The sequence below is a fragment of the Porites lutea genome, chromosome 5 (genome assembly GCF_958299795.1).
Source record: "Porites lutea chromosome 5, jaPorLute2.1, whole genome shotgun sequence".
Classification (NCBI taxonomy): domain Eukaryota; kingdom Metazoa; phylum Cnidaria; class Anthozoa; order Scleractinia; family Poritidae; genus Porites; species Porites lutea.
The window spans coordinates 7556418-7699197 of NC_133205.1; the positions used below are offsets into that span (position 1 = coordinate 7556418).

At 38.8% G+C, this 142780-nt stretch overlaps 8 protein-coding genes and 2 long non-coding RNA genes across 11 annotated transcripts in view; all 10 read right to left on the reverse strand.

The window, feature by feature from the left end:
• Positions 1–1515: 1515 nt before the first annotated feature.
• LOC140937833 (uncharacterized) lies at positions 1516–33494 on the reverse strand. Its single transcript, XM_073387408.1, has 16 exons — positions 33410–33494; positions 32732–32785; positions 16489–16749; positions 15890–16001; positions 14390–14574; positions 13750–13867; positions 9749–9888; positions 9295–9413; positions 8751–8895; positions 7680–7997; positions 6367–6548; positions 5360–5567; positions 4476–4736; positions 3205–3543; positions 2457–2795; positions 1516–1694 (listed from the first exon to the last, which is right to left on the reverse strand). Exons 1-16 carry the CDS (start codon positions 33492–33494, stop codon positions 1516–1518), a joined length of 3045 nt encoding a protein of 1014 aa, XP_073243509.1.
• Positions 33495–34234: 740 nt separating this feature from the next.
• LOC140937359 (uncharacterized) lies at positions 34235–36537 on the reverse strand. The gene is made up of 3 exons (XR_012165459.1): positions 36213–36537; positions 35499–35678; positions 34235–34976 (listed from the first exon to the last, which is right to left on the reverse strand). It is a non-coding gene; the product is annotated as an uncharacterized lncRNA (long non-coding RNA).
• Positions 36538–37073: 536 nt separating this feature from the next.
• On the reverse strand, positions 37074–40865 carry LOC140937834 (uncharacterized). The gene is made up of 5 exons (XM_073387409.1): positions 40661–40865; positions 39608–40225; positions 38824–38841; positions 38069–38398; positions 37074–37264 (listed from the first exon to the last, which is right to left on the reverse strand). The coding sequence occupies exons 1-5, from the start codon at positions 40863–40865 to the stop codon at positions 37074–37076; spliced, it is 1362 nt and encodes a 453-aa protein (XP_073243510.1).
• Positions 40866–40879: 14 nt separating this feature from the next.
• On the reverse strand, positions 40880–53967 carry LOC140937835 (uncharacterized). The gene is made up of 12 exons (XM_073387411.1): positions 53874–53967; positions 49023–49088; positions 47676–47894; positions 47162–47273; positions 46638–46819; positions 45981–46228; positions 45064–45451; positions 44296–44414; positions 43399–43543; positions 42713–43078; positions 41198–41400; positions 40880–40906 (listed from the first exon to the last, which is right to left on the reverse strand). The coding sequence occupies exons 1-12, from the start codon at positions 53965–53967 to the stop codon at positions 40880–40882; spliced, it is 2169 nt and encodes a 722-aa protein (XP_073243512.1).
• Positions 53968–55474: 1507 nt separating this feature from the next.
• Positions 55475–64927, reverse strand: LOC140937836 (uncharacterized). Its single transcript, XM_073387412.1, has 12 exons — positions 64841–64927; positions 64087–64096; positions 63438–63503; positions 62824–63033; positions 62458–62569; positions 61384–61565; positions 60102–60878; positions 59097–59369; positions 58531–58962; positions 57835–58104; positions 56057–56290; positions 55475–55578 (listed from the first exon to the last, which is right to left on the reverse strand). The coding sequence occupies exons 1-12, from the start codon at positions 64925–64927 to the stop codon at positions 55475–55477; spliced, it is 2757 nt and encodes a 918-aa protein (XP_073243513.1).
• Positions 64928–65629: 702 nt separating this feature from the next.
• LOC140937207 (uncharacterized) lies at positions 65630–72079 on the reverse strand. 2 transcript variants are annotated; one of them, XM_073386742.1, is made up of 5 exons: positions 71835–72079; positions 69812–70303; positions 68328–68906; positions 67744–67806; positions 65630–66965 (listed from the first exon to the last, which is right to left on the reverse strand). In XM_073386742.1, exons 1-5 carry the CDS (start codon positions 72073–72075, stop codon positions 66838–66840), a joined length of 1503 nt encoding a protein of 500 aa, XP_073242843.1. In that variant the 5' UTR covers positions 72076–72079; the 3' UTR covers positions 65630–66837. The 2 variants fall into 2 exon arrangements, with proteins under 2 accessions (XP_073242843.1, XP_073242844.1); XM_073386743.1 differs by having other exon boundaries at positions 71831–71867.
• A 1048-nt stretch (positions 72080–73127) lies between these two features.
• On the reverse strand, positions 73128–78467 carry LOC140937837 (uncharacterized). The gene is made up of 4 exons (XM_073387413.1): positions 78380–78467; positions 77805–77916; positions 76073–76254; positions 73128–73999 (listed from the first exon to the last, which is right to left on the reverse strand). The coding sequence occupies exons 1-4, from the start codon at positions 78465–78467 to the stop codon at positions 73128–73130; spliced, it is 1254 nt and encodes a 417-aa protein (XP_073243514.1).
• Positions 78468–78813: 346 nt separating this feature from the next.
• LOC140939082 (uncharacterized) lies at positions 78814–82552 on the reverse strand. The gene is made up of 3 exons (XR_012165605.1): positions 82204–82552; positions 81028–81090; positions 78814–79017 (listed from the first exon to the last, which is right to left on the reverse strand). It is a non-coding gene; the product is annotated as an uncharacterized lncRNA (long non-coding RNA).
• Positions 82553–93470: 10918 nt separating this feature from the next.
• LOC140936493 (N-acetyl-beta-glucosaminyl-glycoprotein 4-beta-N-acetylgalactosaminyltransferase 1-like) lies at positions 93471–108493 on the reverse strand. The gene is made up of 5 exons (XM_073385971.1): positions 108332–108493; positions 107422–107484; positions 99160–99369; positions 97401–97512; positions 93471–93787 (listed from the first exon to the last, which is right to left on the reverse strand). Exons 1-5 carry the CDS (start codon positions 108429–108431, stop codon positions 93577–93579), a joined length of 696 nt encoding a protein of 231 aa, XP_073242072.1. The 5' UTR covers positions 108432–108493; the 3' UTR covers positions 93471–93576.
• Positions 108494–116851: 8358 nt separating this feature from the next.
• LOC140937838 (uncharacterized) overlaps positions 116852–142780 on the reverse strand; it is a 39855-nt gene continuing 13926 nt past the window's right edge. The window contains exons 4-11 of the mRNA XM_073387414.1: positions 140328–140390; positions 138828–139037; positions 135955–136066; positions 126913–127094; positions 121692–122492; positions 120337–120609; positions 118343–118834; positions 116852–117438 (exon numbers count right to left, since the gene is read on the reverse strand). Of these exons, the coding sequence (XP_073243515.1) occupies positions 116852–117438; positions 118343–118834; positions 120337–120609; positions 121692–122492; positions 126913–127094; positions 135955–136066; positions 138828–139037; positions 140328–140390 (2720 nt within the window). The remainder of the gene's footprint in view (positions 117439–118342; positions 118835–120336; positions 120610–121691; positions 122493–126912; positions 127095–135954; positions 136067–138827; positions 139038–140327; positions 140391–142780) is intronic.

Here is a 142780-nt window from a genome sequence, read left to right on the forward strand (position 1 = left end):
CTCTCCTTAGGTTTAACACGAAAAGCGAGGTTCCACCTAAGCTTTTCCAGGCAAATTTTAAAAACATGTTCTGCTTCGCCAATTCGTGAATGGGAAAACAAAGCAGTGGTGAAGCACGAAACAACCTCCTTCTGAATTACCCTATGCCATGTTGTTAGGGATTGATCGACAGTTTGGCATACAAGAACAGTCTACTATACGTCGCATTTCAGGCATATTCATCGGACGAAAAATTAACAATTGGACAAAATGTTTTATTCTTCTGTGTCTGTACTCTACTTATGGTGGCTGTACTCTGCTAGGTTATGGTGGCTGCATAGAAAATTCACTTTACGTCGCATTTCAGGCGAATTCATCGGACGATAGATTAAAAACAGAAACAGTTCGTCAAATGCTTTATTCTTTTGTGCTTGTACGGCACGCATGGTGGTTGTATAGAGAATTCCCAGTGGAAACCAAGGGGAACGTATTCTGTGTTTCACTCACGTGGCCAGCATCTATGCAAATTTATTAGAACAAAAGAAAGCGTTTACAGAAGAAAAAAGTTCAACTCCCACAGGACTGGTTTGGGACACAAACATGGCCGCCGTTTCATTGTTTTGGGACACAGATATGGCCACCATGATGTCATGTGAAAACACACTATTAAGCGGTGACAGGCATCAAAAAGTTTCGCGCTTTTCTTCCCTATCCTTCACCTATTTGGACCTGTATTAAGCCGACACTGTTTTCCACTGATGGACTGTTCACTCTAGGTAAATAAAATGAGAAAAAGAGTTGTCTTAGGTTTGCAAGACAAGATGAGGTATGAAAACAAGTAGATTGCCGGTACTGTGAGTTTTGTTTCTCGTCATTTCGCTTTGCGATCGGCTTAAACCTATTGTTACTTTCTCCACCAATCAAAATCAAAAATTAACACTGACTCGTTTTGACATGTTCACAAGCTAAGTACTGGAGTGGTACCTTGTCTTACTCCGTGTTCGCTTGCTGTGATTGCTTGTACTCAGTCACATGACGAAGCAAATGCCAGGGACTAAACTGTGACTTGCTTAAACATTTTACTATATCAACCCTTTCAGTCCCAGGGGTGACCAACAACGACGTTCTCCTAACAATATCTATACATCATCAAGATGTCTTTTTGGGGAAGCTGAATAATGCATCCTTATTGGATGAGATTTTTAAAGTTGCAAAAGATTTGCGCGTATCATACTAGACTGCTTCTATTTCTGGAACTTCTGGGTGGCGACCCATCAATCAAATCTGTATTGAACGAAAACTACTTTACTAGTTAAAAAAAAATCCTGGATGGACTTGCACCGGAATACCTCTCTGAGAAACTGTTATCTTTGAAATGCCCTAAGTCACATGATACAAGGTCTGTATGGAGATCAGTCTGGAGAATATTGTGGATGTGGAAATTGAAGCTTCAAGGGTTAATAGTCCAGTTTCGAGTTCACCATCAATTCGTGATAAAACTAAGAAAAACGCAATATTATAGGCTAGTCCGCTTACTTATGGAGCGCAGTATCCCCACTTTCCGTCGATTTCAAAGACTTCAGTCACAGAGCACCATTCCTTTGAAGCATTTTTATTTGTGCATGTCCAGTAGGCCACACCCTTGTAAATGTAGGGGAATGTACAGCAAGCTCCATCGGCATTTCCACCAGTTGTAGGAACACTATCTTTACAACCTAAAACTTGACAGAAGGCGAAAAACTCATTGTCACTGACACACTGCCAGGAGCCCATGCCGCTGAGACTGCATAAATTTCTTTATAGGACAAAAATATTAGAGTAGCTTGTCTGTTATGGCAGGCTTTTTTAAACAAAATGACAAGTTCTTATCCCTAAGTGGACTGAAAATTAACTTTCGTGTTCTGTTTGGAGTAAAAAAAACATTAAAATAATACGAGGAAGATCATTCCGTTCTTAGAAAGACAGTAAAATTGATATAATATTTATTGTAGCACATGGAAAAAATAAGCTTCGGTTGAAACGAGGGCTTTGATCACAATATAGACTAGAGGGGTAAAACCATCTTACTGTCGAGTGTTTTGGGAACACATGACAAGAGAAGATTTTGTGAAAATTATAAATTTGCACATAATTGTACTGTTATGATACAGACACTGCCTTTAACGCAGGAAAAAATAAAGTATTTTAAAATTAAATCTATTAATCAGACTTTTTTTTCCTCAACACTGAATTACCATAAAAAAAATTTTTCCCATGCTGAACCTTCTTTGTTTGTTTCTGGTTCGTTTTGTGACAACAATGTTCAGGACACCCCTCCAAGCAGGATTTAGAACACAAAGCAGGACAAGACAGTCCTGAACGATGGCTGGCGGTCTGTGATGAAGATGGTTCAAAAATTTCAAGTTGCCCTGCCTCAGAGGCTTTATCTGCTTGGCAGCAATGTGACGGACAACTGGAAGAGCATCCTCTAGAATTACAACTATGAGCCGGGCACGGCTTAGTGTTTGTATAACGTGAAGTCGTCTCAGTCCAGTCTTTGGGGTCCTTATCACAACATTCATCTGGACAAGAGATGGAACAAATACGTGAGCAGGTGTCTGGACAGTACAGTGGCGCTTGATGTGGATTAAAACCTCTGGTAGGAGGGTCTGTAACGGGACGGTCCTCTTTGACTTGCTGTGTCAGTCTATTTTCCTTGCTCTCTAGTCCCTTAACGCAACAGTAGTCTGGGCAGTGGTCAACACATTTACTATCGCAGTCAGAAGTGCATGGTGGAAAGACAATTTTTGGCTGAGGAATGGAGCCAGGGGCGTCACCTATGTTGTGAATGAAAATATAGCTTTTTCTCAATCTTGAGAAGTGATTGTATTTAACATATTTGACTTACTTGGTTGACTCACTTTTTAATAATTAAGGAAAACTAGAATTTAAACGCAAATTTTCGTACCTCGCTCGTACAAATTTAATTTTTTCGTCTAAAAATAAGACAAAATATTTGACAATTGAGGTAAATGTTCCCCAACAGGGTCCAAATCAGACATAAACTGCTTGCTGCAAAGGTTTCCACTTCACCTCAAAAAATCTGTGTCATGTCTCATCATAATCTATGCCTGGGACAAAACATTTTATAGCATTTGTGGAGGGACTGTCCAAATAGTTCGTGCTAGCGATAATCAAAAACCAAAAAATAATTGTTATAGAATATTTTGGAATACTCATACTCACCTCCGCAGTAACCCCATTGTTTATCGCCATCATAGTTGTAGGTAGTGGCGCACCAAGGCCTGGTGTCATCCTGAGTTGTACAAGTCATGTAAATTTTCTGGCCGTATATAAAAGGAAAATGACAACAATTACCATTGGAGTTACCACCGTAACTCAAAAAACAAGTTGGGCAGAATCCCCACTCATTATCTGCGTCATAGTTAGCAGTGGTCGAGCACCAGCGGTAGGAGCGCTTAGCTCTTGTGCAGCGGTGTTGTGGAATTCCCTCATAAATGAACGGAAACATACAACAGGCGCCTTGTGATGTTCCTCCATGTGTCAGCATACAACCAGCAAAACCTAGAACCAGAATAGAGAATAAGCAATAACGTGCAAGTAAAACGTAATGTACCGGTACGGATTAACAGTAGAAAGTCGCGAGTTACTGTACTTAGAGCCCAGAGAGGCCCCGCTAACGAGGAAAACCCCTTACCCTTTAGTGTACCTTCTTTTGCCAAAGGGTACCCCTTTCACATACGTAGTCTAGAACACGGCATCCTTTTTTGACTGACGTCAAATGTACCCTCTTTTTATTATGAATAAATCACTCAACCACGACGTTTCCTTGACTTTTTCACAGCTATAATATGAATCCATTATAATTAGTTGTTTTACAAAACCGAACTTTTGGGCAGAGCCTTCCCGCATGGTCCATTATAGGGGATACGCCCAGGGACCTAGAGCTCTATGGCTGTTTTAAAACTCCATATTATTAGCCTGTTTAAACACGGAGACACTGATAAGAAGGGAAACCTCTCTGATAGATTAGGTACGGCAGAAAAGTGGCGCGGGATATGATTGATTTTTTTATTCCTCCTTTCCTTTCATTCCTTTTTCCTTTCCTTTTGGAACTGCTTTTTTCTGCTGCGTCCACCAGGTAATGGAACTCGCTTGCTTTACATCTATGTAACTGTAAATCTGTTAGCACATTTAAGTGACAACCGAAAACCTATCTTTTCAGTTTCTAATTTCACTTATTTGATATATTAATGCGATGTACCTCACCGCATAAGCTGCTCGCTGCTCGCTACGTATACGTATACGTAGTATGAGGACGAGGACATCGATTACGTAGAAATGGTCCAAGCAATTACATCCTCATTTATACGAGATTGTGGGTTTTATAGATCATGATCTGTTTTTGAAAGTGCCAAAAAGCAAAATCCGTTTTTGAATACAGAAAGACGGATTTAGATTTTCCCAAAAAATCACTGCGTAGACTGAGTATTCACCTGTTAGCAAAGGGAAGTTCGGCAACGGAGACATGGTCGGTAAGGTAACAGACGGTATTGGTGTCTTGATCGGAGGTAGGGGAGGCATCTGGCACGCAGTGGGGACTCCGGGCTCATGAGGTGTACCTGGTGGCAAGCACGAGGGTGGGAGACTTTGAGCGGGTCTTGGTGTCGTAGTAAAAGAGGGAGGAATAGGTATAGGAAAAGGAGGAGGAGGAGGGATAAAAGGAAACGGAAGTAGAGGAGGATGGGGAGGAGAAACTGTAGTAGGAGGAGGACGGGGAAAATGTGGTGGAGTAGGGGCAGGAGGAGGGGCAGGAGAAGGAGGAGGGGGAGGGGGAGGGGGAGGGGGAGGGGGAGGGGGAGGGGGAGGAAGTGGAGGAGGGGGAGGGGGAGGAGGAAGGGGAGGGGGAGGAGGAGGGGGAGGGGAAGGACGAGGGGGAGAAGGAGGAGGTGGAGGAGGGGGAGGGGGAGGACGAGGGGGAGGGGAAGGGCGAGGGGGAGAAGGAGGAGGGGGAGGGGGAGGAAGAGGAGGAGGTGGAGGAGGTGGAGGAAGAAGTGGTGAAGGCGGAAGAGGAGGAGGAGTAGGTGGGTATGTTGGAGTTGGCTTAACTGTTGATGCTAATTTCTGCGTCGTGGGCTTTGCAGTTGAAGTACCTAGAACATGAAAACAGACGAAATATTAAAGGAACAGCTCTTGGAGAGAAGGGTCGTCGTCTGAAAGGTTGATATGTCATAATTTGCAGGATGCCTGCCACATCAGACTTCACTGAACATTGATTCCGTTTGGAACTAAACTCGAGCAGGATATTTTTCGATTTTACTATTCAATGTTTTAGTGAAGGTAACGTGTGATTTTAGGGAGGCTAAGAGGCTACACATACTTATTTTAGGGTGGGAAGTTACGGTAACTTGGATGAAGTTATCACAATGAAGACCAGGAATAGCATATAACATCTTTTTTCCATCCAAGAGAATGTTGTACTTTCCTGCTGGATCTGTAGCCCAGAAAACGACTGTCTGTTTTCCAAATGGTTTAGAAACAGCTTCGTGAAAGTCAAGCTGTTGTACCCCTGGCAATTCATCCGCATACTAAAAAAAATTGTGAATAGGAAAAAATCAGTAACTGCGAAGTGGAAACCATAAGAGGAGTTTACAGTTCATACCTGGAGCCTTCATCGGGATAGGAGACCGCAAGCGATGGGTCTACGTGATTCCATCGAAATAATGAAATGTGCTATTTTTGGAACAAATTCCGTCAGCCTCAACTTCATCAATCTCCTTGGGCACCGAGATGGGCCATTATATTCTGACTATACTTGAGTGCTCTCTAAACTTCTCAAGTGTTTCGTATCTCAAAATACTATCTACCTTATGAACATTGGAAAAATCAGCATCTAGTTACTAAAACGTCCAAATTCTAAAAGAAAGTTAAAAGATATTTAAAGATAAAGATATTTTATTCCAATAGCGCTTTCACTGTGTATGTATGTTGCAGTTAATTTTTTACCTCTGGTAATTTTTGTTTTTCTTTTGTTTTTGGGTATTGTAATGTATGCCAAAGAAGTTGATCGTCATGACACAAATAAAAAAAAACAAAACTGACCTGAGATAAAAAATTAACTACAACATTATATTCTAACTTGCCTATATAAGCTGACAACACTAACGCACACAACGAGTATACTCAGAGAAAATGAAAATAAACGCCGCAATCACTGTACAAGAATTGGTTCTTAGCACGTGTGCCAGACAAAATAGTAAATTCTTTGGAGCCTGCTTTAGAGCGTGCCTGAACATTCCGGATACTACTGATAGCTGAAGTTCTATCTGGATCGATTAGCCAAGTTTAAGAGATCGTCTTAGTGGGTAGAATGATGCGTGGTCTTACCGGAAGCTGCATTTGTCGCTCAGAATGGTCATTAGCGACCTGCGTTTGCACTTGATTATTTTTTATTACGTAACGAAGCTCTAACATCTGTCCTGTGACCAAATATCCCTCCGGCTTAAGACTGGAATGTAACACGAAGGGCACACCAGCAGTGTTGTGAAAACGTATATGCACACAAGGGCCTAGGTATCAAAGGATCGAACTTGAAATCAGAGAAACACACTTGTACCCCACTATAAACTTATGGACTTTGCAGGACCAAAACTAATGGATAATTGTTGAGGGCTGAAAATGTTTTTATAATCTGTCAACTTTGGCTTCTTGTGCGTGTCTGACAACGGATATAGAATTCCTTTATAAATTTTAAGCTGGGAAAACGTTAATGGATATGCCTTTAACTGTATTACAGTTTAATTACAGGACGAAGTAATCTTATCATTCAAAAAAAAAAAAAAATTATACGAAGTCCTAAGCAAATACGTTGACCAGTAGTCAATGCCTTTTTTTCAGAGCGTTTTTGCCGACAAGTTTATTTTTAGAACGACAAGATTATCTTTCATTTAAACAGCGTAGCTGATGTGTCGTGGCCGTGTATAATATAACTCAAACTGAATAGTAGTAACGAAAAGAGACTAAAAATATTTACTCGGCCGACTTTGCATGAAATCATTTACATTTTACTATTTACAGGTTTCTAACTACAGTTCTGACTATTTACAATGTTTCAGTTTACAATAATTGCAGTGGCGGATCCAGGGGAAGTGCCTGGCTCGGGCCTCCCCCCTTTAATTTTAGACCAAACTGAGGCCCGAAGGGCCAAAAAATTTTTTTTTTGGAGACCGGGCCTTTCGCTTTTGTCAGGGTCTGGATGACCGGGCACCCCCTTATCTGAAGGTCTGAATCTCCCACTGAATGGCATTTGGTTTATCACTTTTTTAAGCCCCTCCTTGAAGGCGGCTAAGTTGTTATTTGCCCTGATCTTATTGGGCAAGTAGGCCATTCCACGATTTCCGCGCCAACTTAGAATTAGCGAGTAAGTAGAATCCGTAGACCTCTAATGGTATTTTTCACTTTTTAATGACGCTGAGTTTTCCTTTCCTCTGTACGTCTTCTTATAGAAGCACTGGAGCTTCCATTTTCCCGAAAAATGGTGCTCTGAAATGCATCTAAAAATTAAGGGGGGTCCGTGAAAACGCCGTGACAGACCTACGCCTAGTATGGGAGTTGTTCGCTGCTAGTTATGGGCTCTTGATTGACATAAAAACTACGAGTGATATGAAACATATGAATGATATGAAAATATTCAATTGTACCTTCAGGATGATGGGGAGTTGTGCTAGTTGTTGCCCGGGTGGTTGGTTTAGCAGGCTTTGTAAGGGTCACCGGGGGCTTTGTAGTCAGCAAATTGAAACAGTTCATTAGAGGGTTCTCCTTTTCAGTGATGGGTCTTAGGACAAATGAGCAACGTCTCAGCCAAATGAGGGGAGACATGTGGAAGTCTGCCACAATTTGAATTCGGTGGTAATCTTTGTCCCTGCTTCTGCAAATGTACCAGCCTTTTCTCAAGAGGCTAAATTGAAATGCTTCAGGCAACGAAAATACGTGATCAAAAACTGCACTGGCATCCTTCTCTAAAAATCAATAAGGTACAGTGTATTAATTTATGTAGAGTAGTAAATGGTTTGAACCCAGGAGTCATGTAATAAGTAGATGGAAATGATTATCCGGGTGAGGGTAGTCCTGAATAGGACTGTTGATGACAATAATGTATGTAAAGCTGCATTCAAATAATTTTCTGCGATTAGCTTCTATCACGGTCCTCACGTAAGCGCTGATGCTGCACAAGAAAATAGAGAAAGCTGTCCCAGTCTTATCAAATTACTGGGGTTGCAAAGAGACTCGGGCGTTTTTCGGCAGAATTTCCAGAAAGGAATAAAAATTGGAAGGGTCAATATATATAGTCAAATGATGAGGAAAGAAGGAGGAAAGGAGGTAAACAATAAACATAAGTACAATAAACATAAGGAAGAGCTGAAGGTGGAGGAGGAGGAGGAGCTGGAGGTGGAGGTGGCATGGGGGAGGAGGAGGAGAAGGAAGGAGGAGCTGGAGATGGAGGTGGCATGGGGGAGGAGGAGGAGAAGGAAGGAGGAGCTGGAGATGGAGTAGGAGGAAGGGAAAGGAAGAGGGAGAGGGGGAGGAGGAGGGGAAGGAGAAGGAGGGGAGGAGAAGAAGCGAAAGCGAGAACAATTTAAAAAAAGGGAAAAACAAAAAATGATGATAAAATGTTTCTTTTCTGAATTTTCTTTCAAAGCTACAGGTTTACCTGTTTAAATTCCAAAACAGGAACTTAAAAGCCCTTGGAGATGTTTTTATTTCAAACTTACGGAAAAATTCGTTTCCCGTTCTACCCAAGACAAATCTGTAGTTCTTTTGTCGAATATAGTTACCAGGGGAACACATTGACTCGAACGATATGGTTTGATATTCTTCGGTAAGCTTCACGAATCCGGGAATATGGGCTGCAAAAACCTAGAAACAATTGAAAGAAAGGAATAAGTATTTTTATAATGGAATATTCCAATTAAATGGCTTTGTTAATAAAGTAAAACAAAGGTACCATGTGAATTGATAAAATTAACAGAATTGACAAAGGTTGTTCCAATGTATCATCAGGTAGTTGCTATTCAATTCAGTTCTTTTTGTGAAACAAAATTTGCCCGTTACGTTCGTAGTAAAGCAATAGGCCACTTCTGAGATGCCTCAGACTTGTTTCAAAGCGAGGCCAAGTGCGAAATGATTTTCTATTCTCACGCAAATAGAACTCATTTTCACTGACAAACAGGTCCTGTGCACGTAGCCTCGCGCTATTTAAAGTGAAAGTTTTTGCAACTGGGATATGGCCTTTTTTGAACTCGGCTTAATAGTTACCTGACAGCGACGTGCTAACTCCAGTTTTCCATCAGTGATTCGCCAGCAAAGATTTTCACCTGGGTTCTGAAAGGCAGGAGCGTCTAAAGAATAGATCACGTACAAACCACCGTGTACAACTATGGTAAAAAAGGAAAAAATATACCTTCTAAAAATACCCGTTAACCTTCAAATAATGTATTCATTGAAAAGGACAAACTCGGGTAAAGGAATATAAACTGTACACAGTGCGGGACCCAGACCTTGAGAAAAGGGGGGGGGAGCCTCAGTTTGGTCTAAACATAAAGGGGTGGGGAGGAGCGGGCCCCCCGAGCCCCTCCCTTGGATCCGCCACTGGTGCAGGAATTCGTAACTTGACTTTGTGGAGGGTTCAGGGGATGAAAAAGAAGATACGCAGTAGTTGGCACAAAATACTTCGACTTGACTATAAGATGAGTTGCTTTTGAATACTTACGCACTCGAGCGAATCCGTGACGCTGAATAAACTTTTTATGTGTCGCTATGATATATACGCCAGAAGAAGTGTTCGGGAATATGTAGTAGGGTTTCGCTGCATTGTATACAAAGGCCCCTTGTAATACGCCGGCGGTGGCACTAAGTGACAATCAAAAAGGCAACTTCAATATGACTGATCGATTGAAATACCAGCGTCAGATCTTATAACTAGTAATAACCAAAGGTTAGGGAGTGCGGGCAACAACGATCGCAGGTCCAACGCTCACTTGCTCGTCTTGCTCCAACGCTGTGCTTTGGCTACGTTTCACTTGACAGAGGAATAGAAAGTCGAATTATGGGCGAGATCAAATTGCGTTTGCATTCCATCCATTTTTAGTGGAAGTTCCAAACGAATGCTGGAAACATACATGCCACCTATGCGTAATAACAACCTGGAGATTAGGATTGCGGGCTTCTCTTGTCGCCCGTAGTAAGTCAGTAATGACAGTTACAATGGTATTGCTGATGTTGACCTCGGGTCAATTTAATAAAACTTTTAGGAGAGTAGCTATTGTTTTCAGACTCTTGAACCATGGCCACACTTGTAAATTACAAGTGTAAACGTTTTATTAAATTGACCCCGGTGGCTACTTTTTGCGGCTGGCATCGTTCCTTTGACAACGCAGAGGAATTGATGTGACGGAAATTGCTTTACAGCTTGAAGGTTTTTAAGTACTGTAAATATTTGGCTCCTCCAGGAGCCCATAACCTGGAGCGAGCAACTTCCATGCACTCGTGTCACAGCATTTTCACGGACCAGTTTATTTTTAGAACGGTTTTGGCGCCAATTTAGAATATCTTTTAAGTCCCACAAACCAGTCAGCAAAACCTACAGACCTAAAAATGATAATTTTTGCCTTTTAATGACGTTAGGTTTTCATTTTTGATGTCTTATATTTCCTAATGCGTTTATAGACGTGGCGGAGATTCCATCTTCACCGGAAAAATTGCCCTAAAATGTGTCTAAAAATAAAGCGGTCTGTAAAAACGCCGTGACATGGGCTTAGTATGGGAGTTGCTTGCTCTGGGTTATGGGCTCCTGGCTTCTCATATTGGTTTGTATTTTACATTAATTTGCAATGAAGTTTTTGTTATTTGATGCAATTGTTTGTTCAAGTAAAAAATGCTTAGGTATGGTAGTGATTTGATCGTTTTCTCTAACCGCAGCCACCAACTAAATAACAATGACCATGTTGAAGATTAAAAGAAAGGAATTTGTACCCTGCATTCAGCGTAAGAGAGGTAGTTGCAGAAACACTTGCTTGGCCTTCTGCTGTGGCAGTACCGAAGGCTTGTGATGTTGCTTGACCAAAACCAGTGCCAGTTATTGCTCCAGCGGCACCTCCTGCCCCCAGCGGATGTGAAATCACACTGCCGTTGAAAACCTCCTGTACTTGGGAAGGTGCTCCGGGTCGATATGAGATCACCGTGCCATTTGTCGCGTATATGTTAAAAACCTGCATGAATCATTGTAATAGAGATAGTCATGAATCCTCTCAGGACCCGTCTACACGTATCGGTTTTTTTTTAAAGGGAGATTTTTTTCAGGTTTAGCCTACCCTCCACACGTATCTGGTGAAAACGGTCACTGAAAACGCACCTTTCCAAAAATGCTCTCCTTAGAGGAGATTCTTGAAAACGCCGGCTTATCATTTTCGTATGAGTCGTATGGATCGACAAAAACGAAGGTTTTCGAATACGATGATGTCATACATCATATTTTACTGGCATTATGCACTATCCGTAAAGGATATGCTATCGTATTTCCATCCGGCGTTTTCGTGTGGACAGGCGAAAACGATTCGAATAGGTTATTACTTATGGACGTGTATTTTTTTTTTTGTAAAACGGAGAAGAAAATCTCCGTTTAAATATATCAATTTAGCCAGGACTAAAAGCGAAGCCTCCGTTTATATACTTATAATAAAGCAATTAACTTATAACTCTAAGCCACTAAAAAGAATCCTCCTTTTGAGGGAAGGGTTGGGTGATTAAGATGAAATATCCCGCAAACACATCTGAGACGAAAACTCTGCCAGTAAGCTAAGAGTTTTATGTTGAACAACAACAAAAAAATGTTTTAATGCAGGATACTCTTTGGTAGCAGCCAATTTACAGGATACGATCTCTAGAGTCTATATGGAGCTTTAATTAGCATCGACAATGACGACGGCAGCGAAAAGGTAGCTTTCAAAATGAATTCACATTTACTCCAATTCGCTGAAAATGTCAAATGTTGGCGAATTTTCCAGCAGATGATTGGTTTGGGACCGCTCTCAAGTTATGAGAGAGAAAGAAAATTCGCTGCCGCTTGTTTACGTCCTCCATAAAACGTAAAATTAGGCATTTCACGTGAGTCGTGCAGTGACGAGAAAAAATGTACAAAAAAGCTTGATGCACGTGCAGAGTTGTTGTTTTTCTTAATAACCTTATTGCTCTTTTGACGTTCTCGTTGCCGTGGCCGTCGTCGTTGCGTAAGCTCCCTAATAAATAGGAAAGGCCTGAAAGAGAAATCGTGCCGACTTTTGAGTTTTTTTCTATCGAGCCCGGAATGTAACTGTCATCAGTGTTTAAAAGCACAACCTTAAAACCATATTGTCAAAGTTTAAACTTTTGTTTGTCCTCAAACAAAGGTAATTCAATATCTTTACTGGAAACGACAGGCATTGGCTGCCTCTAGGTGGACTGGTTTTCGTTTCTCCAAGACAAACGCAAGCTGCATTTCTTGGATTTCCTGTCCCCTCCCTTGCAGAATCTACTTAGTCCTTCCCTGCTGGTCCGTACAAGCGGACCGGCAGGCGCACGATGACGTCATAACCGATTTTTTCGCATCGATAGTTTTCCATCTTCTCTTATATAGCAATTGAGGTTTCGCTATTATATTATAGCAGGCGCGCGGCGAGCCTCCATTGGTATGGAAATTGGAAACTATTGATGCAGGAAAATTTAGTTATAACGTCCCTACGTCCGTAGGTTCTTTCAGGGAGGGACTAAGTTGATACGAATTCTTCTCCTCCTTCAAGAGAGTTTTTTGTCCCCTTTTCAAGAGAGTTTTTTGTCGCCTATTGTTTAAAAAGTGAAGAACATCCTTTTTCAATAAATTGGCTTGGACGCCTTAACCATGCTGTGGTTTTCAGGACCAAAGTGTTGCATTTCAAGGTTGAAAATTCACCGATGAAAGACACAAATGGAAAGGAAAAGTTCAAAAGAATGCTCGGCTTATTTTTTGTGGACAAACGAAAGGTTTCGCAAGATTAACGGCGAAGCGCTTGGCTTGTATTGAGACAACCAAGGTAGTGAAGTTCTTGGAGAAATTTCAGGGACATTCTGTACTCTATGGTCAAGGAAAGTACGTTTTTAATTGAAAGATTCTGTATTTTTGGCGTTTGATAAAACATGAACGTTTTGTACATTTTGACATCGGCGTCAAAGAAAAAGTACAAAATGTGCCAGCTCCGAAGTGAAAATAATTTTATGTTGAATTTTGCCATGTGCTCAGCCGATTTTCCTTTCGTGGACGTTAGTGTTACGCGAATTAATTGCTTTTAAGGATTAACTTATGGGTTTCGAATAAACATTTTCAAAAAGTAATTTATCTGTGTATTGTTCATTCATAAAATTAGCTGAAGACACGATCGGGAGACTACAGATCTTGAGATTCAGACGAGCTTCTTGCATTTCTTGAATAAAACTGAAGTGTTGTTGTAAGTTTTACATGTTCAATTGAATTCTTATTCATTTTCTTAATCATTAATTGCCACTGAATAATTTTTCAGTGTCCTCCCTTTTTTCTTCTCCTTCTAAAAGCTTAAGATTCACCAAGAATCGTTAAAACTTACTGGTTTCGGTAGTCCAAGTTTCGCCAGGGCGATTTTTAGTGTTTGGGTGGCTACTTTAGTAGCTGCATCAGTTGCTGCTTTAACCCCAGCCTCTGCTCCCGCCTTCGCACCTGCTGAATACCCAGCCCTGGCTCCTGCATTTGCCCCACTTTTATGAGCTTCGGCTATGCCAAGGGAGGCCCCCGCCTTCGCGCCTGCCTTTGCTGCAATCTTCATAAGAAGAAGCACGTTTCCTTTAGCTGTAAAACAAAATAGATGTTTGACGATATCTCCTGGGTAAGTCCAACAAATGGCAATTGCAATGAATCAGTTTAAAATTGAACCGACAATTTTCTGAAGATTCTAAAAACATTCATTCTTGACTATTCATAGTTTGCACAAACTTTTCCAATACGATTACCGAAAATGTCAAAAGAATGCCGACGATTTTAAGGTATAATGTAAAATACCTTGCACGTCACAACTTCATGTTTGCCCCGCATACCAATAGAACAACGGCTCATGCAATGTTTATGCAAGGATGTCACAATTACACAAATGAATTGTTATTGTGGCTTTGTAGATTGTAAATTGTATGAAAGTTCGTTTTAGAGGGAAGTTTCAGACTACCACAAGTAACGATAGGTTTTGCTAGATTGAGAGTTATGTAGTATTATGGAAATTGTGGTTAGGGCAGGCATTTGTATAATCATCCTCTCTTTTCTAGTATAGCTTAGAGCTCCTAACAATTCGACTAATTAGAAAAAAAATGGCATCCGTACCTTGTTTCTTAGAGGGCGCAAGTGTCCACAGAAACTGGGAGGGGATGGGTGCATAGGTTTTGTTATCGGGCGTCTGAACAGCTACCTCAATGTGGTCGCTGCCATACTGCTCCTTGTGAAGCGCCTCGATGTAGTAATACGAACCTTTTCTTAGTGGTATAGGGTCAGATTGCTGTTCTTGGTAACTAGAATGATCAAATAAAATTACTTTGTCACCTTGATCAACTTCTCATGGCTGAATAAAAAATATTATCATTATTAAATACTATAGTGCAGGTTACAGTGTATTTAAAGCGTAATGACCGACAGTTCTGTAATCGCATGATTCTCGATGGCGAGGAGTTTAGACGTAATTCCAATAAGGAATGATTTTGGCAAAAAATTGAAACGTTCAATTTTTTTCATTCTTTATTTTTTTTGGCAAAATAGGCCTTGGAGAAATGTTTGGTGATGTTCTAGATGAAATGAAAACAAAGATCTTATATATTCGAGAAACTGTATTTTTCGAAAGCGGTTACCATTGGCCAAAAAATTAACATTTCGTCATTCTCTATTCTAAGTAAATTAGCTCTTGTAAAACATTTTTAATATAACGGTATTCTAGATAGAAAACAAGGTTTTTTGCAATATGAAAATATGGATCTGATATATTTGCAAAGTTTGAATTTTCCAAAAGGGTTAACCCTTGATTCTGGGCAAAATTGTTTTTGCAAAACTCTACATTCTCTATTTTAGAGTAAGTTAGGTATTGATAAATGTTTTTGGTGGTCTTCTAGATAGAAAACAAAGCTTTTTAGACTATAAAAACATAGATTTGAGATATTCGCGAAATTAGATTTTACCCATGAAAGGGTTAACTCTTGATTTTGGCAAAAAATAAAAATATCTACACACTCTATTTTTGAGTAAATTAGGTACTGAAAAACTGTTTGGTGATTTTCCAGAAATCATAGAAACAAAATATTTTAGACTTTAAAGTACATAGATGTTATGTATTCGCGAAAACGAATTTTTTCAAGGGATAAACCCAAGATTTAAACAAAAAGTTTAATTTTTTTTCCTTCATTTTCGTGTCAATTGGGCCTTTAAAATGTTTGGTGACGTTGTAAATAGTAAATAAACCTTTTTAGACCATATAGATATGGATATTATTTATTCGAGACATTGGATTATTCCCAAGGAGTTAACCCCATGCTTCTAACCCCTTTTACCCCTTTAACCCCTTTTTGGTGATGGTCTAGATGGAATTAGACTTTAAAAATATAGAACCCTTACATTCGCGACATTGGAGTTTTTTCAAAGGGGTTAACCCATGATATTCGCCAAAAATTTAAAATTTGTTCTTCATTCTCTATTCTTAAGGCTTTGAAAACAAGTTCGGTGATGTTCTATATATTTCAATTATAGATCTTATATATTCGCGAAATTTGATTTTTCCAAAGGGTTTTACCCATGGTTGTTTTACTTTGATACGAGAGTATATGGCATCAGACTTCTTACGATGTGAATTGCATGTATTCAGACTCGTGGCCTTTTTGAACCCGACATATTAATATCTTTCGGTCTGGATTATCTGTGATGCTGAGGAAGAGCTGACATTCATTGTCGCATGCTGAAAAAATAAGGAGCAAAACATTGTTTCAGCATAATTTAAAGTACTGTAGGTGGTTTGTAACTTAACAGGAAGGAGTAAAAAAATAAACGTCTTCGAAGTAATTTATAGCCGCTTAACACCAAATCAACATCCTTTGAGGAAAAGTACTTTTATCTCTCCCCTTTCTCCCGTTAAAAATTTTCATCAGTGTTATTGAAAATCTTAAATGCGGGAGACAAGCATTAATCATGCAAAGAAGTAAAACACCATTTTTGCAAACCACGTGCGAAGAATCTATTAGCTACTTTTTTGGTCTCTAAAACAATTTAAATGCGACACTTATCGCCCACTTTTGAAGTAAAAAAGTATCGTCTAACCGTAAGGAAACTCAGATTAGCACGTCAAAACTCCGTCCGTAGCAAAATTATTTCCTTGAGTTAACGAAAATAAGGTCCATGCAGAAAAGATAAGAATCAAATACAGTGTACGTGTCTAGTCTTCTTACCTATAAAAAAGATGTGTAATCCCGTCTTCTGTGGCACAAAGTAGCCTCTGATTCGGGTTCCAAAGGTATTTCCCCAGTTACGTGGTTGCTGAAACACTGGCGAGTGAAAAACCTTTGTCGGCATGTCAGGAAAACGAGGATCTTGCAACAGTTTTTCTATTAAGTAGCCATCGATTCCTTGCCATAGTTCAATAATCACTCCAGGTTGCCTCTTATTTGCTAAAGACGAGCAAGCAGTAGGGTTTTCAATGTGACTAGCCACTACCAATTGCAAAATGATTAAGACACCTTTCGAATAAAAATAAATTTCCCTACCAGTCAATGCGTCTCCGAATTCGAGGAAGAATACTTTTGAATACAAGGGATTTTCTCTTTATCATGAGAAAACTGTTAACATCACTTTGGGCAAAGTATGTCACAGTCTTCTCAAGCCTTTATTTAATTATTTATTTATTTACTTTTTAATCTTGCTGCACTAGTGTGTACTAGGCTAAAATGTTTGTCCATAAGCATAATAATATGTTTTACGAATAGACTGCGTTCTGCAGTAAACGAATATGTTTTCAAGCGTGATTCAAAAACTGCAATATTAGCGGTGCATATTTATAACAATGAGAAACACAATTATTTTTTAAAAACTCGAGATTGTACGACATGTAAACAGAATTTTGAAAACGTGTCGAATTATTGTGCTGACTTTCCAGTAGTAGCGGAGCGTTCGCGCGCGAGCAGGGGAGAATCCATTGCTATAGAAAATGGAAACCTATTTATGAAAGCAAATTTGGTTAAAACGTTTGCGTACACTGTCCGTCCGTACAGACTTTCGGGGTAGGGGAAGAAAGACGTAATGTAAGGGATTCCCAGATTAACTGCGTTTGTTCTGGCACAAATAAAATTAACCAGTTTAGACCCATAGTCTACCCATAATTTAGATTTAAGTTTCTTGCCATGTGTTTGACTGACGACAAAAACCGTTCGAAAATTAGTTTTCAAGAACTTGCTTTTTTTGAATAGGCTTCTGATCACGCCCCAGGACCAATCTAGTCTCAAACTGGTCAATATTTTGGCAGGTGAATTCAGAAAAAAAGCTTTTTTAGAATATCAAAACATCGATTAAAAAAGGGACAAAATTTGCAACTTTCAAAAGAGGTTAGTCCATGGATTTTTTTAAAAAAAATTGAGACTTTTTCTATATTTTGTTTTAATGCAAAATAGATCAAGACAAAGGCCTGGCGAAGTTCTAGAAAGAAAAGAAGCCTTTTTAGACCATAAACACATTGGTTTAAAATGCCCAAAGTCTGCTTTTTCCCAAAGGGGTTAGTCCATTGTTTTGGTCAAGTAATTGACACTTTTCCATGTTTTGTTTTAATGCAGAATGGATCAAGAAAGAGTGTTTGGTGAAGATCTACATTGACAAAAAAGTCTTTTTAGCCTAAAAAATATGGAATAAAAACTCCCCAAATTTGCAGTTTTTAAAGGGGTTAGTCCATGGTTTTCGTCAGAAATTGAGACTTTTTTCCAGCTTTTGTTTTATTGCAAAATGGATCAAGAAAAAAGTGTTTGGTGACGGTCTTAAAGCAAAAGAAGACTTCTTTGCATGAATATAAAAAACATCGATTTAAAAAAGGCACATTTGCATTTTTTTAAAAAAAAAGGGTTAGTCCATGATTTGGGTAAAAAAAATTCAAAGTTTTTCTTCTTTTGTCTGAAAGTGGATCGAGAAAAAGTGTTTGGTAAAGTTCTAAAAAGAAAAGAAGCCTTTTTAGATTATAAAAAATAAGAATTAAAAAGCCTCAAAATTTGCATTTTTCCAAAGGGGTCAGAGCATAGTTTTTGTCAAAAATTGTTACTTTTTCCGTCTTTTGTTTTAAAGGGACAGGTTCACGATTCAGCGCGTGCTCATTTATCAAAATGCTGTTTTTCTGCCGGGACAGGCTGTATGGTCTATGCAAGCAATATGATCATGTCCTAATGTTGTCAAAGAACCAATCTGCACACCCCTGGAAGTCACTTGAACTTGATCAATTTAAATATTTGCAAATAGCTGTAAATTAATCAACCATGGAATAAAACCTTCGGGTCAACAATAAATTTAACTTTGGTAGTGTTGGCATAATCCACTGATTTCTTCTGCGATATTAGTACTCCTCCATCCTACTTCAGGTTACTCTGAGATCGCTAAGATACATGTGAGTGGGATAATTAACCGATACAATAAGTAATAAATTGGAAAAAAGTAATCTAATTAATAAGCATGCGCTTGACCGTGAACCTGTCTCTTTAATGCAAAATGGATCTATAAAAAGGGGTTGGTAAAGTTCTAGAAAAAAAGGAAGCTTTTTCAGACCATAAAAACATCAATTAAAAAACCGGAAACTTGTCATTTTTCGAAATGGGTAAGTCCCTGGTCTATGTCAAAAAAAGTAATTTTTTTCACTTTTTGTTTTAATGCAAAATGGATCAAGAAACGGTGTTTGGTGAATTTATAGATAGAAAGAAACCTTTCTAGATTTTTAAAACATCGATTTAAAAGGGCCCAATATTTGTATTTTTCAAAGGGGTTATTCCACCAGACTTTTGTAAAAAAAAATAGACTTTTTCCATCTTTTTTTTTTAATGCAACGTGGATTAAGAAAAAGTCGGTGAAGTTCTAGAAACAAGGATAGCCTTTGTAGACAATAAAAAATATTAACAATGAAAACCTAAAATTGGCATTTCTCCAAAAGTATTTTGTCAAAAATTCAGATTTTTCCATCTTTTGTTTAATAGCAAAATGGATCAATAAAAGTGTTTGGTGAAGTTCTAGAAGGAACAGAAGCCTTAGTTCACTATAAAAAACATAGATTTAAAAAAGGAAGTCATTCGAGACTATATATAAAAACGTCAATTTAAAAAAGGTCAAAAATTTGCTTTTCTTCCAAAGGGGTAAGTCCGTAGATTTTGTCCAAAAATTCAGATTTGTCCATCTTTTGTTTAATGCAAAATGGATAAAAAAGTGTTTGGTTAAGTTGTAGAAAATAAGAAGCGAATTTAGCCTATAAAAACCTCGATTTATAAAAGCCCAAAAATTCACAATTTTCCAAACTGGTCAGAACATGGTTATTGTCAAAAATTAAGACTTTTTCCATATTTTTTTCACACAAAGTGGATAAAGAAAAAAAGGATTCGTAAAGTTCTAGAACGAAAACAAACCTTATTTGACTATAAAAAACATCGATTAGGGAAAGACCCAAAATTTGCATTTTTTTAAAGGGGTTTATCCATGGTTTTTGTCAAATAATTCAGATTGTTCCATTTTTGTTTTAATGCAAAATGCATCACTAAAAAGTGTGAAGTTCAGGAAAGAAAAGAAGCCTTTTTAGACTACAAAAAGCACCGATTTCATGAAGGCCCCAAATTTGCATAATTCCAAAGGGGTTAGTCCATGGTTTCTGTCTAAACAATTTAGACTTTCTCCACCTTTTGTTTTAGTGCAAAATAGAGCAAGAAAAAGGTTTTGGTGAAGTTCTAGAACGAAAAGAAACCCTATTTGACTTTAAAAAACGTCGATTTAAATAGGCTTAAATTGCATTTTTTCAATAAGGTAAGTCCATGGTTTGGGTCAAAAAATTAAGATTTTTTCTTCTTTTGCCTTAATGCAAAATTTATGAGGAAAATGTGTTTGTTTTAATGTAAAATAGAGCAATAAAAAAACTTGTTTATTGTTTTAAAACAAAAAAGAAGCTGAATTTGAGTATTAAAAAAATTCGATTCGGGGTTAAACCATGGTTTTTGTCAAAATATTAAATCTTTTTCCCTGTATTGTTTTAATGCAAAATGGATCAATGAAAAGAGTTTTGAAAAGTTTAAAAATAAAAAGAGGCTTAATTTAACTAAAAAAAACATCGGTTTAAAACAGGTCAAAATTTGCATTTTTTTTTAAACGGGTTAGACGGGTTAGACGAATTAAAAAATGCCTAAAATTTACATTTTTTCAAAGGGGTTCGTCTATGGTTTTTGTCAAAAAATTAAACCTTTTTCCATCTTTTGTTTTAATGCAAAATGAATCAATAAAAAGAGTTCTTAAAAGTTCTAAAACAAAAAAACCTTAATTTCACTATAAAAAACATCCCTTTAAAACATGCCCAAAATTTGTCAAAAAATATAGCCTTTTTCCATGTTTTGCTTTTATGCAAAAAAGAGCAATAAAAAGTGTTGTTTAATTTAATAAACCAAAACGTTGCTGAATTTAAGTAGTAAAAAATCGATTTAAAAAAGGCCTTCAATTTGCATTTTTTCAAAGGGGTTAGACCATGTTTTTTGTCAAAAAATTGAGACTTTTTCCATCTTTTGTTTTAATGCAAAATAGAGCAATAAAAAGTGTTGTGTAATGTTTTAAAGGAAAAACAAGCTTAATTTAAGTAGTAAAAATCGATTAAAAAAAGGCCTAAAATTTGCATTTTTCCAAGCGGGTTAGTCCATGGTTTTTGTAAAAAAATTAAGTTTTATTCTATCCTTTGTTTTAATGCAATTGAAACAAGAAAAACCTATTGCTGAAGTTCAAGAACGAAAAGAAGCATTTTTTTGGGTATAAAAAAACATCGATTTTAAAAAGGCCCCAAATTCTTATTTTTCCAAAGGGGTTAGACCATGGTTATTGTCCAAAAATTAAGACTTTTTGCAACTTTTCTTTTAATGCAAAATGAATCAATAAAAAGTGTTTTGTTAAGTTCCAGAAAAATGGAAGTCTTTTTAGACAATAAAATCATCGATTAAAAAAGCTTAAAATTTGCTTTTTTCCAAAGGGTTTAGACCATGATTTTTGTCAGAAATTAAACCTTTTTCCATCTATTGTTTTAATGCAAAATAGATCAATAAAAAGAGTTCTGAAAAGTTTAAAAACAATAAGAGGCTTAATTTAACAGTAAAAATCATCGCTTTAAAATAGGCCAAAATTTGCATTTTTTTAAAGGGGTTAGACCATGGTTTTTGTCAAAAAAATAAGACCTTTTCCATAAATTGTTTTAATACAAAAAAAAAGTAGAAGTAAAAAAATCGATTTATAAAAGGCCTAAAGTTGCATTTTTCCAAAGAGGTTAGACCATGGTTTTTGTCCAAAAATAAGCCTTTTTCCACGTTTTGTTTTAATGCAAATAGGGCAATAAAAAGTATTGTTTAATGTAATAAAAAAAAGATGCTGAATTTCAGGAGAAAAAAAATCCGATTTAAAAATGGTCTAAAGTTTGCATTTTTCCAAAGAGGTTAGACTATGGTTTTTGTCAAAAATTTTGGACTTTTTCCAACTATTCTTTCAATCCAAATTGGATCAATAAAAAGTGTTGTGTAATGTTTTAAAAGAAAAAACAAGCTTAATTTAACTAGTAAAAAATTCAATTAAAGTAGGCGTAAAATTTGCATTTTTCCAAAGGGGTTAGACCACGGTTTCCATAAAAAAATTAAGAGTTTTTCCATCTTTTGTTTTAAAGCAAAATGGAGGAATATAAAGTGTTTTGTAACGTTTTAATTAAAAAGAAGCTGAATTTGAGTAGTAAAAAATCGATTTATTAAAGGCCTAAAATTTGCATTCTTCCAAAGAGGTTAGACAATGGTTTTTGTCAAAAAATTAGCTTTTTTCCATATTTTGTTTTAATGCAAAATAGAGCAATAAAAAATGTTGTGTAATGTTTTAAAAGAAAAACAAGCTTAATCTTAGTAGTAAAACATCGATTTTAAAAAGGCCCAAAATTTGCATTTTTCCAAAGGGGTAAGACTATGGTTTTTGTGAAAAAATTGAGACCCTTACCATCTGCTGTTGTAATGCAAAATAGAGCACTAAAAGTGTCGTTTACTGTCTTAAAACAAAAAGTAGATGAATTTGAGTAGTAAAAAAATCGATTTAAAAAAGGCCTAAAATTTGCATTTTTCCAAAGGGGTTAGACCATGGTTTTTGTCAAAAAATCAAACCTTTTTCCATTTATTGTTTAAATGCAAAAAAAAGCAATAAAAAAAGTTGTTTAATGTTTTCAAACAAAAAGAAGCTGAATTTAAGAAGTGGAAAAATTGATTTAAAAAAGCCTAAAATTTGTATTTTTCCAAAAGATGCTTAATTTGAGTAGTAAAAAAATCGATTAAAAAAGGGCTAAAATTTACATTTTTTCTAAGCGGTTAGACCATGGTTTTTGTCAAAAAATTAACATTTTTTCCATCTTTTCTTTTAATGCTAAATAGAGCAATAAAAATTGTTGTGTACATTTAAAACAAAAAGAAGCTTAATTTGAGTATTAAAAAATTGACTTAAAAAAGGCTTGAAATTTGCATTTTTCCAAACGGGTTAGATCATGGTTTTTGACAAAAAAGTAAGACTATTTCCAACTTTTCTTAAAATGCAAAATGGATGAATAAAAAGTGTTGTGTAACGTTTTAAAACAAAAAGAAGCTTAATTTGAGCAACAAAAAAGTTAATTAAAAAAAGGGCTAACATTTGCATTTTTTTAAAGGGGTTATTCCATGGTTTTTGTCAAAAAATTTAAACTTTTTCCCTGTTTCGTTTCAATGCAAAAAAGTTGTTTAATGTTTTAAAACAAAAAGTAGCTGAATTTGAGTAGTAAAAAAAATCGATTTATAAAAAGCTTAAAATTTCCATATTTCCACAGGGGTTAAACCATGGTTTTCGTCAAAAAATTAAGTCTGTTTCCATCTTTTGTTTTAATGCAATTAGAACAAGAAAAACCGATTGCTGAAGTTTCAGAACGAAAAGAAGCCTTTTTTGACTACGAAAAACATCGATTTTAAAAAGGCCCAAAATTTGCATTTTTCCACAGGGGTTAGACCATTGCTATTGTCCAAAAATGAGAACTTCTTGCAACTTTTCTTTTAATGCAAAATGGATCACTAAAAAGTGTTTGGTGAAGTTCCAGAAAGAATGGATTTTTTTAGACTATAAGAACATCGATTAAAAAAGCTCAGAATTTGCAATTTTCCAAAGGAGTTAGGCCATGGTTTTTCTCCAAACATTAAACCTGTTTCCATGTATTGTTTTAATGCAAAATAGAGCAATAAAAAAAGGTGTGTAATATTTTAAAACAAAAAGAAGCTTAATTTGAGTAGAAAAAACATCATTTTAAAAAAGGCCTAAAAAATTTGCATTTTTCTAAAGGGGATAGTCTATGGTTTTCGTCAAAATTTAAAACTTTTTCGATGTTTTGTTTTAATGCAAAACACAGCAAAAAAAAACCTTTTTTATTGTTTAAAAACAAAAAGAAGGTGAATTTGAGTAGTAAAAAAATCGATCAAAAAAAGGCGTAAAATTTGCAATTTTCCAAAGCAGTTAGACCATGGTTTTCGGCGAAAAATTAGACCTTTTTCGATGTATTGTTTTAATGCAAAATGGATCAGTAAAAAGACTTCTGAAAAGTTCTAAAAGAAAAAGGGGCTTAATTTGACTATAAAAAAATTGATTTAAAGCAGGCAGAACATTTGCATTTTCCCACAGAGGCTAGTCCATGGTTTTTCTTCAATTAATTAACACCTTTTACATCTATTGTTTTAATGCAAAACAGAGCAATAAAAAGTGTTGTGTACTGTTTTAAAAGAAAAAGAAGCTGAATTTAAGTAGTAAAAAAATTAATTTTAAAAAAAAATTCATTTTTCTAACGGGGTTAGTCCATGGTTTTTGTCAAAAAATTAAACCTTTTTCCATCTATTGTTCTAATGCAAAATGGATCAATAAAAGAGGTTTAAAGCGTTCTAAAACAATAAAAACCTTAATTTGACTATAAGAAGCATCGCTTTAATGCTCACAATTTGCGTTTTCCAAACGGGCTAGACCACGGCTTTTGTAAAAAAAAATTAAGAGTTTTTCCATCTTTCGTTTTAATTCAAAAAAGAAGAATATTAGTAGTAAAAAAAACAATTAAAAAAGGCTTAAAATTTGCATTTTTCCAAAGAGGTTAGACCATGGTTTTTGTCAAAAAATAAAGCCTTTTTCCGTGTTTTGTTTTAATGCAAAATAGAGCAAGAAACAGTGTTGTTTAATGTAATAAAACAAAAAGATGCTGAATCTGACTGGTGAAAACATCGATTTAAAAAAGGCCTAAAATTTGGATTTTTCCAACTTTTCTTTTAATGCAAAAAGGATCCAAAAAAGTTTATCTGTAATGTTTTAAAAGAAAAACAAGCTTAATTTAAGTAGTAAAAAATCGATTTTAAAAAGCCTAAAATTTGCATTTTTCTAAAGGGGTTAGTCCATGTTTTTTGTACAAAAAGAAGCTGAATTTGAGTAGTAAAAAAATAGATGTAAAAAAGGCCCATGATTTGCCTTTTTCCAAAAGGGTTAGACCATGGTTTTTGTCCAAAAATGATGACTTTTTCAAACGTTTCTTTTAATTCAAAACAGATCAATAAAAAGTGTTTGGTGAAGTTCCAGAAAGCATGGAAGTCTCTTTACACTATAGAAACATCGATTTAACAAAATCCCAAAATTTGCATTTTTCCAAAGGGGTTAGACCATGGTATTTGTCAAAAAACTAAACCTTTTTCCATCTATTCTTTTAATACAAAATGGATCAATAAAAAGAGTTCTGAAAAGTTCTAAACAAAAATAGCCTTAATTTGACAATAAAGAACATGGATTTAAAACAGGCCCAAAATTTGCATTTTTCAAAAGACGTTAGACCATGGTTTTTGTCAAAAAATTAACCCCTTTTTAACGCTTTGTTTTAATGCAACATAGAGCAATGAAAAGTGTTTTTTAATGTTTAAAAACAAAAAGAAGTTGAATTTGAGTATTAAAAAAATTGAATTTAAAGAAGGCCTAAAATTTGCATTTTTCCAAAGGGATAATCGATGGTTTTTGTCAAAAAATACTTTTTTCGTGTTTTATTTTAATGCACAATAAAGCAATAAAATAGTTGTTTAATATTTTAAAACAAAAAGAAGCTGAATTTAAGTAGTAAAAAAATCCATTTATAAAAGGCCCATGATTTGCCTTTTTCCAAACGGGTTAGACCATGGTTTTTGTCCAAAAATTAAGACTTTTTCTAACTTTTCTTTTAATTCAAAATGGATCAATAAAAATTGTTTGGTGAAGTTCCAGAATGAATGGAAATCTTTTGAGACTTTCGAAACATCGATTAAAAAACGCCCAAAATTTGCATTTTTCCAAAGGGGATAGACCATGGTATTTGTCAAAAAACTAAACCTTTTTCCATCTATTCTGTTGATGCAAAATGGATATATAAAAAGAATTCTGAAAAGTTCTAAAACAGAAATAGGCTTAATTTGACTATAAAGAACATCGATTTAAAACAGGCCCAAAATTTGCATTTTTCCAAAGACATTACACCATGGTTTTTGTCAAAAAATTGAGCCTCTTTTCATGTTTTGTTTAAATGCAAAATAGAGCAATAAAAAGTGTTTTTTAATGTTTAAAAATAAAAAGAAGCTGAATTTGAGTAGTAAAAAAATGGATTTAAAAAAGGCCTAAAATTTGCATTTTCCAAAGGGATTAATCCATGGTTTTTGTCCAAAAATTAAGACTTTTTCTACCTTTCTTTTAATTCAAAATGGATCAATAAAAAGTGTTTGGTGAAGTTCCAGAAAGAATGCAAGTCTTTTGAGACTATAGAAACATCGATTAGAAAAAGCCCCAAATTTGCATTTTTCCAAAGGGTTTAGACCATGGTTTTTGTCAAAAAGTTATTACTTTTTCCATGTTTTCTTTTAATGCAAAATGGATCAATAAAAATAGTTCTGAAAAGTTCTAAAAGCATGAGAGGCTTAATTTGACTATAAAAAACATCGATTTAAAGCAAACCTAAAATATGCATTTTTTCACAGGTGTTAGACCATGGTTTTTGTCAATAAAATTAAGACTTTTTTCCTTCTTTGTTTTAATGCAGAATAGAGCAATAAAAAGTGTTGTGTAATATTTTAAAACAAAAAGAAGCGTAATTTGAGTAGTAAAAAAATCGATTGAAAAAATGCCTAAAATTTGCATTTTTCCAAAGGGGTTAGACCATGGTATTTGTCAAAAAACTAAACCTTTTTCCATCTATTCTTTTAATGCAAAATGGATTAATAAAAAGAGTTCTGAAAAGTTCTAAAACAGAAATAGGCTTAATTTGACTATAAAGAACATCGATTTAAAAGAGGCCAAAAATTTGCATTTTCCAAAGACGTTAGACTATGGTTTTTGTCAAAAAGTTAAGCCTCCTTTGATGTTTTGTTTTAATGCAAAATAGAGCAATAAAAAGTGTTTTTTAATGTTTAAAAATAAAAAGAAGCTGAATTTGGGTAGTAAAAATTAAGACTTTTTCTAACTTTACTTTTAATTCAAAATGGATCAATAAAAAGTGTTTGGTGAAGTTCCAGAAAGAATGCAAGTCTTTTGAGACTTTAGAAACATCGATTAGAAAAATCCCAAAATTTGCATTCTTCCAAAGGGGTTAATCCATGGTTTTTGTCAAAAAGTTATTACTTTTTCCACCTTGTCTTTTAATGCAAAATGGATCAATAAAAAGTATTGTGTAATATTTTAAAACAAACAGAAGCTTTATTTGAGTAGTAAAAAAGTCGATTTAAAAAGGCCTAAAATTTGCATTTTTCTTAAGGGGTTAGACCATGGTTTTTGTCAAAAAATTAAGACTTTTTCCAACTTTTCTTATAATGCTAAATTTATTTATAAAAAGTTTGGTGGAATGTTGTAAAGGAAAAACAAGCTTAATTTAAGTAGTAAAAAATCGATTTAAAAAGGGCGTTAAATTTGCATTTTTTGAAAGGGGTAAGACCATGGTTTTTGTCAAAAAATTGAGTCTTTTCCCATCTTTTGTTTTAATGCAAAACGGATCAATAAAAAGAGTCCGGAAAAGTTCTAAAACTAAAAGAGGCTTAATTTGACTATAAAAAATCGATTTAAAAGCGGCCCAAAGCTTGCATTTTTGTGAAGGGGTTAGACCCTGGTTTTTGTCATAAAATTAAGACTTTTTTCATCTTTTGTTTTAATGGAAAATAGAGCAGTAAAAGTGTTGTGTGATGTTTTAAAACAAAAAGAAGCTTAATTTAACTAGTAAAAAATCGATTTGAAAAAGGCGTAAAATTTGCAGTTTTCCAAACGGAGTTAGACCATGGTTTTTGTCATAAAATTAAGACTTTTTCAATCTTGTGTTTTTATGCAGAATAGGCAATAAAAAGTGTTGTGTAATGTTTTAAAATAAAAAGAAGCTTTATTAAAGTAGTAAAAAAATCGATTTAAAAAAGGCCAAAATTTTGCATTTTTGCAAAGGGGTTATAGTCGATTCTTTTTTTCAAAAAATTTAGATTTTTCCATTTTTTGTTTTAATGCAAATTGAATCACTAAAAGGTTTTGGTTAAGGTGGCTGAACACAGTTTTGGCAGTTTGTGAGTATATGTCATTTGCCAAATCATGGCGAGAGAAAGGTTGCCGGTCACAAGCTGAAACTTGGCAAGTAAAAAATTTATTGATGAAAGATTTTGACTGACAGGTGAAATGTGACGTTTTTGTAGTTTCCATTGCAACATGAACGATTGAATACAACCTTAAAGTTTCCCTTTTGCTCAGTTTACATAAAATTCGTTCATTAGATTTTGCTATAAACTTGCATACAGCTTACTATGTTTAATCATCACCATTTGAAATTCATTTGACCAAATTTTAACAGACGGATTTTTAGATAGTCAATAATATGATTTTACTGTAATTATTAACCATGTCACAAAATTCTTCTGTTCAGTACGATAAAAGTAAAAATTCTACCAAATATTACAAAATTTTAATGATTAGTTTTTGAGAAATTGTATTGTGTACCATTGCTTTTTTCGCCTTCATGTTTGTTTGTCTAATTTAAAACAAGCGCCGTCAAGCGAGTTACCGCTGACTGCCCTCAAAACTGTGCTCAGCCACCTTAAGGTCTAGAGCCTTTTAAGACTAAAAAATCATCGATTTATAAAAGGCCCAAAATTTGAATCTTTCTAAAGGGGTTAGTTCATGTTTTTTGTCAAAAAAATCAGATTTTTTTCAGCTTTTGATTTAATGCGAAATGGATCTAGAGAAACCGTTTGGTGAATTTCTAGAGCGAAAAGAAGCCTTATTTAACTATAAAATACATGGCTGTAAGAAAACCCAAAATTTTGCATTTTTCGAAAGAAATTAGTACATGGTTGATGTCAAAAATTAGGACTTTTTCCATCTTCTGTTTTAATGTAAAATTGATCAATAAGAAGTGTTTGTTGAAGTTCTAGAAAGAAAAGAAGCTTTTATAGACAACAAAAACATAGATTTACAAAAGGCCGAAAATTTGCATTTTTGTAAAGGGGTTAGTCCTTGGTTTTTGTCAAAAAATTTACATTTTTCGATGTTTTGTTTTAATGCAAAATGGAACAATAACAAGGGTTTGGTGAAGTTCTATATAAAACATGGCGTTAAAAAATGCCAAAAATTTGCATTTTTCCAAAGAAAATTAGTCCATAGTTTTTCTCAAAACATTCAGATTTTTCAATATCTTGTTTCAATGCAAAATGGATGAATTAAAAGTGTTTGTTAAAGTTCTAGAAAGAAAAGAAGCTTTTTTAAACTACAATAATATCCATTTAAAAAAGCCCAAAGTTTACATTTCTTGGACGGAATTAGGCCACAATTTTTGTCAAAAAATTCACATTTTTCCATCTTATAATCTAATACAAAATAATTTAATGCAAAATGGATTGTAAAGTTCTAAAAAGAAAAGAAGACTTCTTAGACTACAAAAACATCGATTGTAAAAAAGGCCTAAAATATGCATTTTTCCAAATTGGTTAGACCATGGTTTTTGTCAAAAATTAAGACTTTTTCAATCTTTTGTTTTAATGAAAAATGGGTGAAGAAAAAGTGATTGGTAAATTTCTGGAACGAAAAGAAACCTTATTTGATTATAAAAAACATAGATATAACAAAGGCCAAAAGCTTGAATTTTTTTAAAAGGGTTTGTCTATTGTTTTTGTGAAAAAATTTAGATTTTTCCATCATTTGTTTTAATGCAAAATGGATCAATGAAAAGTGTTTGGTGATGTTCTAGAAAGAAAAGATGCCTTTTTGGACTATATAAACTTCGATTTAAAAAGGCTCAAAATTTGCATTTTTCCAGAAGGGTCCATGGTTTTTGTCAAAAAATCAAGATGTTTTCATCTTTCGTTTTATTGCAAAATGGATCTAGAAAAAGTGTTTGGTAAACTTCTAGAACTAGAAGAAGCCTCTTTTGACCATGAAAAGCATGGATTAAAAACAAATTCTTAAAATTTGTATTTTTCCAAAGGAGTTAGTCCATGGTTTTTTAAAAAAAGTGAGCCTTATTTCATATTTTGTTTTAATGGAAAATGGATCAGGAAAAAGTGATTGGGAAAGTTCTAAAAAAAAAAAAGAAGACTTTTTGGCTTATAAAAACATCGATTAAAGAAAGCTATAAATTTACAATTTTCTAAAGGGGCCAGACCGTGGTTTTTGTTAAAAACTTTCAGATTTTTCCAAAGCAAACTGGATTTTTTCATCTTCGTTTTATTACGAAATGGTTTTAGAAAAAGTGTTTAATAAAGTTCTAGAAAGAAAAGAAGCCTTATTTTACCATGAAAAGCATGGTTTTAAAAACATTCTTAAAATTTGTATTTTTTCTAAGGAGTTGGTCCATGGTTTTTGTCAAAAAATTTAGCCTTCTTTTATACACATATTTTTTAATTCAAAGTGTATTAAGAAAGGGTGATTGGTGAAGTTCTAGAAAGAATTCAAGCTTTTTTAGAATATAAAAACCTTTATTTCTAAAAGCCTTAAAACTTGCTTTTTCCCAAAGGGGGTATTCCATGGTTTTTTCATAAAATTTAGACTTTTTCCACCTTTTGATCTATAAAAAGTGTTTGGTAAAGTTGTAGAACGAAAACAAGCCTTGTTTGACTATAAAAAACATAGATTTTAAAAAGGCCCAAAATTTGCATTTTTCCACAGGGGTTTTGTCAAAAAATTCAGCTTTCCTTATCCTTTGTCTTAATACAAAATGGATCAAGAAAAAGTGTTTGGTATAGTTGTACAAAGAAAATAAGCCTTTTTATACCATAAAAACCCGGATTAAAAAACCCCAAATTTGCACTTTTCCAAAGCGGGTAGTCCATGGTTTTTGTCAAAAAGTTTAGACTTTTTCCACCTTTTGTTTTAATGCAAAATGGATCAAGACAAAGTGTTCTGTGAAGTTCTAGAAAGAAAAGGGGTCTTTTTAGGCTATGAAAACTTCGAATAAAGAAACTTAAAATTTACAATTTTTTCATCGTTTCATTATTTGTTCTAATGCAAAATGGATGAAAAAAAAGTGTTTGGTGAAATTCTAAAACGGAAAAAAAGCCTTATTTGATTATAAGAATCCTCGGTTTAAAACAGGGTTAAAATGTGCATTTTTCCGAAGGGGTTAGTCTGTGGTTTTTGTCAAAAAAATGAGATTTTTCCATCCTATGTTTTAATGCGAAATGGATCAATAAAAAGTGTTTGGTGAAGTTCTAGAAGGAAGAGAAGCCTTAGTTCACTATAAAAAACATAGATTTAAAAAAGGCCCAGAATTTGCATTTTTCATGGTTTTTGTCAAAAAAATTAAGATTTTTCCATCTTTTTGTTTTAACGTAAAATGGATCAACAAAAGTGTTTGGTGTAGTTCTAGAAAAAAAAAAGACGCCTTTTAAGACTAAAAAACATCGATTTAAAAAAGGCCCAAAATTCGCCTTTTTTCCGAAGAGGTTAGTCCATGGTTTTTGTCAAAACATTTTTTACATTTTTCCATCTTTTGTTTTAATGCGAAATGTTTGGTGATATTCTAGAACGAACAGAAGCCTTTTTTAACTATGAATAGCATCGATTTTAAAAAAGGCCAAAATTTGCATTTTTCCATAGGGGTTAATCCATGGTTTTTGTCAAAACTGTTTGGTTTCGATTTTTCCATCTTTCATTTTAATGCAAAATGGATCGATAAAAAGTGTTTGGTGAAGTTCAAGAAATTAAAGGAGCCTCTTAAGCCTAAAAAAACATCGATTTAAAGAAGCCCAAAGTTTGCAATTTTCCAAAGGAGTTAGTCCATAATTTTTTCCAGAAATTCAGATTTTTCCATCTTTTGTTTTCATGCAAAATGGATCAAGAAAAAATGTTTGGTTCAGTTTTAAAAAGAAAAGTTCTGTTTTTAGGCTATTAAAACATCAATTTTAAAAAAGGCCAAAAATTCGCATTTTTCCAAAGGGGTTAGTTTGGTTTTTGTATAAAAATTGAGACTTTTTTCATCTTTTGTTTTAACGCAAAATGCATGAAGAAAAAGTGATTAGTGAAGTTCTAGAAAGAAAAGAAGAGTTTTTGAAATATAAAAACCTTTATTTCAAAAAGCCCCAAAACGTGCATTTTTCCAAATAAAGGTTTTAGTTCATGGTTTTTGTCAAAAAAATTGGGACCTTTTTACATTTTGTTTTAATGCAAAATGGATTAAGAAAAAGTTTCTGTGAAGTTTTTTGAGTCAAAAGAAGCCTTTTAGACTATAAAAACATAGCTTTAAAAGAGCCCCCAAATTTGCATTTTTCCATATTTTTTGTTTTCAAAAAATTGAGATTTTCCCAATTTTTTTTTGTAATATAAAATGGATCAAGAAGAAGTGTTTGTTGAAGTTCTACAGAGAAAAGAAAGCCTGTTCAGACGATGTAAAAACATCATATAACAAAACCCGAAATTTGCATCTGTCCAAGGGGGTTAGTCCATAAACCATGGACTAGTCCCTTGGCAAAAATGCAAGTTTGGGGACTTTTTTAAATCAAGTTTTTTATAGTCTAAGAAAGCTTCTTTTCTTTTTATAACTTCACCAAACACATTTCCTTGATCCATTTTGCATTAAAACAAAAATGGAAAGATTCAAGTTATCTACTGCCATTTCCTCTTGCTTGAATCAATGGACGATATAATAAGGACATTTTTGAATGGTATGTTGGTCGCTTTGCTGAACATTGTTTTATTTGAATATTTTTTAAATCAAATTTTCTACGTTTTGTTAAACTTTTTCGCGCTCCAAGTCTCAAGGTTAGTATGTTTTTTAGAACTTGTTGTTCTTTGCTGCTAAGATTGCTTGCCGGTGGGCGGTCGCTAACGTTAATGCTTACTTGCAACAAAAGTTTTGTTTAAGGTCACACAATTTAATTCTAGAACCGCAAAGTGGTGATCATTGTCTTATAGTCTTATGTCTTATTATGGAAAATTAGTACTAACCGTATAGCTGTCGTTTGACAATTCCAGTCAAGCGAATATGGTTCCTATCCTCCTCTGAAAAAATCCAAAAGAAAAATATCGCACCAACGTCCTTACTTTATTCACTTACTCTAATGTAAAAAAAAAGACGGGTTTAGCAATTCCACCCCCACAACTCAACAAGCTATAAACTTTCGAAGACCTTTTAACACAGTCAAATAAGCCATTGTCATGTCTTTTTGTGGGTACCTTCCAATTTGCTGACATGTTCTTTGCCAAAATACCAGCTATCAAACAGGGAAACTGCCAAAATACCTTAAGACGCCAGCTACTGGTAATATCTTTAATTTTATTCCATTGGTTTGAAGTAAACTTAGAAGAGGCCAAGTTAAACATTTTCTAAGTATGGTTTAAAGTAGATATTGATCAGTGCGATAATCAGAATAGCTAGATGTCTCGGTTCTTGTGAAGATGTTTGTAGTGATAAAACTCTATTCTCACTCTTGTCGAAAAAAAAAACAGAGTAACACTAGCTTGATTTTGATCTAATGAAAATTTAAGTTTAATGCAATCTCCGAGGCAATTTTAGCCTTTGAAATTTTTTTTAAAAATAATAACAATTACTCCTGTTATCTAAAGAGCCATGCAACGTGGTGAGTGAAAGGAAGTAGTTAATTTGCTTGTCATAAAGTGGCTTACCATTGGGTTTCTTGTTCTGTGCTAAGCACAGCCTGTTAACTTCGATCGCGAAAATGCGACAGAATAAAATCAGAAGACTCCTCATCTTGAATGTTCATTATATGGGTTCGATTGAAATTCTCCTGACTTCCGTGAGCATCATAACCTTGTTTCAAAGCCTTTAACCACCTGCTTAGCAAGTCGACATTTCATGAGGTAATATGGTTTTAAACACGTTTTAAGAGAGCAACATTAACTGCAGGCGGTTGTTAACCGTTGACTTTCTGAGAAAAATAGAGGTTCTATTCAAAATAGTACAAAATCAATTAAGGTCTACAGTGTATTCAATAGCTTCCAGGTATCAGACCTGCGGAGCAGGGTTTACAGTGGTTAAGGGGTCAGGGGCGGGGGTTGAGGGGGTTAATCGACACCCATTAGGGTAAGGATACTGGGGGGTCCGGGAATATGCTCCCCTGGGAAAAATCTGGTTGTCCTTATGACGGCGACAAATGCATCTAAAACTATTTTACTTTCTGGTGGCAATAAGCTGGAATGACCAAAAAGTCGTGTTGCATTAACTTTCCAACCCGATTTTCCGGAAATGTTTTGTAAATAGTAAACAACCCTTAATAAAATCCGACACCTTTTGAAATAGCTGTCTACGCTCGCGACTTTGGGTGGGAGGGGAGGAGAGGGGGCGCAATCTTTGTTTGGACAATCATGATTATTAACGATACAATAGAACATGTAACGCAACGAAATATATTTTTTAAAAAAGTTTAATTTTAAACAAGCTTTTTGGAAATCATAACAAGTTAATGGTTCTACTGGTTAATTATAGACTGACGTTCACTTAGGCTTCAGAACAATCATTTTAAATGCTAACTAATTACCTTAAGAAGTTTTGGAAGAAGACCACTCCACAAGTTCTAAAAGAGCTGAATGAGTACGCGCTTTTAAAAAACATCAAGCGGTATCGACTGAACGAGAAATACAGTCGAACTTCCACTAACGGCCACTGAACTCTCCACAATGGCCACCTTATTTTGTCCCGGCAGACAGTCCACACATTGACTCTTATTTTAAACCTCTCTACAACGGCAACGGCCACTAGTGCGTGTCCCGAACTGCTCGAATAAAAATTAATCGTTCCCATTTATCTCACAGCCAAGCATCGCAGCAGGAACGCGTGCAAACTTTAAAAGCAGAAAAGGATACCATATAAGCAATACACTGTCGTATTTAGGCCAGGTCAAGATAAAGGGAAGGGTAACGTCACATTACCATTATGATGGTAGCACAATTTCTAGATCTCAACAATCTTTGTTGACAGAGACGGCCATTTGCATTGTTCCTGAGTACAATCACTCGTTTTTTTTTTTGCCTGCCATATCTGAAGGACCACGGTTTGTTGAGACCCAGAAATTTTGCTTCAATGGCAACGTGACGTAACGACTTCTCCTCTGTATTATTAGCAGGTAAGACAGAACTTCAGTAACAAAAACACTCAGCACTGGGCATGTTCATCAGCCTTGCGGTCGTCTGGATATTGGGTCTTTTGTGTCTGTGTGCTGGTTTTAAAAGTTATCTGAAACAAGATTTAGACAAAATTATGGATTCATACAGTCTCGATCAGATTGCAAAATGAGAAAAATTTCTCACCAAGCAGTACGTGGAAAAACATCTTCGACCTGAAAAATTAGCAGGTCTATATAATTATTTTACCACAACATGTTCTCGCGCACTGCAGTGTTTTCTAGATGTATCGTTAAGAAAAGAGAAGTGACAAACAGATTTTCATGGGGACTTCCAAACACCCGGGAGAATATTATTCATTTCTTGCTCGTTTTCAAAGTCTACTCTTCCTGAGAGTTCTGGATAACAATGAACCTAATCTGCATAAGAAATCAAATACCTAAATATTGCTGGTGGTTTTAGGTACATCACGTGATCTTGTAAATGGCCTTTTACGCGTACTATTGTGTTTTGTTTCTTTCACAATCGCACACGAATTGAAGTCACTTCTTCTTTGAAACAATTTCAACTAAAAACAATGTGTGGAAAACTCATGGGTTAATGCAATACTCTCGCAGCTCCTACCATTACTCACCCAGCTATACACAGAAGCCCCATTTTTTGTCGAGTTCGAACACTTTATTAACCGGGCACCATCTTTTCACAGAATCTTGGGTGGTACAAGCCCAATAAACCGCACCCTTGTAGATAAAAGGCAAATTGCAGCAGGCCCCTTCTGCATTCCCACCGACTGTACGCAGACCGTCTTTACAAACTGAAAGGAAACATTTGACAAAGATAAAGAACAAGATAGCATTTCCCATATTTTGATAACCGTTTGAGCATGAAAAATAACAGAAAAGGTGGGTAGCCAGATAAGGGTAGCTAGAGTAAAGAACAGAAACTAAATGTAAAAAGCGTGTTACTTTAATTTGTATTTTGTTTGCTTTCAGTTTTATCCCGGACTACCTTCAAGATTCTTCTCAGTAGAGCACGTTCTGGTTAATTGACGAATCAATCGCACTCGTTGCTCCTTGAAGCTTTCGGGAAAATGTTATCTTTAGCGAAAGCATGCTAAGATCACCGAGCCCTTTTTTTATATCTTGTGCCAACGCAAGAAAAAATGGTGGGAAAAAGTCAATAAAGGCGGGAAGAGAGTAAATTTGTACCAGGCAATTTTTCTCAATTATAGAATGTTTACCTCTAACCACATTCTAGCAGCACCGCCACCCATCCTCGAATATTATCGCCATCATATCTATCTATCATATCTAACTATCAGTCCCTTACAGGGGCATGTTGCTTTTACCTTCCCTTTTAATTTTACAGCATTGCGGTGGGCAGTTTAAGTGGCAACTAGAATAGCAGTCGCTCGGGCAGGGTGGAGTGTCTACGCCCAGTAAACTGTTACGGCCAACTCCTCGTCGCGAGCTTGAGCAGCAGTGTGCCGGGCATGAGCTAATGCACGTACTGTAGCAAATCTGAGGACAGTATGAAGGTATTGGTGGAGGTGCAGGTACGTACGAAGCAGCAGGAGAAAGATTACAGCACCTCACGGGGCAGTCTGGTGCGCAAAGCTTGGTGCAGATTGCTGGACATGACTGTTGCTGCTGAAGAGCCTCAAAACTCTGCTGAAACTGAAAAAGGACGTCGTTTCTAAGTCAATAAAACGCCTTCTTTTGAAATGATTTGCAATAAGCAATTTTATCATAATTTTCTATCCACTGGGACCCGGGTATATTCGAACCTGGATATAGCTGGGTGCCAAGTTACAGGAAAGATTTTATTGTGGATCCTTTCCATAAATTTCACTGTAATTGGGGATAGATCGATCAGTCATATGATGAGTTTTTAAACACATTGTAGCGAATTTGAGCAATGTTCACATTATACAAGATAGCCTAGCCTTGGAGCAAGCTCTCCTATCTGGGCAAGCGAAGTGAGCCTCGCGAGAACGCGCGAGCGAGGGGCCTTTCCCCTGTCCCTCGCGGTTCGCCGCCCGCTCGCGCGTTCTCGCGAGACTCGCTTCACTCGCCCAAATAGGAGAGCTTGCTAGCAGGCTACAGATAGCCTTTTTGTGTAGACACGAAAAGCTATACGGTATATAGTGTGAACACCTATCCGATATGTGACTCTCCCCTTTAGAGATGGGCGCGGCGCAGCTTCGCTCCTACAGAAAATCGCGTCTTAAGGTTATTACCTGTGCAGGTTGAGTTGTTACGGGAGGCATCTGCAGCTGAACACTTGTTTTCCCCTTTACACAGCAGTAATCAGGACAAGTATCTACACACATCCCGTCGCAATCAGAAGAGCATGGTGCGTAGGCGAGCTTGGGCTGAGGAACTGACCCAGGGGAGTCACCTTTGGATAAATAAAGAACAAGAACGAATAACTATACCTTACATTTTCCTAATTGCCAACGATTCAGCCGAGTGAAAACGCGAGGCTGACGGGGCGGCAGCATAATACAGCCGATGTGCAAGGTATTGTACAGGCGAAAAAAAATCTCGACTGGTGTGAAAGATAAGGTAACAAAGGGCTAATACAATAACCAATTAGAGCGTGAGATTTGGTGTATAACGTCATCATGCCATTAAGCGTTATAGTGGTAGAGTTGTTTAGGCTTTCATCGTTGGTTTGTCCGGAAGTTCGTGGGCATTTTAGGTGAGTAAAGACACGAGTTTTATATGCTTGTATGCTTTTTGAATTGTATACAGTTTAGTAGATTGTTCTTTGAGTTTACATTCGAACCATCGCGTTCTATTAAAATCGAACTGTTAAAGGCCAGATCGTAAACTAATAGTACTGACGTATACTGTATCTTTCTCCATAGAAATTTGACACAAAGATTGGATGGCATGTTCTTCTTGGAAGGGTGTAATTACTATCCTTACAAAAATTTCAGGAAATCTCTGCAATATAATGCTTGTGTCAATGACGTAGCGTCGCTGCGTACAAACCTTTCACCTTAACTCACCCTAAAAGGATATGTAGTTAAGTACTGTTAGCATAACTAAGGTCGCGGCTACAAATGGTGAGACCACAATGAGTAGTATGGCCGGGATGTGTAACTAACCACAATGCTGACTAGCGAACTACACGTATCGACTGTTGTAATCAGAAAAGTATTGTGTAGGCATCAATTAGAAAACAGTTTCCTTTTACCTCCGCAATAGCCCCATTGTTTATCAACATCGTAGTCGTAAGTCGTAGCACACCAGGGCTTGGATTCATCCTGATTGGTGCAAGTTGTGTACATTTTCCCACCATAGATAAAGGGAAAATGACAGCAGTTCCCATTTGAGTTGCCGCCGTAGCACAGATAGCAGGACGCACAAAATCCCCACTGTTTATCTACGTCATAATTAGCAGTGGTTGAGCACCAGCGATACCCTCGCTCTGCCCTTGTGCAGCGATGGTGCGGTGTTCCATTATAGATGAAGGGAAACATACAGCAAGCACCATGCGAAGTCCCACCATGGGTGGCCATACAACCTGATGTGATAACAAAATAACTATATATATTTTTTAAATATTAAATGGTTTTCTCTTTAGTGTAACCATCTAATTGTTTATTTCAAGAGTTTTACTCCAATAAAGCAAATGTAAATGCTTTAGTGGACACCAAAAATTTGGCACCACACCAGCACCACAGAAAAGAATTTGTTTGTTTTGTTGTCATTTGTCGTTTTTTGTTATTCTTTTGCAAGCAACTTTATGATAAACCTTGTCCCAGTCATGTCAGGATGCATATCTAGCTATGCAATTTCCACACCCAAAATCATTCATAAATTAAGAATGATTTCTTAAAACACTGCCTTAAAATTTTAGAAGTTTTCAGAAGATCAAAAAACTAGGATTTTTCCCCATACACCGAATTCAGCTTATCGGTGATGATGAGCAACATCATTTTTGCTTACCTTGGATTGTAATCGCAACTGAAATAGAAAGCAAAGGAAAATGAGTTTACAGGTTTTAGGAAAGTTGTTGAGACGCCTAAAAAACGTCTAATAACTTTTAGTCCTAATTCCTAATATCTTCTTTATCCCGTCGCTAATTATTTTCTTTTTGGATATAGGAGAATAACACCCAACGTTGACTGTATTAAAAATTCAATAGCCTGAGTTTGACAGATAAACAATTTTGTCAGTTAAAGGAGCACTATTCAAGTGTGTCGACTCATTTTGTATAGAATAAAATAAGCTTGGAATCGGAGGAAATCTTATTAGATATAAGATTGTAAAATAAAAAAGCACGTACCGAACATCACGAATCAATAAAGGCACTATGCTCTTTAAAACTAGCGAGCTCAATTTCTACAATTTTGGATCGAGCGTTTACGTGAAATTTATTTGCTTGGTTTTCAGCACATTTCAACTACTAGTCTGAGATTACTTTTTACATTTAAAGACCTCACCACTGGTTTCCTAGCGTCATTTTTGTGGGGGGACATCGTTTTGTTTCCCGAAATACACCCCGTTTAAGGACAGTGTCTAAACAATTTTTTCACCCACTGCCAGTTGGATGTCGTGGTGAGACTCACGGATAAAAAGAATCTTGTATGACCTTGGTTACAACGGGTTTTCCATAGCTCAGTGGGTAGAGCATACTTAACCTGTTCCACCATGGTCGTGTTTCGACTACCGTCCATGGACGCTCAAAATTTTATAACTACAGAAAAGTCCTGGCTTAAATTTAACTTACCTGCAGCTGACAAAGCAGTTGAAATTGGCGGAAGGGTTGGTAAAGTAACAGGTAAAACTTGTGGCAGTGCAGTTGATGGTGGTCGACAAGGAGGTGGGGCCCCTGGTACAGGAGGCCCCCCCGGTGGAGAACATGGAGGGGATGGAGTGACTGGTGGAGGGGTAGCGACGAGAGGACACGGAGATGTGGATCCAGGAGAGCATGGCGGTGGAGGTGTTGTAACAGGCTCAATAGTAAGTGCAACGCATGGACCAGCTGTACTGGAACCGCCTTCTGGACTGCATGGTGGTGGCGGTGGCGTTGTTTTGGTGCTTGGAGGTTTTGTTGGGGGAGGCGGTGGTGGTGGTGGTTTCGTTGGTGGCGGTGCTGGAGGAGATGGCTCCGGTGTTGTTGGTGGCGGTGGAGGTGCATATACCGGTGTGGGTGCATGTCGAACTGGTGGTGGAGGAGCGTGTAAGTGGACATGTATATGAGGAAAGAGAGTTGGTGGAGGAGGTGGTGGTGCAGTGATACGTGTGGTTGGTGGAGCTGGAGCTGGTGTGGTTGGCACAGGAGAAGTAATCGCTGGTCTCATTGTTGTTGTCTGTTTTGGAGTTGTTGGCTTGGTTGTTGATGGAGCTAGAATCAAACAAAAGACGTTTGATAGTATAATACTTTGCGGACGATACTTGAACTTGTTAAAAGTTTATCCGAATGATTAAGGGTTAGCACTTCAATAAACAGCTTGCCCATCCTCCTACACACTTTAGCCACTATACTAATAAAATCAACTCAGTTGGTAAAACCACATTTTTGTATCTATGTAAATACTGTCATATAAAAGCTTTTTGCGCATCATAGGTTGCTGCTTATTACAAAACGTCTCAAAGGAGACCTAACAGATAAGTTCCCTTAGTTAAGGCCGTTCTTGAAACAAATTAACTTTGTTGAACTTGGTTTGGGAGGCAGAAGTCTGACCATTCCACAGCCCGTGATCTTAACTCTTGTGTCTTTCTATCTACCTGCACTAGCTTGAGGAATTATGCATATAACACCTTTATTTCTTGTGCTTACTTGGTTTAGGCCTTGATGTCACTGTAATTTTTACGTGGTGGTAGCAGTGAATTCCCGGGATAGCGTACACAACTTTCTTGCCATCCAAAAGAATCTCACGCTTTCCGTAGGGATCCTTTGCCCAAAATTTGACAATCTGGTTAGCTGCTATTTTTGATCCCGGTGAGTCAAGTAACAGCTGCTGGCTTTCACTTATTTCATGCATTACCTTTGCGTAAATCAGATACCAGCTGTTAAAAAGGGTATCTATGGGCAAATCAATGTTTAATCCTCATATTTGATTGCAGTAAATTAAAAGCAAATATCATCTCATAAACCCATATAATTTGAACACTGTTTTTTTTAGTATCCATGGAGTTTGTAAAACCTATATTACATGCAACACAGTACTCAGTTAAATATTTCACGTCATTTGCAATGCATTACCAACTTTGTGGTTCCGTAAACATGACCGAAAATTAATGTTGGAAGGAAATGTTTTGAAATAATTGCAGTTAGGTACTTAGTTGGTCCGAGCGTAGCGTTTCGTTTTCGTACCTCTGAAAGTAGAGGTCCATTTGAAACAGAGACCTTATCTCTCCTATCTGGAAGACGGACCAGGCCCACCACTTTTTTATTTCGGATGACGTAGTGAAGATGAATCTCAGGTCCTGTGACTAAGTAGCCTTCCGGCTTAAGACTGGAATAGAGCATAAAGGGTATACCGGCATCGTTCCAGAAATGAAAATTCAGGCAAGGACCTAAAGCGAGGAGTAAAAATGAAGGTATCATAACAAGCAAGAAGCATTCAGCATTAGGGGACTTAGCTTTACCAACCCCAAAGACAATCTTGTTCCCAGGGTCCTTTCCTAATCGTTCCTTTTCTCTCGCTCCGGGGAAGAGGGGGTAAGAAAGGACCCTGGGAACAAGATGGAGATTTAGCATCGATGACGGGGATGGCAAAGTAAACGCCACTTTTGAAATGAATTCGCGTTTATTCCAATTCGCTGAAAATGTCAAATACAGTCCAATTTTCCTGGAGTCGATTTCTTGGGGACTACGAAAGAGGGGTACATTTTAACTCTTGTAAAAAGTCTATAAAATTTACAATTTATAGACATCTTACTATCTCTGTAAAAGGTCCAGTTTTTCCAGTGTGCACTAAAGTTCGGAAAGTTGCCGTCGTCGTTAGCAAAGCACCAAAAGGTTGAGGCAACGCCAACGAGAAAGCCCAAAAAGCAACAGGTTTATTTAGCAAAACAATAACTTTGCACGTGCAGTACACTTTTTGTTCATTTCTTTACCGTCACTGCACGACCATGAAGTGAAAATTCCTCATGCGAATTTTTATGTTGGCCGTAAACAAACGGCGACGACATCATTCTTTTTCTTTCGTCCCTTGGGAAATTTACCTGCATTAAGCGACTCGGAGTTGAAATAAACGCAATATATATATTTTTTTAAAAATGCGAATTCATTCTAATAGTGATATTTTCGCTGCCGTCGCCCTTGTCGCTGCTAAAACTCCCTCAATACGGGTAAACAGTAAAATTCATAAAATTTTAGGTTGCATACCGAAGGAAGGTTGGGACACGTACCCCAACTCGAATCATACGGGATAAAAGGGTTTGTTCAACAGGGAAGGATATGGACGGTTCCAAACATTATAGGCTGGAGAAGGGTACAGATTTCAGGGGATTTCATTTTAGTGTAGAATAGGGTCAGTGGTATGAAGATGAGTTTCTTCTCCTTAACTCTCTGACACAGGATAGGTATTTTTGGGGGTGTGTAGTCCAGAAAAAGATTGCCAAATGTAACTGAACATGTTGAACATGGTCTGGTTGGTATAGGCTATGGATTCGCTCACCCCTTGCCTAAAATTTCTTCAGTACCTCGCTGGGGTCTAGCTTTCATCCCTTTGTGCATTTCAGTTCTTCCAAAATATAATGAAAAATGGGGATATAGTCAAAACAACAAGGGATTGTCTTAAGTGTCTGACGCCTGAATGATCGATACTTAAAACAGATGGAGGACAATTTGTGGAAAACATGAAAAACGACGGGATTTTTTCACCTTCTTCTTTGGGTGGAGTGGTTGGTGTAGTAGCATTTGTAGAATGAGTGGTAGGTATGGTTTTATTTGTCCCTGGTGGAGGGGAGGTTGGTGTAGCACTTATTCCAGGCTTTTGATGTGGCGTTGGTGGCGGACGCGTTCCAAAGCAGTTCATAAGCGGATCCTCGTTCGCTGCTAAAGGCCTTAGGGCGAACGAGCATCGTCTAAGCCATGATTTAGACGCCATGTTGTAGTCTGTGACAATCTTTACACGGTGATAGTCTGAGTCCTCACTTCTACAAATGTACCATCCTTTACGCATAAGACTGAACTGGAAAGCTCCTGGCAACGAAAACACTTGGAAAAAGGCTGCCGTGGCGTCATAGTCTGAAGGTCAGAAGAAAAGGGACTTTAATGATTACGACGAAGGCTTTTAATAGAAAATTCAGTTTTGGTTTGACTGCCTGTGTGAGACGCGGATTACCTCTTTTGGCAGTGCAGAACTGATACACAAAAATGTCAGTCGTAAAATTTCAGCTGAGTTCGTATTATAAACTTCCGAGGAACTGGAAAGAGTTTTGAAAAAATTCCCCTTTACCTTTGAAAATGGAAACTAAACTAAAGTCTACCAGAAACTTAATCATGAGCTCGTAAAAAAAAACGGAAATGGAAATTTTCTCCTCCGAATATACATCAAATAAACTTACCAAATTTCGTATCTCCCTTCTTTCCTAAAACAAATTTGTAGTTCTTTTGTCGAACGAAATGACTAGGGGCGCAGGCCGATTCAAATGATATAGTCGGGTGTTCGCCGGTTCCGTTGTCGAATCCAGGAATGTGGACCATAAAAGCCTGTTTAATATTAAGTATAAGAAATAACCTAGGTTTCAAAGTAGAAAAGAAAAGGAACACAAAATTATGGTAAGGATATTAGTGTAATGTGCTGAGAGAGTGGAATAGTGAAGGCAAATACGCTTTGCAGAAGTCCCAGCTTTCTAAACTTAATGATTTTTTATCCGAGGTCTCCTAGCGCAGAAAATTTCAATTAAGATATGGAATATGAAGTTGACAACAGGCTGCCAAAAAAAATCACTGATAATGCTGCTTTCAACCTGGGAATAGCATTCCGGGGGATCCATGGGAGTAGTACAGGGCGCACTCGTTAGACACCTTTTTTGAAGTGAAATCTCATTAGTGTGAAGTCAAATGCATTAACGCCGATGATATCATAGCCTTTTGTCTCTCTCCCGTGAACAATACAATTAAGAGGTCTAACTAGTACGTCCTACACTACTCAGGTGTGGTTTATTGGAAGTGAATAATAACGGGCAGAACACAATTATCGCAGCAAAGATTCCACGATGAACGGGAGAATATCAGGTGCACTTGCTAGGCACTTGAATTCTTTCTCCACTTTTCCCTGGCCAAACAGTGAATTCAAAAGTTCTGAATTTGGTCTGGCAAAAGAAAGTGCTCATAGGAAATTTTCAGTTTTCGACGATCTTTTTATACATTTTGCGACAATTTTGCAAATATACAGTAGATATTGTCTTCTAGAATGGTACACCAAGAACTGGCATAGCTTTTTGAATTGGCTATCTTACCTGACAATGCTGAGTTAGTTCCAATCTGTCATTACTTATTCGCCAACAAAGATTGTACATAGGATTTTGAGCAGCGGGTACATCAAAGGCATGAATCACATACAGAGCACCATGTACAACTGCAAAATATACGCATGATAACTCCAGTTTATGAGCTTGCAGTTTTTAGTGTTATTTTGGTGGCATCTTCTTTTTCCCTCAAACGAATAGCCCATTTCCGAATTACCTTAATTACCTCTGTTTCAAAGCGAGGCTAAGCGCAAAGTCATTGATTGAATGATATGAAAATGACTTTTTACTTTCAAACAAATAAAACCTATTTTCACAAGAAAAGGTTAGCATTTAGAGTCATTTTGAAAGTGAGAGTTTTTGGAACTCGGAAATGGCCTGTTTTTATGCTCTAGGGTCAATTTAAATTTAACTAACATGATAAGAGAAAGAGACAACTACCAGTTCTACTAAGTGACAAGTTTATGAATCGAAAGTAATTTTGCTGTTAAAATAGGCATTTCATTGATGCTCTGGGATGTCTCTCTAAAAACGTTATTACCAACAAAAGTTTATGATTTGCAATATTCATGACTATAAAAAATGGGTTGCCATGGAAACGTTGAAGTTAGCGAAGAGCACGACACGCTAGCCTTTATGGTTTCGTTAATTTTAGTAAAAAGCTGTGAAATTTCAGGGCTGTTACTCAAAGCAAAAAAGTTCAAACGTCAAACGTTCTGCACGATCTGAAATGGTGATGAATAATGGTTGTCTACTTACTCACTTTCGCGAGACCTCGTGGGTCCACAAACTGTTTAGCTGTGGCAGCTTCGTGAGGGTTGTCAGTCTTAGGTGGAATATAGTATGGGACTGCTCTGTTGTACACAAATGCGCCATGATATATCCCTGGGTGACCTGGTAGCGGATGGCCTGGTGTCCCGCCGTATTGAACTCCTATTGTTGCATTGTATGTTGATTGCAGCTCAGTTTGACCCGCTACAATTTGACCTGTTTGACCTTGGGTCCCTGTCTGACTGACCGCTGCCCCACTCGTCAGTGTCGTTTCTGTTCTATTTACTCCGCTAGTACCAGCTTGAGTTGTAGTCTGCGGCGCTGCAACAGGTTCCACGGGTATGACACTTCCATTTGCTGTGTATATGTTAAACGACTGAAAGGATGGTGTGGTCAATTTAGTCGGATGAGTGTCGTTTGAGGAAAGAATTAAGAGTAAGGACCAAGGGGAGGTGATGAAAGCGATCGCCTCTCATGAATGTGACCAGGGTTCATGTCCCGGATAATTAACCCAGTGTGATGTTGAGCATTAATTACTATCTTCCCCTGATGTTTCTTTCGGGTACTCCGGTTTTTTCCTCTCCTTTTCAAATACCAATGCCTCCAAACCCCAAACATACTCGGAGTGCATACACCCTTGCTGAGCAGGTTCTTAGAGCTACAAGTATTTCATTTGTAGAACAACTCTATATATTGTTTTGTCAAACTAGCTCAGTTACAGCCGAAATTGTTTAATTAATTCAGTGTTTGATCACAATAATAATGTGATATTTTCGAATCTAAGTCATAACGGTAAATGATTCAACAAGAATAACCTAAAGTATTAGGCATTACACATCAAGAATATTTCTAAAACTGAAAAAAAAATGGATTGAACACTGATTATAGAAGTATAAACACTGTACCGGTTTATGTAATTTTCCTAGTGTCTCTAATGCTTCCTTAAGCGTCTTTGTGGCGACTTCTGTTGCTGCTTTTGTTGCTGCTGCTTCCGCTGCTTCGGCTGCAGCCCTCTGCCCAGCTACCGCTCCTGCCAAGGCCCCGGCTTCTGCCCCACTTATCTTGGCTTCAGACATCCCAAGGGATGCTCCCGCCTTAGCCCCCGCTTTGGCTGCTATCTTTAAGAGAAGAGACTGGGGGGCTTTCTTGTTATCTTTAAGAAATACATATCAAAAGGAAAATTTCTTTACTGGTAAACCCTTTTTATCTTCGGTTCTAGTAAATTCTCGTTGCAACTTTCTTTCAGGCAGCGTGGCGTCAAGAACAGCGCCTCTCAAGATTTGCACGGTTGCTAGAAACGTGACGAATCTCTGTTCTGATAACAGTGTAGATTACTCCTGCTACCCTTATCGCCCTACAATTTGTTTTTGGATCGCCGTATGGGATCCCGAACACTTGCTCACGTTAATCAGGTCATTTGTTATTTTTCACTTACAATTTTAACACTAAACAGAGTCTTTAAAAACATTATGATATAAATGGCACGAAAAGCACAAGGAAATTCTTAGAGAATATGAAGTTATGAAAAATAGCAATTTTATTGATTCGAATAACTGCCATACCTTCCTTATGTGGCGCTTGTGTCCACAGGAACTGGGAGGGGATGGGTGCGTAAAATTTGTTATCCGGGGTCTTGACAGCTACCGTCAGAGAATCATTGCCGTATTGCTCCTTATGAAGCGCCTCGATGTAGTAGTATGAGCCATTCATAAGGTTGATGGGGTATGATTCTTGTTCGGGATATCTGAAGGTATACGAAAGCAATAATCTTAAGCAACAATTTTTAAGCCGTTTAGTTTCGCCTAACAACATGGGTCGAGACACGAATTATTATTGGGGTAGTACAGAGGTTTAACTCCAGACATTCGGGTTTTCCCGCCACTTCTAATTTCTAATTCGATCTGGAAGGGTGGAGCCGTAGTTCCAAAGAGCTGTCAGGTGCTTCGTAGTAATTAAATTACTTCTTATAACTTTTCTTAACAGTTCCAGTTTGCCTTGGTTCCAAACGGACTACAACGCCTAATGAAAATGGATCATAATCATTTTTGTCTTAAAATATAAACCAATATCTAGACAGTATACATACTTTCTAAACTGCATAGGAAGGGACTCGTGATCTTTTCCAACGCGACATATCAGAATCTTATCGTCAGGGTTATCTGTCGTACTTAAAAACAGTTGGCCCTCATTGTCACTTTCTGGAATAAAATATAGATGTAAAAGGCTACTAGCAAATTGTTTAAATATTCAGATAAATAGCCATCGCAAGGGCCATCTCAGGAACAATCATTAACAAATGACATTCAAATGAAACAAAGTAAGATAAAAATGCTAACTGGCAGTTGGAAATTAAACCAACTGGCTAATCAGATAAGGACGTACTTTCATTCAATCAGAGTGAGTCTGTGGGACATAAAAGACCTTTTTAGGGGCGTAATAAATTTTTGGTGGTGACCATAAATTAGGAGGAGTATTTATGACTATTTACCTATTAATTGATTATACTGTATCACAAGTAGTCTGGCAGTAGGTTCCGGACACAGTAGTATTGAAAATTATCCCTGAAAAGCCCCGATTGATGAGGATACATGCTTCCTCACCTATAAAGAATATATGTTGTCCACTTTGCTGTGGCACAAAGTAGCCACTGATTCTTGAGCCGTAGTTGTCACCCCAGTTGACTGGCTCACTGAACATCGGAGTGTATGAATAATATGTGGGCATAGTTGGAAAACGAGGATCTTCCAACAGTTTCTGGCACAGGTAACCATCGATTCCGTCCCATCGTTCAAGAATAGCTCCTCTCTGCTTTTTGGGCTCTGAAAATCAACATGAAAATATTGCACTTTAATAAGACGAAAACTTCTTTAATTTGATCGATTGGATTTTGATGTAAATATATTATCAAGGCCTAGTCAATGTTCGTGTAATGAGGACAAGTAGTTTTATATTTGAAAGGCTTTGTCTATGTTGTTAATCTATTCTTAAGGATGCTGTGATAAATATAAAGAATAAATATTAAGAAAACCCCTTCCTCGGGGTCGACCAGGCTTTTTGGGTGTACAGCATATATACACACAAATTGAATCACCGCTCTAACGTCAGCTTCCACGATGATAAATTCTATGGGCATGCACGGCACATACGGCAAGAACATGCAACGCCCTGACGTAATCCGAAACAACCCCGCAACAACCCAGTACACGCGCCAGAAGATAAAAAGAATGAAAAGACAAAAAAACGAAATTCTAACCCGAAGATGTAAAACATTCAATGTTCTTTCTCCTTGTTAAGTTTATTTTACGTGATCAGGTGTGTTACGGGATGCGGTTAGTACATGAAAGCATGCATTGCATTGGTCCATGAGAACAAAGGGTGTTAATTGGATTGGTCATGAGAACAAAGGGAATACATTGGATTGGCCGTGAGATCAAATGGCATACGTTGGATTGGCCGCGAGATCAAATGGTATGCATTAGATTGGCCGTGAGATCAAATGGCGTGCATTAGATTGGCCGTGAGATCAAATGGTATGCATTGGATTGGCCGTGAGATCAAATGGCATGTAGTAGATTGGCTGTGAGATCAAATGGCATGCATTAGATTGGCTGTAAGATCAGATGACATGCACTGAATTGGCCGTGAGATCAAACGTCATGAATTTGATTGGCCGTAAGATCCAATGGCATGCATTGGATTGGCTGTGAGATTAAATGGCATGCATTGGATTGGCCGTGACGTCAAATGGTATGCATTGGATTGGCTGCGAGTTCACTGAAATGGCATGCATTGGTTTGGTCGTGAGATCAAATGGCATGCATTGGATTGGCTGTGAGATCAAATGGCATGCATTGGTTTGGTCGTGAGAACAAATGGCATGTACTAGATCATAACGAGGGCTTGAGGATAATAAAAGCAACTTTTGAAAACGATGACCATATACAAACCAGAAGCTATCTTTTGCCTTGGTATTTTCTGCCTAGCGTTATGTTCCCCACCATCCTTTGGTTTCCCTGTGGGTTTACAGAAGAAAAAGAAACTGTTAAGGTGCGCGCGCATTTTAATAATTGATCTACATTGAATTTGTTTCACTTTGCCGTGTTAAGCTGAAAATGTACCTACGGCTACAGGTGAGAGAACAAATCGCACCATGACTTCATGTATTTGGATACCACAAAACTCGTGCAATCGAGCCTTTATTGGTAGTGCTGATTTTCCGTTTGAGTAAAACATTCAGGGCTTTTTTCACTTAAACTATCTGCTTGTATGCTTAACTTTACATATCATTCATTGTAGAAGGAACGAAATTATAATTTAAATGCTTACATACTTATTAAAAGTATTGACATAGCATTTATCATCGGCTAATATGCTTGTCAAATAAGTATTGTGAGGCGTTTCTCGTTTTAATTTGCTAGATAAACGCTATTTGGACAATGACAGATATGAGTAGATACTGCCTGTTTATAAGCCAGTTTAGCCACCAGCCAAGAGGAGGTAATTAAACAGTCGCGTTGGGGGGCCCAAAAACGACATTAACTTGACATTTCTTTCAATGGCCATGTTTAGATTACCCTCTTTTTGCCGTTAGATAACCACTTGTTCAAGACAAAACATTAAACCAGCCTAGCTTTCTTAAAAATAACAAATAACTGTCACGATGTTTTGACTGCAGCTTACCTTTATGGTTTTCCTCCCCTAGACTAGTTTCATAAGAGCCACACCAAAAAAGGCCATAAAACAAGAACAGAACGCTTCTCATACTGCATGATCATATCATAAGAGTCACACTCCAAACAGTCGATTTTCGGTCATTATTGGATTCATTGCAAACCACTTGTGACGAATTTTTTTTAAATTAACTTTCCTCCTGCTTTAAGACACCTGTCATGAAGGTCTCGCCTGTCGGTGGTTTTATTGACCCGCTTGCCATGATGTAATGGACACGGCTTATTACCTGCAATGGCTTTCAAGTTCTTGTCTTGTTAGTGTTAACTGCCGCCCTTTTTTAGGCCTTAAACAGCAAATCACTAAAATCAAGGTAAAAGAAATGAAAGAATTTTCTGCTGTATAATTTATATTTGAATTAGAATTCCTTTTCAAAGAGGTATAGTTTTAAAAGAACTTGTCTTAGTGATCATTGTGAAAAGCTAAAACAAAGCGTTTGGTTTCAAGGTAAACAGATTAACTGAAATAGTTTCCTATTCACGGTTTGGTGGTAAATTGTCTTACTCAAATTTGGGCCTAATTAAAAAGTTTTATTTCAAATTAAGCTGAGTAAATTCTGATACATTCCAGTCAAGTAATAGGTAGCAGACAATAATCGATTGGCATTGATGCCGATGAGAACCTTGCGTTTAGGACTATTTCACAGTGGATGATACTTCATATCCTCTTAAATAATGAGTCCTCCTCCACTATTTATAAAAGAAATTTATAGCCCCCTCCCCCCCCCCCTTCCCCCCCGTTCTCAGTTAAGTCCTATTGCCCTCCCGTGCCATGTTCTCGCTTGAGCCACAATTTACGGACTGGGGATCTTCTGCTGTTGTTGAGAAAAAATATTCAGCGTTTAGTCTCGATCAATCAGTAACAGGCGTAATGATGAAAGTATGGTACAAATATGGTATTATTTTATTATTCCTTCAAAATATTTCTCCGTTCCTGATTGGCTCAAATCCCACGGATAATTCGTTGTAACCAGCCACTGTTTACTAAGAAGTGTGCGATATGTGAATAACGACGTCAGTTCTACAAACTTGACGGTTAATCGAGAGGACGTATGGACGAGGTTGAGTTGTTTTAGTGGTGAGTAAAAAATGGCAGAACATTTCACTCAGTTTCGAGAGGAAGAACTAAGCAAACTATTGGCTAAAAACGGGACAGCAAGAACTGCAAGAATACAAATCGACGCACTAGTTCTGCTATTTGGAGAATACTAAACTGAACAACCCTTTACCTCCTAAACTTACCAATAAATAGGCAATTGAAGATGAATTTAACATCTGTGAGGCAAGCTTGTTTAGTAGTTTGTTTTTAAACTAGGAATTATTTTAAAAAAACAATAAAACAATTACATAAACCTTTATCGAGCTCCGTTTCCCACATAACTAGTATGATCCAACAATTATTGAATTCGGCTTTCGTAACATCTGAAGAATTACGAATACAGCTATTTCGAGAGGGTTGTCGGAAAAAATGCAGGCGACAATCTCGAAGGATACTGGGGGTTGTCTTAAGTGCACTTTGTTCAAAGACACTGGCAAGAATGGCATCGGAGGCCACGGACATATGTTTGCTAGTGCTCAAGGAAAGCAACAACAGTAGGTTCGACAGCTACAGTGTCAGGAACAGTGTATTGATCATATTACCTTTCGGGATTGTCGCGTGACATTTTTCCGACAATGTTATCCACCTCCGCCTAATCGGCCGCGGCCTCGATCTCCATAATTCTTCAGATAATACCGAGTCTCACTCAATAATTGTAAATTATCACTGAAACCACTTGTCATACAGTCAATTATTTCTCTTTCGAGACGGAAATTTCAGCACAGAGGCTGAATTCAAAAGATACACTGTATATACTAGCACTGCGCGATATTTTTCCAAATTGTTCTCAAAAGTATGTTCGTTTTTGGAAATGATGCTATACTATTTCTTAAAGTAGGCGATCATGTACATGGGACTTCACATGCATGCCCGGCCCGGGGGGCTTATGTTTTCCTTTACTTTGCTTAATGTTTCGATCTTTTTAGCAACATGAGCGGGTTCTAACAATATAAGCGGATTGCAGCTGCTTTTCTCTTCGTATCTTGGCCGTTTTGCTGCCTGAGACGGCAGGAAATGGAATCAAAAAAATCTTTTCTTTCGGTGTGCCACTAAAGAGCTTAAGCAACGACGACGACGACGACAGTGAAAACGTCGCTAAAAATTTGAATATGGGTCCTTTCGTCGTATGTTCATGTCCTGCATAAAACCATGTAAAGAAGGTTTCACGTCGTATTCGTGCAGTGGACGTCAAAGAAATGTAAAAGCGTGATGCATGTGCAGAGCTAGTGTTTTGCTCATAAAACCAATTGTATTCTGATGTTGTCGTTGTCGTGGTTGCTTTTAAGAAAGCTGCCTATTATTTAAAGGTAGTTTAAGCAGCGACGTTTTTGAGCAACGCACGTCTACCAGACGTGGACTTTTTGCACTCTTGAGTCCTTATTTTGAACAAATTTTTAAATAAAACTACTCTTTAAGAGTAAAGACACTTAGCAATGTAAATTTGGTGACGTCAAGGGATATACAAAGAGAAAAAGTCCACTTCCGGTTGACGTGAATTGCTTTTTGATACGTCGCTGCTCAAACTCAGCCAAGCACAGAAGTTGAAAGTTATTAATTAGGAAATCAAGAAAGTCATGACTCTGGTAATCTTCCCTACGCAGCTTGACGTTATTGATATATCACGGGACCAATAGATAGCGCTATCCACCGTTTGAACAACTGTGGCCAGGATTGAAAAGAATAATAGTTTTAGAGATAGACCTTTTTCACGTAAGCATGATCTAAGTTTCATGGCCAGCATTGCACTGTGGTAAACCCTTTTTGTTAGCAGGAAGATCGACCCTGAGAACGCTGATTGGAATAACAGACCAGATTAAAATCTCATTGGGTGTGCAAATTAAGCGTGAGCGAGCTAAAGAATTTTGAGAAATTAGAAGCTGCCTCTTTTGAAAACCTTGAAATAGGGTTTTCTGCGGCGACTTTAAGCTACTTGTTTGGTCCGAATAGTTTACAGTGCGACTACTATAACCGGCACTTGGACAAAGCTGACCGATCGGATTACAGGAAATTAACAATACATTCCGAGAAAGTTAATTGTGAACCAATCAGCAGCTCGTAAAGAAACAATAAGTTACTCGTGGCACAAAATTTAAATATTGATGGAAACTCTTTTCAAAAAAGCAAAATATTTCACCAGACAATAAAATGTTTTCTATTCGAAACCTTTCATTTAACACCCAGGAGACATAATTTTTGGCACAAGCTGTTATTTTGTCATCCCTCAGCAATTTCTTCGTTACCATTGCGAAGTCAAAAATATAACTCCGTCATTCACTCTAACCGAACCTCTCAAGAAACACAGACTTTCTTCAGCGAGTTCAAAAAAGTTCACGTCCGTAGGTTGTAATTGGTTGATTTTGATCCATGTTGTTTATTTCGTTTCGTGGAAATTACGATTGACAACTAACTTTTTTTTCGGAATGTATTGTTATTTTCCTGTAATCCGACTTTGTCCAGGTGGCCTCGGTTATAGTAGTCACTGTAATACTGCAATAAAACAAAGAAAGTGTTGTGACTCTTTTAACTTCTGTCAACGATTATCTCGAAAATAAATAAACGTGCAATTTAATGCTATTTATTATTGTACACAAGCCTTGAATTTGTTTTTAGAAAGCTAAAATTCCCACGTGCGCCAAAATTTCGTTCAAATACATTTGCATATTAGTCTGTGTAATCAAATTGTGACGAGTGAAATTATGGAATTCTTTTTCGCTAGTTTGGTCCAAATTCAAATATTTTTTCTAGTTAGTGTAACTCAAATGGACAAAACGCAAGGAACACTAGTCACTATCTTTACGAGTATACAGGAGTATACCATCTGGTTACCTATTAATATCATGTGTGACAAATTACGGTCACAATTAGCTCACAATCGTGGTTTGTTTGTCGTATCGACAAATCCATGCACTGAAAAGTTAACAGCATAAATTTTGACTTAAGCACACAAGTTTCTGAATTTTTTGACAAAATACCTGTTAAAATCATTCTTGGTGTGCTCTTTCGTGTGTTTAGGTTTTCTAAAGCGTCTTCTTTCTGATTCATAAAACTTTCAAACTTCGACGGCATGTTGGCACTGAAACGTACGGAACGTTGCCATGGCGATTTTGTAATCTAACATATGACATTATAAATTAACGCTGAATTTCGCGCCAAAATTAAGGAGTCATTTGACACCCACAATGGTAAGTACATAGATGCCAGAAAAATGGACCGCAGCCGAGCACCAAAGCAAGGCAAACTCGTCCTTAGGGCTAGAGCAGTACAGAATAGCTCGATATCCATAATTCTTCAGAAATACTCAACCTTATCTAATGATTGCTAAATATCCCGAGATTGCGAACCAATCAAATTGCTTTCTAAACACCAACATCAGTGAGTGTGTTTACAGTAAATTCTTATATCTTTACCCTACAAACTATATTTAGCCAAAAGTATAGCCAGGAAGATCAGACAGAAGTGAATCCATTCGCTAGGGAAACGAATCTATATTTATTTATCTCATATTAAGCATCATTAAATCTGAAATTCTGTCTACATACAACTCATTGATTTAGAGACCACGTGCAATATTAATCTCTCACTTAGTTTAAAAAATCAGTCCCTGGTTTTATCTTCTAATTGACTCTATCCATCTCTTAGCTCCGGTTAACTTTTCATTTCCTCGTCGCTGTTGAAATAATGTTACTTCGTTTGCAACAAAACAATGGACAGGAAGGATGACACTTGTCTGATCTTGCGCATATGCTGGGACATTCTATGTCTTCTATAAACGAATAGTCAGACAAATTGATAGGGTTACGAAGTTTTCCTATTCTTCACTACAGAAGTTTTGATGGATTAGAACCTTAACTTTATTGATGTCTTTTGTTAAAATTAGACCAAGAAGGTGACAACCGAGTATAAAATTGGATTAACAGTATTCACTTCTGGACTGCTCTCTACCTGTCTAAAATCAATAATGTAGTTAGTAAGTGGAAGGCGCAATGTCCTAATGTTAAGTTTTTCGGAGACCAGATCGAGAATTCCGGGTTCAAACCCTGGCCAGGGTTATTGTGTTGTGTTCTTGAGCGAGACACTTTACTCTCAAAGTGCCTGACTCCACCCAGATGTATTTATGGGTACTGGCGAGCTCAATTAGGGGTAGGGGGGAAGCAAACCCAGCGATGGATAAGAAACACACCCAGAGAGGAGTAGACATATTACTAGCCAAATCATAAAAACCGGATAATCTCCGGGCTAATGAGATGGTTAGCTTTTATAATGGCCTCTTTCATGCTCTTGGGATATTTTGCGAAGTTTAGCTAAATATATTGTTTGAAGATGGAGTAGTTGAGCTTGGCAATTTCCCTCTTTTTCTCTCTTTGCGGCTGCTGGCAGGTCCGCTAAACTTTTACAACAAAAAAAACATAAGAAGGTACACGGAGACCGCTGAATTTTTGCTTCAAAGGCCTCTATTGGTATAAACTGGTGACAGCCAAGACTACCGCCAATTTGGATGAGGTCAAAGCGGCACCATATCTGAAAATATTTTCATCATTTTGCAGAGCTTTTTAAACCATATTTCCACACTTATCTACCGTTTCCCACGGGAAGGGGTTTCCTTAATATATTTACCTATAGTTGTTTCTGGTTGATCCCGATCATTGTAATGGTAATGATAATGGATTACTTTGTGATCTGTTTAATAAAAGAAAATTACCGTTACATACCTTTAAAAAGCAAAAAATCAGTGGACGAGTTTGAGCAAATTATCGTGATTCGTAGCAATAAGATTGATTATTTTTCTAAATATTGACAATACTTTGCAAAGCAAGTTCAATAATATTATTCTCCTTCAACCAATATGCTTTTATTTTGTCCACGACCGAGGTAAAATTTTCTTTTTTTCAGTGTAAAAACCACGACGTAAAGCAAAGGAAAAAGAGGGGGTCTAAAAAGGCAAAACAACAGAGCCTATGAAAACAACTGTTAAGCTACGTTACGTAAATGAGCAGGACCGCAATAGTCCGCGATGTAACAACAAAGGAATATTTGCATTAACACGACACGTAAAGCTACTTATCTCCCCAAGAAATGCTTCAAAACTCTAGCTTAAAAGGCGCAAACCACGCACACGAACCTTGTTTCTCACATTTTGTAACTAAGATGGACTTACCTTGGTGTGATTTATTTTCTCCTAGGGCTCCAGACTGTGACGCTACAGAAGTAGTAGCAGGCGGTGGTACTGCCGCTGGCGGTGGTGCTACCGCTGGGGGCGGAGAAGCTGCAGAAGCTGAAATATTGGGGAGCGAATAAACAGGAGGAGAATGGGGTGGATGCGAACCGGAATGATGAGACATTGAATTAGAGGCTCTTGTTGCACTGGCTGGTAAACCTCCCCTAATGAGTTCTATACGGGTAAAACCAAACAAAGTTAAGGAATTAAAAGTCAGATAAAGACCTTGAAACACCAATACAAGAGAAAGGAAAATCGGACTTGAAACGACTGTGAACTCTGTTCTCCTTCTCGAAACGTTATTCTTTGTCATGTGTCATTTGTTGGTAGCATTAGCTGTTCCAGAGATGTTGCTGCTCGAAAGCGACAAATTGTCCGTCTCCAGAGGCATCGCTTAACGAAAGCAAAACACGAATTAAGTTACGCTAAGAATTATGACAAGAACATGTTAAATTGATGTAAAAATTGTTTCAAGAGCAATTTGATTCGATCGACTATAAATCGCAACCTAGCAATTTTTAAATACTCGTTTTGTTCGCATTCACTTATTGCGTTCGAGGTACGAGAACGCAACCCCTAGTTTGTGTTGGGTGTTCTGTGCATTGTTGGGTTCCCTGTGCAATTTATAAGGGAGGTTTTTTCGAGATTGCGTTTGTCGTCGTCGTCGTCGACACACATTTGCCTCGCTTTGAGGCGCTTGCTTACGTTTTGCTTCACTTTGACGAACTGACTCACGTGGTGATTCGTGCGTCCTCAAGCGTTTGCTGAGGTCTTTTAGCCTTCAACTTTTAAAAGTTTGCTGAATCGTCGTAAAGCGTACATATTTCAAGAGTTTGCTGAAGGTCTACTATCGATCTGTGTTTGCTGAATCTTTCAAAACGTTCATCTTTCAAAAGTTTCGGCGGCCGTTGTGCCACAAAGTAAATCTACCGAGTTGTGTAGCTCGACGGAAGTTATGCCACAAAGTAAATCTACAGAGTTGTGTATCCCGGCGGCCGTTGTGCCACAAAGTAAATCTGCCGAGATGTGAAGCTCGGCGGCGCCGTTTCAGCATGACTTGTGATATTTCCGGCACCGGACAAACGAACATTTTATGTCTATGTTATTTATGCGGAAAAACTTATAAACAGCCCACAGTAGCTCTACTCAAGTCACTGAAATCAACAAACTCGACCAAACTACTGCACTTATTGAGACGGGCTATACCGGCGATATCACTAGCCTTCAAGGCTTTTTCATAATGATACACAGTTTAAATAGAGGTTTCGCTGTAAGCAATCCTTACGTTTAAAATATGCCATGATCAAAGTAAAGCCCGGTTTCCATATGATCGCTACCATCGCTATGATCGCCGCGATCGCTGAAAAAACTTCAGCGATTATAGCGGTCATATGAAACCACTCTCCAGCGATCCCAGCGACAACAATAGCTGAGATATAAAAAGTTTTATCTCAACGATCATTGTCGCTGCGATCGCCGGAGAGTGGTTTCCATATGATCGCTGAACATTTTTTTCTGAGCGATCGCAGCGATCATAGCGATCATATGGAAACCGGGCTTAATCTATCGCAACAACCATCCACCCTTAGCTTCTTCCTCAACTGCTACCTGTACGCCTTACAAACATATCGAACGCTCTCTTCTAAGCTCCGATTACTCCTAGTTTAATAGTAACTATACTGGGTTAGTAAAACCGTGGTTAGATTTTTTTAAGTCACCTCTTCCAGACGTCACGGATACCGTCAAAAACTTGGGACATCCCAAAATCGTTGGTTCCGCAATACTGGATGCTCCATTCAGAAGAAGCTCTCTTCTACCTGTAAGGTCCTCCGCGTAGAATGTCACGTGACTATGAAGTTCAGGTCGAGCAATAATTAGTTTAAGCTTAAGGCCATTTCCAGTAACAAGATATCCTTCATTCTTTAAAGACGAGTACAGCTTTAATGGAGATCCAAAATTGTTGACAAAGTTCAGGGCCACACACATCTCTGTAAAAACATCAACTTATAGTTAAAGTTAGGCAAATGATGTAGGCGTGATCACAATATGAATTTATCGAAAAAATACGATAAAACTAGCAGCGACGAACTAAGAAACTAAAGAGAAACAGACTAAACGAAAGGTGGATGCTGTGTCAGTGATGAATTGCAAAAACACTTTTGTTTAGGAAGAGTATTAAGTACGTTTAAGTGTTTGCGAGGGGGGTACCTCAGTTCTTGTCAGATTCTGCCAGAGAAGACTTAACTGCCCTTACGTTAATGCGATAGCAAGCGTTACTGTATTTTCCAAAGTATTCAAATATAAAAAAAAATTGGAACAATTTGAGGTTAATTATCTGCTATCTGTAAAACTGCCCTCTAGGGCAGAGAGGGTCAACTACCTTAACCTCGACGGACCTTTTTCAGAAAACTTACTTGCAGCTGTGTTAACTGTGCCATTGGTGGAAACCGAGGGACTGATAATCCTCGGTTTTCCAGATTCTTCTCCAGTCGAACTCACTGCACAGATTGGAATGCATGCCGGAAGTATGGTGGGTGGGTTTGGTTTTCTAGGAACAAGATGAGGTGGATGAGGAAGAGGTTGTCCGACTATTTCAGGATGTTTAAGTGGTCCTAATACGTTTTTGCACATTCTGTATTTATCCTCGTTCTGTGCTATCGGATGGAACATAAACGTGCAGCGATTAAGGACGTCTGGTTTGCCATTGTAGAAATCCAACTTTATGTCAGTTTTTTCCTTTACCTTCGTCTTCGATTGGCAAACGTACCAGTCCTTGTGCATACTTTGTAGCATAAGATTACGAGATATTTTCATCACAGAATACACAGTGAAGGAGCTCTCTTTATCTGAAAAGAAAGGTTGAAAAACATATATTGCACCTGTCCATCCAAACTTTATAGACAATACATCCAAGGCCTCGGTCTGAGATTTCTCTGTAATGACCTCACTCTCGGTTAATAAAAAGTATTTACTGACTCACCAAATAGATCACTTCCATCGCGTTTTTCAAGGATAAAGTGATAGTTCTTCTGTCTCATGAAGTAACCAGGTAAACAGACTGACTCAAACGATACTGTTTCGTTCTTTTTTTCGAAGGCTTTGTACAACCCAGGGATTCGTGCTTGGAACACTTGGCAAAAAGCCCTTAAGGCTAAGTCTCCATTGTGTGCTTGCCAGCAGAAGTTAAGGGAAGTGTTTTCTTGCTGGTATGGTACGTCAAAAGAATGGACAGTATATAATCCTTTGTCTACAACTAAGAAAGAAAAGTGTTGTTTCAGGTTTCGGTTTATATTGGGCTATCACTGTTTGTTTGTAGGAAATCCTTTGCCAGTGAGATCTTGTTGCTAAAATTGCTTCTTTCACACCTGTCATTTCATCGATAAAGCTATCACAAAGTTAACACAACTTGTACACTATCTCTATCCGCTAAAATCTCAGGGGAAGCGGGATGTGCAGGCGCAACATACTCCCGCATCCTGCCTTGGACATGCGTTTTATTTTCTCAGTTGGGCTGTAGGTTGTGGAATAGCATTTCAGGGGTCATTAAGGGAGGCATAAAACGTCTTTAGTTTCAGAGGGAAGTCAAACAGTCTTAACTTAGTTGAAAAATTGTGCATGCGCCTTCCATGCCTCCATTCACTGATAACTGATAAACTGATAAACTGATAAACTTGAGGTCGACGCCGGTGCGCTCATTTTACCCCCCTCTCCCCAGCAATGCCGTTTCAAGTTAAAGCTGGTCGAAGCTGCCCAAAAAGGAGAGAAGTTGAATCAAGGATGTGATGTTACAGGGGATCGAACTCGGGACCTCGTGCACCAAAGGCCGCGCGCTGACCAATTACAACTGTGCCACCCTTGCTCCTTACTACTGAAAACGCTGTCTTTTATTTTTAAAATAACATTCTATTTTGAATAGCTAGAAGTATTGCGGAGCAAAGCAAAATAATATTTTCTCATACGTTCGTACTCATGGGTGTTGACTTACGTTTTGTTGCTCCACCAGCTCTCCAAACCAAAGAACGTGCAAGACTTTGTGGGTTCTCTCCCGGCTTTGGAATATAGGTAACTTGACGGTGTGATATGCCACCAGTGATACTTGCTCTGCCACCTGAGGACCACGCACCTCCTCCCAAACCACCGGCAACTGATCCAGATACCAACGCACTAGCTGAAGTAGCTCCTTCGGTACTTCCGCTGACACTCCCACTCGCACCCCCACCTGTAGTCTTACCAACACCGGCCCCAGCGCCTACACCCAAGCCGCCAGCAGTGCCTGCACCAGTACCAGAAGGCGCTGCTCCCGTCCCCGTCCCTGCTTTTCCGCTTCCTATTGCAACACCTCCTCCTGAACTTCCACCACCACCATTGCCGGTAGAGCCAGATGTACCTCCAGCCTCGTTGGGTCCATTCCCACCGCCTGCTCCACCACTAGTCGCTCCTGCTTCTTCCGCGCCATCCAGCCCTGGTCCAGTCACAGCAACTACATTTCCGTTTCTTAAAATGATGTTATATCTGTGCAAGCTGTCTCCATGAAGGCTGTTCAGCGCATCTTCTATTGTTTTCCTAGTCATTTGTATCGCTGCTCTCTCTCCAGCAGCTGCACCAGCCGATGCTCCAGCCTCCCCCCCTGCTATTCCACCGGCTATAGCTCCTGCTTCAGCACCACTTTTCATTGCATATTTTGCGCCAAAAGATGAACCAGCACTTGCGCCAGCCTTGGCTGCCACTTTAATAAGGATGGATTGGTAGGTAAAGTTTTGAGCTGCAGAAGGTTAAATGCAAATGATTTCATCCCCAGATGATCATAAGCAAGATAAAAAAAAGTGTTTTCGTTTTGGGTATTTTTGCTGTGTTAAAGACTCTCACTTAAAAATTTCAAATCTAAGGAAAAAGCAGAAGAGCATTCTTGACACAAAAAATTCTGATTTCATTTTACCAATTCAAATAGCAAAACTCATTTAGGACGTTGACCTACTAAAAAAAATCAAGCGAATAAGTTAACAAATCAACCATACTCTACATTCTTATAGATGCTAGAAATGACAGTTTGAAAAAGGTTTGATCATTACTGAGAGATGTATACGATAGAAAACCGAATACTTGCGAAAAAATTAGATTTTTGTAAACATTTTATACCGGGAAAGTTTCTCTGAAAATCGCGAGTACATAACATCGAGAAGGTGCCTATCAATGCACCAATCCATTGTCTATACTCTTAATAAACGTAGGACGATGTAAAAAATGATCGTATTATAGGCTAGACTCACAAGCAGAAAGACGAACTGTGGTCCGTAGGAACTCGGAGGGTATCACCTTGTAGAATGTTCCATCTGGGGTTTGCAAACCAACTTCTAAATGATCCTCTTGGTGATCGTCTTTCATGATGGCCTCCATGTAGTAATACTTACCTTTCTTTAATGAAATCGGGAGGGTTTTTTGGTTTGTATACCTGCAAGTTGGGTGTTTAAGAAAGGAATCTGGCAAGGCAGAGGTCCTCGTCAATGATTAATGCCCAGGGCTGGGAAACTATCGTATATCTGAATTTTTTTCAGTTTTTTAACCATTAAGGTTGTTTTATTAACTGCAAGATCTCATCACTTTCATAGTCTCCAACCGCAGTTCACATAATCGTAAGATTTCTTTTATATATCCTAAGTGATGTAATAATTGTCATGTCATAAGAGTAGAACAACAGGGAAAAAAATTTAGAGAAGCGAGAATAATGGGTCAGAGAGGGAAACGCCCAGTTTAGCCCTTGGGATATGTGAATTTCACCAAAGTTATTTTTAGACCAACATGAAATTAATCGGATGTTGGTTTCCTAAGAGGTCCACAAACATTTATTCAGTGTTGTCAATAGAGGATACTGGTGTTACACCATTACAATATTCTGTGTTCATTTGCTTTGCGGTAGTCGCTCCGATCCTGGACTTGATGACGTTTCAAACAATAGATTAAAATATGCAAGCGTTCCAGGAATAAGACTCCTGGCCTCGGTTGTTGAAAGGCAGGCCGGATAGTGGTAACCACCAGATAAATCTCTATTCACTGGATATTGCAATTAGTTTCCCCAATACCTATCTGTTGGATAGTGATTTATCCAGAGTAAAGCGCTATCCAATGTTTGAACAACGAGGGCTTGTTTAATTACAACTTCTAAAAATAACTTAGTGAAATTCACTTATCCTGGCCAACGCCCAAGATTCCCTCTGACTGTCCCACTACTCTCTCTTGCACGAACCTAACACGTGACACACCGACCGCACAGGCGCTCTCTCCGTTGAGAAAATCATTCACTAGATACAAAAACTGAAATTGGATCTGATTGAAAATTCCTATACCTGTCATATTCATATTTCTTTGTAGGGAAGCCTCCATCAACATAGGTAATGAGAGTTTTTCCTCCGGCGGATGAATTCGTACTTAAGAAAAGCGCGCTTCCAGCATTAGAAGCTGAAACAAAACACGTTGACATTAGATGGATTAAAAACGTCAAATGTAGAAAGAATATAGTATGGATGAAAAAAATTGGGATTGCCTTCTGTACCCTTTCGATAGCTAAAAACGTTGCGTTTGTCACATTCATAGTATTAGTAGTTAAAGTTTCCACGAAATTAGAAACTACTAAACAAAGTTCTTATTTAAAATTAGTTCAGATATTGATTGAATTTGTAAGCTGAAAATAATCATCTGTAAAAACTTCTTACACAGGAAAAAGTAATGGTCCCCAGTTTGAAATGGAACAAAGTATGTCCTCAAACGTGAGCCAAAGAAGTCTCCCCAGTTTGAAGGCTGCTCAAATGTAGGAATGCACGTGCTAAAGCTTGGCAGATTTGGATATCGTGGGTCCTCCAGCAAAAATCGAATGCGTTTATAATCAATCTTCTCCCATTTCTCCAAGTAGACACCGTTGGTCACTACACAAAAGAAAAAGACCTTCATTAATCACATACATTACTTTTTTTAACCGATTACTGTTAAGTTATATTAACCTGGGACTGACATGAGAAGAAGCTAACCGTTTGTTCGTGTATGATGAGCTGGAATCTCATGATAGGAATTGCGCCTTTTACCTTCCTACACGACAAGCTTTACTGAAGTTCTCCCGCCTTTCTTCATCTTTTACTCATTTTAAATGCACCAAATAACATCGCCGACTGAAGGAACTCACTTACGTACGTACAAGCAAAGATAGGATTTTTTTACCTATGAATTCTGTTTACTAGCTAAATCAATGCCCTTTACGTGCGTTTTTCTTCCGTTTATTAGCAAAATTGAGGGAATTATCCAAACTGTTACAATGACGAGAAATTATACTCACTGTTACAAGGTGGCTCTGAACTGCCAAACGTCCTTTTACTACGGATAACGTTTTGTTCACCATTAACTAGATAAAAACGAAAATCAATGATAAACTGATCTGTTTCATCCTAATCTCATTACATCCATATTTTTTCAAAAAATGCGCTCATAACCGCATCGTCCAGTGCTCCGTCAGATAATCTTTATCCAAGCACAGTCGGGGGTAATATGCACTGAGGGCAAAAAAAAAAAAATTCCAAATAACAACAAATACTTTTTAGATAAAGTCTACATTAAAAGTGAATGTCTATGCAGAGTGAATGAATTTAGTCGAGTACATACATGAAGGTATGAATAAACAAGTGAATTTTGTGTGTTCTTATAGACTTAATTTTACGGAACCGAAATCATGGCAATTTGTGAAGGATCGTTTTGCTTGTTTATGGTAGTGTTCTGTTTGATCTGTTGGATACATTTTTCCTTTCATTAATAAAATGCGTATTTGTGACGATATTGACATGACTCGCTTGTACAGATACACTGTTCTTAGTGACAGTATTTAGTGTCCCCTTCGCGGAGTTTCCAGCCTACCACAACTCTTTATTAAACGTGTGTATTTTCCTTTAAAAAGCAGTGAAAGAACCCCGCTGACGACTGATTCTCATTACCTGCAAGACTCTAACATAAGGGTGTTATATACAAGTAACGAGAGTCACACAGGCACACACACGCCACCAAGTATCTTTACTAGCTTAAACTGTTTTAAAAGTCTTTTGATTTTTACCATTCGATATAAAATGGGAAAAAAAATGATTTTATGATTTATCAGACGAGCTGTGATTTATGTAGACAATCAAAGTAAAATCAGGGAAGATCACAGGTTTCGTTGGGGCCAGGCTATGGGACGTGTTTCCGCTAAAAGTAGCAAAACTGAAGGAGTCCAGATTTAAATAAGTTTTCCTCCATAATATCGATTTTTATAAATTTTCAACACTAGAAAAATAACAGTACAGAACATAGCCCTAGGCTGCAATAACCGCAGGCCACATTTGAGTTTCCTTTATCAGCTTTGTTATGTTAAAAGTAAAACGGTACCTACCCACTTTCCAATATCGTTTTTGTCTTTGAGAATCGTGGCTATTTGAAACAACAATCAACGCATATGCACTTACTTCAAGATAAAAAATGGCGAAACGTCTCATATCAAAAGCTTTAAAGAAAGGGTGAGGAAACAGAAGACCTCTTCAGTGAGGTCAATTTTTACCTTAAATATTTATGTATTCGTTTGTCGATGGGTGATCAACGTAAACCAAAAATTAACACCAGTGACACTCTGTTGGAAGTACTATCATGAAAAATAGTCACAATTTGAATGATCGAAAATAAGACTAACGAAATTAAACATCAAATTTATCAGTTTACGCCATCCACTTTAACTCGCACATGTATATTCCCTTGAAGCCTTCCCCCTCCTTCACTTTGGTAAGCAGGTACTCTTTTCTCATTCATGTATAAAACGCGCAAGTCCACTGCTCATTATAGACTCATAAGAATTGGGCAATAAGAAATTTTGAGGGGAGCGGGTACGAGTTTCTTTAATTAGCCCAATTTTTTGTCAGTTAAGTACTTCTGCATGTTTCTTTAGGCGTCCACGCTTTTTCTTCGATGGTTAGGTACTTGTCGGAATTCACTTGGGCAAGGTTTTGTAACATGTGCTTACCGCCCCCCCCCACCCCCCCTATATGGTCCCGCAGCCTTACAATTTTCCAACTTGAATTGGTTTGACGCATAAAGGGCTTTCTTCATTCGCCATATACAGTGTGAGTCGGCAACAGTCTCTCTCATTGTAAAATGGCACTGCAAACCTATACTGCTTTATGATTATGTGAATCTCCACCTGCTTTCAAAATCTCTACCTTACAGCTCCTGAAGATTTCAGGTATATCAGGATCGGCTAAAAGTTTCAGTATGCGTCTCAAAGTCCCTTTGTCTGTTAAAACAATAAATGCGCATACTCAAATTAGCGCACTGAGTGCTCAGTTCAGTCTCTAGGGTGAAAAGAGAAGGGAGGGCGAGGGCTATTTTCTATTCATATTTTACTGCTTTAATTGACTCCAGTTTACACTGTTTTATCATTATATTTAAAAATATACGAATCTTACACTGTTTTTATGACTGTAATTCATTCCGTGTTCCGAGGAGGAAGGCGTATTTTGAAAGCGGGGCGCTAATTCCAGCGTTACACTGGCTGAATAACTGTATTACAAGACTTGAGAAATAAACACGGTTTAAAAGTTTATTTCCTCTTTATTTTTCCCTCTCTTCATATATTACTTTAAAGATCTATATACTGTACAATGAAATCAATGTTTTGGGTTAAGGGACAAGAAAAGTAAAAAATATAAAAGTGAGGTTTTTTGATCACGCTCAAAAACTGGGTTTTCGAAATGTAAATCAATTCTTCCTGAGATGAGCTGTTTATATAACGCCCCTCTGAACATTAGAGAAATACATACTTATTACAAATGAGTGCTGCCAAGAACAGCGAATACAGTGAATATAACCCCCAGCCAAACGGTGCCGGTGTTGTGTTAAACGGTCATAAATGTTTTTTATAGAGACTTAAATGTAAGCCATAGGAAAGGCTAAACAAAATGGGCCACTTCCATGATAAAGCCCCTTTATTTTGGTAGAAGGGAGCTTACGAGACGACAACGACGACGTCAACAAGAACGGTAAAAAAACAATACGTTTGTACTAACAAAATAAAAACTGTGCACGTGCATCACGCTTTTTTGTACATTTCTTTGCCATCACTGCACAACTACGACGTGAAAGTACCTAATTTCACGTTTTGTGGAGAACGCGAACACAAGACACAGTAAAGACAAACGACTTTCTTTTTCTGTTCCTGAACTTCGGTAGAGTCATTTAGAATTCAACTCCAGAAAAAAATGCCAACATTTGACAAATTGAACGAGATGGATAAAAGCGATAAAGGTTGAAGCAGCGCGACTTCACTTTTTAAGTGACGTTTTTGTAGCCTTTGCCGTCGTTGTTGCTTAATTAAGCTCCCTAGAATGTCGGCTAGACAGTTTGGCTGAGGCTTTCTCTTTGTGCGAAGGCTGCTCGCTAGCAAGACCTCAAGTCAGCTCTCCAGTTCTCTTCCCTCGCCCCTTAGTCAAGAGCTTGCTGGAAGCCAAGCTTGTGAGTATCTACAACGAGGCATATCAAGCTGAAAAAGCCGGATTGGGATAATGCAATCAAGGCCTATGTCTAGCTGTTCATTAAGGTTTCTGTGCTGTTTTCTTTCATTCTAGCAAGAACAAGGTCTAAGTCGTCTAATCACCAAGTGCAGGACAAAATGTACATGTGTCATCTACATTATGGAAGTTCCATTTTCTAGGACAAAGGCAAACTCATTTCTCTCTTGTTTGATCTTCGTCGCCCTCCTCGTCAACGTATTCGTCCAAGTCTCGCTTACAGCAGTGTATCGGGCAGGTGGGAGGGCATGGAACAGAATTAGGAGAACAGCTGCTTGGGCAAGCTTCAGAAACAAAAAATATTGAATATCAGGTAAAACACTCTTCTTCGCGGTTAAAACGTTTACATAAGAGTCGAGACTGGCTAACTGATCTACTTATTTAGTATCCTTTACGTAGGCTCGATTTCCGCCCTCTCCAGGGTCTGGACTTTGATCCTGCCCGAAGCTCTTTTGGGGAGATGAGTAGCATCGTCTGGTAATCGAACCAATCCTTCACAGATGTTATGTCTGATTTGTGATGTTCAAAAAGTGGATACCGTTATCCAGTGGATAAATTTCTGTCCAGTACGAGATAACGCAATTGGTTTCCCTAATAGATATCCGCTGGATAGTGATTTATCCGGTTGATAGCGCTATCTAAACAACTGGGGCAAGATCATTATTTGATCTTCCTTCCTGTATCAACTCAACATTTTCACATTGACCATAATGCACCTTGTTAACCCTGTAATGTTGTTAATCACGAGTTCATCACGTCACGTGATCCGTCAGTAAAGGTACGGAGTTATTCGAGACAAACAAGGCATATAGCATGTCGTTGTTTTCTTGTTCACTCAGTCGATAGTACAAACCCATCAAAATTTTGCATAACCGTTGTTTCCAATTTCTCCCAGGTATTACTGGCGTACCAAGGAAAGTCGAAGACAACGCCGAGTTATGCAAAAATTTGGGGATCCGAAGTAAATTAGGTGCATTATGGCCTAGGTGAAAATGGTGAAATTTAGGAAGAATAAGGGTTTGTCATGGGTGCTAAATACATAAAATAAAAGTGTATCATTACCATGTAGGTGGTCAGCCGTCTTGGATTTATAATAGTGGTAATGGTAATGAACCGACCCATTGTCTGCAAACAGTAAAAAAGCAATTTCCTTTTTATAAACTATGAAAAATAAAATTATTGGATAAATCGTACGTAAGGGGAGGCTGCCAAAGTATATTGCTGTCTAAAATTAAGTACCTTTGTTACGGTTTAGAAGGGCGAGGATTGTAAACTCAGTACTGAATTCGAAAGCTACGTCATTGAGTAATCCATCAGTTGTAATATCAAAAAAATATTAATCAATTGTCTTCAATTATAACAAAAAAGAAAGCTATTTAACTGCTTAGAACAGGGAAGACAACTATCATAATTATCTTCCACGTAATAATTAAGTATACATGCTGTCACTATTATTATCAACTAAAAGAGCATAATTAGTTGTCTTTTCTTCAGAACTAATATCCATGCATTTCACATCGAAATAAACTCTCTAGTCAATTTCATAATGCAAATCAAGGGAAAAACAATTTATCAGTTATTATTTTTAACATTATCATCATAATCATCGTTATTATATTGTTACTATTAGCAAATGATTTACTTGCCTCTTGGCATGGAAGGAGCACCTTGAATGGACGGACTATGTGGAGCATAAGCCGGCTGGGGTGCTGGTGCTGTGGACGGAGCCGGAGGAGATGGTGGCGCTAATGGAGGTTGGGACGGCGGAGCCGGATACGCTGGCGCAGGAGGTAATGCAGGCGGAGGTGCAGCAGGAGGTGGTGGAGGAGGAAGAGGTGGTGACGGAGGAAGAGGTGGGGCTGCTGGAGCTGGTGGAACAGCTGGCGGTGCATACTGTCCGGGAACAGATGAAGGGGGAGATGTGACCGGGGCTCCGGGGGGTGAACTTGAAGAGCCTTGTTCGGCTGTCACACTTACCGGGAAAAAATAATCACAGTTAGAAACCACTGGCCTTGAAATACTTGGTTCCCCATTTAACAAGTCTCCTCGATTTCCACCTGGGTCTTTAGCGTAGAAGGTCACGTGGCTGTGCAGTTCTGGTCGATCTATCAAAAGTTTCAGTTTAAAGCCAGATCCAGTGACGAGATATCCCTCGTGTTTTAGAGAAGAGTACAATGTAAAAGGAGAGCCAACCTTGTTGTCGAAGGTTACCGCAACACAGTATGCTGTGATAAAAAGCAACAAGTTTATGGTGAACCATGGTCTGCCCCGGATACTGTCGGATACAGGAAAGTCCATCTTTAAACATTTCAGAGGCAATTATTTCAACGGAGTTACGTACATTATAGTAAGAGTCATAATGGGGGGTTTGCTCTGACGGTTAAAGGCTAAATAACAGTTACCTTCTTTTATTATTCCAACATGACGTCATTACCATACAGGAAAATTATACACATGCCACAGTTGGGGTCAGACGATTTACAGTCCACTGTTCTTCCGGGTCGACCGATGATGATGATTCAGTGAAATAATAATATTCTTTCTCACTCGTTTGTAAATAGGCCCTTGATGGCTAGCGTTAAAAAAATTTAGCTTTTTGAGGGTTGACGGTTACGTCCTCGGTCGTCTGACGGTTAACGCCAATATGACCCTTTTGTGGGGGGTGCATTCACTGTGAATAGTGTCAGACTGTTTATCAAGTTGATCTGAATGCAGTCTGTTTAAACTTTCTCCAACTATCCCCATCCGCACCCACTTTTAATTAATTTCTTTTTTTCTGTATTTTTAATAAAAGTTGAAAGCGGGGACAATATCCTTTGCGCGATAAATGGCTGCTTATTGGAAAGGTGGGTTTTGTGCGATTATTTGATGTTTCTTTCGGAAAGTTATAGCTTTAAATACCGTAATATGACCGAAGAGCCCCCCTTCCTATTTGAGCCATCCTCTCGACTCAAAAAATTTAAATAGGCGCTCATTTGACACCATATTTGTTTATCATCTCTCTTGTATACTCAAGGGTATGAGTAGGTGGCAGCAATTACTTCTTTTTTTGTATCAAAGGGAAGGGGGGATTTTTCACGGGAAAACTTGTATTTGAGGAAGTTACGTATATTCATTGTCTATCTCTTACGTTTGTTAGAGGGTTGAACAGCTGTTGAGGGTTGAACTCCATGTGATGAACTCGCTCCAGCAGCGGAGGCGCCGGAACCCGCTTGGCCCATACTCCCTTGTCCTGCCTGAGCTCCAGGCTGTGTTGGTCCCGCTGGGCAAACTGGTATACAGGTTGGTAGACCAAAAGGAGACGGTGGTTTATTCGAAACCAAATGAGGTGGATGAGGAAGAGGTTGTCCGCTTATTTCTGGAGTTTCCACTGGCCCAATAAAGTTTTTACAGTGCCTGAACTTGTCGCCATTTTTTTTTAATGGGTTGAGTATAAAGGCACATCGTGGAAGAACGTCTGGGTTACCACTGTAAAAGTCTAGAGCAAGTTTACTTATTTTGTGAACTCCACGATCTTCAGCCCTACCTTCGTCGCAGATATACCAGTCTTTGTGCATCGAATTGAAGAGAAAATTGCGAGTGTACGTCACGACGTCGTAGACAAAAAAAGAACTGTCTTTATCTGGGGATTTAATAACAAATGAATATTAAAATGTTAAGACGGAATCCACCAGGAAATTGAGTAATCTTAATATTCAGTGGACAAAATCCTCGTACTAGAATAATTTAAAGAATATTGCAATCTTTTTTAAATGTTTTATTTCTTCCGTTTGTAATCATTTATTTATACTATTTTCACATTTCAAATTTCTTTCATATCACTAATTCAACGGTTTTTGTTTTCATATAGATGTACTTTTTTAGGTTCTCTTTTCTTCTAATTTAAATTTTCACCTATTATTATAGTATCATATCGCACACTATCGCTTGCTGGCCGATTTTTTCCAAAAAAAAAAAAAAATAAAACAACCTCTGTGTACAGGCTAGCTATTCTTTATTTCAAATTTTAACGTCTTAGCTTTATCTTATCATTGTATGCAAGACCCTGAAGAAGAAGCCCGTGCCTTCATAAATATTGCTAAAAGAAATATATATTCCCGACAGTAAAATCGGCATTGCCTCTTTTGTTTCTTGAAAGTTAGCATTCCAATTGAACTTCCCGCCAATCAGCTTACCTTCGACGGAATGCCGTCACGGATAAAAGGGCTAGGTTACTAAGCATGAAGAAAAGTGGCGGCTCGCGAAACTGAGTCTTTAAGTGTAGAGGAAAAACTTTCACTCTTAAAAACTTTCGCACGGTTTTCCAAATCCTAGCCTTATCTCAGTCCAAAACATTTTCTCATCCTTTTTTCAGAACTGGCCTCTGGAAGTTTTTCTCTGTTCGCCAATCTATTACCTTTTTCCTGGTGGGGGCAGTTATCCCATAAATTGGATAGGTGTGTGCCGTCTTAAACCCTGACCCTATTTATGGATCAGACAGACCAAAACTGATACCTTATTTAAGGCCCAAACCTGAAAAATGTGGCAATTCAAGGGAAAAACAAAAACTAAGAATTTAATGGAAACACACGAATCTTTAATTTCTTTAACTGCTTCCTTTCTCTCGAAAATAAAGTTCAGTTTTAACAGATGATTTATTTTTCGTGCAGATGGGCATATACGCGATACGAACTTGAATTTTTAGCTCCTATAGCAACGGTACCCTTTCTAAGGATCACACCGAGAACCAAGGGAGGATAGACGAGCACAACGCAAACAAGGGTAAAAATAATGCCCTATTCAAGGATGGAAGCCCTCAAAAACCATATAGCCCATATATGGGTGTACCTTCCGCGGTTACCTTGTTCAAGGGAAGTCAACAAAAGCATTATTTATTATTAAGAAGGATTTGACACTAGACGGTCTTATTCATCTGAAAAAAAAAACACAAACACGTTTATAGCTGAATAACTAATAAATTTATAAGTCCTCGTGGTTCCATTTAAAACCGTATCCGTATTTAGATAGACCATAATAGGCAAAAGCTATACCCATTTTTGTGACAAATACTGTACCATTTGGGGCGGCACATGCCTCCATACCATAGCTTATATAAGGGAGCACCACACCCCGCGGCTTGGATCTAAAAGCAAAAGATTCTCATGTATACCTACCGAAAAGTTCCGTTCCGTCTCTCTTTTGGAGAATGAAGTGATAGTTCTTTTGGCGCAAGAAATATCCTGGCCGACATGCAGATTCAAAGGAAACTGTGTCTCTCGATGTGCTGGCTTCTTTTGACAAGGCAGGAATACGGGTAATAAATACCTGACAAAATTTATCTACATAGAATAAACCATTTTTTGATCTCCAGCAATCGTTGAGAACGGCATCTTCCTGGCTGTACGGTGCAACCATTGAATGAAAAGTATACATTCCATTTGCTACAACTAAGACAAAGAAATAATGAACAAATAATTTAGAAAGACATATTTAAGTATAATGAAAATAACAGAAAAGTAAAAGAACAACAATAAACGAATCTTTATACAGGATAATCCTTTTTTATATTTCATTGCTTTAATAACTCTAAAAGGTAACAATTATGATAGATTAATCAATTTATTGCAACTTGCAAAATTTATTAATAGAAAACTATAAGTCATATGACTTCTACTAATTCAGATAATGCTGGTTATACTTATATCAACAACAACAACGCTAATTTATTTAACCTCGTTATCGTCTAAGAATACAAGTGCTCGTTCAAAATACGAAAGTGCATTTAATCTAAAATTATATAATAATACCTAGTATAAAAAAATTAAACGTATAATCTATACTCTATGTATATAAAATGAATATAAAAAACTATAGAAATTACAAAAAAATTTGAAAATATAAAAATTACAGCTGAATTGATCTTAGCTTAGACTTAAAAATATTAACATTATGGGCCAGCTTGACATCTTCTGGAAGTTTATTCCATAGTTGAGCGCAAGAAAGAATATTCGTTTGAGGTTTATCTTTTTTACTTTCACCCGCGGTTTTTGAGCCTTGTGCCGCTCAAAGGTGGATAGGTAAAGATCAAAGCCCCCAAAAATATCAAAAACTTTGATAACCCAGTAAATGAATGGATGAAGGAATGAATGAATGAATGAAAGAATGAATACATGCATGAATGACTGACTGAATGAATGAATCAGAATGGATGGATGGATGGATGCATGCATGCATGGATGCATGAATGCAAGGGTAGAAAGATGACTTCATCTCTTCTATGGTTTCAATTTATTGATAAAAGATGATACTTCAAAAGCAAATACAAACTTTTCAGATAACTATTCACTAACTATTGCCTCGTTATCTATCTTCAAAACTTACATTTGAACTCAGACATGAGATATTCTTAGTAATTTGATAGAATGATTTTAAACGTAAAAATGATCTTGTAAAAACAGCTACACCGTCTATCCAAACATTAGCGGTTTTTCCAAAGCAAAATTTAATTTGCTAGTATCGATAACATTATCTGACTTACTTTTCCTCGCTCCCCCGGCCCTCCAGACCAAATTAAGTGCCATTGATTGTGGATCTTCTCCTGGTTTTGGTATATACGTCACTTTGGCAGGTTTTATTGTGCCAGAGCTGGCTCCGCCTGTTCCAGCACTTCCAGTTCCAACGCCTACACTTGCAGCACCGGAAACCTGAGAGCCTCCTCCACCAGCAGCCGCTGCACCTCCTGCTGCAGCACCACCAGACGAGCTACTTCCTGTACCAGTGCTCCCAGTAGCCCCAGCACCTACAGCACCCCCTGATCCTCCGGCTCCAACGGCTCCCCCAGCAGCACCTGCCGCTGCACCTGTACTTCCTGCAGCTGCCGTATCTCCACCACTACCAGTAGCTCCAGCCGTGCCACCTGTTCCAGCAGTTCCAGCCGAGCCTGCACTTCCGCCGGCTCCACCAGACCCACCTACCCCGACAGTCCCTCCAGCCCAAGCATTCGCTGCTGCTCCTGCAGCTGCACTGGCTCCTGTCATTCCAGGTCCAGTGACTGAGACCACGTTACCATCCACTACGTTAATCTTATATTTATGCCCGTCGATACCATGAAGATTGTTTAACCCATCCTCCAGTGTTTTTGTCATCATTCTGATAGCTGCGTTTTCTCCTGCGGTTCCTCCAGCCCATGCTCCAGCTTGTACTCCTGCCATTGCACCAGCTTTAGCTCCTGCTTTTGCGCCTGTTTTCTTGGCCCATCTTTCGCCAAAAGATAGTCCAGCCTTCGCACCAGCTTCTGCGGCTACCTTAAGCAAAATGGCTTGGTAGGAGAAGTTTTGATCTGTTCATAAGCACAAAAAAGCAACTAATTTTACATCGAAATAAACAAAGTCAGTCTGCTTGAATACGCATGGATCTCTAGCGAGGTAGCCTGAAACACGAAGCGGCAATATATCGAGCTCACGGGTGTCCACAGTTAGCTAGCAAAGACCGCGAGTAAACAAAACCTCGCAAAAAAAGCCATTTTAGCCGCCACGAAATGCTTTTGGCGATAAATTTCGACTGTGGAAGTACTTTAAACAGAAATGGAATCGATTTAGGCCGTTAAATTCAAAATAAGACCGACATAAGAGAACATTTGTTTTGCGTCTTACTTAGCAGTCGAGTTTTATCGTCGGTATATCGGCTCTACAGGGCATTTGTTCTTCGAATGCAAAAAAGGAATCCAAATTCGGCTCTCTACAGTCAAACCCCTGCTTTTTTCCTGAAATACAACTTTGATACATGCTTGACGTTTAATACGGCTTGACCGGCTTTACACTGCGTTTTCCTCCGGCAATTTGTTTTCCCCTTGAGGCTCATATCTGGTTCATTAAGAAGCGTCTTGGTAAGCACGTACCTCACCTAGCAAGCAAGGGTTTCGAGTTTGAATTTTGGATAAATCTATCACTTCGTTAAGAACAATGTTGTTTTCACTTGAGGTTCTGGTTCATTACGTAGCGTTATGGTAAGTGCGTACCTTACCTAGCAAGTAAGGGTTTCGAATTTGAATCTTGGATAAACCTATCATTTCGTTAATTATTTGTTTATTTTGTTTATTTGTTTGTTTTCGTTAATTATTTGTTTGTTTTCTCGTTTTGTTCGATCATGACTTTTGGAAGTTAACAGTGCTTCCAAATAGATCACACTCACACTTGTGACGTATAAGCCCGAAAAATATGTTTCTTGGCCACAATGAATGGATAAATAGCGCCCCAAAGGAGTGTTCGATTGATAAACTGGGCCGTTGAGAAGTTGTTAACTCCACAGAATCATACAAGTGAAAAAACGTTTTAAATTCGACAGAGGAAAAATGCATCTCATTCGTCGTACGGATGAATCAAATCGTTGTCAACTAGGAATTAAAACACTAGAGATCGCAAGTTGTCAAAATAGACATAAATGTCCCCTCTCCTGATTTGACCAATGGTCAACTTGAATCTGTTTGCCTTTTTCATAAAAAAAACTTTTCTTCCATATTTCTTGTCCTGACAGCGGGAATACACAGCCGAGAGGATTAAGTCCGATTGTCAGATAAGGGAATCCAAGACAGTCTTGGATTGTCGATTCCAAGCTACGGATTCCGGATTCCAGGTACTGGATTCCGTATTCTTGTCAGTGGAACTGGGATTCCGGATTCCAATCGTTAGTAGGATTCCGAATTCCTAGACCAGTATTCCGGATTCTACAGAAAGCCAGGATTCCAGATTTCACAAGAAAACATTTCTGGATTCCGGATTTCACAGGCAAAAATTTCTGGGACCCCGGAATTCGGATTTCTTTACATGGGAAGAAAGAAATTTCCAGCGTATTGTCACAATAGGCTCTTAATGAAGTTGTCGATTCGAAGGATTCTAATATGCATTATTATTATAATAACAATATGCATTATTCCTTCGGACTTTGACAACTCATCCCGCTGAATCGAGAGAAATCTTCTTCCGAACCATTGTCTGCTCTCTGACATCTCAACCAGCCCACGCTGGGAGGTCACTGAGGCGCTGGACTTGTTATTTACAGATTTCAAGTCCCGCCCTGACCGCCAGTTTGATTTGTTCTCGGTAATCTCAAGTTCCAATTGTCGGCGGCCAAGCTCATAAAATAGCCAACTGGCATCATAATGGATTGCCTCCCACCAATCAAGTATTTATCATCATCATCGTCATCATCATCACCATTTATCATTAAGGCCCCAGTTGTTCAAAAAGTGGATAACGCTATCCACTAGATAAATCTCTATCCACAGAATGGCGTAATTAGTTTCCCTTATACTTATTTGCTGGATAGTGAATTATCCGGTGGATAGCGCTATCCAACGTTTGAACAAGCCTGGCCAGGTTGACAGTATCGAAAAAGTTCATTGTCACTGACTTACGGGGTGGAACAGGCAAACTGGTCCTCAAGAATGCAGAGGGTATCACTGTGTAATTTGTCCCGTCAGGTGCTTGCATTCCAACTTCTAAGTGATCATCTTGGTGATCATCTTTCATTCTAGTTTCCATGTAATAATATTTGCCCTTTTGCAGACGAATAGGAAGAGCCTTTTGGTTACGATACCTGTATAGGTCCATACGTATAACGCTGATTAGATTATGTCTCTTATGCCTTCGATTTGGTTCTTTAATCCCGGGTAAAAGTCGGGATGTATAAATAAAAACCTGCATAAATTGACCCGCGGTCACTCAAGGGACGTTCGGGAAGAGGTGTGCCGCCATTTCACGACATTGTTTCAGACGTTTCAGACAAGAGACCTAATTTCATGACCCTCATCCGTTTCGTTTCCACACACAGAATAAAGTAATTTCTCAAACTAGCATCATGGAATTAGATTTTTTGAGAAACATTGTCGGTTAACACACATGTAGACCGATGTGCCAAAGAAGTATTGACTTATAATAAAGCACATAACGGAGTTCAAACTGCACCAGCGCGCATCAGACCTGATTATTTCAATTGTATACTATTTACTGTTTGCCGTGTTTAGTTCTGTGTTAGACAAAAATCATTCATTTCGCTACCCTGTTTAAGGTGGCTCGATACAGTTTTTCAGGGTCAATACCTCCCAAGTTTGAGCGTAAACTACGTCGCCATAAACAAAGATTTGGAAAAATTGACACCACCGTTGCATGATATGAAACTTGGAGACAATAACCCTGAATAATTGGAAAAATTGACACCACAGTTGTATTAGATAAAGATGAAAATTTGTTATTATAAGGGTTGCAATGACATCGGAGTTGTCATAGCAACGAAATGACGCCATTACCTATTTTGCTTGCAGCATGATTTCTCGGCACTGGAAACTGTTCTCCAGTGCCGAGAAACCATGCTGCAAGCAAAATAGGTAATGGCGTCATTTCGTTGCTATGACAACTCCGATGTCATTGCAACCCTTATAATAACAAATTTTCATCTTTATCTAATACAACTGTGGTGTCAATTTTTCCAATTATTCAGGGTTATTGTCTCCACGTTTCATATTTTCGTGCACAACAATACCTAGTATTTTTGCATATGTCAAATGCATTGTTAGTTACTGCTGTTCACGTGAAAATGAAAACAGTTCTCTGTTTTTTTCTTTGTTTACTGCGACGTAGTTTACGCTCAAACGTGGGAGGTATTGACCTTGAAAAATCTATATCGAGCCACCTTAAGACAAGAGACCTTACTTAAGACCCTGGGTAGGGTAGACGAAGAACCACTTTGTGGATGTGCTACCTCCAAATCATTATTATTATTATTATTATTATTATTATTATTATTATTATTATTGTTATTATTATTATTATTATTATTAATTTCGTTCCGTATACATTATCAAACCATTTTTTAAACAAACATCTTGGAATGAGACTTTTTGGAAAAAAAAAACATTCCCGTTGATACCATGTAGACCACTCATCGCCAACATTCACACCTTTTTAAAGGCTTTTTATCCTAAAAGACATCCTGTTCAAGACGCTAAATTTTGAAACTATATCCCCTGTTTAAGACTCAAGACCCTGAAACCATACTCTGTTCAGCGGCACATACCCGTCAAGGCCAAATAATCTTTCTTGCGCCCATTAATTCCAAGCGCGTTTTACGTTAAACATCTTTCAACTCACCTATCAAACTCATATGGTTTAGTTGGATGTCCTCCCGCAACCGACGCAATCATCGAAATGTGAACAGGTTTCTCATTGGTACTAATATAAAGCTCACTACCGGCATCTGATGCTGAGAGAAATTACATGCACACGTTATACACCGAGCACGAAAAAATGGATTTGCACAACTTTTACTATATTTGCCATATATTTACTCCCCTGTATGTAAATATTTGCGACATATTTGCCTAGTCCCTATTGACTGAGAAGGCCATGGAGAACGCCGTACAGGGACTAGGGGAAAGTGTAAACGTGAAAGTTCGTTGGTCGCTAGTAAAAAACCACTGGAAGGGGAGAGTAACGGTCTGCCAGTAAGATGAAGATAAGAGGGCGCTTGTCATTGTTAGAACCGGCCGACCAGACCGCTACAGTGGTAAAGAGAATCCCTAGGCTCTATTAATCAAGACTATTCAACCAAATCAACCTATTCATCAAGGGTATATTCGGCATTGGTAGGTTTTGGGAAAATTTCGAGAAAAACCTAGAATTTTTTAATTTCAAAATAACCAGTTCGATCGCGCGCCAGTTCTGACTTTCGGTAAGCGCATGTCTAATAATGACAATTCCATTGCGTAGCATTTTGATAACATTAGCCTGCAGAGCAGGCGCTTTATCAGCCATGCGAGGCAAACACGGCAAGTGCGCGAAGCGCAAAATGCTGCGTTCGACTCGCTTGGCTTATACAGCGCCTGTTATGCAGACTGGATAACATTTGCCTTTCTGGATCAAACCCCTTCATTGGTCAAAAACCCCAAGAATACGAATCAGTTTGGTTTGTTCAGTTGCACTGTTGAGTATTCACCGATCTACCGCCGTGCTTGTCTCCAAAGACTTTGATCAACCGTAACCCCATTGACCTTTGTCCCCCTTATCTCTTTTTTTCTGAAACTAAACTCCTCTTTCTTGCATGCCTTATTATGACTAAGGTACAAATTTTGAAATTCAAAATAAATGCCCTCACAAAGCATGAAGTAGTAAATTCCAGTCTGCTGTGGAACAAAATACGTCCTTGCTCGAGCACCGAAATAATCAGCCCAACTCTGCGGTTGCTGGAAATCAGGAAGACATATTGTTTTCGATGGCAGCCTTGGATAACGAGGGTCCGTGAGGAGGAATTTTACACGCTTGTAATCTATCCGATCCCATCTTTCCAAATAGATGCCGTTGGTAACTGAAATGGAAACAGTTTCACTGGAATGTTGCAAGTGAAATCTCTACCCTTTCATCTCCCTGAAGCCTCCCTGTATATACAGGGCGCGGCCCCCGGGCTCTTCTGGCGACTAAGAAGTCGGACGATAACGTCTAAAATGAGCCGTAAGCCAAGATTAGAGTGACAGAGATACGAGTAGAGTGTAGAGAGTAGACATTCGAGTCACAATTCTGACATTTTATGTGCAATCCTTCAGCTAAGTGAACGGCTTCAGTAATATCTTCCAAGGCCGAGTTGTTCAAAGCTGGGTTAAGATAACCCAGGGTTAGTGCAAGATTTGAATTCAGATTTGAAGGGATTGAAAGCATTTCAGATTTAATTCTTTTTGTCTACAAGATGATGATTGGAAGCTCTAAATATAACAGAGAAAATTATCTGAGAAAAAGGCTTTTGAACACAACAAAGAGAAACCCGAGTTAAATGTAACCCTGGGTTAAGCGCTAATCGGCCTTCGAACAACTGGGCCCAGGGGTGTTTTGCTTTAATGTAATTTCACCTTCAGACAAGTCAGAAAACTGACTAACATATTAACTAGGGGTTTCAATTTGCAGGTAAGTGCTGGCGTCAGAGTCGGAAGAAAATACGGAGACTACAGTTTGAAAATAGAGAAGAAAAAGAAAGTAACTCCTGCGAATGAGGGTGGGTAAGCCTTAGTATTTAAAAGGAATAAATATGATATTTTTGAGTATTTGTGAAGTATAAAAGGGAAGAGCCCTTCGAGTAAATTTCCAGAGTGCAAGCAGATGAAAAACGAGGCCTGAGTTTTAATGAATTGCCTTTTGATATATTTTATAGATTTCCTTATTTGCGAATGGAAGTATTCATCAAGGTCACGAACGGTTAAGTGGTGAATCCCGAGGAAGACAACAGATTTTAATGTGTTTGACTGCTCTTCTATCTCAACAATTTTTGCCCGTTCGCGAATGGCGTTGCGAAGGCATTGCTAATACATTTTCAGCAATAATCAAGGTCAATGGCCGAACGACGGTTTAATGTGGTGCTCGAGAAGATAAAAAGAAAACAATTGGACCCCACGGTAGCCTGCGTGGCAGGTGCTTGCGAACGCGACAGTCAAATAATTGTGCAGTTGAATGGTTAGCCATGAGGAGATAGCTTCAAAGAGCGATATACATTTTGAATCCAAGGTTCCAAGCTATTTCTTTCGCCTCATCGAACAAATGTAATTCAGTGGTCAAATCTTTATTTATCGGCTGAATTGTTTACCTCGACATGTACATATTTTGACATAACGATCAGATTTAACGCCTCAACGGGCGAAAATAATACTTTGATTTGCATGTGCCGCAGCAGCTTTAGACGCAAGGCTGTGTTATCAGGTTAATGCTTCGCACCGTCCTGTCTTTTCTCACGAGACCAGCAAGCCAGATTCGGCGGTTAAATCCGAATGAAAGTATGTTTACCTGGCACTTCACTACTGCTGAATGTACAGGGAAAAAACTATTTCCAAAAAGGAGGATTTGAATGATCGATATCTTCGCTCCTCCATATGTATTTGCGAATCAGCAAAAAGAGCAGCCAAACACATAATCCTCCTGTCTTCCACGAGATTCATGACTAAAACGCTCTGGATCGAGACATTGATGAATACATTATAGACATCTAGAAAATGAAAAAAGCAATTGTTTAACACACATCTCGCTTACTTCTCTGCTAGCAAAGGTCTCTCACGACGAGGCAAAAGTTTGGCCTCGTCGTGAGAGACCTCTGCCTGCACCCTGAAATCTATTCGAAGTCCAAGTGCGTTTTAAGTGATGTCATCGTACAGGAGCGAATACCCCGGATAATAAGCAAAAGCAATCGACTGCGCATGCTTCTGATCTTGCATCCGACAAATTTTGGCTTTTTCCCGCTATTGTAGAGAATAGTGTGCTGGCTCGCTTAGGGCTCGTCAGCAATCAAAGACGTTACCAAGAAGAATTTTCGTTGTTTATAATTTACTTTATTACTCACTGTTACAGGATGGCTTCCAAGAACCAAATGCTCGCCGCTTTCTAAGCAGTTCACGTTCAGCTCCTAGAATTTTAAAAAAGGCACTCAAAGCTTAGTGATATTGTATAACGGATTTATTCTCCTACGGTGTGATCTCGAATTTTAGGCAGTTTAAGATATCACGACGACGACAGTAACGAGAACTTAATGCCAAATTTCACTTTTTATGAAGAACGTAATCAAGCGAAGTCCAAATTTTCTCTCTCTCTCTGAAGTTGGATGTAGTTTTTAGGAATTCAACTCCCGGAAAGTTTTTGCCTACATTTGACAAAGTAGGTGAGTTCTGGCCGGGATAATAATTGCGATGATGATTGGAAGCCGGAACGCAAATTCACCATTTTAAGCGTCGACCCACCCGACTATCACCACCAGCTAATGTCGCCGTCCTTGGATTTTAAATTCGTTTTTAACGTACCTGGCAGGACTGAAATACATTTGGCTGACTGACGATTTTTTGGAAGTACTAATCTCTTAAAAATAAACAGTCAGTGAGCAATTTCTGTCTTTACCATACGTCCATAATCATCAATGAATCGATCGAAAAGCTATTTCCAAAAAAAAGCGTTCGAGATCGCTTAATACGGAGTACTATTAGTAATAAACCCAATCAATCTGCCCGCCTTCAGTACGTTTTACCAATAATGTATTGGACTTAATTCCTCTGTTTCCTTTATTATGTGTTTTTTCTTTCATCAACAAGTGTTTTTTGTTCTTTATTTAGAGCTCAAGTTCGTGAATCTTGACCACTACAAAAACATGTGTTTTAAACTCTGAAAGCCTAAGTTTGTCCAGACATTTAATTCTATGACATTCATATCTGTGCGATTCAACGCAAAAAATAAACAGGTAAACAGGATTAGATACATCTAGGGTCAGAAAGAAGTGGTTATCACTTCGAGATGCGATCAAAGAATAGTGTTTGCCAAGTCAACTTTTCAGTTCAAAGTTGATATCAGGACAGTTGCCGCAGTTTGCCTTGTCATTCTACAATTAACTAAAGACGTTTACGTGTTATTTTCTTATTCCATTTAGTTCTGTTTAGCTTCAGAATGGCCCTAAATGTAAACAATAAATAACGAGTTTTATCAACAAAGAGCGAAAATAAAATTGCAGTGGTGCTAAAACCATTTAACGTACCTGTTGACTCGTGTCTTTTATCGCCTTGCTTGACCCCGTTTGAAAATTTACAAAGTAAAGCATATGTTGCGCAGTAGAACACTGCTGGAGCGGTACACTTCATTGGACGCCGTTGTTTAGTGGCTGGTAAGGACGTTTCACTGTTACTTTTTGAAGGTTAAAGTCTCTTGTCTGACGAAAACTGAAGCAATATATGACCACCTGCCGAAGAACCTTAAGGCAACTATCAGAGAAATCAATTGAATACCAGCTTGCATGGGCAGTTGAAAATTAAAATTACCAGAGATTGTATTACTAGCATTGCAGCTGGTGGCGTTATTGGTGTTCCAGAATGCTTTGCCTACTGTCGTTTTAGAGTTCCAATGTCTTTCCAGGGGACATACAAAGAGAAAAAAGGGGTGAAAAACGTGGGAAGCTTTTAGCGAGCTGATACTTCCGATCGCTAAAAGTGGGCGTTCCCTGTCAAGGCTCTATAGATATCTAGCCTCCCCCGCAGACGTTCTTAGTGGGGCAGGAACGCACGACAAACCCCTAAGAACGTCTGCGTGGGAGGCTAATAGATATCTTGCAAGAATTTAATTAGATTATAATTTTACTATGAACAAATCTCTCTAGTCGTTCAGGTGATAATGGGCGTGAGACCATTTTATCTGAATCGGTAAACTTTCCTTTCATTCCTGTTGATAAAAGAAAATTTACCAATCAAAAATGCATCCATTTTCTGTTCGACAACTTATTCTGTCGAGTTCGCCCCAAGTAAGAGAATCCAATCTTGGATTATGGATTCGTCCACGCCGTGGATTCCAGCCTCGTACCTAGGCCAGTTCTCGCTATCCGAGTTACCAGAGGAGGCTTGGAACCGAATGCGATAGAGTCCTCGGCGAATTTCCCGACAAGCTTGACAGGTGACGTCACATCCGAAATCGCCGAGGACGACTGGGAAGGAGGCTGCGTGGATTCCAGATTAAAGGTGCCGTATTCCGGATTCTTTATCAATGGTTAGAGGGATTCCGGATTCTAAGAGCTGTTTTCCGGATTTCAAACCCCGGGATTCCGGATTCCACAGCAAAAATTTGATGCAATCTGGATTCCAGAAGCAAAAATCTCCCCGATTCCGGAGGGGCCGTGTCGAGTCAAAAACAAGCCACAGTCTATTCGTGCAGTTGCACGAACGGGAAGTTTGTCATAGAGCCCCATAAATCAACATGCTAGAAAATTTCATGCTGACTTTCTGAGACGCTATTTTGTCGTTTGGCAACTTATATCAAGTCCCCAAAGACTGTCCATTCGTAAAATTCAAACGGTAGGAACACTTCGCTGCAGTTGCAAAGCCCCTCATATCATTTAAAGATTTTTGAAGTCTCCAATAAAATCCATTTGCGTTTACTCACAACTCATTCTTCCAGTTTGACAATGATTTTGTCTACTTATGGAGCCGGTATGTAGGAGTCGACGACTCACTGTATGGCCCTTTATGCTTGGCAATTTCCAGCTCTCTTAAATGAGATGCACTTTTCCGTTTGACAAATTAAGTCACTCTGCCGAATTCTTCGGAGTAGAAAATGATTCTATCCATTCGTAAGACACGTACAAACCGACAATTTTTTGTAGGGCCCTTTACAATAGGCAATTTACAATTCTCTTAGATAAGATACATTTTTCGGTTCGAAATCTAATTCTTTCGAGTCGACAATTACTTTTTCTGTTCATCCTGGGCTCGTACCGTGAATAGACAACTATGTTGCAGGTCCCTGTAAGCTTGACAGTTTTCTCCCACCGAACTCTCTCAAATGAGAAAGACCACCAATCGAAATCTTTGACAGTTACTTGTGGAACAGTACGTAGCAAACAGTAACAAACAATACTTAACCTTCAAGACTTACTAGGTGGAACAGGCAAACTGGTCCTCAAGAATGTCGAGGGTATCACTGTGTAATTTGTCCCGTCAGGTGCCTGCATTCCAACTTCTAAGTGATCATTTTGATGATCATCTTTCATTCTAGTTTCCATGTAATAATATTTTCCCTTCTTCAGAGAAACAGGAAGTGATATTTGGCCGCTATACCTGTATAGATTCATACATATAAGGTTGATTATATTACTGGTTGTCCCCGATATGGTCCTTTATTTAATCCCGTCACTGAAACTAAAAGCTCACTCTGTATTAGCCTGTTTACAGCCGCCTACTTCCCTCAAACATAATAGGGGACAGAGTGGAGGGAGGCTAACTTTATACCCGCCTCTTCAGAGACTTAGAGGCTCTTAGATTAATATGATAACTAAAGAGAACATAAATTTATTCCTATCTTTGAGGCTTGAGGTTCAGGAATGAATTCCGTAAACTGCCGCTTAAAAGCACCTCCTCTCCTCCCGCTCACTCTGTATAAGTCTGTTTGCAGTCGCCTCCATCCCCGTCTAACAGAAGGGAGCTTTAGAAACGACGACGACAACGATGACGTCAGCAAAAACGTCGCTATCAAAGAGACTCCGCTCTTTTTCAGACTTTGTTGCGGTTTCTCCAACTCGTCCAACTCGTCCATGCCATTTTTCGGTGAATTTCCTTGGAATTGAATTTTTAGAGACCAGCACTAAGTTTAAAAAGGGGAAAGAGAAACTCGTGGTCGTAAGTTTGCGTCCTCCATAAAACGTTGCATAAAAAGAATTTCACCCCGTACTCGTGCAGTGAAAGCAACAAAATGTACAGATAGAGCGAGATGCACGTGCAGAGTTGCTGTTTTGCCTATTAACCTAGTACTGCCTCTTTGCCGTTCTCGTCGCTGTCGCTGTCGTCGTTGCTACGGCTCCATAGAATCGGGATTAGAGAGAGGAGGGAGAGGCCGTACACAGGCTAACCCGGTACTGGCGAGGTGCTTTTTATTCGCTTTTCTTGATCGGGAGCAAAAGTTTATTAAAGCGTCTTTTGGGTGATCCATATGTACTAACCTGTTAGGAGACTAAGGGGCTCGTAGATCAATTAAGACTAATGTTCGTCTCGTTTCGATATATCAAAATTTATTCCTGTCTCTTAAGATCCGGGGATGAGTAAATATGACTTTTTAATTTTTATCCTCTTAACACTAAGCTGTGTTCGGTTCGCTGTTTTCGGCCAAAAGAAACTGAAATCAATAACATGGTACGTTGCGCCCTTCAGTCCTCTAGTCTGATACTCCAGTAGACTATTCTCAGTCCCACATTTTTCCGTAAGGTGGAGATCGAGCGCTGACCGACAGGGGCAGCCATCTTGGTTTTAAGTGTATTGAAAGAGGACCAGAATCCTGGATTAAAGATTGCCTTCTCTGACTATCCTGCACAGTCTATTCTGTTTAAGGTGGGGCAAACATTTACAAAATATACTATTAATAGAAGCTTTTATCTCACCTGTCAAACTCATATGGAGCAGTTGGAAATCCTCCTGCTACGTAAGAAATCGTTGACTTTGAGTCAGGTTTCTCACTGGTACTAAGAAACAGCTGGCTTCCAGCGTTAGAAGCTGAGAAAAGAGTTATCAACTACGATCAGTAAAATTTTCTTTCGCAGCCGTTATTAGGAGGCTTAAGCAACTACGACAACGGCTGCAACGGAAACGTCAAAAACCAACTGATTTTATCACAGGCGGCCCAGACGTAGTGTGTATCAATATATTAATATTCACATGGACAAAATGGGATGAGTCGTCGAAACTCCCATGAACTAAAATTGTCCAAAAGTCAAACTATAACGAAACAAAGGTAAGATAACTTTAACTGAACGTCTCCTTCTTCTTCCTGGCCGGTTAAAGTGGCATTTTGTTGAGTTTTGCAATTGTAGGTTTTTTAGTGGATAGTACCTACGATTGTAAAACCCAAACAAAATGCCACTTTAACCGGCCAGGAGAAGGAGACGTTCAGTTAAAGGTATCTTAGCTTTGTTTGTTATATTTTGACTTTTGGACTATTCTAGTTCATGAGAGTTTCGACGACTCATCCCATTTTGTCCATGTGAATATTAATATATTGCTACACACTACGTCTGGACAGCCTGTGATTTTATGAGCAAAACGCGGGTACGTCGGCCTAGCCTCGATTAGCCTGCGTAGCATGGCGGTTTCGTCTAGCCGGGCGCACGAGCAACGAAGGCGCGAAATTCGCGCGCGAAGCGCGCGAGAACAAGCGGCGAAGCCGAGAAAAATAGAAACCAAGTTGCTCCCGCCCCAATCTCCTCGCGGTTTCTCTGCCCTCGCCCGCCCTTATTTACTTAGCGCGCCAAACCAAGACCGCCGTGCTACGCGGCTAAACCTCGATTTCCGCCGTTCTCCCGGGCTGGCCCATTTTTCGAAAGTCCCGGTAACTTATCGGGCCCTGAAAGCTGTTTGTGTTTACCGTATTTGCATCTGTTCAAGATCAAAGTTACAATAAAGGAGTCTTCATTACTTATCCCGTTGGGGGAGGGGGGGGGGGGGGCTCGGCAAAATCATGAGGGGGACAGAAACGTTTGAAGTGCTTCCTTTGGGGGAGGGGTTTGGGGGGATAGTTACTGTGTCAACATAGTTAGTGGGGGTAGATGTCAAACTTGTAATAACAATAACAATAATAATAATTATAATACTAATGTATTTTACAACACTTGAGCTTTTGAAGGCTGGAATCAAAGGTGAAGAGCTACTCTACCCAGACACATTGTCATATGGGTGTGCATATGTACTAAAGGAACACTAACTTGGCTGTCTCAAACTTTTGAGCTTTATAGATTTCATCAGTTTTCCTTAAAGGTTGAAGCCTGCTGTTTATAGGCGAGTAACTCTGGAAACCTGTGGTTTTAGCAGAGGTTGACACTGGTGATGCAGGACATAACAGATAGCGATTTTGACAGTGAATCAACCGACAATGAAAGTGAGCTTACAGACGTTACTATGCCCAGTCAGGAGATTATTAGGCTCCTAGCCCAGTACAGCTTCAAGCACCAAACCTGGAAGAAGAGTGAGGCCAAAACAATTCTTGAATAACACATCGTTTGAATTATTTATTTGCACTTATATAAAGAATAGGGGGATGCCCGAGGGGGCAGTTTTAAAGATATTGAAAGTGGATCAGTAGAAAATGCGCCCCTTCCCTTCAATCAAGGATAAATAATGAACACTTTTGAAAATGATACGATGAAAATATCAGTTGACGAAGAAAAGTTGGATAGTTTGTGAGCTACTATTCAAATTTGTTTTGTTAGCTGTTAGCTTCATTGTATAATTTTAAAAACTATTAGAACTTCGATCTTGAATGTAAACACGGCAAACGTGAAACGGCTTTCAGGGTCCGAAAAGTTACCGGAACTTTCGAAGAAACCAGCCTGCGAATACAGCCTTTCTCCTTGCTCCTCGCCGCTAAGGGCGTTAAACGGGCTCATTTGTCTTTGCAGGGAGGAGAGTGGGCTCATTTCCCGTACAGCGGCTGGTGAGCGTACAGTTCTGCACGTGCAACACACTTTTTCATACATTTCTTTGGCGCCCACTGCACGACTATGACCTTGAAACTTCCCAGTGCGACCTACGAATTTCTCTGTTTAAACCTAAATACAGTCTTTAAGAATTCAACTCCAGGAAAAATCACTCACATTTGACAAATTAAGCGGGTCTAACTATACGCTTGAAACAACAAACATTCATTTCTTAGCGACGTTTTCACCGAAGTCGTCGTTAAGGTTGCTGAAGCTCTCTCTTGGCTGGGAATTAGTTAGCCTGCAGAGCAGGCGGGTTTCTTTTAGTTTTTGTTTGTTTGTTTGTTTTTTCTTTCATTCAGAATTTTTCAGGCGAACGATAGCCTGTTCCAGGCGTTCAGATTGTGAGGAAGGGGCAAAGAAAAGTGAGCACGAAAAAACAGCGGGGCGAGGGTGGGGGTTAGGAGAGAACAAACCCTTCCCTCTTCATTTCCACTTCATTTCTTCTTCTTTTCTCTCTCCACTCTCCATTTTGCACGTCCACTCTCCACTATCTGAAAACTCCCTGAACGCCTGGAAGTCCCTGAAACGGGCTAAACGAGCCATCATGCTTGCCTTTGCTGAACATATATTTTCTTGATCACTCTAGTAATGAATTGTTAGCCTCTTAGTGGCGCCAATTCAGGAAGAAAGTAAAAAACTTTTCCTAAATCTAATCTTTTACCACAATAAGCACATATATGTGTAAAGAGAGAATAGAAGGGAATGACTAATTCCCTGAGGTAGTTAGAGACGAAACTAAACGAACAATTTCTTTCTCATATCCTTAAGTACGAATCGTCAAATGGACTTACAGAGCATAAAGTGGTAGATTCCGGTCTGCTGTGGAACAAAATACGTCCTTGCTCGAGCACCGAAATAATCAGCCCAACTCTGCGGTTGCTGGAAATCAGGAAGACATATTGTTTTCGATGGCAGCCTTGGATAACGAGGGTCCATGAGGAGGAATTTTACACGCTTGTAATCTATCCGATCCCATCTTTCCAAATAGATGCCGTTGGTAACTGAAATGGAAACAGTTTCACTGGAATGTTGCAAGTGAAATCTCTACCCTTTCATCTCCCTGAAGCCTCCCTGTATATACAGGGCGCGGCCCCCGGGCTCTTCTGGCGACTAAGAAGTCGGACGATAACGTCTAAAATGAGCCGTAAGCCAAGATTAGAGTGACAGAGATACGAGTAGAGTGTAGAGAGTAGACATTCGAGTCACAATTCTGACATTTTATGTGTAATCCTTCAGCTAAGTGAAAGGCTTCAGTAATATCTTCCATTGTATACGCTTAAAATCTATTCGGTCCCATCTTTCTAAATAGATGCCGTTGGTAACTGAAATGGAAACATTCTCACTGATATGTTGCAAATATTAATAAAACAAAAGTAAATTCGCGCGCTTTGCGTGTCAATTACCCCTATTTACCACTTGGTCCGTGTCACCCAGCTCTGTGAAAAAGCTGGGGTATGCTTACTGCAGTGGTAAATTGTATAAAACTTTTAAAGAAGTGTACCTTACAAGTGCAGACATTTTTTTAGAGATTGAGAGAGTGTCACAATGGCTACTGACACTTGGAAATTACAATTGTAAAAGATTTATTAAATAGAGCTCAGTAAATGCAACTCCGACGCTAATATAGTTTATTTTTTCTCATTGTTTTTTAGCCTGATGTCAAGCCTAAGCAAATGCGCAAACGTCATTCACTGAAATACTTTTTTCTGGTCACAACCTTTTGCATCTCAATTTATAATACTTATTTGATAGCCAAACTTCGTTGGAAAATCGATCTAGAAATAAACTGGTTTATGGAAACGCCACTGCATGGACACAAAGGAGGTGATCAGTCCGGGTTATGGGCTCCCAAAGAAAAAAACTTATCTAGAAAAGTACGGTTTTTGTTGTTATTGGCGCCCATGACGGTCAGAACAATTTTATCCTTTTTTTTCTTACTGTTTACGGTGTCATAAAAAATTGGTAAAGAAGGCTATCATCTCAAACAACTAGCTACTACGTTTCTTTTGTTCTTATAAGCAAGCCGGTATCGTGCATCAATAGCTCTATATACAGCACACACCGAGCCGTTTATCATTTGGGAATTGGGTTTATAAAAGTCCCATATATTTGAATTAGCAATTTTTCTTTCAAATCGAGGTGAATAGTGGCGGAATAAATCGCGGCGAGGTAAATATCAGCGATCATTCGAGACAACTGTCAGCCAGGACCTTCTCTCCTTCTGCAACATGCACGGCCGAACATCAGGAGCCCGAGCGAGGTGGGGCGGGGGGGGGGAGGGCTACTAGACAAAGCTTTATACAGGGAAAATACTCTCAGGGGTCCAACCCTTTACCCTTTTCTATACCATTTTTGACAGAAAAGGGACCTCTTTCGTATACCTTTTATTGACAACTATGGTACCCCTGCTACATACACGAAGCTTAACAGTCGGAGGTCGTGATTGATTGATACAGTATATCATTTATTAGTGAAGAAAAACTAGGGGAGGGGATGGGGGACTTATTACTTTCTTCCCCTGAAAAGGGGGCCCTGTTAGTGGGAGGGGGCTTATTTGAGAGGGGGGCTTAATAGAGGATTTACGGTAATTCCGTTCATGATATTACTTACGGTTGCATGGTGGTTTCCAGGAACCAAACGTTCGCCGCTTTCTAACCAGTCCATGTTCAGCCTCTAGGATCAGCACAAAAACACAATCACTCTTTTTAATCAAGCAAATAAACCCGTCTCTCATCCCGACCTCCCACAGCCGTTCGGATGTTCGCGAGAGAGACAAAAGATTATTTTAGAAGCATCCAAAAATGAACAAGGATATCTTTGCTCCGTTACTAAAACTCAGTCATTAGAAAGATTTTAGCTTACAGTCACGTTTACGACAAACGTGAATTTTCACCAGCTGACCAAGTTTTCTCTTTACCTGTTATAATCTGTACTTCAGATCTTCAGATAAGGGGGGAGGCCTAGTCATTCAGACCCAGAGATAAGGGAAGGGGGGCGCCAGTCTCAAAAAAATTTTTTTCGGCCCTTCGGGCCTCTGTTTCGTCTAAAAATAAGGGGGGCAAGGCCCGTGCCTTCCCGGCCCCTCCCCTGGATCCGCCACTGGGGTGATTCTGAATCTCTCCCATGGATCATACTTTTCCAACAGAAATTCGTTCGAGCCCTCTTAAAGAAATGCTTGGGGATATAACATGCCCCATTGTATGGTCTAAAAACCACCGTGGTTCAATAAGTTGAACTGACAAAACTGGGCTGAATCTTCCTGGCTATCCTTCTTTGAGATTTTTTGTACTTAATTCTGAAATGCTTTTTCTGTAATTTGAAACCTCAGTTTGTTAATAATAAATAGTGAAAAATAAGTGCGTTCGAAAGTTGAACCGCTCTTTCCTGCAGACATTGATCCTCTGTGGTCTAGATTTAACACAAATAAAGAATTAGATACATTTGGATTCAGACTGACGCGGGTAAAACCATTTCGAGATAGATTTATCTCTAGGTATGAACACTAGATCGGCTTCGACATTTACTGTTGTGTTATTATAAAAAGCACTATAGATACGATCGTTTAATTTCTTTATCGTTTTTGTATGTTTCCTAATCTTATTACGTTCATTTTAGTTGAAAGACTGGCATAGAATGTAACCATTGGATCGCGAGAACGAAAAACATCAACGAAATAATTACAATGGTGCTAAAAGCACTTAACGTACCTGTTGATACGTGCTGTTTTTCCCTTTGTTGGCGCCCTTTTGAAAACTGAAAAATCAAAGTGTATACTACGCAGTAAAGAACTGCAGTTAAATACTTCATTGCACGTCGCTAGTTCACAACTAAACAAGGACGTTTCACGATTTCCTATTTGCGATGGTTAAATTACTTTTTGTCAGCCAGACATTGAAGTAAGATGATCCACCTGCTGGACACCTACACGGCAGATTCATAGAAAATCACTACCAGCTATCAGGGGTTGTCAATGCAAATTGTCAGTTGAAAAAACAAATTAAAATAATAATAATAATAATAACAATAATAATAATAAAACGGTAGATTTGACTACCAGCTACTTCTGTGGTATTACAGTTGTTGAAGTGTGAAATACCTAGTAAAGTCCAGCCTCCCTTAATTTTTTACCCAAATAGGAAAAGAAAATGCAGAAAAAAAGAAGAGAAAGAAATATAAAACAAATAAACAAATATTGTATAAGATTAACATAAAAATCATTGCTTAGATGATTTCCCCCGTATAAAAGTAAAGTAACTTTCTGCTCTTATCATCGAAGGGATAAGATTCCATTTTCATTATTCCATTTTTCGGAAGGAAGCTAAACAAATGACAGTCAGCGAGCGTTGAGTTGAATATACTTCGAGTGGCTTGCGACTGCTTCTAGCTAGTACCGTGGTATTGGTAAAGTAATCATGTTGTTGAGTGCTTGGTACGTACAATGTTAGAAACTTTTGATTTTTCTTCTTTCTTTCAAAAATTCTATGAACAACAAACCCATCATTGGCGACACCCTAGGATTCCAGTCTTAATCTTGTCTCATAAATCTTGCTGCTCGGCTTTTGACCGCTCCAACCTTGTCTATGTGATTTTGCTGGTAGGTATCTCTTACACCAGAGGCAAATTCTAAATGAAGTCTAAAAAACAGATACATTGCGGCTAGTGGCTGACGTTACTAGTGTTCCAGAATGCTATAGCTAATTTTAGAGTTCCAATGCCTTTCACTGACGGGAAATAAAGTTACATGGTTAGTTGTTTTCTGCTTTAATTAGGGAGCTGATAACTCCGGCCGCTAAAGTGGGCATTCCTTGTCAAGCCTCTAGAGAAATCTTGCAAGAATTTAATAGGGTGAGAATTTTACTATGCAAAAATCTTTCTAGGTCTTTTAGTTGATAATGGTGTGAGTCCATTCCATTTGAAATGGTAAATTTTCCTTTCGTTCATTCCTATTGACAAAGGAAAATTTACCAATCGAAAATGCATCCATTTTCTGTTCGACAACTTATTCTGTCGAGTCAAGAACAAACCTGTTTATTCGTGCAATCGCACGAACAAGCAGTTTGTTTCAGAGCACCTTAAATCAACGTGCTGGAGAATTTCCTGCTAACTTTCTGATATATTATGAGACGCAATTTTATCGTTTGGGAACTTATATTATGTCAAGTCCACAAAGATTCAATCTTTCCACTCGTTAAATTCGAACGAGAGGACAATTTGTTGCAGAGCCCCTCATATCATTTAAAGATCTTTGAAGTCTCTCTAAATGAGTTGCATTGTTCGAACTCATTATGCGTTCATCGCTGCCGCGGCGATGACCGGCGGCAGACGAGTTGTGGGCTTCGAAAAATCCAAAGCAACGTGAGAAGTATCTTTATCCACGTTACCCGCGGGGTTGATCTCGAGACGAATGTAGAATAGGGCACGCCCTTCTCTTAGCCCTTTATACATTCTTTTGTGACAACTCCTTTTTCGCAGTTGACAATGATTTTCAATTTCTCTATTTATATATACAGCCCATACGAGTCGACAACTCGTTTTGTGGTCATCGCTGGGCAATTTCCAGCTCTCTTAAATGAGATGCATTTTTCCGTTCGACAAATAACGTCACTCTGCCGGATCTTCCATGCAAGTAGAAAACGATTCCATCCATTCATACTACACGTGCGAACCAACCATTTGTTAAATGGGCCCTTTACACTTGGCAATGACTTTTTCTATTCATACGCCTCGTATCGTGAGTCGACAGCCGTGTTGCGGGGCCCTTTAAACTTGACAGTTTCCTCCCACCGAACTCTTTCACGTGAGATACATTTTGCCGACCACCGATCGAAACCTGGCATTTATGGTGGCTGTTTAGGAGAAGTTCATTTGTATAGTTCTTTTACAGTTATTAGTGATTTGTTGGCTTCAAACAGTACATAACTTGCCAGACTTACTTGGTGGAACAGGCAAAGTGGTCCTCAAGAAGGCCGAGGGTATCACTGTGTAATTTTTGCCGTCAGGTGTCCGCATTCCAACTTCTAAGTGATCATTTTGATGATCGTCTTTCATTATAGTTTCCATGTAATAATATTTTCCCTTCTTCAGAGAAATAGGAAGTGATATTTGGCCGCTATACCTGTATAGATTCATACATATAAGGTTGATTATATTACTGGTTGTCCCCGATATGGTCCTTTATTTAATCCCGTCACCCAATCTGACCCTTTAAGCTTAATTGAATAACAGTAAAAATAAAACGTACGTTGATAAGCACTGCTCTAGATTGTTTCGGGGCGCTTTTTGTACTTGCTTCGGGTAAGTCTCTCCGTTTATAAGCCCTCCCTGTGCGGTACATGCTCAGTTGTTGTGCAGTGCATTCATTGAGAAATGTGCGATAGACTTATAGCCAAATTCGATGTATCGCGCTGCGCATTTTGCAAACTTCGAAGGATTTTGGGTTTTTCTGTTCCGTCAATCATCTTCGCGAACCTCTTAGGAGACACATGTTTACTTGTGATTGGTGCATTTCGATCCACTTTGTTTTTGTTTCTGTGATGGCCCTGTTTCGGGCAATGATCGACTAGTTTTCTTCGAAGATTTTCTGAACTTTCTCATTCTTGTCTCTTGCATTGGAAAAATAAAGCAATGTCTGTCTCCTGCCCTTGACTAAAATTTCATTCATCATCGCGATTTCCTTCGCTATTCTTCAGCAGTCTAAAGTCATTCTCAGTTTTGTTTTTGCCGGCCAAGCTGAGCGAGTGCGTTGCATTGTGATTTGCATTAACTCCACCCCACTCAAGAGAGTGACGGAACAGAAAAACCCATTCGAAGTTTGCAAACGCGTAGCGCGATACAACGAATTTGGCTATAATACACGACTACAAATTATAAACATTACAACAACTTAAACGAGCTCGGGCTCGAAAAGCTACGAGCCTGGTGGTAGAAGAAACAAGAACTCTTTGATATTTAGCCTGTACAGCCCCTGAAATGATCCGTCATGAAATGATCCCCAACCCTAAAATGATCCCCAAATCGACCCCGAAATGATCCCCATTTCTCTTCACGTCGACCCCGAAATGATCCCCATTTAATTTTAGGGATGGAATGATATCCTAGAACTATGGATCGTGCAAAATGCACAACATTATAGCTTAAGCTTCACTACAATAATCTTCACTTGCCAAACATGACATTAATCTGGGATTACACTTTGAACTGAATTAAACGAAAATATAAGTATCAAAAAATAAACAAAGTCGAGTATATTTTTAGGAACACCGTGAACTGCAACTGATAATATCAAGAAACATAACATTTTTTAAAATCATTACTTAGGTGATTATAGCCCGGGTTATAGAGAAAACTGCATAGATGTTAAATTCTAAGGCTGCGTGCAAACGGGCGTAACAACTCCCAACATTGTTGCGCCAACAATGTTGGGAGTTGTTGCGTTCGTGTTAGCAGTGGTGTGCAAACGGATGCAACAACTCCCAACAAGTTTGGGACCTGCAGTGCATCGTGGGAAGAATACAACCCATAAGTCTTTGTAATCCATGCGTAATGAGCGTGCGTGGCCCCAACAATGTTGGAAGAGCTGTGCAAACGGATCCAACATTGTTGTGCTACGCTTCGGCGATCACGGAACAAAAGAAATGTTGGGAGTTGTTGGCTGAAAAGTTTGACCGGTTTCAAACTTTGCGCAACAACACGCAACAACATCCAACAACACGCAACAGGGTGTGCAAACGGACGCAACATGTAACATCCAACAATGTTGAAAGTTGTTGGCCAGTAATGTTGCGTCCGTTTGCACCGGGCTTAAAAATGATGTTAAAACTGCATGCCTTGGGTATTGAATTTTAAAAATGGTGTTTTAACACTTTTTAAAATCTTAAAATGATCTTGAAGATGCAAAAGTATACATAAAGGCGATTAGATGACAAAAGCGCTAAAAAATCACAAACTGTAGCGAAATGTTTAATTAAGGAAAAAAACCACTGCAGATACCGTGTACGATCAATCTTGCTCAATGTCGGATCCAAAAAGATCGTGATCAGTCAAAATAGGTCAAATTGAAAACGTTACAGTCAAGAAGACTTTAGCAGGTTTCAGTCTAAGTCTTGGGTCGGTTTTGTAAGTGCGTCAGTGCGAAGAATGTCGGAAGCTCGTTGTATTTGGATCTTAAGAAAGGTTTTGTCGCAGCCGCGATTACACTTTTCACTCTACAGGTGAGACTCACCACATCAAATCTCATATCACTTGTGAAACTTTAAATGTTATCTATTTGATTCAATGTCGCCTGTGTAATCTACAATTTGGAGAAACTAAACGTCGCCTCAAAGACCGTTTTAATGAACACAGACGACCTATACTCAACCCTACTGGTAATTACATCCATACTGCAGTTTCAGAACATTTTCTAACCAGTAATCATTCCGACAATCATATGCTTTTGATTCCTATTGAAAAACTTAAAAATGGGCGTGATTCTTTCAGGAAAGCACGTAAAGCCCACCTTATCCATAAAGCTAAGACAATTGAACCTCTGGGCATCAATAAACGTGATGAACTGTAACTATATATAGTATATCTTTAATTTTTTTGTTATCTTGTCTTTTAAAGTAGCCACCATACCACGTCATATTATGTAATTTCCGGTCATAATTACTTCATATATATTTCTGTGAATTCGCGATATCTCAATAAACCTGATGAAGACTGGTATTGGCCAGTCGAAATATCGCAACTAAACTCTATTTCACTTTGTTTGATCAGTCGCTGCTAAAATCTTCTTGACTCAGACTCGTACCCAGTCGCTATTTAAGTGATTTTGGGATGAGAGAAGATTGGGGATTAGGTTGAGGCGCGCGCGGGGTCTCATGGGAAGGGTAGAAGGAAAAAATACTGTTCTTGACTGAAACGTTTTCAATTTGTAGCGAAATGTTAAACGCGATTTAAGAACGTAAACGCTGCAACAGATTTGTAATAATTCCGAGACGAAATACAAGTTCCATTCCAAGAATTAATTGGGGATCATTTCGGGGTCGGTATCATTTTGGGGTCGATTTGGGGAACATTTCAGGGTTGGGGATCATTTCGGGGTTGGGATCATTTTGGGGGCTGTACAAGCCCAGGGCTTATAACGGACTCTTTAGCGAGATACATTTCTTTGTTTTGTTTTGTTTTGTTTTCTTTGTTTTTCTTTTTAACATCCCAAGTCTCGAAGCTAAACATAAACTTAACCAACTTTTCAGTTAATATTCCTAACTCTATACTGTGTTTGATACGCTGTTTTCTGCAAAAAGCTAGAAACTGAAATCAATAACACGGCATGTTCATCCTCGAGTTTGTTTATAGATTGTTCCCAGTCCATTATTTTCTTTATATAAGATCGAGCTCGAGCACTGACCGTTACGTGCGGCAATCTTGGTCTCAAATAAGCCGAAAAGGAAGGGACGAAGGAAAACTTTTCTTTCGTCCCTTCACATGAGTTCTCGCCCGCCTCAACCTAACCCCAATTTTCTCACACCCCAGAAAGAGATAAATAGCGACTGGGTACGAGTCTACCGAAACCGCCGAGGATTCAAGTGGATTTTCCACAGCTCATTCACAGGTTAGAGTCGGTAATTCAAAAACCAAAGACGGCCACCTGTAACTATCCTGAACCCTCTAGTCTATCTAAGGTGGGTGAAACATTTTCAAAAAAAGACGCTATAACTGGAAAATTAATAGAACTTTTATCTCACCTGTCAAACTCAAATGGATATGTTGTAAATCCTCCATCTATGTTAGAAATCTTTGACTTTGAGTCAGGTTTCTCATTGGTACTAAGATACAGCTCGCTTCCAGCGTCAGAAGCTGGAAAAAAAGAGTTATGGTGTATGCATTGATTCCTAAGTTTCTTTTCTGTGTCACGGCTGGCTAGTTCATTGTGTTCATGATGTCAGTTGGTTGAATTATTACTTTTGAATACGGAGGTTAAGCATCAGGTTTACGTCAAACTACAAACGCAAATTCGTACCACGTGACCAACTTTCCTCTTTACTGGTCGTTTACTGTTCATTATTTCTACGCCCAAATTAGTAGTTTCGCGCAATTTTTTATTCATGAGAATTGCTTTTGAGCTCTTTTATCTACTCTTTTTCTATTTTGAGAAATTTTCAACTCGAACCTGACGTTTGCCGTTCGCCGTATACGTGAAGCTTAACTCTCTAATGACAAAATCACAAAGGGTTGCTTTACAAACAACAAAATGAACTTTGAAAAACAATTAGACTGAAAAGTTTTAGAAAAAAACGATAATTGCAATCCGTTACACTCTTCTTCAAGTTTGTCTATCCATGCCTCCTTTAGTAGTGGCGGATCCAGGAGAGGGGCACGGGGGGCCCAGGTCCCTTCCCCTTATTTTTTGGACCAAACTGTTTGCATTCACGGTCAAAATTTTAATAATTTTGAAAATGATAGAATGAACCAAGAGAGGATAAAGGGGACAGAGAAGGCATCCCCCATACACACCCTATTCCAAAGGTAATTCGTCTCGAGTTATTTTTAGAATCGGGATAAAGTTACCTCGCGCGCTGCGTGGATGTTTCGCGGAGGTTTCGCATGACTAAACGCCGTGCAAAACAGGTCGGGCGAAAGGCAATGAAAGCGTGAAGAGATCGAGAGCGTTTCTGAATATTGAAGCGAAATGAGTCGGCGTTCATCTGGGAAAATTGAATCGCTGCACTCTTTGACAACCCGTGAAATCAGTTGAATTCGAAGTTGTCGTAACCTCGGTGCTTTAATAAAATGAGAAATTTCGCCGCACTATTGAAACCGGTCGTTTGTATAATAAAGCAAGTAGGACGCCAAGTGTTATTTTTGTTGAATAATAAAAGACTAACAAAAGAATAAATATCAAACCAGAAATTGCTCTCTTCAAACTGTAAATTATAAATGATCCTGAGAGAATATTTAGTGAGTTAAGGATTTCCCTGCTGTACTGTTAGCTCTATACAAGCGAGGAAGGGCTTTAGTAGTTTTCGTCGACAAAACAAATAGCAATATCGCTCTCCGCGTCTTCCGCCATTTTTTTCTGCGTCAATTCGTGAAGGACGCGTGGCTCTGAGCGTGGGTCATCCACGTGGAACACATTCGCGCTACGTGATTGGCTGTTGTCTAATCCCCCTTGGGAACTATGGTCTTAAAAATAACTCGAGACGAATTACCTATGGAATAGGGTGTGTATGGGGGATGCCTTCTCTGTCCCTTTTATCCTCTCTTGAATGAACCTATCGGTTAGCGAAGCAAAATTGACCGGTTACTTTTGTGTGGTAGGTAATGTGCTACTATTCAACAGTAGGTTTCGATTTTCAAATTTGCCTTCGGACCCAAAAAGTTACCCCGCCTTTCGAGGGGTGAACGGGCCCCAGGAGCCAGTTTTCGGGCCCGAAGGCAAATTTTTTAAATCAAAACGAGTCAAACATGACAGAGGTAGTAATTTAAATATCAAAATATCCTTACAGAGCATGAAGTAGTAAATTCCAGTCTGCTGTGGAACAAAATACGTCCTTGCTCGAGCACCGAAATAATCAGCCCAACGCTGCGGTTGCTGAAATTCAGGAAGACATATTGTTTCCGATGGCAACCTTGGATAACGAGGGTCCATGACAAGGAATTTAACACGCTTGTAATCTATCCGGTCCCATCTTTCCAAATAGATGCCGTTGGTAACTGAAATGGAAAAAGTCTCACTGGAATGTTGCAAAATCTTTGGCTCTGAAGGTGCAGTGACTACCGTACAGGTTGTGGAAACGTCAGTCACTGTCAACAACAGTGGTTATTACTTGGTGTTACGGCGCACGAATTTATGCTAATTAGTAACAGTAGGGAGCTTAAGCAACGATTGACCAACAATCTTTGCCAGACGAAAATCTGCAGGCGGTAACATGATTGGCTTAAACCAACAAAGGAAATCGCACGCGTCCAGCCGCTCTTTCGGGGATGAGTGCGGGCTCATTTTCCCGAACAGCGGCTGGTAATCGAGCATAAGAAAAGTTTTACTCAAAGAGTTTTTCTCGCTAAAAAACTGAAAAACATTTCGGAAATGGAGTGGACTCTTTTCGTTTGTTTCACTGTCGATAAAGAAAACGGTAGAGAGCCGGCGAAACAACAGCGGAAAGGGATAAACAGAACGAGACGTAAGCTTTTGTTGTGCTTTTTGTCGGAGCTACTTTGCCTTTCATTTATGCTTAAGCTTATATTGAAACCCGCCATTTTACTTAAATTCACTCATTTTCAATTGTGCATTGAGAACAAACAGTTAAGATTACTTATAGTTCTTGGATTACCCCATATCCTCACCGTCATTAATGTTTTTAACAAACGTTTTTACTAAAAAGCTGATACTTCGTTTTCGTTGTCATTTTGCGGTAAGTGTGTGGCGGCAAATTTTAGCATTTTGAAAGATTTAAAATAAAAAGGCCGCCAAAATGATGAATGTCTCAGTATGTATATGTTGTGGTTCAATTTTATCCTTGGTTTAAATTTTATTTTCCTTTGTTTTTCGGTATGGTAATGTATGATAATGAGTTTGAAACAAAAGAAAATAAAATTTAAACCAAGGATAAAATTCGAACCACAACGCCTGTAATAAACACAATACCCCATGGAAAGTGCTTTGTACGGTATTTACGCACTCATTATTTTTGTATCAGAAATCTTACTCGTTCGCTGCGCTCACTCGTTCGATTTCTGATACGTCAACAACTCGTGCGTAAATACCGTACAAAGCACTTTCCATGAAGTATTCTCTATGTATAGTATAGTTATGAAGAAGATATCAAACAAATCTGGGAACACTAACCATGATATTTTTGGGTGATTTTTAGCGCAGGCATAACACTAAAATGTGAAAACGTTGGCCCAACCTTTTCAAGTTTCAATCGCCACGTCCATGTTCTGTCGCACTTTGTAATAAAATTGTCGCACTTTGTAATAACAGACCATCGCACTTTGTAATAAAATAAGCTGTCGCACTTTGTAATAAAGTTGAAATGGATGGTCGGAGGACAAGTAAAACCCAGTAATAAGCATCATCACCAACGACAACAACAATAACATTCCACTGAATTCGAACGGTTTTCAGCACCAATTTCTCAAGTGAGGGTGGAGGAAAGTGTTCACTTCAACTGCGACCTTCCGGCTTCAAGATCTTTGAAGGAAAGTACGACTCTGTCTATGCGGACGACCTTGAGACCGCAAGTTAGTGTCCATACGGCAGCGGATGTCCGTAGTGACGGGAGTTTGGAATTAAGCTGCTATCCGTATTATCGGGTTTTCTATAAAATTAAGGTGTCCTTGACTGTGTAAGCAAAATATTTTGATATATCTAGTTATCGCACTATTCATTTCCAAAATCTAGACATAACTTGATTGACACAATGACGTACGTAATTTGACGTCATAAAGAGTAGTTTAGTTATATTTTTGTTTTTTCTCTTGCAATCAAAACATTTTTATCAGACGTCGGATATTGCAGTAGGCTTCACTTTGGAACTGGGAAACAGCCTATTTGACTATTCATAGCCTTTGAATGTTTAGGTTTGGAATTCCACAATCAACTAAAAAGATTAAATATTTATTGTTTCCAGAGTTAGATTTAAGGGTCTTAATAAGGGAAATCCGCTGTCAAATGTATTTTCAAGCATGGAGTTGTGCCCATACAAGTATTAAATGTTATTTCAAATAATTGACGTTAACTTTGTCCCGTGCTCGTGACATGTTGATTACGTCATTTCTCATAACAATATGTACTATTTACCGAAGTGATGGTGAATGGTGGTGGATAATTACTGAGCTACAAAGTGGCCAGGTAGATATCTGCCAATTGCATTAACAGTGAGGGGAATGACCACTACAAAAAATAATTTTTGTTTTCAACCTGGTTTTCCCAGTTATGTACAGTCTATAAGTGTAGCTTACCTTTTCCGGATGCCTAAAGGTTACTGGTGTGTGAACGTACCTTAAATGGGATAAGATTGTGAAAATTATCTTCAGGATTATTCCCTTTACTAATTTCAACCAGACACTGGACAGCGATTTCAGATTTTGTGGTTTATGGCTTATAGAACAAGGAATATTACTGTTGGAGCGTGCTTGTTTCGCTTGATGGCTTATATAGCTTATATAACGAGGAATTAATACGGTCCGTATCAATCAAGCAAGTTACGATTCGTACGGATCGTACGAACCGACAACACACTGTGCCCCGATGTCATAATGAGATGCACGCTCCGTATGTGCTGAGAATACGGACCGTGAGCAACTCTGACGATTTGTATGGAGCGTACGATCCGTCAACTGCTCTTAGCATACGGACCGCTACGATTCGTACGGGCGTAAGAGATTGCGGTGATGCGGTTTTGCGTTATTTTTGGTGCGGTTTTGCGGTAATTTTTATTTTAACTCGCGGTATTGCGGTTTCAAAACACCAAGCGGTTTGCGGTTATTACAACCTGTAAGTCGCGGTTTTCGGTGAAAAAAAAAGTGTCTGCGGTGATAACACTCTTTAGTACGGTCGGCATCCGTGTTTTGTTTTACAACGCATCAGGGTTCATTATATCAGCTTACAATTTAACTCTGTGGTTTGCAATTACGGCCTTTTCCAGTTAATACTTAATGTGATTAACCGTTTTGGCCAATGATGCGTCGACTTCGTGAAATTCCATGCCGGATGTTAGCCCGGGGGGGTACTGCCATATATGGGCTATATAGGTATGTGCCGCTGTGAAGGGTATGGTTTTCAAGCAGTTTACTCTAGGATAGGGTTTCTAATCAGAACATTTGGGTCTAGAATAGGGTATCATTTTTCAGGAAACTGATCAGTTGGTTGAAGATTTTACCTAGACTAGGGAAACAGCTACTCTAGGATAGGGGGCATTTGGGGAGTTTACTCTAGTATAGGGTAGCAAAATTTAGCTGAACTAGCTCTGGTATAGGTTAAGGGTTCCAGGGTCCCAGCGGCACATCCCCACCCAGAAATTCCTAAAGTACCCTCACCGGGGATGTTAGCTCGTACAGCCGTACAGCCTCGTGTTCTCCTTGCTTTGATTCAATGCGCGACAATAGCAACTGAGGTCGTCGAGGTCGCAACTGAAAGCGAAGAGGACGTAGTAATTAATTGCGTGGCAATCTTCTATGAAGAAGGAAAGGAAGGGGAGACTTTCAGAAGAGCTGTACGTTTTAACAATCGTCTTCTCCACTGAACGTGAACTCTTTACGAGACAAGAAGGTCACAATTCCAGAAGAAACATTTATTCCGCGTTTCACAACTAGCACAGGTCGTCCCAAGTAATCAGTCACCCAATGTAAGACGTACAGGATCAGTGATAGAGTTTTTCAAAGTCAAGGGAGATATCAATACTCGTTCAAGTACATGACCAGCATACTTAGCATTTGGTTAGTAGTAACTAGAGTATAATAGTGTAGTACAATATATCGTTAGCGTTATGATGGTATGTTTAATACTAACGCACAATGTTATCAGAATATATCACAAGTCTTGCTGACGTCAGCTTTCATATTGTGGCCTACATGTACGCGCGGTTTCGGTATTCGGGAAAAAAATCCGATGCGGTTTTCGGTTTTTTGGCGTATTTCTGTGCGGTTTTGCGGTTTTCGGACCCCCCTTACGCCCCCCTCCGCTACGATTCGTACGGATTGTACGGACCGTACGAACCGTAACACACTGTGCTCTGATGTCATAATGAGATGCACGCTCCGTATGTCCTCAAAATACGGACCGTTAGCAACGCTAACGGTTTGTACGGAACGTACGATCCGTCAACTGCTCTTAACGGTCCGTAACAGTGCGACAGTATTGGACATGACTGTTATGAAGTCATGCTGTTGAATTTATCAGTTTATTGGCAAAAACCAATTCCATAATTTTTTCCTCAAAGCGAAAAATACTCAAATGGTAAGGTGTCCGACAAAATCAAGAAGTTGGCAAACACATTAAACAATAAGGTCATTCATTGTTAAAGAAGGATCTGGAACCTTTTCGTGGCCTAACCACAGATGTCAAGTTTACATTCAACTGTGCAAAGTCAATAACCGGGGTATTAACGGAAAATGTCCGCGTAAAAATATATCATCAGAATATGTTTGGGCCTTTAAGTGGTATGTTTGAATTACGATTAATCTCAAATCAAAAATGGGCAAATGCTTGGCTGGCACTGCGTTATATAGGTCTCGGATATTTTATCATCATACTAACATGGACATATTTTGGCAAAACAAGTAGCATAATTCAAAGCTCTAGGCAGAAACCAAAATTCCTTGTTTATGGAACTTGAGCATAAACGTTCTAGACTGAGATTTTTTTTAGTATCATTGTACTTAAGATTTGATTTTAGAGTTTGCAATTTTTTTTGCTTTTTGTTATCTTAGCTGGGCCACACTTTGCGATGTCGCATTTTCTGATTACAGTCAACTCTCGCCTTGCGGACACCCCGCTATAACGGACACCCCGATAATACGGACAGCAGATAAATTCCGGGCAAAAATAAATTAGAGACATTTGACTGAAATAAACTCCCGCTATTACGGACTCTCGCTACAGAGGACACTAACTTAAGGTCCCTCCAGTGTCCGCTATAAAGGGAGTTGACTGTATTGTGAATCTGTTTTGTTTCATGTCGGTTCTAGCGCATTCGAAATTTCCACAAAATTAGCAGTCATTGGGGCACAATGACGTAGGCAAATGATATAGTACATTATTAAAAACTGAATCATTTGATAATGCAATTCTAGATTTGATTGGCTTAGCCATTATTGTATATGAGCCATTATACTATGCTCTCCATATATGGTCCGTGTACGCGTGAGTTTAAAATTTGAAGCTGGCTGAGATTTTTTTTCGCGAAGGATAGAATGGCGCCTGAAGCAAATCGTTTTAATTCATTTCTTAGAATGCTACAAAAATGCAATTTCATCGGGGGAAAAAAACAAACAAACAAAAAAGTTACAAGAGCCTGCTTGAAAGTTTATCGAAAAACACATGAAAATAGATGGAACTAAAGTACCTTGACCAGCTACGAAAGAAGACAAGTGTTGTTTCTTCATGATTGCGAAGCCATTCGCCGAGTCACTCGCGTGCGACAACTTATATTTTATTACAAAGTGCGATGGTCTGTTATTACAAAGTGCGACAGCTTTTTTATTACAAAGTGCGACAGGTATTTCAAAGTGCGACGATTATTACAAAGTGCGACAGAACAGTCCATCCTTGTTATCGGTACTTAGACCACTTAAGCCATGAGTATCTAGTTAAATATGCATATTTTGCGTCAATGATCCTGAAAATTGAACTACAAATGTAGCTTAATGGCCTTAGCAATATGAGACATTTTAGAAGGTCAAATTTCCGTCACGTGACTGATAATTGAGAATTAACGGTCAAAATATTTACTTTGAAATGGGAAAAGGACAATGAAAGAGCAACAAGTTCTTTTAGGTACATTTCAGAGACTATTAAAAAGGTTCTTGAGAATTCGCCTTGTATGCGTGTTAACGTTTTATAGGAATCGGTAAATAAAGGCAAAAGGGTCACGTGACCCATTAATTAGTGAAATAGCTAATAGGATAAACAACATTTCCATTCATACAAGGCAGATTTACGATTTACATTGTTTATGTAACATTTTGGTAGTGAAAATTCCTAAGATCAAGGTTCGCAACCCTTCCCCCCGTTTAGGAAAACGTATTTTGTAACATCATTGACGAAGCAATATCACGTGTTATTTGAAATCACGTTTCACGTGTTTTGTTTTTTTGTTGAGCCACATTTTTAGTTCACTTTTCAAAATCATTGATGGAAGCAAACCGTTCTAAATAGCATTTAACAAAATGTGCATATTTAATTACGTTGTCATGCCTGAGGTTGTTGCGAAGATACGTTTTAGGTTTTTAAAGACAGCAAATAGCATTACGTAGCCCCTTTACAACAGTAAACGACGCCAATATAGTTTTAGGGGTGTCTCAATATTTTTAACCGTGATGTCGACAGCAAGTGTGCAAAAATAGCCTAACTTGGGCAGTGAAATGTGAAAAATTAAACTTTGGAAAATCGTTGGGAATTTATTAGATAAGCTTCAAAAATTGTCCATAAATGGAACGGTCACCTAGAAATTTTTAGTCGTCCTCAAGTAATAGAAAATTCTACGCAATATTTGCTTCTCCGAACAGATGTTTTACAGAAAACAATCTTTGGACACCCCTGTTGACTATTAAAAAAGAAAGGTGAACACCCTTTGAGTCGCTTTTAGCGTTCGAAAGCTGATTCGGATGCTTGCATTAAAAATATATTTTAAAAGAAAACGTTTGAAAAAATTTGAGCTGTGCAGATGTCGAAATAGCAACCGACAGGACTTATATTTATATAGTTAAGACCTTATAAAAAAAAACCCGAAGAAACAATGTTTCCCGTTTGTAAAATGGAAATGAAGGACGAATATCACTTTTTAACTGTATGCCACGCTTACCTAGATTTAAGAAACGTTCTACTCGATAGCTTGAAAAATGAATATCTTATAAGAATGAACAAAATGTTACCAAATGAAATATTCATGTTTTCCCTAACGAGAAGCCTAAACCCCTAAAATTGATAGCGAAGCGAATGCTTTAAAATAACGAGAAAAATAGATCAAAATATGTATGTGTGTGTGTGTGTGTGTAACTATCGCTATTTGTAATAATTTGTTATGTATAAAAATGTTGGAAAACAGTCGATGTATCAGCTGGTATAAGACCCCTAATAAAATATTGTCTTGTCTTGTCTAGTCTAGTCGAACCTCCAAGTATGACCACTTCTCGTAAGCGACCACTTATCCAAAACACCAAACATTTCCCAGTCAAACCCTTTTAGTTGAAACCTCTCATAAAAGACCATCTCCAGTAAGCGCTGAGCTCTTTTGGGGGCTGACGGTTTTATAATTTTCTGTTGTTTTTAACCTCCTGTAAGCGACTACTTGATGCCATAGTTATTAGAGGAGACTGGTTATGAAAAGCGGCAAACATCAATGATAAAAACAACAGTGCTGCAGTTTATGTTAGAAGCACCCTGAAAGTGCACAATCCTTTGTTTTCTGTTGGCAAATTGTTACGGAATAAATTAATGCAACGTTTTTATTGGTCAATACAATCAAAATGATAGGAATTCTTTTGAAAGTTGTGCACTTTCAGGTCCACAAAAACATATAACAAAGGAGTCTGACGGGTTTCATAACCATTCCACTCAATTAACTATGTTGATGCGTAGTTTCAATGTTCTCTTTATGTGGCGCGACTCAGAGTAAACAAAAAACGTTTAGTGACTACACAGAATAGAATATCGTAACTGCTTGCTTGTAAAAAAGTCTCTTCGATCCATAAAATAGATGAGTCCGGACCTCTTCTTGGAAGAGACCACCTGTGATTTGATTCATGTAAACGACCACCTTCCGCAAGCGACCACTAAATTTTCGCATCTTGGGTGATCACATACGGGAGATTTGACCCCGCTATAATTATCACTCAATTAACACTCGGAAAAACGTTTACCAAGTTGTCAGCCTAGTCCCTAGGCGTTCTTGCCCCGTTGTCCCCGCGAGGACTAAGAAGGAGCGAGCGAGTCTCTCAGTCGGTGACGTCACAGCTGAAGGTAGAATCCAGGATTGACCAAGCCGAGACGGCCTAGGGACAAGGCTGCCAAGTTGTAAAATTGAAATTCATGATTTTACTTACGGTTGCAAGGTGGTTCCCAAGAACCAAATGAACGCCGCTTTCTAACCTGTTCATGTTCAGCCTCTAGGATTTACAAAAACCGATCACTCTTTAGTCTAGCCTGCAAATCTGCCCGTCTCTCATCGGCCCTCAAGCCTGTAAGTTCGCCTGAGACACAGGCGATTATTTCAGAAACACCCGGCAAAACTCAGCAAGGATACATACACTTTTTTCGTTAGTAAAACTCAGTCATTTGAGAGATTTAGAGTCGCGTTTCAGCAAACGACAAATGAGAATTCGAGCTGATGACCATGTTTTGCCTTCCTCAAAAAATAAGTATTTTTGCGTTAGTTTCATCCATAAGAATTGTATTGGGCAGTTTATATCTGCTCATTTCCTATTTCGAGAAATTCTCAACTTGAATCTGCCGTTTCAAAGTGCACTAAGCGATGGATACTATTTTGCCATCGGCAATTCGCTTGAACCCTCTATTAAATAAATGCTTGGGGATATACTTTTTTAATACTTTTTTTAAAATTTTAAGTTAGTTAATAATAAATAGTGAAATAGCACTCGAAAGTTGTATCTCTTTCAACAGCCCTTTCGTGCAGACATTGATCCTCTCTGATCTAGATTTAACACAAAAAAAGAATTAGATACATTTCAGCTGACATTTGGATTCAGACTTAAGCGGGTAAAAGTGGAAACAATTTCGATAATGGTTTATGCATAAGTGAACACTTTTACTGTCGTGTTATTTTGAGAAGCACTTAAGATATGATCGTTTAATTTATTTATCGTTTTTATACGTGTTCCTTATCCTATTAAGTTCATTTTAGTTAAAAGACTGGCACAGAACGTAAACATTGGATCGTGAGAACGAAAAACATCAACAAAATAATTACAATTGTGCTAAAACCACTTAACGTACCTGTTGATACGTGCTGATTTTCGCTTTCTTGGCGCCCTTTTGAAAATTGAAAAAGCAAAGTGTATACTGCGCAGTAAAGAACTGCCGTTAAATACTTCATCGCACGTCGCTGGCTCTCGACTCAACAAGGACGTTTAACGATATATTTTTTATGGTAAAATCACTCTTGTTTGACAGACAATGGAGTAAGATGTGCCACCTGCAGGGCACCCTCATCGCAGATTCATAGAAAAAATCACCTGACTATAGTTACCAGCTAGTAGATGTTGTCAAATCAGTCCGCTGAAAAAATAAAAATAATAAAATAACAATAATAATAATAATATTAATAATAATCATAACCAAAACAAAATTGTCAAATCTGATTGGCTATCAACTGCCCTGATTTCAGCCTTAATTGGACAGTTTAATAGGACAGTACGCGTCATGCCTAAGTAATTGGACAGTACGCGCCATCACGCGCGCGCTTAAATGGCTTTTTTTTCACTGCTAGCAAAACAAAATTTCGAATTTCTTGTGTTTTGATTTAAAAAATAGCCTATTATATTACAAATTTTGTTAAAGTTATGGTTAATTGGTAACAGAACTTCGTGTCGTCCAACTCGGTCTGTAATCATACTCGTGATTAAACAAATCGGACTCCCGCTACGCGGTCGTCCGATTTTGTCTCGTATGACCGACAACATGACAAACTTAAGGTGTTTCGATACAGTTTTTCAGAGGCCATACCGATATTCTTCACTGCAATCCCCTTAAAAGTCTTTTTTTCCTTGTCCGATCGCTATAAAATTTTCACCAGTGATTGGCTATGGATTGAATTTGTGAAAATGTGGTTTTAAGTAAAATCGATATTACTATGACAACACTAAACAAAATAATTTGATATTGATAAAAGCCGAATTTTGTATGATCTAGACCAGCTACTGAAAATCCAGCACTAGGAACTTAAAGTTTGGTGTTTAGATCGCAAGAACGAAAATACACCAAAATTCCCTGGCATCGAAATATGATATTAAGCAGCATTCTGACGCTACTTAAGAATAATTTGAGTCATTTATAACGTGTTTTTTTTTTTTTAATAACCTATCACGGCTATTGAAAATTTAAGGTTTGAAATATATTTCCGTTTTAGTCGAATTCAAACATACAGAATTTTTTACTTCTTACGGAGGTTATTTGCTAAACACCAAACTTTAAGTTCCTTGTGTTGGATTTTCAGTAGCAGGTCTAGATCGCGCAAAATTAGGCGTTTATCAATTTCAATATTTTTTGTTTATTGTTGTCATAGTAATATCGAATTTACTAAAACCTACATTTTGACAAATTTCAAATTATAGTCAATCATTGGTGAAAATTTTGTAGCGATCAGACAAGGATAAATTCACTTTTAAAGCGATTGGAAAATATCGGTATGGCTTCTGAAAAACTACATCGAAACACCTCAATTTTATTTCTTAGTTTTATGCTAATCCGGCATTTCACAACCTTTCTCTCGGTTGACCCATCATAGCTGTATTCTTATTGTAATTATGGTTTGTAGATATTCATTTTCAGGATATTTTATAATTGTAAAATAGTTTGTACCCTTTTTAGTCTTATTCATATATATATTTATAGTTCTTTTTCTTAAACGATATGTATTTTTGGTTACTTAATTTTTGTTTTTATAATTTTAGTTTGAGGGCCATTAGTTATTCAGTTGAAGTACTGTCCCGTGTTACCCTCGTTAAATAAAGTTGATTAGTATGTGTAATCAAATGGTGACGAGTGAAATTAGGGAATAATCTCACGCGCGTTTTGTCCAAATCTTAATAATTTCCCGAGCCTTTAGGCAAGGGAAATTATTAGGATTTGGACAAAACGCAAGTGCAATTATTCCCTAATTTCACGAGTATACCATTTGATTACCTATTAATATCATGGGTGACGAATTACGTTAGAAATCTTGGATTTTTGGCATGTTTATCCTGGGTCGTATCGATCGAGAACTCCACTCTCTCAAATGTTTAGACCTTAAATTTGGCTTACAAAGTTCAGAATTTTTCAGACTATTTCGGCAAAATACCTGTTAGAATCCTTCTTGATGTTCTCTTGTGTGTTCCGGTTTTCTAAAGCGTCTTTTTGTGCCCTGACATCTTCATTCACGGCATTTTCAAACTTCGTCGCCATCTTGACTCTGAGATGTACGGAAGGTTGTCATGGCAATTTTGTAATTTCACATGAGAAATTACAAATTAACGCTGAAAATTCGCGCCAAAATTAAGGAGTAATTCGTCACCTATGATATTATTATAATTATTAAATGCCTGACAAATGCCCAAGCGGAAGGAGGGGGGAAGGCACTCTTGGAATTGACTGAGCCATTAATTCCCAGCAAGAAAAAACAATCTCTCCTAATCGCAAACATTAGTTCACGCAAGACAGAAAAAATCACCAATCTGCAAAAACAAACTCGCACAAAAATTCTGTGCCACACGGTAGGGTAAGTTTTAGCCTCATGATCTTCCAAAACTGTTTTCTTGTCCCTTCCAAGAAAGTTTTCCTTAGGTAGTTGTATTCCGGATTCCGAATTTCACTATTCCAGATTCTCCCTGTAGCTTACTAACAAATCCTCGACTTGCATTCAATTTCGAGATCAATTCGTTACGATACATGCTAAAAGAAGTTAAAATAGATCTTACCCTAATTGTCTTGAAACCGTCAGTTAACAACTGGCGCTCCTTTTCCTCTTTCTACACTCCTCTTCGGTCGAAAACGTTTCACACAGCTCGTCTACAGCTTAAAGGTAAGTCTGTTGACGTCCTCTTCTTTCTCTGTTCTCTCGGCCACTTGCGCCCTCAACACCTTCACACCGTGGCTTGTAATAACAAGAAGTAAAGGTCCGAAAGAGAGATTTCTTGACCACGATCTCCCGCGGACATGGCAGCAAAACAACAAAAACTCGAAATTCCCGCCTCCTGCTCCGAAATGTGACAAAATTTTCTCACATGAAAGAAACGCGGACTTTGAGGTCATGTGATCTTGTTCTTTTGTCTCACTCGTGATGTCTTGCGTATCTTTTGCTTCGCGGCCTCGCGGTAGAGAAAAGCCTCTACATGCATTTTGCATGCCTTGAGTTTGCTTCAGAAACAACGACGATTACGACAGACCTCAAATAAGTCTTATCGTATTCAGAATTTGCTGAACTGAGATTACTGAGAAGTCAATTTCAGTTGTAATATTCTCAGACACCGGTTTCTTGGCCAAGTTCTTGCTGATAAGATAATCAAAATAAAGCTGAGGGAATTCTTGGCGGGAAATGTTTGGACCCGAATAAAACACGGCGGTCAACGGCCTGTTTACACGTTGCTGTTAACAATAGTAAAATGAGGTTCAAAACGCACCCTTGAATTCTTGGGTTGCACGTGACGTCACCAAAAATCAAACTAAGAAACTATCGATTCTTCTGAGTTTCTACTTTCACTAGGTATTACAGTACCTAAACACCATTACATAAAAAAATTTTTGGTTCGAAAGGGTTCTTCGTTTTGCGAGAGAGGACGCTTGAATTTCCAGGCTTCTGCGTGACGCGGCATTTAGCTGGCGGCAGGGAAAGCTCTTACGTGGGTTAAAAACATTACCGATTTTGGGAGATTTTGCAATCTAAACATTCCTTGTCTCAGAATAAATATTACTGTAATCTTTATGAGTTCCTCAAGCGAAGAATTCACGCATTAGTAGGAAAACTCAAAAACAGATGTTTCTGTTGGTATCCGGCGGCCATATTGGTGTTCCTGAAAGGGACACCAACATGGCGTTTCCATACAAAGCTTTATAAATTTAGGTAAACCGTTTTTCCCAATATCTCGCATTTGAAATATTTCACAGACCTGATTCTTGGCAGGGGTTTTTGTATATTTATCTTTTTTCATTTCCCAGATTCTAGTCCTTCTGTATTGCATGGTTTGCATTTTTATTTTTCATTGCGTGACAGTGCAAGCCAAGAATAGCGTTTGCCAGGGGCTAGAAAACGTGAAATGAACGGCATGTTTTCCTGGTGTTACCGCCGGTGAATGTTAAGTTTTCCCGCGAGTTTTCCTTGTGTTACCCAAAGTCGGGAAAGGATTCAGGAACGTGATATTAGGGAATTTAAGAACCACGACGACGGCTTGGTCGACGACGACCGGAAGTGAGTTACACTGTACTGCGCAAGCGCTACTAGTAAATTTCGTCGTCGTGGTGTCGTCGACGACGCCAAACAAAGTAGAATCACGTCGTCCTGCAATCCACAAGCTTCGGCAGGTATAAATCCACTATTTTAAGCGATTTTTGAAGGCCTTTGCATTTTCTTGTCCTCCTAAATCCAGGTATCGTTCCTTTTTTCTGCTAACAAGCGATGTTGATTGAAAATTCGACTAATAAATTGATTTTACTTTGAAGAATGACAACAGCTGAGGAGGCTGATCGAGCGAACTCGTAAGTGAATTGTGATAAATTTATTTGTACGTATTTAGGTAAGGCAAATCATATATCTTTAATATAGAGGAAATAAACTTTATATGGAAAACAGCTATCACATCAGAATGTCTCTTTTTCGAAATCTAAACTCTGACAGACACTCGGACTCGGTCATCTCATTCAAGTTGAAAGTTGAATAATTTTGTACGGAAAGTAGGTGTATTTCCACTCGAAAAGGTCAGACAACTCAAAAAATTTTTCATCGTCAATGAAATTAGACGTACGGCTTGAACAAATAAGATCTTGCATTGTTTTGAAAGAAGCCATTGCGAAAAACTTTGTTGCGAACGAACATCACAGTTTTACATCTGTGTTTACATTCAGTGTCGCCGTCGTCGACCTACCGACCGACCGCATCTTAACTTTCCTTTTTCCCGCCGAAACGGACGTTCTCGTTCCAGTCTTTTCCCAGTCAACGGACGTCGTCGTCGTGAACTTCGTCGTGGTTCTTAAGTTCCCTATTTTCACGACATTAACCGTTTGGTAAAATTTCCGGTTAACGAGAGAAAACGAGCTGTTCAATCCCGTTTTCCATGTGCTGGATAACGTGACATGAACAGCATATTTTCCCTCTGTTAAGTGATGGTGAATGCCAAGTTGTCTTTTCCGAAGTGGAAAAACGAGTCACGAACGCGATATTTTCCTTACATTAACCGTTTGGTAAAATGTCCGCTTAACGAGAGAAAGCGCACTGTTCAACCACATTTTCCGTGTGCTGGAAAACGTGAAGTAAACAGCATATTTTCCTGGTGTTACTGCGCTTTTCACAAACATGCGAATTCTGAAGTTCAAAAGCCAACTGACGATTGCGTTTTTCGCTGCCGTCAATCATCTTAACGGACCTGTCAGGAAATAAAACTTTACTTTAACGGGTTCAAAAGGTCGTGGTTTGTGATTTGTGATTGGTGGATTTGGATCCGTTTTCAGGTGTGTTTCTGTGTTTCAAGGTTCGTTGCTTGTGCTCGTAATTATGATTGACGGCAGCGAAAAACGCAATTGTGAAGGCCGCTTTTGATTTTAGAGTTCGCATGTTTGTCAAAAGGGCAGTAACGGATTGTGAACGCCGAGTTTTCCTTGCGAATTCCGAAATGAGAAAACGGATCGTGAACGTGGCACGAATTGGACTCCACTCAGTCCTTTTACCATTACTAATAACTAAAAAATTTTATTAACATAGGACCAATACATTCCAATATCATAGACTAAAATTCTGATGACATAAAAATATTAAAAGGTCCTAAAACACTAATTTACAAGCTCACGCCATTAATAATAATAATAATAAAGACCTAGTACAAAGACCTAGAACTAGAAATACAGAGAATGTGGCATATGAAAACCGTAGTGATCCCTGTGGTTGTTAGCGCGCTTAGTACAGTGAAGAAGGGTATGATAGAAGACATCAAGAAAGTATCAGAGAGAGCTACTATGGCAGAGATTCAAAAGATCTGCATGCTGGGATCTGCACGAATCCTTAGAAAGGTGCTCAGTGTATGAACAGAATGATTGACTTGAGTGACTGACGCTCTAGGTGCATGGTTTGCGCCCGGCTGATGCACAAAAAGAATACCAGCAAAGACTGTGATAATAGAGAAAATAATAATAATAATAACAAAATGAATGATATCACCATTCTCTATGAGATGCCTATTCATACGGATAGAGAAATTTCTGCAAACCGTCCTGACATTGTCATCAAGAACAATAGGGATAAGAAATGCGCTCTCATTGATGTGGCTATACCCTCTGATAAAAATACCTCCACCAAGGTTTCCAAAAAACTTTCCAAGTATAAAGATCTGGAAATCGAAATTAGCCGAGAATGTGGCAGATAAAGACCGAAATAATTCCAGTGGTTGTAGGTGCGTTAGGGATTAAGAAAGGCTCAAAGAAGCTTGTTTTAGAGACATTCCAGGGAACGTTAACGTCTGGGAAATTCAAAAGACAACATTACTGGGAACGGCACATATTCTACGGAAGGTCCTATCCATCAAGTGACAATAATGACAAAGAAACCCTCAAGTGCTCCAGGTTCAAGGTTTGGACTGGGCCCTTGGAGAAGAAATACGGTCTTATGAACTGAACACTTAATAATAATAATAATAATAATAATAATAATAATAATAATAATAATAATAATAATAATAATAATAATAATAACGGTAGATTTAAGTGAGGTCGCTTGATCAGTGAGCTCTCCAGTTCTCTTCCCTCGCCCCTTAGTCAAGAGCTTGCAGGAAGCCAAGCTTGTGAGTATCTACAACGACGCATATAAAGCTGAAAAAGCCGGATAATGTAATCAAGGCCCTTGTCTAGCTGTTCATTAAGGTTTCTCTGCTGTTTTCTAGCCCGACCAAGGTCTAAGTAGTCTAATCACCAAGTGCAGGACAAAATGTACATGTGTCATCTACATTATGGAAGTTCCATTTTCTAGGACAAAGGCAAACTCATTTCTCTGTTGTTTGATCTTCGTCGCCCTCGTCGTCAACGTATTTGTCCAAGTCTCGCTTACAGCAGTGTATCGGGCAGGTGGGAGGGCATGGAACAGAATTAGGAGAACAGCTGCTTGGGCAAGCTTCAGATCAAAGATATGAAAAAATATAGGATATCAGGTAAAACACTCTTCTTTGCTGTTAAAAAGTTTACATAAGAGTCGAGATTGGCTATCTGATCTAATTATTATTTTACTATCCTTCACATAGGCTCGATTTCCGCCGTCTCCAGGGTCTGGACTTTGATCCTCCCCGAAGCTCTTTTGGGGAGATGAGTGAGGGCTCATTTTCCTGAGTATCGGTTGGTAATCGAACCAATCCTTCACAGATGTTATTTCTGATTAGTGCTGGCTTATACATAAAAATAAATAAATTTGAAGAACCATCTGAAATGTGACAATGATTCTTGGCCCCGGATGTTCAAAAGGTGGATACCGTTATCCAGTGGATAAATTTCTGTCCAGTACGAGATAACGCAATTGGTTTCCCTAATAGATATCCGCTGGATAGTGATTTATCCGGTTGATACCGCTGTCTAAACAACTGGGCAAGATCATTATTTGATCTTCCTTCCTGTATCAACTCAACATTTTCACATTGACTATAATGCACCTTGTTAACCCTGTAATGTTGTTAATCACGAGTTCATCACGTCACGTGATCCGTCAGTAAAAGTACCGAGTTACTCGAGACAAACAAGCATGACGTTGTTTTCTAGTTCACTCGGTCGATAGTACAAACCCATCAAATTTTGCATAACCATTGTTTCCAATTTCTCCTGGGTATTACTGGCGTACCAAGGAAAATCGAAGACAACGCCGAGTTATGCAAAAATTTGGGGAAGTAAATTAGGTGCATTATGGCCTAGGTGAAAATAGTGAAATTTAGGAAGAATAAGGCTTTGTCATGGGTGCTAAATACATAAAATAAAAGTGTATCATTACCATGTAGGTGGTCAGCCGTCTTGGATTTATAATAGTGGTAATGGTAATGAACCGACCCATTGTCTGAAAACAGTAAAAAAAAAAACCAATTTCTTTTTTATAAACTAAGAAAAATAAAATTATTGGATAAATCGTACGTAAGAGGAGGCTGCCAACGTATATTGCTGTCTAAAATTAAGTAACTTTGTTACGGTTTAGAAGGGCGAGGATTTATATTGTAAAATCAGTATTGAATTCGAAAGCTACGTCATTGAGTAATCCATCAGTTGCAATATCAAAAAATTATTAATTAATTGTCTTCAATTATAACAAAAAAGAAAGCTATTGAACTGCTTAGAACAGGGAAGGCAACTATCATAATTAACTTCCACGTTATAATTAAGTATACATACTGTCACTGTTATTATCAACTAAAAGAGCATAATTAGTTGTCTTTTCTTCAGAACTGATATCCATGCATTTCACATCGAAATAAACTCTCTAGTAAATTTCATAATGCAAATCAAGGGAAAAACAATTTATCAGTTACTATTTTTAACATCATCATCATCATCAACGTTATCATATTGTTACTATTAGCAAATGATTTACTTGCCTCTTGGCGTGGAAGGAGCACCCTGAATGGACGGACTATGTGGAGCATAAGCCGGCTGGGGTGCTGGTGCTGTGGACGGAGCCGGAGGAGATGGTGGCGCTAATGAAGGTTGGGACGGCGGAACCGGATACGCTGGCGCAGGAGGTAATGCAGGCGGAGGTGCAGCAGGAAGTGGTGGAGGAGGAAGAGGTGGTGACGGAGGAAGAGGTGGAGCTGCTGGAGCTGGTGGAGCAGCTGGCGGTGCATACTGTCCGGGAACAGATGAAGGGGGAGATGTGACCGGGGCTCCGGGGGGTGAACTTGAAGAGCCTTGTTCGGCTGTCACACTTACCGGGAAAAAATAATCACAGTTAGAAACCACTGGCCTTGAAATACTTGGTTCCCCATTTAACAAGTCTCCTCGATTTCCACCTGGGTCTTTAGCGTAGAAGGTCACGTGGCTGTGCAGTTCTGGTCGATCTATCAAAAGTTTCAGTTTAAAGCCAGATCCAGTGACGAGATATCCCTCGTGTTTTAGAGAAGAGTACAATGTAAAAGGAGAGCCAACCTTGTTGTCGAAGATTACCGCAACACAGTATGCTGTGATAAAAAGCAACAAGTTTATGGTGAACCATGGTCTGCCCCGGATACTGTCGGATACAGGAAAGTCCATCTTTAAACATTTCAGAGGCAATTATTTCAACGGAGTTACGTACATTATAGTAAGAGTCATAATGGGGGGTTTGCTCTGACGGTTAAAGGCTAAATAACAGTTACCTTCTTTTATTATTCCAACATGACGTCATTACCATACAGGAAAATTATACACATGCCACAGTTGGGGTCAGACGATTTACAGTCCACTGTTCTTCCGGGTCGACCGATGATGATGATTCAGCGAAATAATAATATTCTTTCTCACTCGTTTGTAAATAGGCCCTTGATGGCTAGCGTTAAAAAAATTTAGCTTTTTGAGGGTTGACGGTTACGTCCTCGGTCGTCTGACGGTTAACGCCAATATGACCCTTTTGAGGGGGTGCATTCACTGTGAATAGTGTCAGACTGTTTATCAAGTTGATCTGAATGCAATCTGTTTAAACTTTCTCCAATTATCCCCATCCGCACCCACTTTTAATTAATTTCTTTTTTTCTGTATTTTTAATAAAAGTTGAAAGCGGGGACAATATCCTTTGCGCGATAAATGGCTGCTTATTGGAAAGGTGAGTTTTGTGCGATTATTTGATGTTTCTTTCGGAAAGTTATAGCTTTAAATACCGTAATATGACCGAAGAGCCCCCCTTCCTATTTGAGCCATCCTCTCGACTCAAAAAATTTAAATAGGCGCTCATTTGACACCATATTTGTTTATCATCTCTCTTGTATACTCAAGGGTATGAGTAGGTGGCAGCAATTACTTCTTTTTTTGTATCAAAGGGAAGGGGGGATTTTTCACGGGAAAACTTGTATTTGAGGAAGTTACGTATATTCATTGTCTATCTCTTACGTTTGTTAGAGGGTTGAACAGCTGTTGAGGGTTGAACTCCATGTGATGAACTCGCTCCAGCAGCGGAGGCGCCGGGACCCGCTTGGCCCATACTCCCTTGTCCTGCCTGAGCTCCAGGCTGTGTTGGTCCCGCTGGGCAAACTGGTATACAGGTTGGTAGACCAAAAGGAGACGGTGGTTTATTCGAAACCAAATGAGGTGGATGAGGAAGAGGTTGTCCGCTTATTTCTGGAGTTTCCACTGGCCCAATAAAGTTTTTACAGTACCTGAACTTGTTGCCATTTTTTTTTAATGGGTTGAGTATAAAGGCACATCGTGGAAGAACGTCTGGGTTACCACTGTAAAAGTCTAGAGCAAGTTTACTTATTTTGTGAACTCCACGATCTTCAGCCCTACCTTCGTCGCAGATATACCAGTCTTTGTGCATCGAATTGAAGAGAAAATTGCGAGTGTACGTCACGACGTCGTAGACAAAAAAAGAACTGTCTTTATCTAGGGATTTAATAACAAATGAATATTAAAATGTTAAGACGGAATCCACCAGGAAATTGAGTAATCTTAATATTCAGTGGACAAAATCCTCGTACCAGAATAATTTAAAGAATATTGCAATCTTTTTTAAATGTTTTATTTCTTCCGTTTGTAATCATTTATTTATACTATTTTTACATTTCAAATTTCTTTCATATCACTAATTCAACGGTTTTTGTTTTCATATAGATGTACTTTTTTAGGTTCTCTTTTCTTCTAATTTAAATTTTCACCTATTATTATAGTATCATATCGCACACTATCGCTTGCTGGCCGATTTTTTCCAAAAAGAAAAAAAATAAAACAACCTCTGTGTACAGGCTAGCTATTCTTTATTTCAAATTTTAACGTCTTAGCTTTATCTTATCATTGTATGCAAGACCCTGAAGAAGAAGCCCGTGCCTTCATAAATATTGCTAAAAGAAATATATATATTCCCGACAGTAAAATCGGCATTGCCTCTTTTGTTTCTTGAAAGTTAGCATTCCAATTGAACTTCCCGCCAATCAGCTTACCTTCGACGGAATGCCGTCACGGATAAAAGGGCTAGGTTACTAAGCATGAAGAAAAGTGGCGGCTCGCGAAACTGAGTCTTTAAGTGTAGAGGAAAAACTTTCACTCTTAAAAACTTTCGCACGGTTTTCCAAATCCTAGCCTTATCTCAGTCCAAAACATTTTCTCATCCTTTTTTCAGAACTGGCCTCTGAAAGTTTTTCTCTGTTCGCCAATCTATTACCTTTTTCCTGGTGGGGGCAGTTATCCCATAAATTGGATAGGTGTGTGCCGTCTTAAACCCTGACCCTATTTATGGATCAGACAGACCAAAACTGATACCTTATTTAAGGCCCAAACCTGAAAAATGTGGCAATTCAAGGGAAAAACAAAAACTAAGAATTTAATGGAAACACACGAATCTTTAATTTCTTTAACTGCTTCCTTTCTCTCGAAAATAAAGTTTAGTTTTAACAGGTGATTTATTTTTCGTGCAGATGGGCATATACGCGATACGAACTTGAATTTTTAGCTCCTATAGCAACGGTACCCTTTCTAAGGATCACACCGAGAACCAAGGGAGGATAGACGAGCACAACGCAAACAAGGGTAAAAATAATGCCCTATTTAAGGATGGAAGCCCTAAAAATCCATATGGCCCATATATGGGTGTACCTCCCACGGTTACCTTGTTCAATTTTTATTATTAAGTATTTGACACTAGACGATCTTATTCATCTGAAAAAAAAAACGTTTATAGCTGAATAACTAATAAATTTATACGTTCTCGTGGTTCCATTTAAAACCGTATCCGTATTTAGATAGACCATAATGGGCAAAAGCTATACCCATTTTTGTGACAAATACTGTACCATTTGGGGCGGCACATGCCTCCATACCATAGCTTATATAAGGGAGCACCACACCCCGCGGCTTGGATCTAAAAGCAAAAGATTCTCATGTATACCTACCGAAAAGTTCCGTTCCGTCTCTCTTTTGGAGAATGAAGTGATAGTTCTTTTGGCGCAAGAAATATCCTGGCCGACATGCAGATTCAAAGGAAACTGTGTCTCTCGATGTGCTGGCTTCTTTTGACAAGGCAGGAATACGGGTAATAAATACCTGACAAAATTTATCTACATAGAATAAACCATTTTTTGATCTCCAGCAATCGTTGAGAACGGCATCTTCCTGGCTGTACGGTGCAACCATTGAATGAAAAGTATACATTCCATTTGCTACAACTAAGACAAAGAAATAATGAACAAATAATTTAGAAAGACATATTTAAGTATAATGAAAATAACAGAAAAGTACAAGAACAACAATAAACGAATCTTTATACAGGATAATCCTTTTTTATATTTCATTGCTTTAATAACTCTAAAAGGTAACAATTATGATAGATTAATCAATTTATTGCAACTTGCAAAATTTATTAATAGAAAACTATAAGTCATATGACTTCTACTAATTCAGATAATGCTGGTTATACTTATAGCAACAACAACAACAACACTAATTTATTTAACCTCGTTATCGTCTAAGAGTACAAGTGCTCGTTCAAAATACGAACGTGCATTTAATCTAAAATTATATAATAATACCTAGTATAAAAAAAATTAAACGTATAATGTATACTCTATGTATATAAAATGAATATAAAAAACTATAGAAATTACAAAAAATTTGAAAATATAAAAATTACAGCTGAATTGATCTTAGCTTAGACTTAAAAATATTAACATTATGGGCCAGCTTGACATCTTCTGGAAGTTTATTCCATAGTTGAGCGCAAGAAAGAATATTCGTTTGAGGTTTATCTTTTTTACTTTCACCCGCGGTTTTTGAGCCTTGTGCCGCTCAAAGGTGGAGAGGTAAAGATCAAAGCCCCCCAAAATATCAAAAACTTTGATAACCCAGTAAATGGATGAATGAAGGAATGAATGAATGAATGAAAGAATGAATACATGCATGAATGACTGACTGAATGAATGAATCAGAATGGATGGATGCATGCATGCATGCATGAATGCAAGGGTAGAAAGATGACTTCATCTCTTCTATGGTTTCAATTTATTGATAAAAGATGATACTTCAAAAGCAAATACAAACTTTTCAGATAACTATTCACTAACTATTGCCTCGTTATCTATCTTCAAAACTTACATTTGAACTCAGACATGAGATATTCTTAGTAATTTGATAGAATGATTTTAAACGTAAAAATGATCTTGTAAAAACAGCTACACCGTCTATCCAAACATTAGCGGTTTTTCCAAAGCAAAATTTAATTTGCTAGTATCGATAACATTATCTGACTTACTTTTCCTCGCTCCCCCGGCCCTCCAGACCAAATTAAGTGCCATTGATTGTGGATCTTCTCCTGGTTTTGGTATATACGTCACTTTGGCAGGTTTTATTGTGCCAGAGCTGGCTCCGCCTGTTCCAGCACTTCCAGTTCCAACGCCTACACTTGCAGCACCGGAAACCTGAGAGCCTCCTCCACCAGCAGCCGCTGCACCTCCTGCTGCAGCACCACCAGACGAGCTACTTCCTGTACCAGTGCTCCCAGTAGCCCCAGCACCTACAGCACCCCCTGATCCTCCGGCTCCAACGGCTCCCCCAGCAGCACCTGCCGCTGCACCTGTACTTCCTGCAGCTGCCGTAGCTCCACCACTACCAGTAGCTCCAGCCGTGCCACCTGTTCCAGCAGTTCCAGCCGAGCCTGCACTTCTGCCGGCTCCACCAGCCCCACCTACCCCGACAGTCCCTCCAGCCCAAGCATTCGCTGCTGCTCCTGCAGCTGCACTGGCTCCTGTCATTCCAGGTCCAGTGACTGAGACCACGTTACCATCCACTACGTTAATCTTATATTTATACCCGTCGTTACCATGAAGATTGTTTAACCCATCCTCCAGTGTTTTTGTCATCATTCTGATAGCTGCGTTTTCTCCTGCGGTTCCTCCAGCCCATGCTCCAGCTTGTACTCCTGCCATTGCACCAGCTTTAGCTCCTGCTTTTGCGCCTGTTTTCTTGGCCCATCTTTCGCCAAAAGATAGTCCAGCCTTCGCACCAGCTTCTGCGGCTACCTTAAGCAAAATGGCTTGGTAGGAGAAGTTTTGATCTGTTCATAAGCAAAAAAAGCAACTAATTTTACATCGAAATAAACAAAGTCAGTCTGCTTGAATACGCATGGATCTCTAGCGAGGTAGCCTGAAACACGAAGCGGCAATATATCGAGCTCACGGGTGTCCAGAGTTAGCTAGCAAAGACCGCGAGTAAACAAAACCTCGCAAAAAAAGCCATTTTAGCCGCCACGAAATGCTTTTGGCGATAAATTTCGACTGTGGAAGTACTTTAAACAGAAATGGAAGCGATTTAGGCCGTTAAATTCAAAATAAGACCGACATAAGAGAACATTTGTTTTGCGTCTTACTTAGCAGTCGAGTTTTGTCGTCGGTATATCGGCTCTACAGGGCATTTGTTCTTCGAATGCAAAAAAGGAATCCAAATTCGGCTCTCTACAGTCAAACCCCTGCTTTTTTTCCTGAAATACAACTTTGATACATGCTTGACGTTTAATACGGCTTGACCGGCTTTACACTGCGTTTTCCTCCGGCAATTTGTTTTCCCCTTGAGGCTCATATCTGGTTCATTAAGAAGCGTCTTGGTAAGCATGTACCTCACCTAGCAAGCAAGGGTTTCGAGTTTGAATTTTGGATAAATCTATCACTTCGTTAAGAACAATGTTGTTTTCACTTGAGGTTCTGGTTCATTACGTAGCGTTATGGTAAGTGCGTACCTTACCTAGCAAGTAAGGGTTTCGAATTTGAATCTTGGATAAACCTATCATTTCGTTAATTATTTGTTTATTTTGTTTATTTGTTTGTTTTCGTTAATTATTTGTTTGTTTTCTCGTTTTGTTCGATCGTGACTTTTGGAAGTTAACAGTGCTTCCAAATAGATCACACTCACACTTGTGACGTACAAGCCCGAAAAATATGTTTCTTGGCCACAATGAATGGATAAATAGCGCCCCAAAGTAGTGTTCGATTGATAAACTGGGCCGTTGAGAAGTTGTTAACTCCACGGAATCATACAAATGAAAAAACGCTTTAAATTCGACAGAGGAAAAATGCATCTCATTCGTCGTACGGATGAATCAAATCGTTGTCAACTAGGAATTAAAACACTAGAGATCGCAAGTTGTCAAAATAGACATAAATGTCCCCTCTCCTGATTTGACCAATGGTCAACTTGAATTTGTTTGCCTTTTTCATAAAAAAAACTTTTCTTCCATATTTCTTGTCCTGACAGCGGGAATACACAGCCGAGAGGATTAAGTCCGATTGTCAGATAAGGGAATCCAAGACAGTCTTGGATTGTCGATTCCAAGCTACGGATTCCGGATTCCAGGTACTGGATTCCGTATTCTTGTCAGTGGAACTGGGATTCCGGATTCCAATCGTTAGTAGGATTCCGAATTCCTAGACCAGTATTCCGGATTCTACAGAAAGTCAGGATTCCAGATTTCACAAGAAAACATTTCTGGATTCCGGATTTCACAGGCAAAAATTTCTGGGACCCCGGAATTCGGATTTCTTTACATGGGAAGAAAGAAATTTCCAGCGTATTGTCACAATAGGCTCTTAATGAAGTTGTCGATTCGAAGGATTCTAATATGCATTATTATTATAATAACAATATGCATTATTCCTTCGGACTTCGACAACTCATCCCGCTGAATCGAGAGAAATCTTCCTCCGAACCATTGTCTGCTCTCTGACATCTCAATCAGCCCACGCTGGGAGGTCACTGAGGCGCTGGACTTGTTATTTACAGATTTCAAGTCCCGCCCTGACCGCCAGTTTGATTTGTTCTCGGTAATCTCAAGTTCCAATTGTCGGCGGCCAAGCACATAAAATAGCCAACTGGCAATCACGAGGAGCCGCAAGCGGTGATATTTTTGCACGGCATCTGGCGGCACATCAAAGAATTTGGAATTGAAGGGCAAATTCCTAGAATATCTTCGCCAGTTAAGCTAGAGAAAAGGTGTCAAAAAACCTCAGGATCCTAAACAACACGTCAATCAAGATATCACTTGGACCTTTTCGCTAATGAAGAGCTATCACGCGGCTAAGCTTGAATTAGACATATATTGAAATAGGAACTCGTGTCAACAAAGTATCAGAAGTGAGTGGGAATCGCTCCTGGTTAAAAAACTGGTTCACAGGGATATGCATCTCTTCTAGTTAAGAGAAAGGAATCAGAGCTGCTTTTCATGCAGGAATAGGTTTTCTTCGGGCTATAACTACATCACTTCAGCTTATTTTACTCCTTGACATTGTCAAAGCGCATTTTGTAAAGATAACTTTTTCCGCTTTATGAGATTTTTTTATATTCTATTCCATTAATGTTCAACCTCCCTCAAAAAGCCAAATAATATAAGTGCTGTTGTTAAAAAAAGCGTTTTACCTGTTTTCGTGAATTCGCTACCCAAAGATCACTATGTTCAAAGGACAGGGCAAAATTTCTAGGAGAGAGGCATTAATTTTTTTTCCCACGACGTTACAAAGAGAAAATGCCGCAATTATTATTATTAATGTAACCATCAGGTATACTCTACCCACGAAGTTACGGACAGCAAATGCAGTAATTATTATTGTTAATGTAACCATCAGGTATGTTCTACCCACGAAGTTACAAAGAGAAAGTGTAATGATAATTATTAACGTAACCTTCAGGTATGTTCTACCCACGAGGTTACAGAGAGCAAATGCAGTGATTATTATTAACGTAACCTTCAGGCATGTTCTACCCACGAAGTTACAAAGAGAAAGTGCAATGATTATTATTAACGTAACCTTCAGGTATGTTCTACCCACGAGGTTACAGAGAGCAAATGCAGTGATTATTATTAATGTAACCTTCAGGTATGTTCTACCCACGAGGTTATAGAAAGCAAATGCAGTAAAAATTATTAGATTTTAGTGCAACTATCAGGTTGAGTTCCTCCATTAAAAGAGTTTTTTGCTAGGGTTAAACAAGTTTGGCTTTCATGAGTTTCAAGGTGCAAGAAATTATCAGTATAATTATAACACACAAACATTGTCTAATTTTTCGCACGTAGCCGGAATAAGCGAAGAAATGAAGCATATATAACGAAAAATCTATGATCTCCATATTAAGTAAATTATACCAAACGTTGCGAAAGAAATTATTGTTTGTATCCGTCTTATCCATCGTAAAAGCGATGAGTCATCGCATGACATTCGGTATATTAAACAGAGGTAATACTCACGGGTTTCACGAGTTGTATGCACTATTTTCGCCGAGAAACAAATTTAAACTTTAATTCTTACCTTACAGTAGTCCGTTCTTTTACCTTGCATTCGACAACAAATCTGTTAAAGGCGAACAAAGCGATTCCGACACTTTTCTTTATGATGAGTAGCAAGCCGCAGGAACTGAAGCCGCTTGACTGAAGTAAAATCCACCGATATGCACAGCATTCTCACTACAAATATAAGCAAACATCGCGGGGAAACAAAGACGAGGAGGAAAAAATGCCAGATCTTCGCCTCGGTAATGTATTCCAGCTACCATGCCGGCGTATCTCCAGAAGGTGGACTCGAAGTGGGACCTTGTGATTTTTTGCGCGCAAACTAATTTATTCTGGCGCGAAATGAAGATTAACAATATGTATACTGAAATCTAATCCACGACAAGAAGATTTTCACACTGTAGCGCGACATATTAAATGCCTATTTTTACAAGTACGCGGAAAAAGTGGTCCACTAGTTTAACTTTTTTAAGATGAATTTACTCCACAAAAGCAAAATGAAATGTTTTATCTCTATGTTGTTTACGTGCCTGATTAGAAGGCAGAAGTAAATTCATCATACAGACCCCATCAAAATGAAAGTACACGAATGAAACGGAATAAGTCTGGGACGGTTTAGTTTCTACTCAGCAACTTCTTTGCTTTTATAACAAAAATTTAATGTTGCAGTCTGTTTTAAACGTTGGCATATCAACGCGCACAGTCATTGAATGAAAACAACAGTCACGATCACGTTTTTCGAAACCGACCGGACGCGCGCGACCTACGACTGTTATGGTAAGCAATTATCCTGAAGGTGTTAATGTTCCCGTGACAGTCTTCGCACTGAAGGCGTAAATGGTAAACCGAACGGTCGCTTTGATCATCAGAAAGACCTGTCAACTTTGATGATTTAACTGATTAAATTACGGGACAGAAATTTTACTGCTTGCGGCTCCTCGTGATAATGGTTTGCCTCCCACCAATCAAGTATTTATCATCATCATCGTCATCATCATCACCATTTATCATTAAGGCCCCAGTTGTTCAAAAAGTGGATAACGCTATCCACTAGATAAATCTCTATCCACAGAATGGCGCAATTAGTTTCCCTTATACTTATCTGCTGGATAGTGAATTATCCGGTGGATAGCGCTATCCAACGTTTGAACAAGCCTGGCCAGGTTGACAGTATCGAAAAAGTTCATTGTCACTGACTTACGGGGTGGAACAGGCAAACTGGTCCTCAAGAATGCAGAGGGTATCACTGTGTAATTTGTCCCGTCAGGTGCCTGCATTCCAACTTCTAAGTGATCATCTTGGTGATCATCTTTCATTCTAGTTTCCATGTAATAATATTTGCCCTTTTGCAGACGAATAGGAAGAGCCTTTTGGTTACGATACCTGTATAGGTCCATACGTATAACGCTGATTAGATTATGTCTCTTATGCCTTCGATTTGGTTCTTTAATCCCGGGTAAAAGTCGGGATGTATAAATAAAAACCTGCATAAATTGACCCGCGGTCACTCAAGGGACGTTCGGGAAGAGGTGTGCCGCCATTTCACGACATTGTTTCAGACGTTTCAGACAAGAGACCTAATTTCATGACCCTCATCCGTTTCGTTTCCACACACAGAATAAAGTAATTTCTCAAACTAGCATCATGGAATTAGATTTTTTGAGAAACATTGTCGGTTAACACACATGTAGACCGATGTGCCAAAGAAGTATTGACTTATAATAAAGCACATAACGGAGTTCAAACTGCACCAGCGCGCATCAGACCTGATTATTTCAATTGTATACTATTTACTGTTTGCCGTGTTTAGTTCTGTGTTAGACAAAAATCATTCATTTCGCTACCCTGTTTAAGGTGGCTCGATACAGTTTTTCAGGGTCAATACCTCCCAAGTTTGAGCGTAAACTACGTCGCCATAAACAAAGATTTGGAAAAATTGACACCACAGTTGCATGATATGAAACTTGGAGACAATAACCCTGAATAATTGGAAAAATTGACACCACAGTTGTATTAGATAAAGATGAAAATTTGTTATTATAAGGGTTGCAATGACATCGGAGTTGTCATAGCAACGAAATGACGCCATTACCTATTTTGCTTGCAGCATGATTTCTCGGCACTGGAAACTGTTCTCCAGTGCCGAGAAACCATGCTGCAAGCAAAATAGGTAATGGCGTCATTTCGTTGCTGTGACAACTCCGATGTCATTGCAACCCTTATAATAACAAATTTTCATCTTTATCTAATACAACTGTGGTGTCAATTTTTCCAATTATTCAGGGTTATTGTCTCCAAGTTTCATATTTTCGTGCACAACAATACCTAGTATTTTTGCATATGTCAAATGCATTGTTAGTTACTGCTGTTCACGTGAAAATGAAAACAGTTCTCTGTTTTTTTCTTTGTTTACTGCGACGTAGTTTACGCTCAAACGTGGGAGGTATTGACCTTGAAAAACTATATCGAGCCACCTTAAGACAAGAGACCTTACTTAAGACCCTGGGTAGGGTAGACGAAGAACCACTTTGTGGATGTGCTACCTCCAAATCATTATTATTATTATTATTATTATTATTATTATTATTATTATTATTATTATTATTATTATTAATTTCGTTCCGTATACATTATCAAACCATTTTTTAAACAAACATCTTGGAATGAGACTTTTTGGAAAAAAAAAACATTCCCGTTGATACCATGTAGACCACTCATCGCCAACATTCACACCTTTTTAAAGGCTTTTTATCCTAAAAGACATCCTGTTCAAGACGCTAAATTTTGAAACTATATCCCCTGTTTAAGACTCAAGACCCTGAAACCATACCCTGTTCAGCGGCACATACCTGTCAAGGCCAAATAATCTTTCTTGCGCCCATTAATTCCAAGCGCGTTCTACGTTAAACATCTTTCAACTCACCTATCAAACTCATATGGTTTAGTTGGATGTCCTCCCGCAACCGACGCAATCATCGAAATGTGAACAGGTTTCTCATTGGTACTAATATAAAGCTCACTACCGGCATCTGATGCTGAGAGAAATTACGTGCACACGTTATACACCGAGCACGAAAAAATGGATTTGCACAACTTTTACTATATTTGCCATATATTTACTCCCCTGTATGTAAATATTTGCGACATATTTGCCTAGTCCCTATTGACTGAGAAGGCCATGGAGAACGCCGTACAGGGACTAGGGGAAAGTGTAAACGTGAAAATTCGTTGGTCGCTAGTAAAAAACCACTGGAAGGGGAGAGTAACGGTCTGCCAGTAAGATGAAGATAAGAGGGCGCTTGTCATTGTTAGAACCGGCCGACCAGACCGCTACAGTGGTAAAGAGAATCCCTAGGCTCTATTAATCAAGACTATTCAACCAAATCAACCTATTCATCAAGGGTATATTCGGCATTGGTAGGTTTTGGGAAAATTTCGAGAAAAACCTAGAATTTTTTAATTTCAAAATAACCAGTTCGATCGCGCGCCAGTTCTGACTTTCGGTAAGCGCATGTCTAATAATGACAATTCCATTGCGTAGCATTTTGATAACATTAGCCTGCAGAGCAGGCGCTTTATCAGCCATGCGAGGCAAACACGGCAAGTGCGCGAAGCGCAAAATGCTGCGTTCGACTCGCTTGGTTTATACAGCGCCTGTTATGCAGACTGGATAACATTTGCCTTTCTGGATCAAACCCCTTCATTGGTCAAAAACCCCAAGAATACGAATCAGTTTGGTTTGTTCAGTTGCACTGTTGAGTATTCACCGATCTACCGCCGCGCTTGTCTCCAAAGACTTTGATCAACCGTAACCCCATTGACCTTTGTCCCCCTTATCTCTTTTTTTCTGAAACTAAACTCCTCTTTCTTGCATGCCTTATTATGACTAAGGTACAAATTTTGAAATTCAAAATAAATGCCCTCACAAAGCATGAAGTAGTAAATTCCAGTCTGCGGTGGAACAAAATACGTCCTTGCTCGAGCACCGAAATAATCAGCCCAACTCTGCGGTTGCTGGAAATCAGGAAGACATATTGTTTTCGATGGCAGCCTTGGATAACGAGGGTCCGTGAGGAGGAATTTTACACGCTTGTAATCTATCCGATCCCATCTTTCCAAATAGATGCCGTTGGTAACTGAAATGAAAACAGTTTCACTGGAATGTTGCAAGTGAAATCTCTACCCTTTCATCTCCCTGAAGCCTCCCTGTATATACAGGGCGCGGCCCCCGGGCTCTTCTGGCGACTAAGAAGTCGGACGATAACGTCTAAAATGAGCCGTAAGCCAAGATTAGAGTGACAGAGATACGAGTAGAGTGTAGAGAGTAGACATTCGAGTCACAATTCTGACATTTTATGTGCAATCCTTCAGCTAAGTGAACGGCTTCAGTAATATCTTCCAAGGCCGAGTTGTTCAAAGCTGGGTTAAGATAACCCAGGGTTAGTGCAAGATTTGAATTCAGATTTGAAGGGATTGAAAGCATTTCAGATTTAATTCTTTTTGTCTACAAGTTGATGATTGGAAGCTCTAAATATAACAGAGAAAATTATCTGAGAAAAAGGCTTTTGAACACAACAAAGAGAAACCCGAGTTAAATGTAACCCCGGGTTAAGCGCTAATCGGCCTTCGAACAACTGGGCCCAGGGGTGTTTTGCTTTAATGTAATTTCACCTTCAGACAAGTCAGAAAACTGACTAACATATTAACTAGGGGTTTCAATTTGCAGGTAAGTGCTGGCGTCAGAGTCGGAAGAAAATACGGAGACTACAGTTTGAAAATAGAGAAGAAAAAGAAAGTAACTCCTGCGAATGAGGGTGGGTAAGCCTAAGTATTAAAAAGGAATAAATATGACATTTTTAGCATAAAAGGGGAGAGCCCTTCGAGTAAATTTCCAGAGTGCAAGCAGATGAAAAACGAGGCCTGAGTTTCAATGAATTGCCTTTTGATATATTTTATAGATTTCCTTATTTGCGAATGGAAGTATTCATCAAGGTCACGAACGGTTAAGTGGTGAATCCCGAGGAAGACAACAGATTTTAATGCGTTTGACTGCTCTTCTATCTCAACAATTTTTGCCCGTTCGCGAATGGCGTTGCGAAGGCATTGCTAATACATTTTCAGCAATAATCAAGGTCAATGGCCGAACGACGGTTTAATGTGGTGCTCGAGAAGATAAAAAGAAAACAATTGGACCCCACGGTAGCCTGCGTGGCAGGTGCTTGCGAACGCGACAGTCAAATAATTGTGCAGTTGAATGGTTAGCCATGAGGAGATAGCTTCAAAGAGCGATATACATTTTGAATCCAAGGTTCCAAGCTATTTCTTTCGCCTCATCGAACAAATGTAATTCAGTGGTAAAATCTTTATTTATCGGCTGAATTGTTTAACTCGACATGTACAGATTTTGACATAACGATCAGATTTAACGCCTCAACGGGCGAAAATAATACTTTGATTTGCATGTGCCGCAGCAGCTTTAGACGCAAGGCTGTGTTATCAGGTTAATGCTTCGCACCGTCCTGTCTTTTCTCACGAGACCAGCAAGCCAGATTCGGCGGTTAAATCCGAATGGAAGTATGTTTACCTGGCACTTCACTCCTGCTGAATGTACAGGGAAAAAACTATTTCCAAAAAGGAGGATTTGAATGATCGATATCTTCGCTCCTCCATATGTATTTGCGAATCAGCAAAAAGAGCAGCCAAACACATAATCCTCCTGTCTTCCACGAGATTCATAACTAAAACGCTCTGGATCGAGAAATTGATGAATACTTTATAGACATCTAGAAAATGAAAAAAGCAATTGTTTAACACACATCTCGCTTACTTCTCTGCTAGCAAAGGTCTCTCACGACGAGGCAAAAATTTTGGCCTCGTCGTGAGAGACCTCTGCCTGCACCCTGAAATCTATTCGAAGTCCAAGTGCGTTTTACGTGATGTCATCGTACAGGAGCGAATACCCCGGATAATAAGCAAAAGCAATCGACTGCGCATGCTTCTGATCTTGCATCCGACAAATTTTGGCTTTTTCCCGCTATTGTAGAGAATAGTGTGCTGGCTCGCTTAAGGCTCGTCAGCAATCAAAGACGTTACCAAGAAGAATTTTCGTTGTTTATAATTAACTTTATTACTCACTGTTACAGGATGGCTTCCAAGAACCAAATGCTCGCCGCTTTCTAAGCAGTTCACGTTTAGCTCCTAGAATTTTAAAAAAGGCACTCAAAGCTTAGTGATATTGTATAACGGATTTATTCTCCTACAGTGTGATCTCGAATTTTAGGCAGTTTAAGATATCACGAAGACGACAGTAACGAGAACTTAATGCCAAATTTCACTTTTTATGAAGAACGTAAACAAGCGAAGTCGAAATTTTCTCTCTCTCTCTGAAGTTGGATATAGTTTTTAGGAATTCAACTCCCGGAAAGTTTTTGCCTACATTTGACAAAGTAGGTGAGTTCTGGTCGGGATAATAATTGCGATGATGATTGGAAGCCGGAACGCAAATTCACCATTTTAAGCGTCGACCCACCCGACTGTCACCACCAGCTAACGTCGCCGTCCTCGGATTTTAAATTCGTTTTTAACGTACCTGGCAGGACTGAAATACATTTGGCTGACTGACGATTTTTTGGAAGTGCTAATCTCTTAAAAATAAACAGTCAGTGAGCAATTTCTGTCTTTACCATACGTCCATAATCATCAATGAATCGATCGAAAAGCTATTTCCAAAAAAAAGCGTTCGAGATCGCTTAATACGGAGTACTATTAGTTATAAACCCAATCAATCTGCCCGCCTTCAGTACGTTTTACCAATAATGTATTGGACTTAATTCCTCTGTTTCCTTTATTATGTGTTTTTTCTTTCATCAACAAGTGTTTTTTGTTCTTTATTTAGAGCTCAAGTTCGTTAATCTTGACTACTACAAAAACATGTGTTTAAAACTCTGAAAGCCTAATTTTGTCCAGACATTTAATACTATGACATTCATATCTGTGCGATTCAACGCAAAAAATAAACAGGTAAACAGGATTAGATACATCTAGGGTCAGAAAGAAGTGGTTATCACTTCGAGATGCGATCAAAGAATCGTGTTTGCCAAGTCAACTTTTCAGTTCAAAGTTGATATCAGGACAGTCGCCGCGGTTTGCCTTGTCATTCTACAATTAAGTAAAGACGTTTACGTGTTATTTTCTTATTCCATTTAGTTCTGTTTAGCTTCAGAATGGCCCTAAATGTAAACAATAAATAACGAGTTTTATCAACAAACAGCGACAATAAAATTTTTGCAGTGGTGCTAAAACCATTTAACGTACCTTTTGACTCGTGTCTTTTATCGCCTTGCTTGACCCCGTTTGAAAATTTACATAGTAAAGCATATGTTGCGCAGTAGAACACTGCTGAAGCGGTACACTTCATTGGACGTCGTTGTTTAGTGGCTGGTAAGGACGTTTCACTGTTACTTTTTGAAGGTTAAAGTCTCTTGTCTGACGAAAACTGAAGCAATATATGACCACCTGCAGAAGAACCTTAAGGCAACTATCAGAGAAATCAATTGAATACCAGCTTGCATGGGCAGTTGAAAATTAAAATTACCAGAGATTGCATTACTAGCATTGCAGCTGGTGGCGTTATTGCTGTTCCAGAATGCTTTGCCTACTGTCGTTTTAGAGTTCCAATGTCTTTCCAGGGGACATACAAAGAGAAAAAAGGGGTGAAAAACGTGGGAAGCTTTTAGCGAGCTGATACTTCCGATCGCTAAAAGTGGGCGTTCCCTGTCAAGGCTCTATAGATATCTAGTCTCCCCCGCAGACGTCCTTAGTGGGGCAGGAACGCACGACAAACCCCTAAGAACGTCTGCGTGGGAGGCTAATAGATATCTTGCAAGAATTTAATTAGATTATAATTTTACTATGAACAAATCTCTCTAGTTGTTCAGGTGATAATGGGCGTGAGTCCATTTTATCTGAATCGGTAAACTTTCCTTTCATTCCTGTTGATAAAAGAAAATTTACCAATCAAAAATGCATCCATTTTCTGTTCGACAACTTATTCTGTCGAGTTCGCCCCAAGTAAGAGAATCCAATCTTGGATTATGGATTCGTCCACGCCGTGGATTCCAGCCTCGTACCTAGGCCAGTTCTCGCTATCCGAGTTACCAGAGGAGGCTTGGAACCGAGTGCGATAGAGTCCTCGGCGAATTTCCCGACAAGCTTGACAGGTGACGTCACATCCGAAATCGCCGAGGACGACTGGGAACGAGGCTGCGTGGATTCCAGATTACAGATGCCGTATTCCGGATTCTTTATCAATGGTTAGAGGGATTCCGGATTCTAAAAGCTGTTTTCCGGATTTCAAACCCCGGGATTCCGGATTCCACAGCAAAAATTTGATGCAATCTGGATTCCAGAAGCAAAAATTTCCCCGATTCCGGAGGGGCCATGTCGAGTCAAAAACAAGCCACAGTCTATTCGTGCAGTCGCACGAACGGGAAGTTTGTCATAGAGCCCCATAAATCAACATGCTAGAAAATTTCATGCTGACTTTCTGAGACGCTATTTTGTCGTTTGGCAACTTATATCAAGTCCCCAAAGACTGTCCATTCGTAAAATTCAAACGGTAGGAACACTTCGCTGCAGTTGCAAAGCCCCTCATATCATTTAAAGATTTTTGAAGTCTCCAATAAAATCAATTTCCGTTTACTGACAACTCATTCTTCCAGTTTGACAATGATTTTGTCTACTTATGGAGCCGGTATGTAGGAGTCGACGACTCACTGTATGGTCTTTTATGCTTGGCAATTTCCAGCTCTCTTAAATGAGATGCACTTTTCCGTTTGACAAATTAAGTCACTCTGCCGAATTCTTCGGAGTAGAAAATGATTCTATCCATTCGTAAGACACGTACAAACCGACAATTTTTTGTAGGGCCCTTTACAATAGGCAATTTACAATTCTCTTAGATAAGATACATTTTTCGGTTCGAAATCTAATTCTTTCGAGTCGACAATTACTTTTTCTGTTCATCCTGGGCTCGTACCGTGAATAGACAACTATGTTGCAGGTCCCTGTAAGCTTGACAGTTTTCTCCCACCGAACTCTCTCAAATGAGAAAGACCACCAATCGAAATCTTTGACAGTTACTTGTGGAACAGTACGTAGCAAACAGTAACAAACAATACTTAATCTTCAAGACTTACTAGGTGGAACAGGCAAACTGGTCCTCAAGAATGTCGAGGGTATCACTGTGTAATTTGTCCCGTCAGGTGCCTGCATTCCAACTTCTAAGTGATCATTTTGATGATCATCTTTCATTCTAGTTTCCATGTAATAATATTTTCCCTTCTCCAGAGGAATAGGAAGAGATATTTGGTTCGCATACCTGTATAGATTCATACATATAAGGTTGATTATATTACTGGTTGTCCCCGATATGGTCCTTTATTTAATCCCGTCACTGAAACTAAAAGCTCACTCTGTATTAGCCTGTTTACAGCCGCCTACTTCCCTCAAACATAATAGGGGACAGAGTGGAGGGAGGCTAACTTTATACACGCCTCTTCAATGTACAGATAAAGCGAGATGCACGTGCAGAGTTGCTGTTTTGCCTATTAACCTAGTACTGCCTTTTTGCCGTTCTCGTCGCTGTCGCTGTCGTCGTTGCTACGGCTCCATAGAATCGGGATTAGAGAGAGGAGGGAGAGACCGTACACAGGCTAACCCGGTACTGGCGAGGTGCTTTTTATCCGCTTTTCTTGATCGGGAGCAAAAGTTTATTAAAGCGTCTTTTGGGTGATCCATATGTACTAACCTGTTAGGAGACCAAGGGGCTCGTAGATCAATTAAGACTAATGTTCGTCTCGTTTCGATATATCAAAATTTATTCCTGTCTCTTAAGATCCGGGGATGAGTAAATATGACTTTTTAATTTTTATCCTCTTAACACTAAGCTGTGTTCGGTTCGCTGTTTTCGGCCAAAAGAAACTGAAATCAATAACATGGTACGTTGCGCCCTTCAGTCCTTTAGTCTGATACTCCAGTAGACTATTCTCAGTCCCACATTTTTCCGTAAGGTGGAGATCGAGCGCTGACCGACAGGGGCAGCCATCTTGGTTTTAAGTGTATTGAAAGAGGACCAGAATCCTGGATTAAAGATTGCCTTCTCTGACTATCCTGCACAGTCTATTCTGTTTAAGGTGGGGCAAACATTTACAAAATATACTATTAATAGAAGCTTTTATCTCACCTGTCAAACTCATATGGAGCAGTTGGAAATCCTCCTGCTACGTAAGAAATCGTTGACTTTGAGTCAGGTTTCTCATTGGTACTAAGAAACAGCTGGCTTCCAGCGTTAGAAGCTGAGAAAAGAGTTATCAACTACGATCAGTAAAATTTTCTTTCGCAGCCGTTATTAGGAGGCTTAAGCAACTACGACAACGGCTGCAACGGGAACGTCAAAAACCAACTGATTTTATCACAGGCGGCCCAGACGTAGTGTGTATCAATATATTAATATTCACATGGACAAAATGGGATGAGTCGTCGAAACTCCCATGAACTAAAATTGTCCAAAAGTCAAACTATAACGAAACAAAGCTAAGATAACTTTAACTGAACGTCTCCTTCTTCTTCCTGGCCGGTTAAAGTGGCATTTTGTTGAGTTTTGCAATTGTAGGTTCTTTAGTGGATAGTACCTACGATTGTAAAACCCAAACAAAATGCCACTTTAACCGGCCAGGAGAAGGAGACGTTCAGTTAAAGGTATCTTAGCTTTGTTTTGTTATATTTTGACTTTTGGACTATTCTAGTTCATGAGAGTTTCGACGACTCATCCCATTTTGTCCATGTGAATATTAATATATTGCTACACACTACGTCTGGACAGCCTGTGATTTTATGAGCAAAACGCGGGTAAGTCGGCCTAGCCTCGATTAGCCTGCGTAGCATGGCGGTTTCGTCTAGCCGGGCGCACGAGCAACGAAGGCGCGAAATTCGCGCGCGAAGCGCGAGAACAAGCGGCGAGGCCGAGAAAAATAGAAACCAAGTTGCTCCCGCCCCAATCTCCTCGCGGTTTCTCTGCCCTCGCCCGCCCTTATTTACTTAGCGCGCCAAACCAAGACCGCCGTGCTACGCGGCTAAACCTCGATTTCCGCCGTTCTCCCGGGCTGGCCCATTTTTCGAAAGTCCCGGTAACTTATCGGGCCCTGAAAGCTGTTTGTGTTTCCCGTGTTTGCATCAGTTCAAGATCAAAGTTACAATAAAGGAGTCTTCATTACTTATCCCGTTGGGGGAGGGGGGGGGGGGGGGGCTCGGCAAAATCATGAGGGGAACAGAAACGTTTGAAGTGCTTCCTTTGGGGGAGGGGTTTGGGGGGATAGTTACTGTGTCAACATAGTTAGTGGGGGTAGATGTCAAACTTGTAATAACAATAATAATAATTATAATACTAATGTATTTTACAACACTTGAGATTTGAAGGCTGGAATCAAAGGTGAAGAGCTACTCTACCCAGACACATTGTCATATGGGTGTGCGTATGTGCTGAAGGAACACTAACTTGGCTGTCTCAATCTTTTGAGCTTTATAGATTTCATCAGTTTTCCTTAAAGGTTGAAGCCTGCTGTTTATAGGCGAGTAACTCTGGAAACCTGTGGTTTTAGCAGAGGTTGACACTGGTGATGCAGGACATAAGAGATAGCGATTTTGACAGTGAATCAACCGACAATGAAAGTGAGCTTACAGACGTTACTATGCCCAGTCAGGAGATTATTAGGCTCCTAGCCCAGTACAGCTTCAAGCAACAAATCTGGAAGAAGAGTGAGGCCAAAACAATTCTTGAATAACACATCGTTTGAATTATTTATTTGCACTTATATAAAGAATAGGGGGATGCCCGAGGGGGCAGTTTTAAAGATATTGAAAGTGGATCAGTAGAAAATGCGCCCCTTCCCTTCAATCAAGGATAAATAATGAACACTTTTGAAAATGATACGATGAAAATATCAGTTGACGAAGAAAAATTGGATAGTTTATGAGCTACTATTCAATTTTGTTTTGTTAGCTGTTAGCTTCATTGTATAATTTTAAAAACTATTAGAACTTCGATCTTGAATGTAAACACGGCAAACGTGAAACGGCTTTCAGGGTCCGAAAAGTTACCGGAACTTTCGAAGAAACCAGCCTGCGAATACAGCCTTTCTCCTTGCTCCTCGCCGCTAAGGGCGTTAAACGGGCTCATTTGTCTTTGCAGGGAGGAGAGTGGGCTCATTTCCCGTACAGCGGCTGGTGAGCGTACAGTTCTGCATGTGCAATACACTTTTTCATACATTTCTTTGGCGCCCACTGCACGACTATGACCTTGAAACTTCCCAGTGCGACCTACGAATTTCTCTGTTTAAACCTAAATACAGTCTTTAAGAATTCAACTCCAGGAAAAATCACTCACATTTGACAAATTAAGCGGGTCTAACTATACGCTTGAAACAACAAACATTCATTTCTTAGCGACGTTTTCACCGAAGTCGTCGTTAAGGTTGCTGAAGCTCTCTCTTGGCTGGGAATTAGTTAGCCTGCAGAGCAGGCGGGTTTTTTTAGTTTTTGTTTGTTTGTTTGTTTTTTCTTTCATTCAGAATTTTTCAGGCGAACGATAGCCTGTTCCAGGCGTTCAGATTGTGAGGAAGGGGCAAAGAAAAGTGAGCACGAAAAAACAGCGGGGCGAGGGTGGGGGTTAGGAGAGAACAAACCCTTCCCTCTTCATTTCCACTTCATTTCTTCTTCTTTTCTCTCTCCACTCTCCATTTTGCACGTCCACTCTCCACTATCTGAAAACTCCCTGAACGCCTGGAAGTCCCTGAAACGGGCTAAACGAGCCATCATGCTTGCCTTTGCAGAACATATATTTTCTTGATCACTCTAGTAATGAATTGTTAGCCTGTTAGTGGCGCCAATTCAGGAAGAAAGTAAAAAACTTTTACTAAATCTAATCTTACCACAATAAGCACATATATGTGTAAAGAGAGAATAGAAGGGAATGAGTAATTCCCTGAGGTAGTTAGAGACGAAACTAAACGAACAATTTCTTTCTCATATCCTTAAGTACGAATCGTCAAATGGACTTACAGAGCATAAAGTGGTAGATTCCGGTCTGCTGTGGAACAAAATACGTCCTTGCTCGAGCACCGAAATAATCAGCCCAATTCTGCGGTTGCTGGAAATCAGGAAGACATATTGTTTTCGATGGCAGCCTTGGATAACGAGGGTCCATGAGGAGGAATTGTATACGCTTATAATCTATTCGGTCCCATCTTTCTAAATAGATGCCGTTGGTAACTGAAATGGAAACATTCTCACTGATTTGTTGCAAATATTAATAAAACAAAAGTAAATTCGCGCGCTTTGCGTGTCAATTACCCCTATTTACTACTTGGTCCGGGTCACCCAGCTCTGTGAAAAAGCTGGGGTATGCTTACTGCAGTGGTAAATTGTATAAAACTTTTAAAGAAGTGTACCTTACAAGTGCAGACATTTTTTTAGAGATTGAGAGAGTGTCACAATGGCTACTGACACTTGGAAATTACAATTGTAAAAGATTTTTTAAATAGAGCTCAGTAAATGCAACTCCGACGCTAATATAGTTTGTTTTTTCTCATTGTTTTTTAGCCTGATGTCAAGCCTAAGCAAATGCGCAAACGTCATTCACTGAAATACTTTTTTCTGGTCACAACCTTTTGCATCTCAATTTATAATACTTATTTGATAGCCAAACTTCGTTGGAAAATCGATCTAGAAATAAACTGGTTTATGGAAACGCCACTGCATGGACACAAAGGAGGTGATCACTCCGGGTTATGGGCTCCCAAAGAAAAAAACTTATCTAGAAAATTACGGTTTTTGTTGTTATTGGCGCCCATGACGGTCAGAACAATTTTATCCTTTTTTTCTTACTGTTTACGGTGTCATAAAAAATTGGTAAAGAAGGCTATCATCTCAAACAACTAGCTACTACGTTTCTTTTGTTCTTATAAGCAAGCCGGTATCGTGCATCAATAGCTCTATATACAGCACACACCGAGCCGTTTATCATTTGGGAATTGGGTTTATAAAAGTCCCATATATTTGAATTAGCAATTTTTCTTTCAAATCGAGGTGAATAGTGGCGGAATAAATCGCGGCGAGGTAAATATCAGCGATCATTCGAGACAACTGTCAGCCAGGACCTTCTCTCCTTCTGCAACCTGCACGGCCGAACATCACGAGCCCGAGCGAGGTGAGGGGGGGGGGGGGGGGAGGGCTACTAGACAAAGCTTTATACAGGGAAAATACTCTCAGGGGTCCAACCCTTTACCCTTTTCTATACCATTTTTGACAGAAAAGGGACCCCTTTCGTATACCTTTTATTGACAACTATGGTACCCCTGCTACATACACGAAGCTTAACAGTCGGAGGTCGTGATTGATTGATACAGTATATCATTTATTAGTGAAGAACAACTAGGGGAGGGGATGGGGGACTTATTACTTTCTTTCCCTGAAAAGGGGGGCTTGTTAGTGGGAGGGGGCTTATTTGAGAGGGGGGCTTAATAGAGGATTTACGGTAATTCAGTTCATGATATTACTTACGGTTGCATGGTGGTTTCCAGGAACCAAACGTTCGCCGCTTTCTAACCAGTCCATGTTCAGCCTCTAGGATCAGCACAAAAACACAATCACTCTTTTTAATCAAGCAAATAAACCCGTGTCTCATCCCGACCTCCCACAGCCGTTCGGATGTTCGCGAGAGAGACAAAAGATTATTTTAGAAGCATCCAAAAACGAACAAGGATATCTTTGCTCCGTTACTAAAACTCAGTCATTAGAAAGATTTTAGCTTACAGTCACGTTTACGGCAAACGTGAATTTTCACCAGCTGACCAAGTTTTCTCTTTACTTGTTATAATCTGTACTTCAGATCTAGACCTTCAGATAAGGGGGGAGGCCCAGTCATTCAGATCCAGAGATAAGGGAAGGGGGGCGCCAGTCTCAAAAAAATTTTTTTCGGCCCTTCGGGCCTCTGTTTCGTCTAAAAGTAAGGGGGGCAAGGCCCGTGCCTTCCCGGCCCCTCCCCTGGATCCGCCACTGGGGTGATTCTGAATCTCTCCCATGGATCATACTTTCCCAACAGAAATTCGTTCGAGCCCTCTTAAAGAAATGCTTGGGGATATAACATGCCCCATTGTATGGTCTAAAAACCACCGTGGTTCAATAAGTTGAACTGACAAAACTGGGCTGAATCTTCCTGGCTATCCTTCTTTAAGAGTTTTTGTACTTAATTCTGAAATGCTTTTTTTGTAATTTGAAACCTCAGTTTGTTAATTATAAATAGTGAAAAATAAGTGCGTTCGAAAGTTGAACCGCTCTTTCCTGCAGACATTGATCCTCTGTGGTCTAGATTTAACACAAATAAAGAATTAGATACATTTGGATTCAGACTGACGCGGGTAAAACCATTTCGAGATAGATTTATCTCTAGGTATGAACACTAGATCGGCTTCGACATTTACTGTTGTGTTATTATAAAAAGTACTATAGATACGATCGTTTAATTTCTTTATCGTTTTTGTATGTTTCCTAATCTTATTACGTTCATTTTAGTTGAAAGACTGGCATAGAATGTAACCATTGGATCGCGAGAACGAAAAACATCAACGAAATAATTACAATGGTGCTAAAAGCACTTAACGTACCTGTTGATACGTGCTGTTTTTCCCTTTGTTGGCGCCCTTTTGAAAACTGAAAAATCAAAGTGTATACTACGCAGTAAAGAACTGCAGTTAAATACTTCATTGCACGTCGCTAGTTGACAACTAAACAGGGAAGTTACACGATTTTCTATTTGCGATGGTTAAATTACTTTTTGTCAGCCAGACATTGAAGTAAGATGATCCACCTGCTAGACACCTACACGGTAGATTCATAGAAAATCACTACCAGCTATCAGATGTTGTCAATGCAAATTGTCAGTTGAAAAAACAAATTAAAATAATAATAATAATGATAACAATAATAATAATAAAACGGTAGATTTGACTACCAGCTACTTCTGTGGTATTACAGTTGTTGAAGTGTGGGATACCTAGTAAAGTCCAGCCTCCCTTAATTTTTTACCCAAATAGGAAAAGAAAATGCAGAAAAAAAGAAGAGAAAGAAAAATAAAACAAATAAACAAATATTGTATAAGATTAACATAAAAATCATTGCTTAGATGATTTCCTCCGTACAAAAGTAAAGTAACTTTCTGCTCTTATCATCGAAGGGATAAGATTCCATTTTCATTATTCCATTTTTCGGAAGGAAGCTAAACAAATGATAGTCAGCGAGCGTTGAGTTGAATATACTTCGAGTGGCTTGCGACTGCTTCTAGCTAGTACCGTGGTATTGGTAAAGTAATCATGTTGTTGAGTGCTTGGTACGTACAATGTTAGAAACTTTTGATTTTTCTTCTTTCTTTCAAAAATTCTATGAACAACAAACCCATCATTGGCGACACCCTAGGATTCCAGTCTTAATCTTGTCTTATAAATCTTGCTGCTCGGCTTTTGACCGCTCCAACCTTGTCTATGTGATTTTGCTGGTAGGTATCTCTTACACCAGAGGCAAATTCTAAATGAAGTCTAAAAACACATACATTGCGGCTAGTGGCTGACGTTACTAGTGTTCCAGAATGCTATAACTAATTTTAGAGTTCCAATGCCTTTCACTGACGGAAATAAAGCTACATGGTTAGTTGTTTTCTGCTTTAATTAGGGAGCTGATAACTCCGGCCACTAAAGTGGGCGTTCCTTGTCAAGCCTCTAGAGAAATCTTGCAAGAATTTAATAGGGTGAGAATTTTACTATGCAAAAATCTTTCTAGGTCTTTTAGTTGATAATGGTGTGAGTCCATTCCATTTGAAATGGTAAATTTTCCTTTCGTTCATTCCTATTGACAAAGGAAAATTTCCCAATCGAAAATGCATCCATTTTCTGTTCGACAACTTATTCTGTCGAGTCAAAAACAAACCTGTTTATTCGTGCAATCGCACGAACAAGCAGTTT

Excerpts from the sequence above, each read along its gene's own strand:
- LOC140937833 (XM_073387408.1), bottom strand. The coding sequence starts at position 33,494 with ATGAGGAGTCTTCTGATTTTATTCTGTCGCATTTTCGCGATCGAAGTT. Across the intron at positions 9,414-9,748 it reads TCACGGATTCGCTCGAGTGC|TTGTACACGGTGGTTTGTAC; the intron begins GTAAGTATTCAA and ends TTTTTACCATAG. Across the intron at positions 6,549-7,679 it reads AACTCCCCATCATCCTGAAG|GCCCTTGTGTGCATATACGT; the intron begins GTACAATTGAAT and ends TTTGATACCTAG.
- LOC140937834 (XM_073387409.1), bottom strand. The coding sequence starts at position 40,865 with ATGCATGAAATAAGTGAAAGCCAGCAGCTGTTACTTGACTCACCGGGA. Across the intron at positions 40,226-40,660 it reads GACATCAAGGCCTAAACCAA|CTCCATCAACAACCAAGCCA; the intron begins GTAAGCACAAGA and ends GTTTGATTCTAG. Across the intron at positions 37,265-38,068 it reads ACAATGGGGCTATTGCGGAG|GTGACTCCCCTGGGTCAGTT; the intron begins GTAAAAGGAAAC and ends ATTTATCCAAAG.
- LOC140937835 (XM_073387411.1), bottom strand. The coding sequence starts at position 53,967 with ATGCCGTCGAAGTTTGAAAGTTTTATGAATCAGAAAGAAGACGCTTTA. Across the intron at positions 43,544-44,295 it reads AACTAACTCAGCATTGTCAG|GCTTTTATGGTCCACATTCC; the intron begins GTAAGATAGCCA and ends AATATTAAACAG. Across the intron at positions 43,079-43,398 it reads GAAGGGAGATACGAAATTTG|ACTATGACGCCACGGCAGCC; the intron begins GTAAGTTTATTT and ends TCTGACCTTCAG.
- LOC140937836 (XM_073387412.1), bottom strand. The coding sequence starts at position 64,927 with ATGAATGAGAAAAGAGTACCTGCTTACCAAAGTGAAGGAGGGGGAAGG. Across the intron at positions 63,034-63,437 it reads TTCAGAGCCACCTTGTAACA|TGACCAACGGTGTCTACTTG; the intron begins GTGAGTATAATT and ends TCTTTTGTGTAG. Across the intron at positions 58,105-58,530 it reads CACAGTTAACACAGCTGCAA|AGATGTGTGTGGCCCTGAAC; the intron begins GTAAGTTTTCTG and ends ATGTTTTTACAG.
- LOC140937207 (XM_073386742.1), bottom strand. The coding sequence starts at position 72,075 with ATGGTTGCACCGTACAGCCAGGAAGATGCCGTTCTCAACGATTGCTGG. Across the intron at positions 68,907-69,811 it reads TGTTCAACCCTCTAACAAAC|CATACTGTGTTGCGGTAACC; the intron begins GTAAGAGATAGA and ends TTTTTATCACAG. Across the intron at positions 67,807-68,327 it reads TGCTCCTTCCATGCCAAGAG|ACAATGGGTCGGTTCATTAC; the intron begins GCAAGTAAATCA and ends TACTGTTTGCAG.
- LOC140937837 (XM_073387413.1), bottom strand. The coding sequence starts at position 78,467 with ATGGCTGATAAAGCGCCTGCTCTGCAGGCTAATGTTATCAAAATGCTA. Across the intron at positions 76,255-77,804 it reads AAACCATATGAGTTTGATAG|GTATCGTAACCAAAAGGCTC; the intron begins GTGAGTTGAAAG and ends GGACCTATACAG. Across the intron at positions 74,000-76,072 it reads CAGTTTGCCTGTTCCACCCC|ATCAAAACTTCTCCTACCAA; the intron begins GTAAGTCAGTGA and ends GCTTATGAACAG.
- LOC140936493 (XM_073385971.1), bottom strand. The coding sequence starts at position 108,431 with ATGAAGTATTTAACGGCAGTTCTTTACTGCGCAGTATACACTTTGCTT. Across the intron at positions 99,370-107,421 it reads TTGGGAACCACCTTGCAACC|TTACCAACGGCATCTATTTG; the intron begins GTAAGTAAAATC and ends TTTCCATTTCAG. Across the intron at positions 97,513-99,159 it reads AATTTACTACTTCATGCTCT|CTTCTGACGCTGGAAGCGAG; the intron begins GTAAGGATATTT and ends CTTTTTTTCCAG.